The sequence below is a fragment of the Haliotis rufescens genome, unplaced genomic scaffold (genome assembly GCF_023055435.1).
Source record: "Haliotis rufescens isolate VD_foot unplaced genomic scaffold, xgHalRufe1.0.p SCAF_70, whole genome shotgun sequence".
NCBI lineage: Eukaryota > Metazoa > Mollusca > Gastropoda > Lepetellida > Haliotidae > Haliotis > Haliotis rufescens.
In genome coordinates this window covers 1789368-1933546 of record NW_025964362.1, presented here as the reverse complement: position 1 = coordinate 1933546, position 144179 = coordinate 1789368, and the positions used below count along the sequence as shown (strand labels likewise).

At 40.3% G+C, this 144179-nt stretch overlaps 6 protein-coding genes across 9 annotated transcripts in view; 2 read left to right on the top strand and 4 right to left on the bottom strand.

Annotated features, from left to right (window-relative positions):
* LOC124135289 (kelch-like protein 12) overlaps positions 1-3565 on the bottom strand; it is a 24515-nt gene extending 20950 nt beyond the window's left edge. Inside the window, exons 1-2 of the mRNA XM_046500556.2 lie at positions 3452-3565; positions 1055-1301 (exon numbers count right to left, since the gene is read on the bottom strand). Coding sequence (XP_046356512.2) covers positions 1055-1252 — 198 coding nt within the window. The 5' untranslated portion in view covers positions 1253-1301; positions 3452-3565. The remainder of the gene's footprint in view (positions 1-1054; positions 1302-3451) is intronic.
* Positions 3566-10541: 6976 nt separating this feature from the next.
* On the top strand, positions 10542-22467 carry LOC124135296 (inter-alpha-trypsin inhibitor heavy chain H3-like). The gene is made up of 6 exons (XM_046500568.2): positions 10542-10695; positions 11748-11814; positions 16376-16426; positions 18154-18270; positions 20086-20547; positions 21543-22467. The coding sequence occupies exons 1-6, from the start codon at positions 10630-10632 to the stop codon at positions 21803-21805; spliced, it is 1026 nt and encodes a 341-aa protein (XP_046356524.2). The 5' UTR covers positions 10542-10629; the 3' UTR covers positions 21806-22467.
* Positions 22468-28222: 5755 nt separating this feature from the next.
* Positions 28223-34434, bottom strand: LOC124137094. Its single transcript, XM_046503250.2, has 6 exons — positions 34250-34434; positions 33825-34067; positions 31548-31948; positions 30931-31027; positions 29713-29804; positions 28223-28947 (listed from the first exon to the last, which is right to left on the bottom strand). The coding sequence occupies exons 1-6, from the start codon at positions 34344-34346 to the stop codon at positions 28906-28908; spliced, it is 972 nt and encodes a 323-aa protein (XP_046359206.2). The 5' UTR covers positions 34347-34434; the 3' UTR covers positions 28223-28905.
* A 21959-nt stretch (positions 34435-56393) lies between these two features.
* On the top strand, positions 56394-71743 carry LOC124135304. Of its 2 annotated transcripts, none has more exons than XM_046500581.2 (7): positions 56394-56554; positions 58823-59024; positions 62024-62353; positions 64571-64977; positions 68295-68397; positions 70493-70578; positions 71280-71743. In XM_046500581.2, the coding sequence occupies exons 2-7, from the start codon at positions 58847-58849 to the stop codon at positions 71430-71432; spliced, it is 1257 nt and encodes a 418-aa protein (XP_046356537.1). In that variant the 5' UTR covers positions 56394-56554; positions 58823-58846; the 3' UTR covers positions 71433-71743. The 2 variants fall into 2 exon arrangements, with proteins under 2 accessions (XP_046356537.1, XP_046356544.1); XM_046500588.2 differs by having other exon boundaries at positions 56396-56554; positions 68298-68397.
* Positions 71744-75013: 3270 nt separating this feature from the next.
* On the bottom strand, positions 75014-82144 carry LOC124135323. The gene is made up of 7 exons (XM_046500598.2): positions 81990-82144; positions 81444-81507; positions 78912-79337; positions 77060-77469; positions 76487-76583; positions 75830-75897; positions 75014-75341 (listed from the first exon to the last, which is right to left on the bottom strand). Exons 1-7 carry the CDS (start codon positions 81996-81998, stop codon positions 75309-75311), a joined length of 1107 nt encoding a protein of 368 aa, XP_046356554.1. The 5' UTR covers positions 81999-82144; the 3' UTR covers positions 75014-75308.
* A 1753-nt stretch (positions 82145-83897) lies between these two features.
* On the bottom strand, positions 83898-140183 carry LOC124135330 (phospholipid-transporting ATPase ABCA3-like). 3 transcript variants are annotated; one of them, XM_046500619.2, is made up of 21 exons: positions 140063-140183; positions 130535-130898; positions 115423-115653; positions 114482-114738; positions 113215-113452; positions 111579-111752; positions 109668-109849; positions 107865-107882; positions 103467-103595; positions 102583-102712; positions 101709-101863; positions 101193-101348; positions 99140-99350; positions 97523-97772; positions 95944-96137; positions 94051-95043; positions 92263-92484; positions 90336-90847; positions 88979-89166; positions 87845-88015; positions 83898-87240 (listed from the first exon to the last, which is right to left on the bottom strand). In XM_046500619.2, the coding sequence occupies exons 2-21, from the start codon at positions 130842-130844 to the stop codon at positions 86808-86810; spliced, it is 5154 nt and encodes a 1717-aa protein (XP_046356575.1). In that variant the 5' UTR covers positions 130845-130898; positions 140063-140183; the 3' UTR covers positions 83898-86807. The 3 variants fall into 3 exon arrangements, with proteins under 3 accessions (XP_046356575.1, XP_046356567.1, XP_046356584.1); XM_046500611.2 differs by lacking the exon at positions 140063-140183 and adding an exon at positions 131087-131281; XM_046500628.2 differs by lacking the exons at positions 107865-107882; positions 140063-140183 and adding an exon at positions 131087-131280.
* Positions 140184-144179: the final 3996 nt, after the last annotated feature.

Sequence of the window (144179 nt, the reverse complement as noted above, 5' to 3'; positions counted from 1 at the left end):
TAGTCAGGGTCAAGCACAGTCACAATAAAAAGACAGGGACTCACATCTCATATGGCCTATAATATATATATATATATCTCATATGACTACACAAGATGTATCTCATGTCACCTGTACAAGATATATCTCATGTGACCTATATAACATAAATATCCCATACATAAAAAACATAACATATCTCATATGATGTATACAATACATATCGCATACGAACTGTACAATATATATCTCATACGAAACCAAGGATACTTTAATACTGTAAATCGTGAAATTAATGCATCTCCAAAAGAATGCGACCGCGGGCCCCTTGCCAAAAATGCGACTCAATATGAATGCGACACCCCCTCCTCTCATGCATCAGCATGATCCATGGATTTATGTCTTAAGAAAATGTCCTCTGTCAGGTTTACAGGAGAATCCTTACATTAATCCAATCACACACCAAATAGCACTCATTAGCGCTGAGTAGAGTACTTCCGCTAAAACAATACATGCTCGCTGGCTCGTGACGACCTTGGATGCAATTGCAAAGAAAAAGGACACTGTGTTGCATGGTTGGCGTCTGTCTGGACTTGCAGGTGTGATGAGTGATGACAAAAGTGAGTAGAACTTGAGTCTTAACCCCAGCAGTGACAATTCACAGGATGTATTTAGTGTTTGAATGACATTGTTAATATACTTGTTACAAGTGATGCTCAATAAACAGTGGTGTGGAATACATAGTTGTTTGTTTTCAGTGTATGTCTAAGTTGGTATTTCTGCTATCTAAAATGTCTTATAGATGATATAAACGCGATGTTTAATAATGCGAGCAAAGACCACTTGCATTTTTCACATTTAATTCACGCTCGCGTTAATTTCAAGATTTACATTATCACATATATCAATTCTTGTCAAGAAATTTTTTTAAATACTTCCCGACAAGCCTCAAATTTTAAATTTGTATCGATTATGTTGATATATATTTTATATATCAAAAAACAATCGGGTGTGATTCTATAATTTCCATATTTCACACCAATACAAACTGATACATAGAAATATCAAATCAAACCTCATTTGTAAACATGGCACAGAAGTAATCACTGCAGGCCGCCAGTACGATCCTGTGTGCGGGGAAGGACTCGCCCATGACCTTGAGGGTGATGTCACACAGGGTGTTAGCCTTGCGGAGGTTGTTCATGGTGGTCAGGATGGACTTGGCGTGTTGGTCCGTGACAATCTGTCTGTCCAGGGACATGCTTGGTAACATAGCAGAAGGGGCCCTTTGAAATATCGGAACACTACCTGGTGTGGTAGTTCTGAAACAGGAGAGAAGGAGTAAAACTTGTTATATCATACGTCATGTACTTGTAGAGACATCAGGACCTTGTTTTTCTAGAACATTCTCATAGACAGGTCATTTATTACAGGGGGTGGGGGCGGGGGGTGGGTGGGTGGGTGGGTGGGTGGGATTGGCCTTAGGACTGTATCATATTTTGCATATTTAACATGTAACATTTTGTCATGGCCCTCCCAAATACATGTAACATTTTTCCATGACCATATCCTCCCTCCCCAAATAATAATTTAGCAGTCCCCAAATAAAGTACAAATTCATAATTTTTGTATTTGAAAAAATAGAAGTGTCATTTTTTCATGTGCCTCCTCCCTCCAACCCCTTCATCTTTCACTTTCTATTTTTCATGACAAAAGAGGGTATGGTAAATACAATCGAAATTGATAATATTCCTAACTGATTTAACAATCGATTTATTGACTTTAAGTGCTTACCAATAGCAATATATTGATATTTTGATGTATCATGACACCCCTAATGTAAAATCAGACAACAAATGTGACCAACCGTGAGATAATGGACCTTGTGGGTGACAAATCACATTTTGACTTCTTCCTATTTACTACTACTACAGTATCCTAGGACCACCAACATACAATTCATAACCCTTAATTAATATATAACAGAGATACATGGCATCAAACAGTTGGATTCATTTTCCCATTTTCAGACTAATAACTGTTAACTGTTAATGTAATGACTGCAGTTTTTCAATATAATGTCTGATACATGAACACCAGCAAGTGAGTGAGTTGGGCGTCACACCGTTTTTAACAGTATTGAGGAATGTTTTAATTATATAATGTATGCAAAACTAACTAAAGTCAACCATCCACACTTTTAGAATTAAATAATGATGTTTATCAGGTGGTTTGCATCTTCCGGAGGCAAGGGAGTTAACTGACCCTAAAAGCCCAGTCTCTGCCCTTGCCGATCTAGGCTGGAACTTCTGGGCTCGAATGTAGCGCCACCAGTGGCTGTTACAAGTTATGTCCCTTCTATGTCCCCCCTAGTGACTGGTATCTTACATCTTTCCCCAAACAAAACTGCTTAACTTACCCAGTCATGTGAGACAATCCCAAACTGCTTGATAGAAACAAGCCAACAAAAACAAGGCCAATTGTACATAGGTAAGTCACTGCTTTACAGATGTACTGCTCTTCTCAACTTTCACTGGTTGCTAGTGACGTCAATGTATATTGCGATATCAATTATTTTTTAATGTCGATGCTGTTTTGATACAGATTTATGAATATTGATTTTGAATAAGTTCATTCACTGTCACAGAAATGATCACATTTAAGATGACCATACATTATGTCAACACATAAAATTATATAGAAAAATCCATTTAATTGTTAACTGATATATCATGATACTTTTGAGTTTAATATTGATACCAAAATTTCCCAGTCAATGACACCCCTGCTGGTTTCTGATACAGCCGTGAATCATGTTTCACACCTTAATGTTCTACTAAAGTCTAAAGCTGATTTTGCACCAGCCTCTATATAAGCAAGAGTGCACATTACAGACTATGGTGGGAAAAACATGTATACCTCATTCTTCAAATCATTTACCTTAATGACACCACATATTTCGATTAAATATGTATTTTGTCAAAAGTTATTATGCTGTAAACATAAAGTGATCGACTGACTGCCAATGTTGTTGTTGGTGTTTCAGCTTGGCATACCGCAATATACCTAAAATATTCCAGTCTCATATGGTAAATTGGATTTTAAAAATTGGTATATTGTCTCCCTTGTCTCTTAAAAAATGCGTCAAAACATAGTAACTGAAAAATATATTCTTTTATTATTCTCGCGGTATTTTCAAAGAGAATTGGCATTTGCACACAGCAAAAATCAATGATTTATACATTCTTCATGCACTATAAATATTTAACTCTATTCAATCGTTCGATGTTACAAAATTATACAAATCGTCAAATGAAATTTGACCCACTGTCATTGATCGAAAAGTGAAAATACAAATTCAATCACAAACGACATATTTCCAGTGTCAGTTTCTTCGACGACTATGCGGGGCTAAGGGTCAGTACATTCTCCCACAAAACAACCAAAATGCTCGAAACTGTTTCCTGGTTACCTGACTCTGAATGAACGATGGACTGGCTCTGTTTACAAATGACGTGCTGTCATGTTGGCGTCGCAGCCACTTCCGCATGGACTCTTCTGCATAGGGAGATAGAAAAGTTGAGTGCCGAAAGCGAAAACAGTGTCGTTAAAGGAATTTTTTTTGCACGATTACCTTTAGGGGACCAGACTGATGATGATGAGATGATCGCGAGCTTAATGGAATATCAGACTGAAAATTGGATATGTTTTGCAAAAGAATATTTTGAGTGGTAATAAATAATCTCAATGCAGGATGTCATGTGTGTCCAGTTTCAAAAATGATCTCCTCGGCTACATATTTATTGTTGTTATTTCCAATAGTTGGTTCCTTATAGCTCTTTAACCACATTAAAAACTGTTATCCAGACGTTGATAGAAATATCAGATTGATCGATATTATTAACTTTACTGTACTTTACTGTAAAAGACAGACAACATTAATCAGTTGACTATGATTTTTATATCATAATTTTATGCTAGAGGATAAAAAAATGTTTTTCGCTAATCTCTCTCTCTCTCTCTCTCTCTCTCTCTCTCTCTCTCTCTCTCTCTCTCTCACACGCCTTGGACCACTGTTGGCGTAAGCCAGAAATATATTTTGACGTTATGTGAAATGACGTCACAATAGTTTTTGTGACGTCATCCCTCTGTCATCGTTGACAGTGAGCTTCCGACAAATATACAAGTTACTTCTGTGACGTCATCCCTCTGTCGTCGTTGACAGTGAGCTTCCGACAAAGATACAAGTTACTTCTGTGAGGTAAGGTGAAAAGGGGTATCGTCATGTTCAAGACTATAGTAGACTGACTCCGAACTGACCAGCCCTTGTTCAAATGTGCTTGTGACGCAAAACATAGCAGCTACAAGATATATGGTCACACACAGTGTCAGTACTATAAAAAAAGGTTTTATATAGTACTGACACTGGGTATATCTTGTAGCTGCTATTTCTTTGCGTTACAAGCCCCTGTGTCCGTGTTTAATCTTTATGCCGAGCGTCAGGTTCTTCTGTACGATAGGGGGGCACAGGTGGCCCAGTCGTCTAAGGCGCCGCGATTCGCTGTGCAGAGTCGCGTCCCTTGGGCACGCCAGAAACCTATGATTGTGGGTTCGAATCCCGATTCGCCCCGATTATGTTTCTAGGTTTGTCAGCACCATACCCGTGCTCGTGGGTTTCACCAAAGTGGTAAACGTCTGAGACCTGCATCACTTCGGGCTTTCCTCCCACATTAAGCTGACACGCCGTGATATAACTGGAATACTGTTAAAAGCGGCGTTAAATCCAACTCACTCACTCACTCACTCTGTACGATAGCTAGTTAAATCTAACGCGATGGTAGTATCATGTTGTGGGGGGCTTGTATGTGTGTGTCATACTGATATCATGGAAGTCGCATCAGAAATAATGTGTTTTACTCGCTGTCGATCGGGACATTTGTTTCGCATAGAAACAGTATGACCCATGTTAATCACACATTCTCATGTTGGTTGGTTGGTTGGTTTCTTGTTTAACGCCGCACCCAGCAATATTCCAGCTATATGACGGCGGTCTGTAAATAATCGAGTTTGGACCAGACAATCCAGTTATTGACATCATGAGCATCGATCCACGCAGTTGGGATCGATGACATGCATCAACCAAGTCAGCAAACCTGACCAACCGATCCAGTTAGTCGCCTTTTACGACAAGCATAGTCACCTTTTACGGCAAGCATGTGTTGCTGAAGACCTATTCTCCCCGGATCTTCACGGGTCCATTCTCATGTAATAGTTCTGATATAAACATACTGTGAATACACAATGCCTTTTAGAAGTGGTCAAATATAACATATAATAACACTTTCTTTGTAAAGTACAAATTATAGTACTTTTTGGCTTGAGACCCACTCTTTTGCACGTGGATATTGAATTTTTAAAACCATAAGAAAACTAGCCCAAGATGTCCCTAATGTAACAGCCTCCTTTGGTCGAAGAAAGTTAGAATATAGAAGACAAGTTGTACATACATTAGTATGCCAAAGTCAGCGATCAAAGCCACTCAGCCACCGCGGCTGACAAATACTGTTTTCAACGTAAAGAGCTGAATACAGGTTACCTGGAGATTCAACCGGGCTAAACTTAGAGTGAGGATTCAAATGTTAAATTTACACACTGTCTGTATATAAGCTGATCAAATCAGCTGTTTCCAACCATGGTTGTTATTGTGATTAAAAACCTCTGGTTGATAATTTAGAATCAAGTGTTTTCCATATTCGTGTTCTAATTTATCGTTGCACCGACAATGATCTCCGCCATATGCATGACGACGGACTTTAAGGAGTGTACATTTACATACTCTGCTACTGGGGAGTTAGTGAGAGTTGAACCTCGCTTTGAACAGTAGACGTGCCCGCTAAGGTAGAAGAAAAGCACAATCTCATTAAAATCAGATCTTAGCGCTCACTATCGCGAAACAAAATGCTTTTTTTTACTAAGGTCTGATTTTAATGAGATTGAAGAAAAACACGAAATAACTTGAGGCACTTTGTTGAAACATATGCGATCTAAAGTATAGACTAAATTAAAATTAAACCCAACTCAAGCCTAGAATGATTTGGCAAATCTAGATTCATCTCAAACCTTTACGCATTGTTCTGGTATCCATTTGATTTTACTTTATATTTTGTAGATATATATTATTAAGATTTAACTAAATTTCTTGGACTAAATGTTAGTCCAAGGTATGGTGCTGACACTTTCATTAATCGAAGAAACTGAAATGAGTTTTGAGCTCATGTTTTGATCATGTTTTTCTATATAAAAAATAACAATATAATAAATACATGTTAAAAAGATGGGCACCGTAACTTTTGCCTTTGTATATAAAATCACAAGTGTTTGATACAAGTTTTTTTTATCATAGGATTGAAATACATGTATAACAATACTTATCCCTTCCGCATGTTTTATGACGAACGACATTTTCCTCTTAAGCGACATGTCCTTGTTGCAGTTTTGATATATGTATGCTGTAATCCAGCATGATTACACAATACGAACCGGTGGAGATCCGGGTTAGAATTCGTTAACAGCAAGCCTTGCTTGTCGCGAGAATCGACTAACGGGATCGGGTGGTCAGGCTCGCTGACTTGGTTGATGCATGTCATCGTGTCCCAATTGCGTAGATCGATGTTCATGATGTCAATCACTGGAGTGTGCAGACTCGATTATTTACAGACCACCGTCATAAAGCTGGAATATTGCCGAGTTCGGCGTTAAACAACAAACAAACAAACAAAACAACAACACAACATGATGAATTTATTTACTGATATGGGCTTTCAAGGACACAATCCATCTGGTCTCTTGTCATCAGTACACTGCGCAGGGCTGAATAACACCTAGTTGCAATGCTACCAGTTGTGTACCTTGATATACCAGTCACTGACCACTGGTCACCTCTACCGGCCGGGGCTGCATGGTTGCTGGCACGGTGTATGTATACACCGTCACGTAGTAGTTCTACAAGGCGCTGTACTGGTGATACAATGGTGACCCCTGACCTGTCACCCCCTTGATATATCGGTCACTTGAGGGCATGTCTCTTACAATAACATGGAGACATGTGCATGCGTATCTCGTGCCTCGGAACACTTCATCAAACCACATTCAGCTCACGTCATGGGCACAAGCACATTCACTGATTACAGACTGATGTTATTAATACGTGTCCGCAAGTGCTATTGGTGACTGTACTTATCCGGACCAATAAGTTACACGTATAGAGTTATTATTATACCAGCATGTGTGTCATATTGAGTTGACTAAACGAGTGTCAGAATACTTGAATTTTCCGAGCGAGAGCGAGGTCAGTAAATCAGTAATAATTTCAGAATATTTTATGATAAACTCACAGCTACAACTAACTTTTCTCTGATGTGTGATAAATGGGAAAATGAACTTAATCAAAGCATTTTATGGAATAGTGTTTTCTCTAATTGCACAATGTGTACCAATGGTGTTAAACTAATAGATTTCCAGTACAGATTCATAAATAGAGCTCTGTATACCAAAAAGGAATGATTGAAAATGAGTGAGTGAGTGAGTTGGGTTTAACGCCTCTTTTAAAGTATTCCAGTTATATCACGGCGTGTCAGCTTAATGTCGGAGGAAAGCCCGAAGTTATTGAAAATGAAGTTAATGGATGATGATATATGCTTTTTTTGTGTCTCTGAATCTGAAACCCTATACCATGTGTAAGTAGAATGCATTTTTGTAAAGGATTTTTTTGTTAGAAATTGAAATGTACCTAAACTCGAAACTTACATATGATATTCATATTACCATTCTGGATAAGGTATTTTGCTACAACAAAAACAACTTCTATCTTTTCAACCATATAATTCTACTTGCAAAATAATACATTCACCAGTCAAGCATTAAGAAAACTCCATTATGCTTTCCTTTTTTCATAAAGATATTGAAAGGTGTGTGTAAAAAAGAAACATTTATCGCAATGAAAAATAGTAGTATTAACAGATTCGACAGAAAATGGAAGGAATTATCAGCCTACTTATAATTTCTCAGTCAATCAATATATGTACATACCCATATCTGATCATGTTTTAAGATTCTATGAATTGCTACACTTATATATCTCATGTAACAATGCTTCATTCATGTCTACTGAATTGAAATAAAAAAAAAAAATTAAAATAAATAAAATGTTTTTTTCTTTATTACCCATTATTTCTTAATTCTTTTATGCTTAAAACAAAATGCACTGATCACGACCGCCGTCTCAGAAACCACAATTGTCGAATGACGTCAACAATTTTCAGCTAGGACGTCATTTCTAGTGTGACGTCATTCCACCCTGTTGTTTACGCCACACTCAGCAATATGCCAGCTATATGACGGCGGTCTGTAAATAATCGAGTCTGGACCAGACAATCCAGTGATTAACATCATGAGCATCGATCCACGCAATTGGGATACGATGACATGCATCAACCAAGTCAGCGAGCCTGACCACCCGATCCCGTTAGTGGCATTTTACGACAATCATAGTCGATTTCTACGACAAGCATGGGTCGCTGAAGACCTATTCTACCCCGGATCACCTCTAAATAAGAGAGAAATGGTGGCCATGCGAGTAAATGACATAATGACATACTTTCCAAAAAGGGAAGGCGATCCTGAAATAATAAATGTCATGATCGGTCTTTAGAAGTAAGATCAGCTTTGAAAAATGCCAGCAACAGTAAGAACGGTTTCGGTACAACCCAGACATGCACGTGAGCCATGCAATTTCTCCGTGCACTTGGGTCATTCTTGATTTTGACACTTCAGTGAAAGGTCGTCAAATAGCTCTGAGCCATTAGTATTGTTGATTTAAGTCCTTCAGCTAAAGTACTCTTGCTATTATACAGTATATACAAAGATCGCCAATATGTTCAATGTGTCTCTGTCTGCCATTTGCAGCCTTTGGATCAGACTTCTGCAGACAACAAATGTTAATGATCGGTAGAATAAGAGTTATCGTTCTTGTTGGAAGTGGTTGCATTCATACGCCAATATAGAAGGGCACGAGTCTACAATCGGCTTGTCCCGGAATGGGACGAGTTGGTCACGAATGGTTACGGAAATGTGCAACCATTCGCCACCACTCGCCCCTTTCCGTAACTTGTCCCGAAATAACACGAGTTGGTCACGAATGTTGCTTGCAGGGTTAGGAAAAGGGCGTGAATGGCGACGAATGAAAGAAATTCGAGACGCATTTTGGATAGTCGAAGGAGGGAAGTAACTCTGCCTATCGTTATGTTTGTCGTCGGTGTAATCCATCTTTAAATACCTTAAGCAAATAACATACCCACTTGACCACAAGTACAGGATGTTAACGACCACATCCTGATCAATTTTTGCAAATATTTATGAAAAGTATTATCAACCGAAGGGATTGTTTTCCTTAATTGTTTTTATCTTCTTCTGCCGTTGTCTGAGCATGGAAATCAGAAACAATAAACAATTACTGATGCTAACTTGCTGACAATCGTTTGCGCATGTGTACCACGTACATCCATAGGCCATGTCCTAGGTGCGCTGCGCAAGCGAAGTTCCACGTAAAGCAAAGCTTGTGCATCGCAGCGAGGATATGCTACCAGTCTCTGTATTTCCGTTCCAGTAACAGCAAGAGAGACGATATACCGACCTTTCATGTAACCATTGAGAGTTATTTCGTTTCCAAGATGCAGCTATCACGAATAACAAGTCAGGTGTTCACAACAACAGAGACCCGCCCGGGTGTAACTGAGCGTAAACTGTTGGTTTGATATAATTGGAGCAACGGTCATCCATTAGTCTGTGCACAGTTGCGTCCCTTAGCTGTGCCAGGGATCACCGGAGCATTTGTTCGAATCCGGAATTCGCCTTAAACGTGATGCTTGCGCGATTTCTATGCCCGATTTCGTGAATTTCACCGAAGAGGTAAATGTATACAGCATCCATAACTTCGGACTATTCTCCCTAATTAAACTATGATCTGACGACGGAAATACAGTAAACTACGGTTATAACGAACACAAAGGGACCAATAATTTTAGTTCGTAATAACCGTAGTTCGTTATAAGCATATTTACAGCATGTATACAACAGATGGTCGGGACTAAAATTAAGTTCGTTTTATCGGTCAGTTCGTAATAAGCGTGTTCGTTATAAACGCAGTTTACTGTACTCTTCAGAGAGGCGTTAAACCCCACACACTCACTCAATTTTAAATGTCTACACATATAGTGCCGAGCAATAGAAGTATACACCCATGTCTGACGGTGGCTAAAAATGAAACAAATAAGAGATTGCAGGTTATATGCTATGGGGATAAATATGACACGGGTACCATAGTTATGTTTTTGGACGTTAAGTTTGCAGTGTTTTAGCAACTGTTTCCAGCCTCGTAACGTCTTGATAACATTTGTAATATTTTGGTGAAATCTAATTTTCAAGGGTATACCTTCTTTTGCCCGAGAGTGTAGACGGCATACACTATACACATTCATCGACACTCCAGGCTCGGAATGAAATGGTGAAATCGACACCGAGTTTTGTGATATCGACAACAGCGAGGATGTTGATAACACTGAAATAGACACCGAATACGCCTGTGTTGACAAGATGGCGGTCTGCAAGCTGATGTGTTTCGCCCTGCTTATGGGGGCAGTCTGCTCTTCAACAGGACGGGTAAATCTTTGATGTTTTGTTGAAAAAATCTTAATATAACGTTGATTGGGGTTTTTGAAAATATTTTTTTGTTTTCTCCGATCATTATGTGGCAAGACGCATTTGTGTGTCTGTCAAATCGTACCATAAAATACATATTTATGGTACATGTAAGTGCTTAATTAATCAATTAATAGGCTTAACAAGCATCATAAGTGCACCTGGGATTGACCTTTCTCTTAATGACAAGGTTTACTGTTGTGAATGTCTCTGTGGGATAAGGGTAATCTTTTAATGCTACGTCTTTGTTTACTTTCATCAAAATTTGCCATAACTGCCACATTGTCAGAGCTTGATGTCTCTTTTAAGCTATGCACGTTGACTTCACGTCCTTTTTGTATTGATTATGACTAATCATCAATATTGGAATAACCATTTCTCTTGTGGGCACGGGTGGCCCAGTCGCCTGAGGCGTCGCAGTTCGCTATACAGATACTATGATGATGAGGTCGAATCCAACATTCGCCCTGACCGTGTATCTAGGCTTGTCACCTCCACCCCGTGATCGTGGGTTAAAGTATCTGAGACCTTCATCACCTTGAGTCTTCCTACCACTGTACCACATCAAGCTAATGCGCCGTTAAATAACTGAAATACTGCTCAAAACTGCGTTTAACAAAACTCACTGACTCTACGTCTCTATGATATAACCATGATTTAACGTTCACGGGACAATAATTCATAAACGGAATTCCAACCGATACATTTTATATATGATTACATTATATCATAATGAAACAAGTATACATACATACTTTATGTAAACTTTCTTATATGTAGTATCTAACAAATGCATAAAAGTAAATGATTATGATTTAAGTAAAATTATTTGATAAAAAAAAATCACAAAGCAACTTACTGTTTTCTGCGGTACATCCTACGCGAAAATATTAACATTGTACACTGTCTCCCTCTCATTAACACATACGAAATATAAACCTATAAAATCTGTTTACAATAATTTCGGAATTGATTTCCTTGTTGCATATTGTATGACTGTCTTCGTCTTTCAGGCCAATGAAAATGCAGAGAAGAAAAGGGGGTTCCCCTATCAGTTTGAAGCACCAATGAACGAAAGAGGTAAAATCGCGACCACATATATACAGTGGTCAACCGAAACACAAACAGCTTATAAGATTAGAAAGCTATCACTGGATAGTCACAATTCTGTTCCTTTTAAACAACATCCAATAATATTGTAAGGATATTGAGTTTGTTTGTCGTTTGTTTAACCTACTCACTGCAAGATTGAGGGGATATCAAATAAATAATCGAGACAAACCAGTGATTGATGTATGAAGGTTATTATACAAGCGTGTGTCATACTGATTTTACGAAACAAGAGTCAGAGTTCTTGTATTTCACGAGCTTACTGATCACGACCGCTGTCTGAGAAAGCAAACAATCTTCAGCTGTGACGTCGTTTCTGGTGTGGCGTCATTCTGAATGACGTCAACAATGCCGTCCGGACGACGCAAACAATACACTGGCGCGCGTGAAGTGATATTTGCACTAGTGCACATACGATATTTATTAACTCGGTTATTTCTTATCCAATATGAGTATAAATGGAGGATATAAGAGTATAAATGGAGGATCTCACCCAAGTGTATTTTGATATAAAATATATCTACACGAGTCGAATGTTGATATAATTGATATCAAAAGACACAAGGGTGAGATTCTATTTATCATCCAAAATAATTCTTCCAACTTTTTCAGTTTGTAGACGTCACAATGGTCTGAAAAGTATTGCGATGCCATTTCATTGCAGCGATATCTATAATGTACATATATATACATGTATATCTCACTCAAGCGATCTGTCCTGTGTGAATCAGTTTTGTATGATAAATATAGAATACTAAATTACCTCCCCTGTAATACCAATTTTATGAAACGAGTGAATAGTTCTGGTATTTGATGAGCGAAAGCGAGTCAGATACCAGAACTATTCACGAGTTTCATAAAATTGGTATTACACGGGAGCGAGTTTAGTATTTTATTTATTACGTGCCATTTATACCTTTTTTAGAATTTCACTGTCGTGTATGAATAGGCAGACACCTACACGATCCACAACGTAATCCCTACACGATCCACAACGTAATCCAACTGAGTTTAACAGAATAATACTTCAAACACGTAAAACGTTGACACATATTAATTTAATACCTTACAACGGCCCACCTTTAGAATTCATGCGTCCGTTCCATAAAGTTATGGTAGCGCTAAGGTTATCGTAACTCACATACTTTAACAGAAACTTACGACTATAGTTGCTCTACACTACGATAGCATTGTGGAACGGGACCCTGCACCACAGAGTTTACAATCACGTCACAATACTCTATGACGTTATTTGTGGAAAACAAAACAATGCCATGTGACGTCAGTCTAGCAACGGGGTTGCTAGGGTTAGTGTGTGTGCATAAGCCCCTCTCGGTGATCTCCTCACGTAATGCCGTTGAATAAGTTCTGAGAGCTCTCAGTGTTTTTTAGTGGAACTTGTTCCCGCAGTACATAAGCACACATGTGTAATACAGCTGTATGTTTATTAAACAGGCGATCTCTTCATGGGGAAGTAATAAATATGTGCAACATCCCACGCCGCGGGGATACAATGCAAACAGCCAAGTCGTACGGTAATCGTCGGTTGTCGGGGACTACTCTCACCCGGAATAACAATGTACTGATACTATTACAAGAAGATATTGTGATAAATATTCGACCATTGAACAGTTTGCTATCATATCTGTACAATGGAAACAGAAACTAACCGCAAGCTTTCTTATCAGGGCGGGAAATATGCGAACTGAAGTTATAAATAATCAAACCTAATGAAATGTTGACGTCGGTATGATAACAAATAGGGTTTCACTCCACCACTTACCTCCGTGGGGATACCGATGACGAATTGAAGACCCCCTGTCATATGTTGGTAATATTGTTGTTGTTGTTTGTTATTTTACGCCGCACTCAGCAGTATTCCAGCTATATGTCGGCGATCTGTAAATAATCGAGTCTTGATCAGACAATCCAGTGATTGATATCTTGAGCATCTGGGATGCGATTGGGATGCGATGACATGCATCAAAAAGTCAGCGAGCCTGACCACCCGATCCCGTTAGTCGCCCCTAACGACAAGCATAGTCGCCTTTTACGGCAAGCATGGGTTGATGAAGACCTATTCTACCCCGGATCTTCACGGGTCGTTAGTAAAAAGAGCTGACTGGTGATTATATCCAGTTCCCGTTGTATATGCAGAAATGTATCTATCTTGCAGAAGATCACTTTTTGTGCAGACCTCGTACAAAATTCATCAAATAATAAGCATAATTTTAACATGTGAGTCGAAGGCTGTTGTAGTGTAAAAGTTGCAAAGGTTACTAAAACGAAAGTCGTTGTTAGATTTGTATTTTATTAATTCATTCATTCCACATAATTACTTGAAGTGTTTGTGTCACATGGAAAAAAGGAAAAACAACCCAAACAATTTACAACCACCTTTTAAACATTTTACGTTTTGAGAAATGGCTAAATGAAATCGATATCCTGATTTCGTTTTGGAAATGAAGCTGGCTTTTGTATTATTGCTTACCGATAGTGCATGTCTATATGTTAACAGATTCACTTTAATAAACTATACAGGCCATGGACACGTTTGTCAGCTACATGCCTGACACAAGTCAATCAGGTTCAAAACTAGCAAAAATTCACGAAAATTAAGCTTAAAAGTTTGCAGAACTGTGTGCAAAATCATCAAAAATTAGTTGTAGAATTTACAAAAAATCTAGATTTTTTGGGCCGCGGAATACAGCGGGTGCTGACAATCGGATGATAACAATGTGTGAACTGGCTGATTGTGCGTCATTGGGGTGGGATACACTTCTCCAAATCAAATTTCTAAAATAATGTGCAATTCGTATACATTTGAATTGTTGGGTGACGAGATCTAGACCGATTTAGAGTACAAAACACCCCGGAATAAAGGAGGTTCTAGCAAGAGTTATGTCCCTTTTAAACTCGCAACTTCGAACTCGCAACCCACTCTCCTACCCAGAGTTCCATGCGGCCGGCAGCCAGCTAGCATAGTACCTCTGCCACAGGCCAGCGCCATGTGACGATTCGTCACATCTTTCACAGTCCATTCAAGATATTGCATATGCTTTTCATCCGTTTCATGTTTGACAAGTCTACACATTTTCAAAAACAAATGTCAAAGAATGGTTAACTTTCATTGAGAAAGTATGCAAATACGTAAAAATCTACTTGTTTTTGCGTAGTTATCCTATGTTTACATTGGTTGTACGGCTCCACGTTCTGTCATCGAAGCCCAACGGAGAGCTAGCGACACGGTCACTTTGATGCATAAATATATATTGTCATGCAACTCACTGTCGCAGTTGTAGTAGCATATCTATGTAGTAATGCAAAACAATATGTAAAGCGCCCCCAAATGCTTGCATTAGTCCGTTCTATACTGATTTCTGAAAAAGCGCGTTTGTTTACAAACAAGAGAAAAGTCCGGTCACGTGATATACAAATTAGCCTGTGGCAGTGGTGTTATGCTGAGTCACCGCTGCGACGGAGTGTGCTCGCAACCAACTGACCGTAATGTTTGCAAACAAGTGATGACTTCCGTGACGCCGAATATTATTCACCCAGCTAAATTATTTTCTTTGTTTGTCAATTTGAATTTCTTTTTTATTTCAACTATCATGCAAATGGTATTTTGTAAGGGGGGGGGGGGGGGGGGGGGTGGGGCAGTTTGGGGATTTTCTGTTCGTCTGCAATCTCGAACCAATCTGATCAAACAAGCAAAAAGGTAAATTCATCTAGGAAATCTGGTCGGTCGTAAACCTTTTCAAAATTCACTTTGATTGCATTCACAATGACATAATAAAAAAAAAGAAACGTGACTACATCTAGGGTGAGAGGGCACACGTCAAGAGTCTAGTGGGGTGGTCGGGTAGCCTGGTGGTTAAAGCGTTCGCTCGTCACGTCGAAGACCCGGGTTCGATTCCCGACATGGGTGCAATGTGTGAAGCCCATTTCTGGTGTCCCCCGCCGTGATATTGCTGGAAGCGGCGTAAAACCATACCCCACTCACTTGATTGAGTGAGTGAGTGAGTTTGGTTTCACGCCGCTTCTAGCAATATTACAGCAATTTCGACGTGACGACCGAACACTTTAACCACTAGGCTACCCGACCGCCCCCACTCAATTAAGAGTCTAGTAACGGTCTCTTCCACACCGACGGCTGCGATGTCAGCCGAGAGTCTAACGAAGGTGAAACGCGCTGGGGAGGAGCTTGCAACAATTTATGTAAATGATCACGGTCCGTTGCCAGTACGTGATTATGCTTACATATATATTGAAGGGATCATCTTTAAATCTTCATGTAACTCTTCATTCACTCTTTTTCTTTTGAGAACGTGTCACTATGTCAACACGATCATTATAAATACTCGGCCGTTATGGAAAAGATGTTTTTGGTTGAAAGAGAGCTAAAATATTCATACGTTTTAAATGCATATTTGATACCGTTGTATTCAAATTCAAATGGGTCACTATTCCAACAGAACCATCTATAACATCTAAATACACTTTTTATGTCTAAAACTTCATGTTTTTGCAGCATTTCGGGAGCACATAAAGAGACTTGAAAACGCATCGAGATATGGTGTAGGTAAGTTGGAATATATGTATAAATATCGAATTAAGAACATCATTCTCTAGTTCTTGTCAATCCTAGTATACAATACCATCACCCAAACAGGCCCCGCTAGGTTCACTGTAACTAGGGAAGAAATATGCCGCTACAAGATATTTCAGATTATCCGTCCTTTTGCAAGGGTTTTTCAGCATCCATTTACGAGGGAAAGACATTCCGTTATTGCGAGTGAGTGAGTGAGTGAGTTGGGTTTAACGCCGCTTTTAACAGTATTCCAGTTAATATCGCGGCGTGTCAGCTTAATGTGGGAGGAAAGCCCGAGGTGATGCAGGTCTCAGACGTTTACCACTTCGGTGAAACCGGTGGGTATGGTGCTGACAAACCTAGAAACATAATCGGGGCGAACCGGGATTCGAACCCACAATCCTAGCTTTCTGGCGTGCCCAAGGGACGCACTCTGCACAACGAATCGTGGCGCCTTAGACGACTGGGCCACCCGTGCCCCCTTCGTAATTGCGAGTTTCGAGTAGGTTATTATATATTATCCAATGACGTTTCATGAGAAACAGTGTCAATATCGGAAAGTTAGTACACTCAAGCATTCTACCCTTATTCTACTAGCTCTGATAAACGCCAGGTAACTATTGGAAGAATAGAGGCCAGATCTCTCTCACACACCGGGCCCAGCAAATAGTCAGAGAGGGGGACCGGGGTTGACCCAAACGCCCGTAAAATATACCCAAAGACCACACACTGCCAAAATTGGCATGGTTCCATGTTAATTCGGTGCACCAAACCTGGCTTGCACGTTTATAATAGTTGCATGCAATGCATATATTTATTTAAGCATTTAAGTTGCCGGTGGCATGTAGCCCGTGTTAGGGTTGTTCCCACTGTGAGAACACCCCGTTTTAATTGTATGAATAATATTGTATACCCAAATATATTTGACAAATTTATTTATTTTTAAGAGAAGTTTGTATTCATGACTCAACTTGTTCCCGTCGCTATATGGCTGAAATAATGCCGATGCGACGGTAACTTTTAACTCATCCACTCAGCATTTAAACTGACCACTACATGTAGACATTTTGTGGATGCTATATGTTCATTGATGATAACGTCAAAGTAACCGTGGGAGTTGAACGCACGCCGCAACGATAAATGTATATCTCGAAGTCTGTCATATGTTAGACATGAAGACCTGTATGTACAAGTAGAATTCAAACGTACCATGTGATTAATGCACACTCAGTTATATCCTCACGTGTCTCGAATTCCAACTCGAGTGAAGAACTACTGTGCAAGGCCGCTGTTACCTTTTTTAAACGGGAGGGGGGGCAAATATTTGTACAACTATCACTTGTCCCCAATTTGATTCAAAACTGTTTTCTATAAAAATAATCTAGGGGGCAACTGCCCCCCCCCCCCCCCCCCCCCCCCCCCCCCCCCAAAAAAAAAAAACCGAATCATTTTCAACTTTAGAAATAATACATATCCACCAACATTCCAATTCATACAGGAGCTCACTGAATTTTATAAGTTAACAAAATATGCCTCCGTCATTAATTGTAACAGAAATTACTTTGATAAACTTTGGTCAGGCTGTCATGCTTTATTACTGTGAATATATTGTCCTGCAAAACCGTGTAAATGCTCTAGAAAAATAAACAAATTATTTAAAAAATATTGAGCGCCATATACATTCGATTCGACTGTAATCCTCGATGCTGTGTTTGTAGACGGTGACCCAGACTTCATAGTGGACGTGCAGGGGTTGTTGATCAGCTATCCGCTTTGCTTCCATGTCGGCGGGCAACAGGGAGAGGTGCTCCGTCTCCTTCAACACCAAAACCTGTGTGAGTGGTCTCCCTTCTCTGACTGAGATGCAAGCTCCTTCCCAGCGCGTGACACCTTCGTTACACTCTCGGTAACATCGCTGCCACCAGTGTGGGCGCGGCCATTACAAGAATCTTGAAATTTGCCCTCAAACCCCAAACGTAGTAACGTTGATATTTTTGTTTTTGTCTTTGGGAATGCCATCATATTTCATTTTGAAAAGGTTTACGACTGACCATGTTTTCTAGATGAATTTACTTTGTTGTTTTAATAATCAGATTGGTTCGAGATTGCAGACTAACGGAAAATCAACCAACTTCTCCCTTACATTCTTACTATATCAATAACACGATAGTTTAAATGAAATAGAAATTCAAATTGACAAACCAAGAAAGTAATTTAGCAGCGATAAGTGTATTCGGCGTCACGACAGTCGTCACTTGTTTGTAAACATAACGGTCATTCGGTTGCGAGTTCAACTCCAAGCATGGTTGTGGCCACCTATTCAATGTGGGGAGTTTTGACTGGTGGCAGCGATGTAGACATGATGGGGTATTGTATTAACCAACCACTAAAAACATTGACTAAAATTGGAATTTATGATCGTCGGATCGTGGCACAACAAGGGGGCACAACTCTGCACAGCGAGTTGTGGTGCCGAACTCACTTACCAACTTAGTACAGTTTTTCAGTTTCTTAACGGCGTAGCCCACGGTGTCGTTGTACTAATCAACCTTAGCGCTACGACTGTCTTCGTTGAGGTATGGGAGTTACGATCACCAAAGATCGCTTTTTATAACTGTACCCTGTTCCTAGACATGTGACCCAAGATTCGGGGTAGATTAGGTCTTCAGCAACCCATGCTTGCTGTAAAAAGCGACCATGCCTGTTGTAAGAGGCGACTAACGGGATCGGGAGGTCAGGCTCGCTGACTCGGTTGATGCATGTCATCGATCCCAATTATGTGGATCGATGTTCATGATGTCAATCACTGGATTTTCTGGTCCAGACTCCATTATTTACAGACCGCCGTCATATAGCTGGAATATTGCTGAGTGCGGCGTAAAACAACAAACCAAACCAAACCAAACCCTAGACATGTTCCAGTTTTTGTGAAACCCACGATCACTCGATCAGCAGTCGTTGGTACTGACAGAACGGAGCGAACCAGGGATTCAAAACATAATGAGGCCAGGGTTATTATTTATTGTATGTGTCAAGAGATAACTGGACAGTTGTCGATATTGGTTTAATGAGAATTATCTAGACGAATCTTTCAGTTTCTATTAAACGAGTGAGTGAGCATATTGTGGCTTCAATTGGGTTAAATCAAATCTCTCATCAAAGGACAGTACAATAACTGGCAATATATCACAGATTGTCTTTTAAAACTAGTCTTAGAACACTAAAAATATCACACTCTGTGACACCCCAGCAGGACATGCTCCATCGGTAGAGAGTAGAGTGACCTAGAATAGATCTTCAGCAACTCATGCTTGCCATGAAAGGCGACCTGCTTGTCGAAAGAGGCGACTAACGGGATCGGGTGGTCAGGCTCACTGACTTGGTTGATGCATGTTATCGCAATGCTCACTATATCAATCACTGGATTGTCTGGTCAAGACTCGATTATTTACAGACCGCCGCCATATAGCTGGAATATTGCTGTGTGTGGCGTTAAACAACAAACAAACAAATAAACAAAAACTAGGCGATTCCACAGTTTTGTGTTATACGATTAGGGAGTGCTCTTCACAAGGAATATCACTAAGACGATGATCTAAAACAGAATCCACTATTGGCACATTTGACTAATATGGAATATTTCTTTTCAGCGCTTTTCGTCAACGCCAAAATAATTGAACGAAACGAGACTCGCAAGACGTACCTGGGATCAGTTGCCATTATTCGTCATAATGTGAGAATATTCGCCACAAGAAGAGCCGTCCAGATCAACCGATATACCTTCAGCTGGTCAGGTATGACCGCCTTCCGCTTGTACGGCCATCGGGTCGTCGTTGGCCAGAATCTCTTGGCCGTGACCTTCAGAAACAAAAACGTAACGCTTGTCATCAGACGTCACGAGATATCAGTGGATTATGAGGACTCTTTCGTGGAGCCATCCAATAATGTTGGAGAATCGATGTCAGAGATTGTCCAGAGTCATATGACGCCATCAAATCACGACGTGACGTCCCGAAATCACGATGTGCAGTCACCAAATCCGAACTTCGCCTATCTCGGGTTCTACATTGCAGATTCTACAGGACTTACCGCGCCATGCCATGGCCTCTTGGGTAATGCACTCAAAAATCAATTAACTAAAGTTCCATATGTAACAGTAATATTACTTGTAGACAATTTCGATCGATTTAGTATTTTCACTGTAAAAAGAAATGACGTCATCCGCTGTTTGATGACATCAAATAATTCGAAAGTGACGTCATATAGGTGTGTCGTCACTCCGCAGATTATTTCTTTTCTAGATGATTTTGAGTAAGATAACATACAGTAAACTACGGTTATAGCGAACTCAAAGGGACTACTAATTTTAGTTCGTCATAACCGTAATTCGTTATAAGCATATATACAGCATAACTACAGCAAATAGTCGGGACTAAAAATGTAGTTCGTTATATCCGACAGTTCGTTATAAGCGTGTTCGTTATAACCGTAGTTTACTGTAGATTTATGTTACTTTTACTCATTAAGTAATTCACTCCTAGCTGGGGGCCTTGGCAAACATGGAGAAGCGACGTGACGTGCCAACGCTTTAGCCATTAAGTGAATGATTGAGTGAGTTAGGTTAAACGCTGCTTTGAACAGTATTCCAGTTATATCACGGAATGCTCTTTAATGTTAGAGGAAAGCCCGATGTGATGCCGCTCTCAGACGTTTACTACTTTGATGAAACCCACGAACACGGGTATGGTGCTGACGAACCGAGAAACATAATCGGGGTGAACCGGTATTCGAACCCAAGATCATAGTTTTCTAGCATGCTCAAGCGGTGCAACTCTGCACGGCGAATTGCGCCGCCTGAGACGACACCCCCCTTTAGCCACTAAGAGTGAGTGAGTGAGGATTGTTTTACGCCACTTTTAGCAATATTTCAGCAATAACAAGGCGTGGGGCACCGGCAATGGGCTTCACACATTGTACCCATGTGGGGAATCGAACCCGTCTTCGGCGTGACAAGCGAACACTTTAACCACTTTTTTGTAACCACTTTAACCAAGTTGGAAGTATCTTTCATTAAATAAATTTTTAAAAGTCTTTTTTTTCTTACCAGGCCAGTTTGTCCATAAAAGTGTGCTACTCACTTCCGTGCAAGTAAGGAACGGAAAGAGAAAGGGGAAAATCGCAGTTGTCTCCCCTTTTTACAGCACGCACACTTTCAGCATGGCTACATTAACTGAACGCACGAATCACGGCACAGGGAGAAATGTGACCTGCTGGCGTCTCCGACGTGGCGGAGACAGCATTGTTGACGGTAACTACATCGACTACATGGTCTCACATCTTCGGGACACAGAGATCATAAGGTTTCACTGAACACCTGCACTCACTTTCAACTGTGTCGGGACAAGGTTACGGAAAGAGACGAGTGATCACGAAACCGATGTTGGCCTAAAGAGAACCACTGTTCTCAGAATACAAAGATTTTCACAGAATCATATATAATGTGAGAACGTAAACATATTACCATATTGGTATTGGTTACGATATATGCTTTATAAACTACGAAAATAATTGGATTAGTTTATTAAAATAATCTTGCAGCAGTGAATACCAAACACTGGCTAAAGGACATATAGTGAAACCCCACTAATACGGACAGTACCGTTCCCAGTGAAATATCCACTCTTGGATGCATAGTTTTGTTTGTTTGCTGTTTAAAGCCGCAGTCAGCAATTCAATACTCCACTTTTGGCCTGTAATAATCGAGACAAGCAGATAATCCAGTGATTGACATGAACATCGATCTCCACAATTGAGATACGATGACATGCACCAACAAAGTCAACGAGCCTGACCACCCGATCCCGTTAGTCGCCTCTTACGTCAGTGATACCCTGTGACGCCATGAAATAATCAGTAACGGTGTATGTATGTATTACGTTTGCGATGTTGTAGGGAGCGCGAAATCATAATTCACATGTGTTTCTAAAACACGTTTGTCCCAATATTATGACTAATAAATTGTGTCATATAGACGTTGGGTGTTTGACGTCATTCAATCCGGCGACATTGAGACCTTCTACGAGTGTTATATCAAACTTGGTACAGGGAAACCAGCCAAGAGCATCGAACCATCCACTGAAAACAAGTATCTTCATATGATCATCACTTACTGTAGTTCTACCCACACTCGCAATTCCAGTTATATCTCGGAGTGAGTGAGTATGGTTTAACGCCGCTTTTAGCAATATTCCAGCAATATCACGGCGGTGGATACCAGAAAATGGCTTCAAACATTAGATGTGGGGAATCGAACCCGGGTATTTTCGTGACGAGCGAACGCTTTAACCACTAGACTACCCCATCGCCCATCTATCTCGGAATCTCGAAGTTTAATTACACATATGGCGGGTCTGCTCGGAGTCAGTATAGTGTGTGTGAGTGAGGTGTACATGTTAAACTGCGGCATGGTATCTCAATGGGATAGGGGGCGGTCGGGTAGCCTAGTGGTTAAAGCGCTCGCTCGTCACGCCAAAGACTCGGGTTCTATTCCCGACATGGGTACAATGTGTAAAGCCCATGTCTGGTGTCCCCCGCCGTGATATTGCTGGAATATTGCTAAAAGCGGCGTTAAACCAAACTCATTCACTCACTCACTCAATTGGATAGCACTATAAAACCGGCATTTGGCCGGAATGGTACAGACAGACACGCACGCACGCACGCACGCACACATGCAGGAAGCTTATAAGTGCATTATTCTTGAACGCAACGATAAACCCTATGTCACCTCACCTATAAACACGGACAGTCATAGTCTGGTTTCCCTATTAACTATAAACACAAACTGTACTTCCGAGGTAAACATAATCATGAAGGAGTTGTTCTGATTGTACTGACAGGTAACACTTTCACCTGAAGATGAACGCCCTCAGAGCACTCCCGAACACAGCCGATTGTGCCCAAAGCTACCATAAATTTGTTCCTAGTGTGTTATTTTTAGCACGAAAGACGTCATCCTCCTCAATAATCACATGTGAATGGATGGCTGATTCCTTAAAGTACGCGTTGACAACTATACATTAGAGCGACTTGTCATCTACTCGACGTCTTCATCCGAAAGAGTTCCATCATCCATGAATAGATATATTGTTCAGATACAGAAACCTCGTGAAGTCTACATTTATATTTTTTAGGTAGATTTAAAAATAATTAATTTGTCCCAGTCAAAAGAGAAAAAAATATATTTGGTCCTCAGGGTCTGCCAAAAAAGTCTTGTTATTGCTGGAAGGGAAACAACAATCAAATTCTTAGTCCTCTAGCCGGTACCTTTTTAATTAGCCCGCCAAATCACCATAAGCCAATTTGCGTCAGGGACCCAACAAAATTGCCTTCTCACCAGCGAGGGGCAAACTGGGGGAGGGGGGGGGGACCTCGTTGACAGCGTGAGGGAATCCTCGCATTTGAGTGGATGAAAATTCATCTGCATGTGTAAATGTGTATGTACAGTTATGTAATTTAGGATACAGGAAATACGTGTCCGTTTTATTTTTGTAACAATTAAAATCAACAGCAACGACCCTTTTTTCAGGCGAACTGCATATAATACAACAATTACTACTCCCTTCTTGTCATCATTCTTGTGTATTTGTCGTCATTCACTTGATGCTCAGTTAATGACTTTATTACAGGTATAATAAGTGGTAGAACCACAAGAGTTATTTGACAAAGACTATGCAAAATAACGTTCACCCCTGCCTCTGAGGGTGTCAATGTAATACAGCAATCAGTGGTTCGCTTGTGTCTGGGGTAATTACTTATCTCCGATACGGTTATAAATCCAGGTTTGATGAGGTGAATGTACAACATGTTATGTAATATGCACGTGACAGGGCAGCTGGATTGCAAAAACAAACATCGAAGATAATACGTTGATCGATTAATCATTGTTATCTTGCACAGTAGATTTGTCCAAAGTAAGTGTTTACAAGTGTATATTTACTAAAGCAGACGGAATAGTGCCTATTGCAACACGGAATCCCCGCGGTGCAGTCCGACAAGCTTAGGTTGCTAGGGAACTATTGTAACACGGAATCCCCAAGGTGCAGTCTGACAAGCATAGGTTTTTATGGACCTATTGTAACACGGAATCCCCAAGGTGCAGTCCGACAAGCATAGGTTGCTACTGACCTATTGTAACACGGAATCCCCAAGGTGCAGTCCGACAAGCATAGGTTGCTAGGGAACTATTGCAAAACGGAATCCCCAAGGTGCAGTCCGACGAGCATAGGTTGCTATGGACCTATTGCAAAACGGAATCCCCAAGGTGCAGGCCGACGAGCATAGGTTGCTAGGGAACTATTGTAACACGGAATCCCCAAGGTTCAGGCCGACGATCATAGGTTGCTACTGACCTATTGTAACACGGAATCCCCAAGGTGCAGTCCGACAAGCTTAGGTTGCTAGGGAACTATTGTAACACGGGATCCCCAAGGTGCAGTCCGACAAGCTTAGGTTGGTACTGACCTATTGTAATCCCCACGGTGCATTGGTTTTGACTTCTCGAGTCAGGGCTACCACGAGAGCAGGTGGTATGTTTGTTAACAAGATCATAAATGTCAAACCATGACACACTAGGTCTGCATGTTTCCTTGATTTCACGGATAGCAGCTAAATAGAACATTCAATCATTCTGGAGACACGCAATGCTTACACCTGCCACCGTGTACTTTGATGACTTCACTCAGAGAGCGGTGTATGCAACAACTATGTCTTGAATAATGAATCATTTTTGATAAATGTCTGTTGCATAATTCATATTAAATGCGAAAACATCGGTTTGGCGCCTCACGCTGACGTATTTGTAACGGATATTGAAACGATTTACATATTCCGCTTAAAACTGTTTACATACTATTCTAAACCTGGGATTGTGAATGAAGACGAGCTATACTTCTTAGCTACAATTGCAAAACCAGAAATATTTTTAACTAAAAAGATTAGCTTGTATATTTAAAAAATAAAATAAAACAGCCCTCAGTGTGCGTGTGCGTGCGTGTGTGTGTGTGTGTGTGTGTGTGTGTGTGTGTGTGTGTGTGTGTGTGTGTGTGTGTGTGCAATGATCTGACCCGATCTTGTTACGGGTTTAATTATTATCCGCTGTACTCCACGCATAAGCATGCACAAAGCGCTTAGACATTATTACCCTAGGCGATGGATCAGTGTACGCTCATTATTTATTCTCAACTCCTAGGGAATATTCAACCCATGCTGCCCGTGCCCGTAGGTTAACAGTCACATTACTCTCTCGTACTACCGGGTACCCATACACTGCTGGTTGAACAGAGGCATATTACGAACATAGTATTTATGTTGGATATGACTCGCAACGGGCCTTTTATAGTTTATTCCTGACATTAGTAAAGGCAATAAATCCTTAATAAATGTCAAAGAACGTACATGACGTACACCACTCACTACCTTTATCTTGACCATATGTACCTGACGTCAGTCTATCATAGAATATAATAACTCCCCAGGTTAGATAAACAAATCTTATTATTTTCATTGGAATGCAAAATACTGGTGTATAACTACATATAGTGATTGACACTCCGTGACACCAGGGAATGCAAAACGTTTGCAACCCGTACTTCCGCCAGGGCGTGTGTAACACACGCGGATACAAACACCTACTTTGACACTTCGGGTAATTGACAGCAATATATGTGAAATGAACATGCGTCCGCCCGATAAAGCAGGCACAACGCCCCAGTCAAAACATGCATGTACATTTCAGGAAGCTATTCTTAATGTACGTCAGTGGGCCTTGCTTTTGTACGCAAAATTAAACATACATTCACATATTACACAGCTCTAATACATTAGAGGTTAACGTTTGGTTTAAATAATATTGAGCAAATTTCGTGAGGATTCGGCGAGTGGTAAGAAAATTAGAATGAATTAGATAAGAACAGATACTTTAATAATTAATAAAATTAGAAGTCCTAGTTACAACATTTAATGCAGTCGATAGTTGTAAAAGTATCAGCAGCAGCAGTAGTAGTAGTACTAGTAGTAGTAGTAGTAGTAGTAGTAGTAGTAGTAGTAGTTGTAGTAACAGTAGCAGTGGTAGTAGTAACAGTAGCAGAACTAGTACAAAGGGTGGTGGGGATGGTAGTAGTAGTAGTGGTAGTAGTAGAGGCATTAGTATAGTATAGTAGTAGTGATGGTGGTAGCTGTAGTAGTAGTAGTAGTAGTAGTAGTAGTAGAAGTAGTAGTAGTAGTAGTAGTAGTGATGGTTGTGGTAGTAGTAGTAGTAGTAGTAGTAGTAGAAGAAGTAGTAGTAGTAATAGTAGTAGTAGTAGTAGTAGTAGTAGTAGTAGTCTTTGCGTATAATGCAAGTAGTTGATGTAGTTGATGATGGCAACAGTACCTGTATCCGGACAAATCTGGTAAACTCGCCTGTCCAGTGATTACTGTGGATGTGATGTAAACAGTAGTATTGGCATGACGTCAGTAGTACTTACATAATTGTTGATTGTTATGTGAATATATGGGTGAAGTGTACATGTAGTAGGTGAGTTGAGGTGAAATAGGGTTTAACGTCGCGTTCAAGACTATTGCACTTACATAACGATGTACATACACGTGTGTGTGTTTTCTTGTACTAGTCCGGACTAATGCCGGTGTTGTACCGCCAGCCCACTGAGATACCATGCCGCAGCCTAACATGGATACCCCAATCAGACACAGTGTACCGACTCCGAGCCCTAAATGCCAAATACCAGACGGTAACAACAAGTACCCACCAGACGTGTCCACGGGATCGTAATACCGGTCGAAAGGCAGCGCTCCATGCACTGGTGGTCTTTAAAAGTCGTATTGGTATGGCCTCAGTAGTAGCGGTGCGACATTTTAGTGAATGAGTATGGTTTTACGCCGCTTTTAGCAATATTCCAGCAATATCACGGCGGGGGACACAAGAAATGGGATTCACACATTGTATCCAAGTCGGGGATCGAACCCGGTCTTCGGCGTGACGAGCTAACGCTTTAACCACTAGGCTACCCGACCGCCCAGTGAGGCATTTGTAGTAAATCCCACAGAAGCACAGCAGCAGAAGTTGTTTGATGTCGTATTATGGACTAAGTACGAAATGTGGTAGCTTACTAACAGCTGACTAGTGTTGGAAGTGTTGTTAGTGTTAGTTATTTGAGCAGTAATAATGTACTTGTTCTTGCATGTGCTGTGACGTATAGCAGGCTCACCAAGAGCCGACTCACGGGATCGGGTGGTCAGGATGCTGACTTGGTTGATGCATGTCATCGTATCCCAATTGCGTAGATCGATGCTCATGATGGCAATCACTGGATTGTCTGATCCAGATTCGATTATTTACAGACCGACGCTATATATAGGAAATATTGCCTTGTGCGGCGTTAAACAACAAAGAACCATCAGATCTGTTACTCCCATGTGTCTAAACCCCTGTGGGGGCACGGGTGGCCCAGTCGTCTAAGGCGCCGCGAATCGCTGTGCAGAGTTGCGTCCCTTAGGCACGCCAGAAACGTATGATTGTGGGTTTCAATCCCGGTTCGCCCCGATTATGTTCTTAGGTTTGTCAGCACCATTACGGTGCTCGTGGGTTTTACGTAAAGCTGACACGCCGTGATATAACTGGAATACTGTTAAAAGAGGCGTTAAAACCCAACCCACTCACTCACACTCACTCTTCTCATGCTTATAGTTATACTGAGTGTTGTAGCATCATGGAAACAATAAGGTTCATGTAGAAAGCAAATGTATTTCCATTTATGTACATTATCACATACAAATTGCAAATGAGAAAATAATTTAAAAATAGACGAACATCCAACAAATTCCTCGACAACATTCAACATCATCTGTGACAACATACATAAGGACACATGACAACAACAGCACGGTATACAACACAGGGATCCAACTCGTATACGCCTTCAAAAGGACGCTCCGAATCCAGAGCACATCGGGATTCGTCCTAATTATGTTCAATACCAACTTAAAAACAACAATATCTTAACTACAGCAACACAAACCTATGCCGGGGCCTGCCCTAAGCTTCAAACTACACGACAAGGGACAACATGGTTTACCCAAAATGAACTATAAACACGAAGGTTTGTTTTCCATTGAATTAATTGAACAATACTTAAATTAGGACAATAATTAGGACACACTCTGATTCACGTGTTACATTTATATCATTACGGTAGATGTATTATGCAAAGCATTATGCTAGGCGAGGGCAATCTAAATATAAATTTGCAGTTTCTTCTCGTTGTCTGAAGTGTTGAGTGATTTTGAATGAGCAACATCTGGCAATGTAACTTCGTTGGGTCCGTTTATTTGCTTTGATTGGAGTTTATATCAATGCTTCAGTGTGATGGTTTTCTTATTAAATGATCCGCATGTGATCGGGTGGTGCGTGTTTACTTTGGCGGTTCCGTGGAACAGTGCTTGATGACCTTCACCTGAAAACAAATAATAATAATAATAACAATAATAATAATAATAATAATAATAATAATAATAATAATAATAATAATAGTGAGTGAGGTTTAACGCCACTTTAAGCAGTATATTCCAGAAATATCACGGCGGGGGACACCAGAAATGGGCTTCACACATTGTACCCATGTCGGGAACCGAACCCGGGTCTTCGGCGTGACGAGCGAACGCTTTAACCAAACATGATCCCTCTTGGTTGTAGCATCGACGACGACGATAATAATAATAATAATAATAATAATAATAATAATAATAATAATAATAATATAAAAAATAAAAAAATAAAAAATAATTAAGTCTTTAAACATGTTGATCCCATTTGGTTGTCTACCTTGTCATGTGGTTCATGTAGGTGTAGTCATTCATTCAACATAAACTCCGTTGTCACGAGAAGACAACGCCTGATTCAGGCATCAAGGTCCCCCATAACTTCGGGTGTGGGCGATGTCGATGTCACTCACACGCTGCCTCACTCACGATGTGACTCACTCACTCACTCACACACACATACCAAAATCACCAAAATACCCACGAACCCAAACACCCAGCCACTTACTAACGCACCAACTCAAATTAATCATTCAATCAATATTTGGATTGGCAGCTGATGAGGACAGGTTAAGAGAACGTGTCAGGTAATAAAGTCAGTTGATATTTATAAGTTAATTCCTGTTGTTGTTTTCATGTTGTTGGTATTCTTCATTATTTATAGTGTGGGCTTTACTTACGTAGTCGATGTAGCCATTGAAGTCTTGGCTGTAGTCGGACATAAAGGGGTCACCTCCGATTGACAAGTTACAAGTTGTCTTGGCAATGTTTCCTGTAAACAGACAAAACAAACATGTGGCTACATACGCTTGTTATTGTTTGACAACATATTACGAATGGTGAATCAGCTCTTGAGAAAACTCATGTCAATTTCTCGCGTTAAGTGTCGTTCTAGACCCATGAAGATCCTGGGTTGAATAGGTCTTCAGCAACCCATGCTTGTCTAAAGAGGCGACTTTGCTTGTCGTAAGAAGCTACAAACGGGATCGGGTAGTCATGCTCGCTGACTTGGTTGATGCATGTCGTCGTATCCCAGTTACGTAGATCGATGCTCATGGTGTCAATCACTGGATTGTCTGTCCTTACTCAATTATTTAGGGACTGCCGTCATATAGCTGGAATATTGCTGAGTGCGGCGTTAAACAACAAACAAACAAACAACAGTCGTTCTGTACATAGGTTGCGTGGGCCTATGTTGATTCCATTAACCTCCGCACAGACCTGATACACAGACACAATTATGAGAAGTAGGCTAGGTTATTGGTCACAACACTGAGGACCGAATTTACATCCCTCTTATCAGTTAAAAACATTGCCTACAAATAGCACAGAGAAAGGTTTGCGTCATAATAAATATGTCCTTCCGCGGTGAAGCGGTTACTGGAATAAGAGGCATGTTACTGTGGTTTGAAACCTCAGATTACACAATCAGATCCAAGATGGAATGAGTGAGTGAGTGAGTATGGTTTTACGCCGCTTTTAGCAATATTCCACCAATATCACGGCGGGGACACCAGAAATGGGCTTCACATTGTACCCATGTCGGGAATCGAACCCGGGTCTTCGGCGTGACGAGCGAACGCTTCAACCACAAGACTACCCGACCGCCCCGAAGATGGAATGAAGAAATCATATCGATGTATGTAAAAAAAAAAGTCAGTCTTGTTTATCTACCCAAAGAGATTCCTTAACGGGTAAGATAGTGGTGAAAACTATATGACAGGATCCCTGTAAATCATTGATGACACCAGCTGGTGAAACCAACCCACACCGTTGCTCCTGGTCAAGATCTGACAGGTGGGGCTATATGGGGTCTGCCCCCAAGGCACATGTCTCCGTCACTACAGCCCGGACTCGCCTACCATTCCCGGTACAGAGAGAGACAATGTCAAGCTTACCTCTACCCTTGAAGGTCAGACACTCCCGATCATTGACGAGGAATCTAGTGTCGGAATCTTTCACAGACAGTGTCAGCTTGTACCAGCCGTTGACATCCTGAAATTAGAAATAGATCACTCATTTCATTCCATGTAATTTAGAATATTGAATGTTGTTTTCAGTGTTCTGACACACGCATGGTGAAATGAAGAGTATACTGCACCATGTATATATTAAGTATCTTCTATGGTTTTGTTGAATCTATCCCACTTAAAAACTACATTTGTATTTCATCTTTCCAAGATCTGATATATGGAAACACAATACACTTAGAATAGATCTTTAGCAACCCATGCTTGTCGTAAAAGGCGGCTATGCTTGTTGTAAGAGGCGACTAACGGGATCGAGTGGTCAGGCTTGATGCATGTCATGGATCATTTGCATGGATCGATGGTCATGGTGTCAGTCACTGGATTGTCTGGTCCAGACTCGATTATTTACAAACCGCTGGAATAGTGCTTGAATATTGTTTAGTGCGGCGTTAAACAACAAACGAACAAAGGTAATTTGGACAACCGATCCTACGATTTGGAGAATTAAATTCACTGAATTTATAATTAACTAAACGAGGTCTTACCGATTCCATGTTTTCACAAACACCATTGGACAAGTAGTCGGTCCTGACAGCGACATAAAAGTTGCCCTCCTCGGCGTTGAACGACATGATCACCGACGTCTCGCCGGTGGAGTTGATGTCGCAGCCGTTGGACAAGATCACTCTTGTGACGTTGTCGCGGTCAGCGACCGGCTTAATGCGGACTTCGATAAAAGCCGTGTCTGTTAGATCGTTGCCGTTGAGGTAGGGGATGTCGATGGAGTTGTAGACGAAGTCAGCAGCGTTGTTGTTTACCGTTGCACCCTCTGATTGCACGACTTGTATTTTGTTGATGTTGTTTTCTTGGCGGACGAAGTTTCTGCCGTCTTCATAGGCGTTGCTTGTAGCGTTGTAAACATAGTTGACGAGTGTCTTGCAACCACCTATTAATATGAAATATGAGTGTAAACATATCAGAATGTATATATATATTATAATATTCAGTATTCAACTGGTGAGGGGGCAAGAATTGATTGATCACCTATAATTCATTCAAAAATTGACGGCAATATTTATTGCGCCAATACTGTTGAAATCCGCGTATTTAAGAAAAAATGTGCACACCGGCATTTATGTTTAAACCTCCGTTAACACAAAAACTCAATTATGTCAATTATTATCAGTTACGTCGATAACTTCATCCCACATGTATTACCGCATGACACACCCGAATACCCGAAGACCCGGGCTTGATCCCCGACACGGGTACAATGTGTGAAGCCCATTTCTGGTGTCCCCTGCCTTGATATTGCTGAATAGTGCTAAAAGCGGTGTAAAACCATACTCACTCACTCACTCATGACATACCCGCACGATTATTATATTTGTTTTTGTAAATAGATTGGACGCGTGTGTTCCTGACAATAGCTAAAGTACAATATTTTTCTGTTTTATTTCAGACATTTCGTATTTGTCTGATCTGATTGTTTAATAACAGTTGTCAAAAAAGGTACCATGATAAAAGGAAGTATTCAAAGATTGCAAACACCGTAACATCAGTAATGTACCTGACTACTTTAACCCGGGAACACCTGTAATATACCGGACTACTTTAACCCAGGAACATCAGTAATGTACCTGTCTACTTTAACCCAGGAACATCAGTAGTGTACCTGTCTACATTAACCCAGGAACATCAGTAATGTACCTGTTTACTTTAACCCAGGAACATCAGTAATGTACCTGTCTACTTTAACCCAGGAACATCAGTAATATACCTGTCTACTTCAACCCAGGAACATCAGTAATGTACCTGACTACTTTAACCAAGGAACATCAGTAATGTACCTGACTACTTTAACCCAGGAACATCAGTAATGTACCTGTCTACTTTAACCCAGGAACATCAGTAATGTACCTGACAACTTTAACCCAGGAACATCAGTAATGTACCTGTCTACTTTAACCCAGCAACATCAGTAATGTACCTGACTACTTAAATCCAGGAACATCAGTAATGTAGCTGACTACTTTAACCCAGGAACATCAGTAATGTACCTGTCTACTTTAACCCAGGAACATCAGTAGTGTACCTGTCTACTTTAACCCAGGAACATCAGTAATGTACCTGTCTACTTTAACCCAGGAACATCAGTAATGTACCTGTTTTCTTTAACCCAGGAACATCAGTAGTGTACCTGTCTACTTTAACCCAGGAACATCAGTAGTGTACCTGTCTACTTTAACCCAGGAACATCAGTAGTGTACCTGTCTACTTTAACCCAGGAACATCAGTAATGTACCTGTTTTCTTTAACCCAGGAACATCAGTAATACACCAAAAGGAAACTTACTTCTGCCTAATAAGTAAAAGGCGTTTCTTGGAACATCCTTATCATGGAAACTCTTCATTCTGAACGAGGAGCTGGGTTTTTATGAGATTTTAGTGGGAACGGCATCGTCCGGATTATCAGGGTTTTCCTGAATTACAATATGCAGGTCTCCCTCTGAGTGAGCATGGATATGTCACCGGGATGTATGCAGGCAAGCGGAAAACATGTTAACTTGTCAAATACTTTCAACCTTCTTAATCAATGTTTGATGGTTTATGATTGATTTACCTGTTTCATGTTTCCTACTGAAATGGCAACACTTGTTGATTTGAGATAAAACACATATTATTAAACTGGATCACAAAAAGAACCAGGGAGCAATTATGCATTAGAAAACATGTACAAAACCTACAAAAAGATATCATTTAAGATTCGTCCCAACAAAATCAACATATCGTTTCTTTGTTTCTTTATGCATATATACGTACTGGTGAAGGCAGGCAGTGCCTTGATAGCGTCCACTGCCGAGGCCTTGGTTGGGGGGTTGTCACACATGCACTTCTCCTGATTCCACACCAGTCCGTAGGGGCAGTACATTGCGTACTCCACGGGGCCCACGGACATGATGAACATCCCGGTGTTAGTAGGGTGGGACTTGTGGGGGCAGTAGCAGAAGCAGCCCGTCAAGTTGAGGGACATGGTCTTGCAGTCTTTCGGTTCCAGTTTGCACACTGAATACATAGAAATAACAATGGTTGTCAGTAATAAAATAAACCGTAGATTTTTCACCTAGCATTCGAAAGCCCGCCTTACTTCCACCCAGACACACACACCCAGCATCCCCCCCCCCCCCCCCCCCTCTCTCTCTCTCTCTCTCTCTCTCTCTCTCTCTCTCTCTTTCTCGCTCTCATACCTTTGATTGCATTGTCACTGGCTGTAGTAGTCGCGACAGTGGTTGTTGTTGGCTCCATGGTTGATGTTGCTGGTTCCGTTGTCGTTGCTGGTTGCATGGTTTTTGTTGTTGGTTCCGTGGTTGTTGTTGTTGGTTCTGTCGTTGTTGTTGTTGTTGGTTCCGTGGTTGTTGTTGTTGGTTCTGTCGTTGTTGTTGTTGCTTCCGTGGTTGTTGTTGTTGGTTCTGTCGTTGTTGTTGTTGGTTCTGTGGTTGTTGGTTCCGTGGTTGTTGTTGTTGGTTCTGTCGTTGTTGTTGTTGCTACCGTGGTTGTTGTTGTTTGTTCTGTGGTTGTTGTTGTTGTTGTTGGTTGTGTGGTTGTTGTTGTTGCTTCCGCGGTTGTCGTTGTTGGTTCCGTGGTTGTGGTTGCTGCTTCAGTTACTGTTGCTGGTTGCGTGCTTGTTGTGACTTGTTCTGGTGTTGTTGGAGCAGCCTCAGTAGATGACGTAGCATCGGAGACGGCTGTCGTGGTTGGTTGGGTGATGGTAGCTTGTATCGACCCACGGATCAGAATACTCAGAACAACAATAGCGAGGACTGCCTGACCTTTAGCCATTTTGCAACTGTAAGAGAACGTTCGAATTGAGCTATCAAGAACACACAAGGCTATGAATGTTTTACACTTTCCACTTAAAACCAACGATCACGAGGTCGTAAAATTCGAGCTACCGATAAGCGGATTCTGACATGGATAAGGGACGCAACTCTTCACGGCACCTATAACCAAAAATACAAAACGTCAACGCCAGAGAATATTCTCAATTGTCTGCCGAATCAGAATCCATTGGGCGTCAACGCCAAATAATTATGAAAATTATATGACCCAGGTGTTCGTGAAGAGGGCGAACGTGTCGTTCTCTGACGTTCCATGACGTTCAAAGAATTCGTTCTTTTCCTCTCAAATAGCCTAAAACCTGGAATATTTATTCTACAAAAGTATACAGCGTTTTGCACCTACAAAACGTCAGCTAAAGCTGAACTAGCTCATGACAGAGACCCTTTGACACTTACAGTAATATATCGCTTAAATAAGTTATTTTCGTATTTATCAAATACCTAGTGAAGTAAATTAGCTGGAGGTGGTGGCAAAAAAACACACGCGAGAGCCATAAAATACGAATCGATCAAATGATGACAAGAATAGGCTGCTTTTGAAAGTAAAGTAAGAACGTCTCAAGCCTTAGAATGATATATTGAGGATTAAACACTCCAAGCGAGCCAGGACAGAGGTAACAACGACCTGGAAGGGGCGTGTCACTTCCATGCAGACTGAAGCGATACATCACGTCACGTGTGTGTGTCTGACGTCAACTTTAACGGAAACATTGTACAACGTTTTCTTTTGTCTTGAGATAGGGAGCATCTCATGAATGACTATACCATTTAGTCATGTTGGTTTAGGTTATAATAAATTCGAATGATACTGTTATTTAATGTAAAATGTTTAAGATTATAACTGAAATATATCTGTTTCTAAAGTGAGGTTTTTATGTGAAAAGATTTCTGAGAATAATTTATTTTTTTAAAATTTAATGTCGATTAAATTTCAAAGCACTAACTTGAATGGCGTGTTCTACAACTGTAGATGTCATTTGTCTGATAGACTTTCCACAATTAAGAATATATTGATAGCTGGTCATCTTGCGCAAATTGCAGGCAATACTTTTGAGAGTCTCCCTGACAATTCGTGACGTGGTTTTAAGCTGTAAGTGGTCTAGCTGCTACCAGGAGACAGATGGTGACTGCCAAGTCCGTGACATCATATCAACGTCACACTATTATGTCCCTTACTGTAATGTAAAGTAGGTTATGCAACATGTCACGTGACACGTGACCCAGCATGCTCTTACTGTGGAAAGGTAAAGGTACTTGTTAAACTGTTGGTCACTAAATATTATGAGGACATGGCTCAGGTCAGTTGGCAGGTCTTATTGTTTACCTGCTGGATAAAAGTATGTGATGGATATCATACTAACCATTAATGATTCAGATTTCTTGGCACGGAACAGTGGAACATGTCTCCCAAAAAGTCGAGACAGACGCTTTTGACGCCATGGATTTATTAACATAACCTCAACGCTTAGGAGTAGCCAGTCTCGAAACAGCCTCTACTGCCGAAACAGATATCACATGACGTAAACGCCAAAATAAAGATGAAAAATATAGAAATGAATTATTGAAAGTCAGGGATGACACGGATGTTCGCAAAAAGGTTAAGCATGTCCTGTCCATCGAGTGTTACCTTATACCTACCGGTCGAAGTAATTGTAGCGATATAGGTAATACTAGGTCGTTCAATGTCTTTACATCTGGTATGTTTTTAACTTTATGTTCATTTTTTTAGTTCAAACATATTTTATTCTCATGAAAAGGATTGGGCATAAGTTATCACAACTTAGAACTCCCTCTCCCAATGATTTACATGTATGCTTATTTACAATTAATAAATTAAATGAGTGAAACGCCAAAATAAAGATGAAAAATACAGAAATCAATTATTTAAAGTCAGTGATGCCACGGGTGTTCGCACAAAGGTTAAGCATGTCCTGTCCATCGAGTGTTACCTTATACCTACCGGTCGAAGTAATTGCAGCGTTCATCGTCCATACATCTGGTATGTTTTAAACTTTATGTTCATTTTTTTAGTTCAAACATATTTTATTCTCATGAAAAGGGATTGGGCATAAGTTAAGAAAGAGATAGGGAAACATGTACATTTCTTGTACATGACGTATGAAGTATATATATAAACACGTGTGCGACTTCTTTACGTAATACACCATATGCATATGGGCGCACGACGTTCATCCTTTACGTCCTAAGAAAAAACACGTCTTAATCCGATAAGTGACATGTGAAATATGTGTACCTCTGTTCGGTAATGTCCGCCGGTATTTTTAACAGACGGTGAAGTTTAAGATAATCATGGACGACTGAAATCAGCAAAATATGTATTTAATATTACTATATTTAAAAACGAATCCAGGTGTGTTTTACGTTGATTCTACATTTTTGAAGGTTATAATTATAACATTAATATGTAGCATATTTTTATTTCCGTTGTTTACAAATAAATTACTTTTTGTTGTAATCTGAATTGTTGCGTTTTTTCTGGCGGCTGTATTTCGCTAAGATCCAAACTGTTTATACTGACTGAGTGGTCTTGGCATGTTAAACGTTTACATTCCAACATGTGGATGAATGATAGGAACGGGCATTGCACATACAATTTGCAGAACAATTAACGTGTAGTTACGTTCAACCGTTTGTTGTTTCCTGAAGTTTGAGCAGGAACAGCTAGGAGGCTGTTTGTATTGATGTAGGGGTGTGTCGGAAGAACGCTGGTGTAGTTACACCATTTGATTGTCGATTGCACAACACTGACTGTGGTATCATAAACACGTTACTTGTTGTGAGCATCTGTTTTCTTGAACGGTTTCTCACTTTAAGCTTTTACTAAATTAATGATATTTTTCGAAATAGGATATATTATTTCATTATATCTTACTGTGAATGTGGTGCCAATTTATGCATTATTTCAAGGCGGAAATTTTAAATTCATACAAAAGTATCAATTAATTTTGGAAAGGTATTGTGTCACGCTTGCCATCAGTCATATGTTTCATGTTTATAAACCTTGGGTGTGTGACCAAAGAGTTTGTTCGTTTGTTCGTTTGTTTAACACCGCACTAAAAATATTCCAGCTGTATGACGCGGTCTGTAAATAATCGAGTCTGGACCAGACAGTTCAGTGATTGGCACCATGAACATCGATCTACGCAGTTGGGATACGATTAAATGCATTGGCCAAGTCAGCGAGCCTGACCACCCGATCCCGTTAGTCGCCCCTAACGACAAGCATGGGTTGCTGAAGACCAATTATAACCCGGATATTCAAGGGGAATTGATAGAACAGGGAGGTATATCAACTTGAAGTTTATCAGAGGCTACAGTGTATGAACCAACGCACCATTCAATTTGGTATAACTCTAACTGTCATACTAGTTGTTGTTGTTGTTGTTTGTTGTTTAACGCCGCACTCAGCAATATTCCAGCGACATGACGGCGGTATATAAATAATAGAGTCTGGACCAGACAATCCAGTCATTGACATCATGATCATCGATCCATGCAATTGGGATGCGATGGCATGCATCAACCAAGTCAGCAAGCCTGACACCCGATCCCGTTAGTCGTCTCTTACGACAAGCATGGTCGCTTTTTACGGCAGGCATGGATTGCTGAAGACCTATGGTATACTAAGACAGACGGACAGTTACTGCACTATTACCTGCGAAAACGCAAACATGCGTAAATTAAACCCAAACTGAAGATGGATAATTACAACATATAAACAACAATGGAATTGTTGACATTTTCGTTCGATGTGCAAAAAGGAAATATACCCTAATAGTTTGCGTTCCTTTACTAAATATTACCATTTACCGAATCAGTCTGATACAGGTGTTGACCTCAACACGATCTGTTTGCCAGTGCCCCTTTAACGAATATTTGATGAGTGTCAGATGACCGGGAGGACCTGGGTCCTTCGTGCTATTTGCCAGCATTACACCAAACGTGTCGCTAATCACTGACGTCAATGGAAACACCACACTACTTCTTGCCAGTTGACAAATATCACACGGTGCCGCCAATATTGTCATCGGTACGAGGGCGGCTGCCTCACAGGCTCAGAAGCCTTTCATTCTGCCAACGGACACCGACCAAAGTTTGTTTGTTTGTTTTTAAACGTCGCACTCAGCAATATTCCAGCAACATCACGGTCTGTAAATAATCGAGTCCGGACCAGACAATCAAGTGATTGACATCATCGATCCACGCAATTGGCATACGATGACATGCATCAACCAAGTCAGCGAGCCTGACCACCCGATCCCGTTAGTCGCCTCTTACGGCAAGCATGATGTGCGGAAGACGACTAACGGTATCTTTTTTGCCAGGCTCGCTGACTTGGTTGATGCATGTCATCGTATACCAATGGCTTGGATCGAGGCTCATGATGTCAATGACTGAATTGTCTGTTCCAAACTCGATTATTTACAGACTGTCGTCATAAAGCTGAAATATTGCTGAGTTTGGCGTTAAACAACAAACAAACAAACATAAGATGAAAATGGCAGTGTCATCAACTTATATCCTACATGCGAATAACCATATTCTTTTGATGGGCATTTCTAAGAAGTTGACGGATTGCAAAGTAGACCAAAACATATGGACAACAGCTTCTTTATTTTACTGTGATAGGTATTGATCATTTGAATTATTTCATCTGTATTTCTTCAAGTGGCATAACTAAATTAACTCCATTTACATAATGGAATCCGTATACTTGATTAACTTGATTAACGAAGGCCATGAAGTATAACTAAATACTTCCATTTACATAATGATATCCGTATTCTTATCTTGATTTACTTTAAGAAGACCATATAGTATAACTAAATTAATTCCATTTACATAATGATATCCGGATGAATCTTGATTTACTTTACGAAGACCATATAGTATAACTAAATTAATTCCATTTACATAATGTTATCCGGATGAATCTTGATTTACTTTAGGAAGACCATATAGTATTACTAAATTAATTCCATTTACATAATGTTATCCGGATGAATCTTGATTTACTTTAGGAAGACCATATAGTATAACTTAATTAATTCCATTTACATAATGATATCCGAACGAATCTTGATTTACTTTACGAAGACCATATTGTATAACTAAATAAATCCATTTACATAATGAAATCCGTATGCTTATCTTGATTAACTTTACGAAGACAATATAATATGACTGAATTAAACCCATATACATAATAATACCAGTAGGGTTCATTGATTCACTTTTGAAGACCATGTATAGTCAATGCGTGATGAAATGGTAAGCAACTCTAATAGGCAGTAAGATTATCTTACCTGTGCAGGTCCCGTAAGCTTTGTGTAGTAGCCAGTTGTGTCTTCGTCAGCCGAAGGACACCTGAGTATTTATATACCCAGGTGAGCCCTCAGGCCATATGTAGGTATATGTTAATGAGCTGTGACGTAACACGTCGTTCGTCAGTGACGAATTGTCCTCACAGTACAATTTCCGTACAGGATCTAAATGAATCAAGTGAATGGGCTACGGGATATGGTATTTACAAACACTTCTCCCCCATCCTTACTGTCATTTGCATTTTATCATTTTTTTACTTAAGAGCTTGCTTATCCCATTTCCAAAGACGTGTCGTTGATTGCAATAAAAAAATAGGTCAGAAATAGATTAATGTGTATCATAAACTTCTTGAACTTGTTGAATATGTTGTTTTATGCGACAGCCAAGGCCTGAAAAGAAATTCTATATAATTTAAGATTAGTTTTGAAGCACACGTAGAGCTTTGTGTTTAATAAGCAAAAATTCACAGAATGTGAAAATTTGCAATGAGGTCAACGGTTAGGTTACTGTCATTTGAAAAAAGGAAAAGGCGTTTGATGGATGCTGAAATCAATAATACGCTGGAAGTAATATTTATAATGACAGGTGCATTGTAAGGAGGGACATACAGTAAACAGATTACCTGAACGATCATAGAAGATGTGACTTTATGCATAATGTGTAAAAAAATGTTTATGCACAGGTGAAATATTGTTAAAAATCCTACAAAGCGTAGAGTAGATGGGAAATATTGTATAATGTATGGAGGTTCATATAAGTGTAAGTATATTTACAGAGAGTTAATGATGTACTCCAATTGCAGAGAATCCGGATTCACTGATTTCCGAAATAAGCTTCAGGCAAATGAATTAATCTTTTCTAAAACGGAATATACACTTTCCGGTGTTCTGGGGTTCGGCGTAATGAGGTTCCCTGAATTGCTAAACCTCAAAATAGCCACAGGTACAGTCATGTCGCCTGTTTATATCTTTTAACAGGGGCGGTCGGGTAGCCTAGTGGTTATAGCGTTCACTCGTCACGCCGAAGACCCGGGTTCGATTCCCGACATGGGTGCAATGTGTGAAGCCCTTTTCTGGTGTCCCCCGCCGTGATATTGCTGGAATGCGGCGTTAAACAATACTCACTCACTCTTTTAACTCACCCTTTACTGGTTGTGTGCAAATAAGCGAATTAAAATTTGATACTGTTTCAGCTCTTACTTGTGAGAAAATCCTTTTTAGAACAGTAAGCTATGACATTTGGCCGCTATTTCACCTTTTACGCCCAATGGAATCTGTTTCGGTAGATGCCGGAGACTGATTTTTTCTGGCGTTGTCAGCTTACATATATATTTGATAACCAACGCATTATGTACGCATGTGCTCTGTGCGCTTCAGCCTTATTGCCTGCATTCCCTTCAAAACGTGATATTTAGCGTGTTATCATTACATTATGAAGGCATCCAGGTACTCCCGTTAGAACAGATTAAATAATGAAGACTAGGCATGCTTATAGCTGAATATTGAAATACTGGTACAGAATATCAAGTGCCGTCGAGGTCGGATTTGAACCCCGGTCGACAGCAGCGAGTGGAGTTTAAAGACGGGCTGTGTAAATCAGTTAGAGTTATCTGCCCCTTGTTGTACATGAACACGGTAGGCATGATCGTTGGAGAAGTTTCGGGATGGGACAGATTCTAGAAGACTGGCACCATGGCGATTCGAGGCCTGACTTGTTTTTAATCTAATTGCGCAGTGCGGTTTGGATCTATTAAAACATCTTAAAATTCAATTGACTTTCTTATTGGACCCTATCATAGCTCTAACAGTCGGATCCCGACATGGGTACATTGTGTGAAGCCCATTTCTGGTGTCCCCCGCCGTGATATTGCTGGAATATTGCTAAAAGCGGCGTAAAACCATACTCACTCACTCACTCACTCTAACAGTCGAAAAAATGTAGAATATCTATGTAATATTGTCACATTCCGCATGTTTCGAAACATCCTCTTTCGGTGGATCATCATTGATTTCTTAATATAAGCCCATGGGCTTAATGGCGATTTTACGTTTCTAGGCCAGTCACGTTTCTAAGCCAATGAGCAAGTGAGGTGAGGTGAAATGGGGTTTAACGTCGCGTCCAAGATTATTACACTTATATAGCGACGTGCATGCACGTGTGTGTAGCTGCTTGTACTAGTCCGGACTGATGTCGATTTCATACAGCCAGCCCATTGAGATACCATGCCGCAGTTTAACATGAGTACCCCACTCAGACACAGTATACTGACTCAGAGCCGACCAGTACTTGTTTCAGACCCTTAATGCCGAGCGCCAGGAAGGGTAACAACAAGTACCATCTTTTCACGTCTTTTGGCATGATGAGCGAACGCTTTAACCACTAGGCTACCCGACCGCCCCGTAAACATTTTTTATCCAGTCAAGTAACCAAAGCGAGTGAAAAGGCAATAATGTCATCCCATATACAGCCTTCCTACTCCTACCAACTGAAAGTGGATGCATGTTTTAGAAACATGATTGTACGCATGAACAACTGAAGAGTGGCCCTGCAAAACAGCTCTGGAAAAAAGTAGACACAATTTATGGATAGCAACTACAGTAAAGTACGGTTATAACGAACTCAAAGGGACTACTAATTTAAGTTCGTTATAACCGTAGTTCGTTATAAGCATATATACAGCATAACTAAAGCAAATAGTCGGGACCAAAAAGTAAGTTCGTTATATCCGTCAGTTCGTTATAAACGTGTTCGTTATAACCGTAGTTTACTGTACTTTATTTTACTGTAATGGCGGCGTTTCGGTTTAGATTCTTACACCGTTGTCACGCAAGGTTGAATAATGAACATGGTACAAAATATATATGGTGAGGTGAGGATTAACAGTAACAACCATTGCATACATGAGAGAGATTAACAGGATTAATAATACTGTAACTACATGATGGACACAGAACACATGGCGATCAAGCCAATTAAGGAGATTAGGTATACACAGGTTGGATCATATCACCTATTCTACTTTGTCATCAGTCAATTTCTTAGAATGCCTATCAAACAATTCAGCCTTTGGCTACAGCAGATGTATACGTATAATATAGATAACTATATATGTTCAAGTTTTTTCATCGATGCGCATCGCCGTGAGCTAAATTCAAAAATAAACTTTCACAACATTAATCATCATATATGAAAATGCACTAAGTTAATATTCATAATGATACGTTATTAATAATTGACATCAGTCACAAGGATGTTGATCTGTATAACCTATACTACCATGAAACGTCTTTAATTCGGTATTCACTATACCGACTGGAACGTCACATGCCAAAGGCCATTACAGCATATTGTTTCACTTATCAAGAATATTGGTAATCGGTAGAATCCGGATTAACGAGGTTTCCCTATGTTTAAATCGACACACTGACACCGACTGATTCCCGACCATGGGATTTGCTTCACAATTTGCTAGCTACATGAACATGTTTTTCATATCAGCAGAATGATGCATGATACTTCAATAGCAGAATCCAGTTATAGAGACGTCGCGGTATTAACCCCGTGTGTCTCGAATAAATGGCTCAGTAGAGTTATCACTGATTTGTGGAGGGTGTAAGTTATTCCTATGCTGAAAACAGGTGATGTGGTGAGATGAAATGGGGTTTAACGTCGCGTCCAAGATTATTGCACTTATATAGCGACGTGCATGCACGTGTATGTATGTGTGTGGCTGTTTGTACTAGTTCGGACTGATGCCGATTTATAGTGCTAGCACACTGAGATACCATGCCGCAGTTTAACATGAATACCCCACTCAGACACAGTATACTGACTCCGTGCCGACCAGTCCTTGTTTTAGCCCCTTAATGCTGAGCGCCAGACAGGGTAACACCAAGTACCATCTTTTAACGTCTTTTGGTATGACGGGCGGACGCTCTACCATTAGACCACGGAGGCGGTCTGCTGAAAACAGTGTTAAACTTTGTAATTATTCAGACAGTGTTGTGTTCAGCATCACATTCTTGGTTACACTTTCTATCACTATTTAACACTTAATGCACTTACATACCGTCTCATCTGTTTCATATTTCGATCTATGCATCAAGATTCAGAGTTACAAAAAACTCTCCACACGACTCTATTGACAAGAGGGATGACTTCAACTTTCCAATAGTCAACATTCCCTTCATGTCAAGCAATATTCCAGCAGCTCCAGCCTTTGGTGTTTACATTTCACAACTTTTGAGATACAATTGAGCATGCTCTTTCTAGCAAGATTTTACAGCGCGTCATATGACTCATGCTCAGAGTCAAAGTTACAACATTCAAGGCCTCAGTAAAGCTTTCAATAAGTTTATGGCAGACATTCGGAGGATATTTCCAAATTTGACTCATCAGTGACTAAAATGCAATTCCCTATTTTGACTTGTACCATATGTTCCCGTGTTTTTTTCAGATGAACAATTGATTTGCCTTTGCATGTGTTTGTGACGGTCCCACCGGTTGGGCAGGATACGCTCACCCTTTCGCGAACACCTGGTATCATTACTATTTGATGGTGATTCATAAACACATGCTCATGATATGGTCGGAATCGTACAATCGACTCTGCTTCATGCAGATATTTCTATTGAATGTGGAAAGGGTTTTGTCACTTTATTTAAACTTAGTTTACTTAATGTTGATGGGCGTGTTCGGCAAGCACTTATACATTTTTGTTGATAGAATTGAAACGGACGCGAGAACGTGGTTTCCATCTTCAGGGTTAAGCAAGGAAACTGATCTTCCGTAAATATCAAACTGCCGTATACGTCACCATAGTAGAGTTTTCTATCTATTTTATGAACGTTATTGGTGTTGTGCATTATGTGCATATTTTCTATTTTGTAGTAGTGGTGGTGGTGGTGGTTGTGATGGTAGTGGTGGTAGTAGTAGTAGTAGTAGTAGCAGTGGTGGTAGTGGTGGTAGTATTAGTAGTGAGTTAAAATATAACGTCGCATCGGCATTATTTCAGCCATAATGCGACTGTGGTAGTAGTAGCAGTAGTAGTAGTAGTAGTAGTAGTAGTAGTAGTAGTAGTAGTAGCAGTAGTAGTAAAAAGGAACGTCACGATAACCACAAGCATATCAAAACATTACAATCGTAATTACGAAAAGTCAAACCTGATCTAATAGGAATTAAAAAACTCATTGGCTCATTGCAAAACTAACACCGATAGTCCGGAAACCGAATCGACGTGACGTCCTCTCCCGGAATGTCTATATAACACACATGACCATTTGTACCCTTGGTTGTTTATGCCGACGATTTCACAGAGAACGATACCAAATTTAGTTATAGAGTGCTGGGGCCTAATCTAATCGGGTCCCCACAGGTAGACAAGCAATTATTACTTATTTTTATCACTTTAATTTTATTACTTTTATTTTAAATTGGATTTATTGATATAAAAAAAATGAATCTGTGATATCAATAAATGAATAATTGATATCATAAAATAGGGAATAGATAGTAAACCGGCGCCTCATAATTATCAAGATATATCGTCCGCCGCCATGATGAGGCTGGAATATTGCTTAAAGCAGCGTATATCTATACTCACTCACTGACAGACATTTCGTGTAGTCTCACTCAGAGTGTGTGTGTGTGATTTCAGAAATATGCATGACACAAGTGACGTCTTTATTTTTTAGACATTTGATTTATATATTTTCAATGTTGCGCGAGGTATTTCTGTAACCATGAACACATTAAAACTGCACTGAATAACAGTGACACCTGATGTTGATCTATGAATTTAGAGTTCAGTGGGTGTATCGGCTACTGGATCTATGAGGTAGGGTGTGTATCCGATACGTGAATTGAGGCTTGATTCAGATGAGTCACCGTTATCTTACAAGATATCTCTGCACTGTTAGATCATCAGCTGTGTAATTATAAGCTGGTGGGATGGTGTGGGGCATACGGAAAACACAGAGATGAAACCCTGTGATTGGTGTGAGGCTACCTTGCCCACACACTCGCCCGTGCCCCAGCGGTCCTTCGCCCTTGTGTGTGTTTTCAGGGCAATGCGAAATGGATGAGCCATCAGCGCTCGGGGTGTTGCGATACACTATACAAGCTGGTTCTATAAGCCAATTTGAAGGGGACTACCCTCGGGCTCTTTTGCAGCCCAAGTAAATTCATTCAGGTCCATTAAAAACAACTTGTTTGACTGCCAGCTCCAAGTTTATGATAGATATTTTTCTCAGTTTTACAGAGAAACTGTCAATCTTATATGAGTTGTTTGATCGCGGTTACAACAATCAAAGCTTCAGGAAAGCTTTTTGTAGACATTTCAAAATTGAGGCATCAGTGACAAAAACGATGTCCGATGCAATTCCCTATCTTGTACTTTTGTCATATGATCCCGTGTTCTTTCCAGGTGAACAATTGGCTTGCCTTTGCATGTGTTTGTGTTGGGGCAGAATACGCGCACCCTTTCGCGAACACCTGGTATAATTACTATTTGATAGTGATTCATAAACACATACTCATGACATAGTCGGAATTTGTTACATACAGTAAACTACGGTTATAACGAACTCAAAGGGATCACTAATTTTTGATCGTAATAACCGTAGTTCGTTATAAGCATACATACAGCATGTATACAAGAAATGACCGGGACTAAAAAATAAGTTCGTTATATCCGTCAGTTCGTTATAAGCGTGTTCGCTCTAAACGTAGTTTACTGTAGTATGAATATGGAAAGGGCTTTGGAGCTTTAATTTGTATTATTATAAATGACGATATCTTGCAACTAGGCAGGCAATGGCACCAGATTTATCATGGAGGATAGCCTCCTTATTGCACAGTGGTTGATAGTACGAGCTATAATTCCCCAGAAGGGTACTATGACAATCAGTCAGCGAGTCAAGGCACTAGTTCTCTTGTAGTGACGTGGACTTGAATGTATTTGGCTTGGCATCCCCAAGGGGTTACATGTAAAGGAACAACTCAAAGACAATGGAAGCGACAAATTCAAGAATCGAGATGAATAGCCGATGGTTGGGTCTTATCTGTTTGGAACAGGGCATTATTAAGATTCACAGAATTTGACGGGGTTGCTGAATAAAAGCGTCCCAAACATTCATTATTCATGAGAAATCTCTCCTAAAAGCAGAGTCGATTGTACGGCCAGGAGCATGTGTTTATGAATCACTATCAATTAGTGATGACACAAGATGTTCACCCGAAAAAACACGCGAACATATGGTACATGTCAAAATTGCATCGGACATCATTTTGTGACTGATGTGTTACATTTAGAAATGGCCCCCAAATGTTTACCATAGAATATTTTGAAAGCTTTACTGAGGCCTCGAATGTTGTCACCTTGATCAAACAAGTTTTGAAAAAGTGTCGTATAACGCTCTTTGAAACCTTCGCAGAAAGAGCATGCTCGATTGTACCTCCAACTATGGAAATGTTGATATCAAGGTCTGGAACTGCTGGAATATTGCTCGACATAAAGGGAAAGTTGACGATTCAAAACATGAAAACATTTCTCTTGTCATACAGTCTTTGAGGATAGTTTTTTGTCACTTATAATTTTTATGCATGGATCTAAATATGAAACAGGCGGGCGGTCTCACTGGCCTCTTTTATTTCTAGTCGACGTAGGTAAATCAGTGGAAGGGAATTGGCTATTTGACCAGTATTGAAAGATATTAGATACCTGAAGTTTAGGACATGAAACTAAACACATATCTCTCATACATCAACTTCAGAAAGTTACCAATGTGATTCTTTTTCTGTTTTTCTTCAGTTCCTTGGCGAAACTCGTTTGAGGCCACGTTGGAATGTTTAAAGCTCCCCTCATCGACATAATATCTCCGGAGTTCTACAATTTGGACATAGTTAAGGCAGGAATAGAGAACCCTACCCTTAAAATCATGACAGCAATGACAATCCTATAACATTATTAAAATAACATTTTCCAACGGAAAAGATCGTCTGCATGTTTTAAATGGCCAAGGTGATGGAACCGAGTCAAACGTTTAGCATATCACATAATGTATTCCATTTTGTCTTTTAAAAATATTTACATTCATCTCCTTTTAATAAATGTCTACACACCACTGATACACGCTAAGACAGTTGATGCAAGAGCAACGCTAGTCCTGCACCATGACCGTGGGATATATTTATTTTATGAAAAAATAATAATCTAGAAATGCATACAAACCAAGTCTAGCCAGCTCAAGCTAGCTCTAGGGATTTTTTATTATTTTTAGAGTCAAGAAGGATATTGTGTAATATAAGATTTCAGAGACTAAATGTTAGTCTTGAGCAACGTATGTTTCTCCAGATGGCCACAATGGTGGGTCATCTCATGTGATGAAAATATCAGATGAAACAACTGAAGAAGGACTCACTCTACCACGGGGCAGTTACAAAACATGTCATTATAACCGATTTCGGTTCAGTATTTTTAAATAAGACGTGCCTTTGAACAGACATATTGTTTATGCGAGTGGTGTAAGTGGTGCTTGCTACCAGCTGGGCTTACCCCTTTCGCGAACACCTGGTGTCATCATCACTGATTTTCAGTGATCCATTCATTTATTTCTCACCGCTATTTTAAAACTTTTACGTTCAATGGAATCAGTTTCGTCCCATAATCAAGACTGGTTATTCTCTGGCTTCGAGGTTATATATCATGTTAAACTGCATATGGTAGTGTCATTTCATTTCTGGGGGATAATATCATTTACTTTTACTAATGACATAAGTATTGAACTGACGCTTATAAGAAGAGTTTTCTGGAATCATGTAACGTAGGAAGCAGCTAAACACAGTGTTTTTTCGTTTATGTTCACTGTTCAAATAACAACCAACAAATTCTATTTCGAATTGTAAACCCACCTTATTTACGTGAAAGTCTACAGGGCACAATTGCAATAGGTTTAAAATTCAGGCGCTTGTGCATTTCGTCACGTTTAATATAATTCCTCTGTCTGCATACAGGTATGTTTGAGTGATATGCTCACGGGGAAATGTGTAACTTCGTGTCCTGTTAAATTCCTTTTGTCATCAAAGCAGACATGGATATATAAAACACACCGCTCTCTGGAGAAATAATGTTAATTTGGGCTTTAAAAGATACAGACGTTTGTGAACTAACATCACAATGCAAGTACAAGTCTATGAAAACGTGTGACGTTCCGTCTAGTAGACGTCATCTTTGAAGTGCGTTTGTGATAAAAATTAGTTTGCTATGCAATTTATGGGATATTTTCTTTCCGAATACGTCATCAGAATAAGATCATTAACACGAGAATGTTTTTAAATATATTTGTTACTAAACATAAATTAATTCATTGTCTTCAACTTCCTAGTAGGCTAATAAAAACTCCCGGACAAAACAAAGTATACACCCATGTTTGATTGCGGCTAAAATTAAACAAAGAAGACATGATTATTCGATGGGGATGTATTTGATAATGGCATCACAGTTGTGTTTTGGACCTTAAGTTTGCTGTGTTTCGGCTACTGTTTTCAACCTAGTAAGGTTTTGATAACGTTTGTAATTGTTTTGTCAAATACAATTTTCAAAAACATACTTTCTTTTGTCAGGCTGTTTATAACCTGGCGTCCAAATGAAACTTTACCACTTTAAAAATGAAATTGCAAAAATTTAAAAACATAAGTAGAAAACACAAAACATCGCACAAACACAACAATTCAGACAGTGATACACGGTTGTTGTTTTCGTTGTTGAACAAGTTAAAAACACGTGCCATTTGGACAGCCCAAACTACACGTTCAATATGGGTATATACATGATACGGACGGCATATAAGACACACACTGATAAAATCAAAAACACCAATGAAATGCAACGACTGACACCCGAACAACGCGAGCGGGCTCTGGAAATGATACAGATGGGAGCCAACCAAGCCCAAATTCCTCTAACTAATTTGATGCAACGTTATAGACAGACCGGGTAGACATCAGCCAGGCCAAGAACAGGCAGACTCAGGGTAACTACGCCTATTGAAGACCGGTACTTGCGTAGTTTGCATCTACGGAATCGATATCCTGACTGTGACGTCACCAGCGACGAATTTCCTTAGGGCGTATGGTTAGTCGGCAGACAATGGCCAGACGACTCAAGCCCCAAGGAATTACAGACCTTACATAGGTCAGTGATTGACAGCGCACCAACGTCGTCAGAGATTGGGTTTGTTGGTTGGTTGGTTTGTTGTTTAACGCCGCACTCAGCAATATTCCACCTTAATGACGGCGGTCTGTAAATAATCGAGTCTGGACCAGACAATCCAGTGATTGACATCATGAGCATCGATCCATGCAATTGGGATCGATGACATGTATCAACCAAGTCAGCGAGCCTGACCACCCGATCCCGTTAGTCGCCTTTTACGGCAAGTATGGGTTGCTGAAGACCTATTCTTCCCCGGAATCTTCACGGGTCGTCAGAGATTGGGATGAGCCCGGAGTGTACGTAGTTGGCAGCGACGTGACTGACAGGGTCGTCCTAACGGATGAAAGCCGGGTCTGTCTGTTCATAGCTGATGGAAGACGCGACCAGCCAACCGACAAGAACTTATCACTTATCCAGGCCCTCCCACGTGACGTCATCTGACGACTGTCCGTTTCCGGGCGCCGGAGAGTTTGTGCGTGTCTTGTTGTAGGTGGTGGTCATTCACGCTATTAATGTGATGTGTCATTGAACTTTGTGCCCTTTGTCCTTCACTTTGAAAGATTGTTTTTGCTACCCGACCTCAATTTGGGCAACTGTCATGCCAATATCGGATGTTGTTTGACTGTCATTTTAAATGTTGATTTCTTTTAAATTTTGATCTTTTCAATACATTTCATGCATATATCTTTTGTGATTTTTAAAACTATGGTAAAATTTCTTTTGGCCGTCAGTTTCAACGTTTGCATTAAATTAAATTATGCATTTAATAGTAATATTTTGTATTAAAACCCTATTTACACTGCATCACTTCATTTGAGTATGGACTACTCTTTATTAATACTTTAATCACTTATCACATATGATTTTAATTAACTAATCTATTTTGTTCATGTAATTCTGTACCATTTCTTTCTCTTTGTTTATGTTATTTCTATTTCATATTTCGGATGTCCTATTCCGTCTCGTGCGTGGGATGACGTTACGTTTTCACCGCTACAGGAGTTGCTCTTCACGACAGTCTCACGATGCAAATTGATGATGTTCCGGTACTCCATACCCGCTACGTGCTGTAGGCAGGCTAAGTCATCACGTCAGCGCTGAGAGCAGAGGTCGTAGGTCAACATGACACGCCCACTTAGCGTGGGCTCGCAGGAGTAGCGTCCCGGATGGAAGACAGAGCCCAGTGTAGCTGTCAGTGACAAACTGTCAGAATAGTTGTAACTTTTGTTCTTTGTTGCATTAAGATACACTGAAGTAAAAAAGGTGTGTATGTGATTGTTGTTTGACCTCGCGCTTAGAAATAAGCGGGATAAGACCGAATCTGGATTAAGTGATTGATATAATGAGCAACTATCCACGCCGTCGGGGTAGGTTGACACGACATGACGTCAGCGAGCCTGACCACACGCTCTATTAAGTCGCCTCTGACGACCAGCATAGGTTGATTGGGACCAATGCTAACCTGGAATTTGGGTTTTGGAGTTGGGTTTAACGGCGCTTTGAACAATATTCCAAATTCTGTATATTTTAAATGTAATGTAGGTAGGAGACCAAACGTGAGTTCCAAAGTGCAGGACGTAGCTCGATTATTTAGAGACCGCCGTCATATAACTGGAATTTTGCTAGGTGCGGCGTTAAACATCCAACAAACAAACATCCTTGAAAATCGCACGTTTTATATTAGTGATCATTGCGTTCACCTCATTCACACACTTGCGGAATGAACTCATTCAAACATGAACCACTCAGTCACTGATGTGAGTGAATATGGTTTTACGCCGCTATTTTAGCAACATTCAAGGAATATCACGGCGGGGGAAGCCCGAAATGAGCTTCACACATTGTACCCATGTGGGAAATCGAACCTGGGCCTTCATCCTGACGAACCAACCCACTGCCCCTCAATATTGTGGAAAGTCTGCATTTTTGCATTCGAATAGTATTTTATTGACACATCAACATCAAGTGCTAACGTCATTGCCACATAGACATGCCAAATCATATGATTAGGACTGATGTGAAGATAGCATTGAAGTCACAACGAAGAAGCTTGGGGCTAGAAGATACAGACAATTGACAAATACTCCCTTAAACTGTGTCTGCACCTTAGTGTAACTCTTATTTGTCAAATGACTCATACCTTTAATAAAAAGGAAAGTTTAGAAGATACCCACAGGTGGTAAATTTATAGCTCAAGTCTACAGCAAAACTATTTACCCGGCACTGATTTGTGCTTGTGTTGTTCTCGACAACAAAAGTGTACTCACCTTCTTATCTATCATATATTTAGAAGCACATAATAAAAAAACTCATTATTTTTTAAAATTCAAAGACTTAGTGTACTGTATTTATGTGGACAGAAGATTGGACATTATTAGATCTATAACTTATTTCAATTGAATTAAAATAAATTCTGGGTTTTTATTTTTGTGCTCTTTGGACAGATGTTGGTGACATGTCTGGTAATTTTACTCCCCGCTGGAGGCGAACAACCGTTAAAATGAGGAAAATTGAAGTGAAGTATTTTACCCCAATACGCATTTAAGGGTCGTTAAGACCCTTCCGTGATCTGTCTTGGACACAGCTAAACAGTTAGCGGATTAACCTGTCTTTTGTTTGTTTGTTCGTCTAACGCCGCACTCACTATTCCAATAATCCAGTGATTGCCATCATCAGCATCGATCTACGCAATTGGGATACGATGACATGCATCAAACTAGCCAGCGAGCCTGACCACCTGATCCCGTTAGTCGCCTCTGAAGCCATGTAGTCAACGTCAAAATAATTAATAATATTGTTTTCAGTTTTCAATACATTCGTATTATCACGGTTACCTTTAGTTTTGGGAATATTAATTCTGGAAATGTTTTGTGATTTTGCATTAATTTAAAGTCTGAGACTTACAGATCATCTGTCCATTGGATCTGACACTGGGACGTGACCCCGGAGAGTCAGTTTAACCGCTACACAGCATACAGTTCCTATATACGTCAGGGTCACAAAGACAAACAGGAATGTTTGAAAATGTTTGTTATGTTTGTTTGAACACTGGGAAAAACATATTTGTGAAGTTGTATTGTGACAGAATAAAACAAGCAAACTGAACATAAGCAGAGCAATAACAACATTCACGTGTACATTGTCCATGTGAGGCGGAAAAGGTTCCCAGTCGTCTAAGGCGCCGCACTTTACCGTGCAGGGTCCTATAGGCGTATCGGGATCGTATGGCCGACTTCCCGATCGGCCCTGCTTGTTTGTATTAATGAGATCTTTGTATATGAGTGAGTTCGGTTTTACGTCGTTTTTTTTTTATTATTCCAGCAATATCATGGCGGGGGAAACCAGGATTCGGCTTCACACATTGTACCCATGTGGGGAATCGAACCCGGGCCTTCGGATTAATGAGCGAACGCTTGGAATATTGCAGAGTGCGGCGTTTAACAACAAACAAACAAGCAAACAAAACATTTCATTACAAATCACTGCTTAACTTCACTGCTTAATATTATTATTACAACATTGCGCCAAGAGCAACTTCCCACAAAACAGGCAACAAAAGACGAGGTAGGATAGAGGATTTTGATGGTCCTTTGGAAACATTGAATGTTGAATTTACGTAAAACTGGTATTTTGGTTTAATACATATCATCAAACATGTTCAGACGGGTTGAAAACTAATGTTTTGTCTTGTTACACTAACAAGTTTTGCATGTTTGACATGATCATACCCATACGTTTTGCTAATATGACGAAGACGATTTTTCGAACGTCAAGTGCAAATCTAACTGTGGGCAAGTCGGTATCCCAAGGTGACCTTTTTTACCATAATCATGTTTGTACTCTTTTTCTACACCTAAGACAATCATCTTCCGGGAAAGACTTCTCGTGTTGAAATGTGAGAAACACGTTTCCTGAAAAATCACAAAAATCAATATTTAGCCTTAGCGTTGTTTTAAGTCTCAAACATGCAATTGTTGAATGAAGTCTTTTTCTCCATCATGTGAACTCACCTGTGGAGGCAAGGCTCAACACATGCGGATTTTCGGAAGAGACAAAGCCGAGAAGTGAAACTGTTGTTTGAGTAGAAACCTGTTGAACTGAAAACCTTGTTCAACACACTGTCTAACATGCTTTTGTCTGTGCTGGTCACATACTCACTATACAACACACAGATCGCTATAAGTCTCCGGCATGTGGCGGAGCTCCCACGACAAACAAAACATGTTTGATATACTTCTAGCAGAACCGTATTTTTTTGTCAAAACGTGTCTTCGACATGTTGTGTTTAGAGGGCAGGTTAAATACATTGAATCTTTAGAAATATCTAACCTGTGTGCTTAAAGCTGTAGACTGCCTGAAAAAGTCATTTTTTTACTTTATCCTTTGATCAGTCTTTAAATGGTGCGTTTAGTGGCCTCTGCGTATGTGTGTTTGAAGTAGCATTGCAGTTGTGAAACGCACAATAGATATTATTTATTCTTACAATGATTGTACCAATGGAATGCTTGCTGGTGTTTGAACATCTATTTGCAGTATCATATATTTATATACAATGTGCACCTCCGCATGCAGTTATCATATACACAGCGGAGCAAGCCGATTAAACTCGGAATATATTACAAATTGAAGCGCCATCTGACGTTCTTTATTGTCAACGTCCTTTAGAAGTTTAGTGTCCTTTCGTGCGCACTAATGTTCTTTAGTACGCATTGTTCTTTCTTTTCATTTGACGTCATTTCGTAACATCTGACTATTATATTGCGTACATTTGAACTTTATTTCAGTATTGTATTTTTTTTACCGGCGTCTGTTTGTTTTGTAATTTGATCTTTATTAGTAATATTAAATACTTTATTTGTAACATTTGACTATTATTGCGTACTTTTGTCCTTTATTTCAACTTTGTTTGCTTTGTTTGTTGTTTAACGCCACACTCAGCATTATTCCAGCTATATGACGGCGGTCTGTAAATAATCGAGTCTGGACCAGACTATCCAGTGATTGACATCATCAGCATCGATCCACGCATTTGGGATCGATGACATGCATCAACCAAGTCAGCGAGCCTGACCACCCGATTCCGTTAGTCGCCTCTTACGACACGCATAGTCGCCTTTTATGGCAAGCATGGGTTGATGAAGATCTATTCCACCACAGATCTTCACTCAACTTTGTATTTTTTGACGAATGTTCGCCCATACCGTGACGTCAAATTTCAAAACTGTTTTGTGAATTAAATAATGTAATGGTATTCAATAAATGAAATTAGACAAATATTGTAATATTTTAACACTATTTATTTTCATTTCTTAACGGGTTCAAATGAAAGATTAGGAGATATTATCCCTTTCTTCCCCTTACTTATTGTTTTAGCCTCTCTCTCTTGGATTCTCTTGGACCCATTCAGGAGTTCCTACGACCTTCAGTGCACCTGATCTCAAACAGGTTGATCGAGTAAACATATGCTGGTCAGGCCACCATGAAAACTATTGTTAATATCAAACCCAATAACGTTGTTTCTCAAACTAGAAACAGGATACTTCTAAAAACACATCATGTGTACGTTGCCAACACAGTTAAACCTTTTAAGTGAGTTAAATCTAATTTTCAAAGAATCTGTTTGGCACGTTGCTGGAAAGCAACTTGTTTTCAAACAATGCGGTGATTTCCGAGCTAGCGAAAAGCCGCTTGATGCTCATTCTGTTCTGAAAATACAATCGCTTCCGCCTTGACGACACTCCTGCCAACAGAAGCCTCTTGGATGGTCGCCATATTTGGTCCCCTTATGTAAATCGTTTCGTTGATCGAACAAACCCCGGCCGTGTTTTAGAGGGTTACTACACCTCTCCCTCAATTTCTTGAGGCAACACTGATAGGGAGATTACATTGTTTGTTGTCGTGAGTCGAGATACAAGGCAAAGAATCGTGTTTGTCGATCATTCGCGGAAGTCCCATGCCGAAGCCTTTGTTTGTCGTCTGCTACGCTACTGCGTTGCCGCCAAAGCCAAACAAACCTGCATTTATAAAGATTTTCTCCCAAGGGAAAGTTTTCATAAGTGCTCAAGATATGGAACAATAGGGACCTATATTCTAAGGTAAGTTGGGTTCTTTGGTATGAACGGCATTATGCTTGGATTCAAAGAGGAGTATCTTGCATGACGTTTTTGATCGTGTTATCATTTTTTCACTCAGGTATGAGCATGTAAGGATTAGAGTGAGTGAGTATGGTTTTACGCCGCTTTTAGCAATATTCCAGCAATATCACGGCGGGGGACACCAGAAATGGGCTTCACACATTGTACCCATGTCGGGAATCGAACCCGGGTCTTCGGCGTGACGAGCGAATGCTTTAACCAGAAGGCTACCCGACCGCCCCTGTAAGGATTTGAACCAGAGTGGAAAGTATAGAACATATATATATATATATTACCGCTGTTTGTCTCGCTGTTCATATTTCATGGGGGTTGAGGGCATTTGCAAACCATTAACTTTTAGATCATGTTGCGTCCTTGGGCGATGAATAGATTATGACGTAATTATATATTTTGCCACAGAAAGGTTTATTATAAGTTCTTGACAGAGCCGTCCCGTATACATTTTGCACATAGTTATATAGCCGATGTATCACTCTTTTGCTTTAAAATGTTAAAAGAGTTCTGAGCCACTATAGAATATGTTCGTCACCAATTTTATTCAGTCCAAAGGCTAAGGATAGAGTTGGGGGTAACCTACCCTAATTCCAACACAACTAACCTTAAGAATCGTAATAATGTATTATGTATGCGTACTTAAGGGACCTATTTAGTTTTTGTGATACTATTGGATGGCAGAAAGATTCTATAATCGCACCATTCTGAGATGGTTGACACTGTAATAAAACTCAAAGGGTAATTACTTGTGGAAATGTTTATTTAAACTTGACTTAAAATGAAAATGCGTGTATACTATTCATAGTATGAGAACACCTCTAAACAATGAGTCACATTATTGATATAGAATACTTTTTATGGTATGAGAACACCTCTAAAGATGAGTCACATTATTGATATAGAATACTATTCATAGTATGAGAACACCTCTAAAGATGAGTCACATTATTGATATAGAATACTATTCATAGTATGAGAACACCTCTAAAGATGAGTCACATTAATAATATCGACTGCTATTCGTATGACAACACCTCAAAACAATGAGTCGCATAAATGATATCGAATACTATTCGTATGACAACACCTCTAAACAATGAGTCACATTATTGATACAGAATACTATTCGTATGACAACACCTATAAAAATGAGTCACATTAATAATATCAAATGCTATTCGTATGGCAACACCTCTAAACAGTGAGTCACATCAATGATAACGAATACTATTCGTATGACAACACCTCTAAACAATGAGTCACATTAATGTCAACCTATACAACCACAAGATCCATCTTATCTGTTGACTAGTGTGCCAACATTTCATTATCCCCATCAGCTTGTTAATTCTCTAACTTTACTACGTGTCAGTCCCACCTCAGTTGTGAGAGGATATCCCTAAGTGATGCAGATCTTTTACACAAGTTTACACCTCGTCTTGGACTAATTTGAAATAATAATCATCATCATCATCATCATCACTTTTATTACTGTGAAGGCTCTTCATGACAGATCTGCATTGTGCACTTTTGCACACATTTATTTGTCTGATGATCCTCATGTCAAGCACGTCAAGACGCATGATGAAAACAAGGCATTCCACAGTTAACTTAAACGAGCCAAGGATGTGGGACATAATCTCAATGTCAATGTTGATTTTGTTAATGGTTCTGCACTCCTGGACGGTATAGGAATGAAATTCAACCAAGTGAAGTGCCATATCAAATCGGCCCAAAATCAATTTTTCAAAGAGAGGCTATCTGAACGACCACTGCATCAACCCGAGTCCTTCGCTTGGATGAACTCGGCTGGCATTAAAAGTGAAGCAGATTGTGTTCTGTTTGCTGCTCAGGACCGATCACTTCCCACTCGAAACCGCCAATGTGTGATTTTGCGTCAAAATGTAAATATGATATGTCGATTATGACATGAATTTAATGGCACACATTGTCTGTGGATGTCCAGCTTTGGCAATATCTTAAGCGACATGATGGAGTGGCTCGATCTTTTTATTACCGTATTCGCAATGCTTGTGGTTTTGACTCGGAGGTCCATCCATGGTACGAGCCAGAATATGTAGAGGGCGTCATGGAAAAAGATAACACTGATGATGAGCCTAACAAGCCTGTCTTGGCCGGGATCACCCAAACCGTCCTTGCAGCCTTTTGTATTTTAATCTGTACATCATAATAATAATCTGTACTTTTTTTTAGATATTCTGCTCGCCAAAAAACAACATGAAATCTTTCATCACCTGTTCGTGTGTTGCCATGGTGATACTGGTCAGTTATGTCCAGTCATTCCCATCTGACCACATGGAAATCAAGGACGCCGGCTTAGACATGAGGGCGGCCAACTTCGTAGAGGAATCAACGACGACGGACTCGTCAGTCTATGTGAAACGTCGACGATTTAGTAAGTTAAATCGTTTGCAAATCATTGTTTAACAAAGCTACAGACATATATACTATAACATTAATACTTGCATTGGTGTATTTACGAACGAAAAGCATGAGGCGTTTGGGCCATGATTGATCAGGGTAAAAGCCTTAAGCCATTCAGAACGCCGCGATTCGCGTCCCTTCCACGTGCCAGAAATCTATGATCGTGGGTTCGAATCCCGGTTTGCTCCGATAATGTTTCTGAGTTTGCCAGCGTCACACCCGTGCTCATGGGTTTGACCAAAGTAGCGAACGTCTGAGACCTGCATCACTTCGGGCTTTCTCCATCACCACTCTGTGATATAACTGATGTGCAGTTCAAACCGGCAACAAATATAATCCTCTTGACCAAATAATTGATTTAAACACCCTTGCTTCCTATTCAACGGTCTTTAGTGGTCCTTAATCTTCTTTCACAGCGTGTCAGCTTCACATGGGAAAAAGCCAAATATAGCACAGTCCGTAGATTTTTACCACTTTGGTGAAACCGATCATTACCGGTAGGGCGTTTTCAAGCAAGTGATCAAACACGAGGAAATTTTTGGATTCGAACGCACGACTAGTTGACTCTGTCATGTCCAAGGTGGTTTGGAATCCTGGTACCACCATACACCGTAGATTAATATAGTTCTAATCTAAACTAAGGAAAGTAAACACCCATTTTGATAGTGACAATAAATGAGTGAGTGAGTGAGTTGGGTTTAACGCCGCTTTTAACAGTATTCCAGTCATATCGCGGCGTGTCGGCTTAATGTGGGAGGAAAGCCCGAAGTGATGCAGGTCTCAGACGTTTACCACTTCGGTGAAACCCACGAGCACGGGTATGGTGCTGACAAACCTAGAAACATAATCGTGGCGAACCGGGATTCGAACCCACCATCATAGGTTTCTGGCGTGCCAAGGGACGCAACTCTGCACAGCGAATCGCGGCGCCTTAGACGACTGGGCCACCCGTGCCCCCGACAATAAATGAAACAAACAAGAAACGATATTCGATATACGGGTATCATAGTTGTGTTTTGGACCTTAAGTTTGCAGTGTTACGGCGACTGTTTTCAGCCTGTAACGTTTTAATAACGTTTGAATTTCTGTGATCATATCCAGTTTTCAAGTGTATTCTTATATTTCCCCGACAGTTTATTTGATATAGAGAAGTCGTTGGGGGAGGTGTAACATCTGGGAAATACAGGGATAGGAGCTACAGTCTTTTGTTATTTCATATGTACCGTCTATACAGGGTTAATCAGTGAAGGATACCGGTACGGCTGCACGCGGACTACATGTCTATGCATTTGTATATTAACCGTGAAGATCCGGGGTAGAATAGGTCTTCAGCAACCCATGACTGACCCATAACGAGGCTCGCCGACTTGGTTATGCATGTTGTCGTATCGTGCATGCGTGGATCTATGCTCATGATGTCAATCACTGAATTGTCTGGTCCAGACTCAATTATTTACAGACCGCCGTCATATAGCTTGAATATTGCTGAGTGCGGTGTAAAACAACAAACAAACAAAACATTTGTATGTAGACAGTCTTCAGCTTTGAAAATCATTGTAATTTAGTTCATGGAAAGGTCGTAATGAAACAAGGTGTCTGAAGGTGACACTCAGACAAAAAGTCTTGATATTTTATGAACAATTTTAATACCTTATAAAGCCACAATAAACGAGACAAACACATGGGAAATGATCAATATCTGAACACGCCAATACACAGTATGATTCATAAAATATATTTGGGTATTCAGACAAATAAAGGCTATTATCAATCTCAGTGGAAAAAAAGACGGAAGGAACTTTCAAAATTACAGTGAGTGAGTGAGTGAGTTTGGTTTTACGCCGCTTTTAGCAATATTCCAGCAATATCACGGCGGGGGACACCAGAAATGGGCTTCACACATTGTACCCATGTCGGGAATCGAACCCAGGTCTTCGGCGTGACGAGCGAACGCTTTAACCACCAGGCTACCCGACCGCCCCTTCAAAATTACAGCTGCACAGTAGATATGGTGGCATGACATTTACCCAGTGCGAAGATTGATCAATGTTATTCTTCTAGTTAATGTTAATTCCAAACGGCACAGCCAAACTATATTATAAGAGCCCTGTGAGCACTAAAACACACATGCTAGCCTGCTATTACACACCGTGACAGGTATAATATTTGGACACACTAAACATAGAGATAGCAGATATGACAGAAGTGTAATTGCCACAGCATCTTATCGTAATATCGTAATAATGAAATACAGTAAACTACGTTTATAACGAACACCCTTATAACAAAATGACGGACATAACGAACTGTCTTTGGGTTCCGTACATTGGCTGTATATATGCCCAATCGAACTACGATTTTAACGAATTATAATTAGTTCGCTTTAACCGTAGTTTACTGTACTGTCAAGTACTATTAGCTGTCACCACTGTCAGGTACACGGCAGACACAAGTATGCGAATGATATACTTTTTATTCAACAAAGCACAAAATACACATGAGGCCAATCTTGTTATTCTAGATAATTTCAAGATCTCCAAGGTTTGAACGCAATATGTCGTAACACCTGCAAAACTGATACTGAATCTAAAGGTGAGGTGGGGTGAAATACTGTTTGAGGTCGCGTTCAAGATTATTGCATATTATTGCATTATAGCGACGCGAATGCCTGTGGGTGTATGCGTGTGTCTGTTTGTACTAGTACGGATTACTGTCGGGTGTATAGTGCTAGCCCAAGGAGATAATAACCGCAGTTTAGCATAGACCCAGTGTACTGACCTCGAGCAGACCAGTCCTTGGTTAACCCCCTTAATGCCGAGCACCAGGCAGGGTAACAACAAGTTCCATTTTTAAACGTTATTTGGCATGCACGTTAGTTTTGACGCCAAACACAACAAGGCCATTATCCTAGTGTTATACCATGGGGTGGTCGTGTACATGTTATCACAACATTCATATATTCTATTCTAGACTGCACAGACTCTCACAGGCCCCACGAGAACGACACCAACAAATTCCAGGTGTTCCACAACAACGTCTGGTGGGACCAGGTGTGTCAGACCGGCCTCATCTGGAACCAGACCCTTTGCAGGTGCGAGTACTCGTCTGGTCTGAAGAAGATGCCCAAGTGCCCCGACTACAGGGCCCACAGCAACGATACCAGCAAGTACGAACAGTTGGTCAACAGCAAGTGGATCATCCGGGAATGCAATCTGGCTGTGACCGGTTTACTCTGGAACCAGACCGCCTGCAGATGTGTGTGGGGCCCGGATGGAGAAAAGGACTTCCTGTCACGTCAAAGTAGGTGGCGGGCCGCAGGTTGATTTAAAAAAAAAAAAAAAATGTTTCTCGGGTACAATTTTCGCAAATTGAGGAAGGAGGTTGGACTTTTATTTTTTATTGAAAACCTTTTGTGTTTACCGCCAAGACTACAAGCAATCACACTCTCGGCTCTGTGATAACATATCATTTGCAAAGCACGTTATTTTATGGATAGAATGTGCTTCATATCAGGTGGGACATTTGATATTTTTAATTGTTTTATTGTAAATAAAAATTACTGACGCGAAGGATTTGAAAGTTGCGCACCGATACCGGAGAAACAATTCCTTTTTTACATTTCTACTAGAGTAAGAGTATCTGAGATTTTTTTTAATACGCATAAGTAAGTGAGTGAGTGAGTGAGTTGGATTTAAAGCCGCTTTTAACAGTATTACAGTTATATAGAGGCGTGTCCGCTTAATGTGGGAGGAAAGCCCGAAGTGATACAGGTCTCAGACGTTTACCTCTTCGGTGAAACCGACGAGCACGGGTATGGTGCTGACAAACCTAGAAACATAATCGGAGCGAACCGGTATTCGAACCCACAATCATAGGTTTCTGGCGTGCCTAAGGGACGCAACTCTGCACAGAGAATCGTGGCGCCTTAGACGACTGGGCCACCCGTGCCACCTAATACGCCACAGACGGCAATATCCCTTCTACATCGCTGTGCTTTGTACTCTTTATTGTTGGCAACGTCATCCTCAATCGGGACACGATGACAACACGAGCCAAGTACGTCCAAATGCAGCTTAGATACAAAGCACGAAATTAGCGGTTCTCATGTATTGCATGTACTGCATATCGTGAATGAAATTTCCGTGAAGCATATTCGTGTTGTATATATTTTCATATATTTATTGATTTATTTTAGCTTTTAGACTGCATTTTATATCTGATTAGGCAGTACTTTGTTACCTTGATGCTGTATTTTTACGTCCGATAACGCACGCATAACTGGACAACTTCGTCAACTTTCGTAGCTCGTACACTATTTGTGCGTTATCCTTAACCAATAATTCTGGGGATGTATTCTCACCCGGGTCGCCATGTTCCTACAAGTAATTTATCATCTAAAACTGGCTCCCACAGGAGATATCGCTGCAATGAAATTACATCACAATGCTTTGCAGACCATTGTGACGTCACTGGTTACCATGACATCACAATCAAATGACATCACAAATGGCTCTGCTACTGAAGCTGTTAGCAGTACCTTTCACACTGAAGACACTGCTAATTACTGTCTACAAATTGAAAAAGGTGGAAGAATGATGTTGGATGATAAATAAAATCTCACCCTCGTGTCTTTTGATATCAAATATATCAACACTCGTTGATAAAAGTGGCAAAAATCCTCAGCAAGCCTCGGAATTTTCCACTTTTATTAACTCGTGTTGATATATTTGATATCAAAAGACACTCGGGTGAGATTCTCTATGTATAATCTGAATGAAGGTCGTGTCTTTGTCAAATTCTATGATTATTTAGTGAATGATTATTGGTTATGAGGCTTGAGACAGCATGGTTGTGATGTAGGTAGACACATCTAGGTTAAGAGGAACCAAGAATTCGAACACATGACAAGAGTCCGTAATGCCAGGGTGTAGAACTATACAAGACAGTCTCTTTGATAAACAACATTTTGTTGTGCACATAAAAATAATTTAAAAAATAAAGTATACGCGTGAACATTTGATTTGATAACAAAATTACAAATTACAAAACGTTACTAGGTTGAAAACAGTCGCCGAAGCACTTCAAACCTAAGGTTAAAAGCACCGCTATGATACCCGTATCAAATACATCACCTTCGAATAGCCATTTTCTTTTGGTTTCATTTCAGCCACTAACGAAAAAGGGTTAATGCTTTTGCCAAGCAGTTTACTTAAAATATTTTATCCATTTTCACAGTAAATTCAAACAATATTTTACCTGAAACAGTATGTTTCATTTTGCTGAGATATTATCATGGTTTCTTTTTCTTGCTCACTTATTAAAGCAAAGCAAAACGTGCGTTTTAAAATAGAAACATCATTTGGGAACGGCATAAAAGACCCCTTTGTCTTAAATGACGTCTCACAACCCCAGTAACATGACAATTATGAAGTAGGCCTCTCATCCGTACTCCTTTAGTGTAGGAGTGCTTATGAATCTCTTTTAAAGGAATTACTGAATAAATGTGTTTTCTTACAGGGGCCACACCATGCGACACGATGTTTAATGTAACATTTGACAACGGCATCGTTGATAACGCCAAAAGCTCATATATCGAGTTGTCACCAAGTGCAAAGATATCCCTTCGCGAGTCCACCCAAAAGGGAAATAAGTACGCATATTTGGAGGATGGATATATGAACGTGTGGTACTTCGCCGGAAATGAACTCAGCGAATCCCTACGCGTTGAATTCAGCTTCAAAGCAGAAGATAATCCAACAACACGTGACAAATACCAGATTATCTTGTCCAATGGCTGCAACGTGACAGCCCTTGGTTACACAACCCCGTCTCTTGCTATTGGCTACAGGGCAGCGGATGAATCCTTCCTTCTCGCCTTCGAGACAGTCAACGTGCGGAAAGCCATTGTCTGCACACGTGAGCTGGTGAGTGTAGGAAACAGACAAATAAGAAACGTTAACGTGTGTTCGAAATTGTGTGTCAGACAGTTTGGTTGTAAATAAACAAATATTTCAAAGTGATGTTAAAGAAAAAAAAGCCCCCTTCATCACACGAGTGTTAAAATGACGTCTGCACCTGTAGCGCATCTGCTTTGCGCAATATTCAAAATAGGTTGTGTTTTACAGTTTGAGTCGTGGTGTTACTTTTAAAGTGGAGTCCGACAGTACTCAGTTTTTTAATCAGTTAAAAATGTCATTTTGTTTACAAATAATTGTTCCAGTCATAATTAGGAATAATTAATCTGGTAAATGTGGATAATAAACAAACAAAAGAAAATAGAGATAATGAGGTAGAGGAAAATATGATTTTAATAATTTCATATATTAATTTTCAAAGTACGCATACGCTACGGATACTCAATGCTATCTGAGATTACTCCGCCATTACGACCTTTGCGTGCGAGTTAACGGGGCCTGATAGAAACTTAGACATTCCCAAACGCCACCCTTATATATTGTGTCAGTGTATTTGATGTTAGCATGAACGGTCAACTACAATTCCTCATTAAATAAATCTGATCAAAATCGTTCTTATTTGGCCAAACAACTGAAGAAAATTATAACATCACGGTTAAAAAAACTAAGTTCCCGCATGGTCATGTCAAATCAGTCTACATGACAACAGTGTACGATCACTTGGACATGACATACAGGGTTAATTCTTCATTTCAAAGATGATTGGTTGCGTGTCCTAATATTTTCGGTATGTTCTATTGTGTGTTCTGTTGTCGGAGCCCTGTTGTCAAAGTATTAATCTTCAACCCTTGTATGGTATTTTGTCAAGGTTAAAGTCTCTAGTTTCAGTACGTTCTGTGGTCGAGATTTGAATCTTTAGTCCCGGAATGATCTCTTGTCAAGGTATAAGTACCTAGCTCCAGTATGTTTTGTTGTCAAGGTAGAACACTCCAGTTTGTTCTGTTGCGAAGGTTTAAGTCTTCACCTCCAGTATGTTCTATTGTCAAGGTTTAAGTCTTCACCTCCAGTATGTTCTGTTGTCAAGGTTTAAGTCTTCACCTCCAGTATGCTCTATTGCCAAGGTTTAAGTCTCTAGTTCCCGTGTGTTCTGTTGTCAAAGTTTAGTATTCAGCTCCAATATGTTCTATTGTCAAGGAGTTTAAGTCTTCAGCTCCAGTATGTTCTGTTGTCAAGGTTTAAGTCTTCACCTCCAGTATGTTCTGTTGTCAAGGTTTAAGTCTTCACCTCCAGTATGCTCTATTGCCAAGGTTTAAGTCTCTAGTTCCCGTGTGTTCTGTTGTCAAAGTTTAGTATTCAGCTCCAATATGTTCTATTGTCAAGGAGTTTAAGTCTTCAGCTCCAGTATGTTCTGTTGTCAAGGTTTAAGTCTCTAGTTCCCGTGTGTTCTGTTGCCAAGGTGTTTACGTCTTCAGCTCCAGTATGTTCTATTGTCAAGGAGTTTAAGTCTTCAGCTTCAGTATGTTCTATTGTCAAGGAGTTTAAGTCTACAGCTCCAGTATGTTCTGTTGTCAAGGTTTAAGTCTCTAGTTCCCGTGTGTTCTGTTGCCAAGGTGTTTACGTCTTCAGCTCCAGTATGTTCTATTGTCAAGGAGTTTAAGTCTTCAGCTTCAGTATGTTCTATTGTCAAGGAGTTTAAGTCTACAGCTCCAGTATGTTCTGTTGTCAAGGTTTAAGTCTCTAGTTCCCGTGTGTTCTGTTGCCAAGGTGTTTACGTCTTCAGCTCCAGTATGTTCTATTGTCAAGGAGTTTAAGTCTTCAGCTTCAGTGTGTTCTATTGTCAAGGAGTTTAAGTCTACAGCTCCAGTATGTTCTATTGTCAAGGTTTAAGTCTCTAGTTCCCGTGTGTTCTGTTGCCAAGGTGTTTACGTCTTCAGCTTCAGTATGTTCTATTGTCAAGGAGTTTAAGTCTTCAGCTTCAGTATGTTCTATTGTCAAGGAGTTTAAGTCTTCAGCTCCAGTATGTTCTATTGTCAAGGAGTTTAAGTCTTCAGCTTCAGTATGTTCTATTGTCAAGGAGTTTAAGTCTACAGCTCCAGTATGTTCTGTTGTCAAGGTTTAAGTCTCTAGTTCCCGTGTGTTCTGTTGCCAAGGTGTTTACGTCTTCAGCTCCAGTATGTTCTATTGTCAAGGAGTTTAAGTCTTCAGCTTCAGTATGTTCTATTGTCAAGGAGTTTAAGTCTACAGCTCCAGTATGTTCTATTGTCAAGGTTTAAGTCTCTAGTTCCCGTGTGTTCTGTTGCCAAGGTGTTTACGTCTTCAGCTTCAGTATGTTCTATTGTCAAGGAGTTTAAGTCTTCAGCTCCAGTATGTTCTGTTGTCAAGGTTTAAGTCTAGGGTTCCCATGTGTTCTGTTGCCAAGGTGTTTACGTCTTCAGCTTCAGTATGTTCTATTGTCAAGGAATTTAAGTCTTCAGCTTCAGTATGTTCTATTGTCAAGGTTTAAGTCTAGGGTTCCCGTGTGTTCTGTTGCCAAGGAGTTTAAGTCTACAGCTCCAGTATGTTCTGTTGTCAAGGTTTAAGTCTAGGGTTCCCGTGTGTTCTGTTGCCAAGGTGTTTACGTCTTCAGCTTCAGTATGTTCTATTGTCAAGGAATTTAAGTCTTCAGCTCCAGTATGTTCTATTGTCAAGGTTTAAGTCTCTAGTTCCCGTGTGTTCTGTTGCCAAGGTGTTTACGTCTTCAGCTCCAGTATGTTCTATTGTCAAGGAATTTAAGGCTTCAGCTCCAGTATGTTCTATTGTCAAGGTTTAAGTCTCTAGTTCCCGTGTGTTCTGTTGCCAAGGTGTTTACGTCTTCAGCTTCAGTATGTTCTATTGTCAAGGAATTTAAGTCTTCAGCTCCAGTATGTTCTATTGTCAAGGTTTAAGTCTCTAGTTCCCGTGTGTTCTGTTGCCAAGGTGTTTACGTCTTCAGCTCCAGTATGTTCTGTTGTCAAGGTGTTTACGTCTTCAGCTCCAGTATGTTCTGTTACCAAGGTGTTTACGTCTTCAGCTTCAGTATGCTCTATTGTCAAGGTGTTTACGTCTTCAGCACCAATATGCTCTATTGCCAAGGTGTTTACGTCTTCAGCTTCAGTATGTTCTATTGTCAAGGTGTTTACTTCTTCAGCTTCAGTATGCTCTATTGCCAAGGTGTTTACGTCTTCAGCTTCAGTGTGCTCTATTGTCAAGGTGTTTACTTCTTCAGCTTCAGTATGTTCTATTGTCAAGGTGTTTAAGTCTTCAGCTCCAGTATGTTCTGTTGTGTGTCCTATTATATCCGTCTGTTGCAGTCACCATATGACTGGCACCGGGTGTCCCTCATCTACGAAGACGGAACGCTGCTACTGAGGGTGGACAACCAGCCATGCATCATTTCAGAAGACTTCACTGGTAAGTGTGGTCTACACAGTTGAACATCGCTGTGTCGACCTCGGATTGTCCGATCCCGTCGATTTTGATGTTATATTTAGAAAGTTTAGACACAGGAACTAAATTGCACAGGTCTTTTTTCAATTCCTCGTTGAAATACAAACACGTTGTTTCTTTTATAATGATTTTTTTATTAACTAAACGGTGTATAGTCTTTCTTTATCTTGAACTGTTCTATACTGTAACCTACTGCAGTCCAGGTACGATATCATGTTTTTTGTGGTGTCGTGAACGACCCTGCGAAATTGTGTTCGGATGTGTCGAACACTCGGATATGTTCGACACAACAGTGGTCGAGTGTATTTGATCAATTACTAGGTGCGATATGATAAATTATTTCCCTACGCTCTCTCGGGCGCATGCGGGGTTAGAGAAGCAGGTTGTTGGGTCTAACTAATTACATAATACCAGGAATATTAGCTAACGTACGTGTTTTCAGACGTTTCACAGAGCCCCCTCTTCCTGGTCCTATTCCACAAAGCGACAATAACGCAAAACCTGTTGTCATCCCCATACGTTAACACTGAATTACAGACGTGCGGCAGTTGTAGTCCTGAACTCGCTTTGTTGCACGGGGTTGGGTGGGATTCGAATGAGACTTTTACGGACGCTTCATTCAAATATTCATCATTTAGGACTGGGAGTCTTACTTCATAATGTCCGTCTTTAAGTTGTAGGATTTAGAAGACGTGATCACCTTTAATTGGTTTTCTAAAGTATCATAGCGCTTTGGTATCGAGGCTTTAGCATAGTCACTGATTGTTCCTGTTATATACTAGTACGGCATGCTTAAAGTACTCATATAGTATGTATAGTCCACTCAAAACAAGTTAAGGAACATCCACAATTGGAAGGCTGTGTGTTGCAATACCCACCACTCATGACAGATTATTTCGTATGTTTATTGTTTAACGCCGCACTCAGCAATATTCCAGCTATGTGACGGCGGTCTGTAAATAATTGAGCCTGGACCAGACAACCCAGTGATTGACATCATGAGCATCGATCCACGTTATTGGGATACGATGACATGCATCGACCAAGTCAGTGAGCCTGTTCACCCGATCCCGTTAGTCGCCTCTTACGACAAGCATAGTCTCTTTTTACGGCAAGCATGGGTTGCTGAAGACCTATTCTACCCCGGATCTTCACGGGTCATGACAGATTCACTATAGCGATATGACAAAATCGGGAGTTTTTGAACTTCTTTGCAGTAGTATTGTAATGGCGGTGCACCAGTTAATCAATGGGACATCTCACTGCATTTCAATGCACTTTTGACATGCAGAACGTGCATATCGGTAAATTTGACTACGGGTGCGAGTGAAACGTTTTTTGTCAGAAAATGACTTAGATTGCGATTAATTGAATTTGTATTTGTGGAAATGTGTTATCGTCTGGAGAAGGGCTTCGTGGTTTATTCAATCTTGTGAATAGGGGAAATCTTTTGCTTACGTTTTGATGTTAATTACAATTTTCTGGTTGTTGGGGCAATAGATTATGAGTTACATCGACCAACCATTAGCAGTCAGTGCCCCTTTTCTCACGTCTATGTGGTCCGCCTTCGTGGTCTTGTGGTAGAGCGCCCGCCCGGAGAGCGGAAGGTCCAGGGTTCGATCCCGGGCCGCGTCATACAAAAAGACGTTAAAAGATTGTACTTGTTGTTACCCTGTCTGACGCTCGGCATTAAGGGGCTAAAACAAGGACTGGTCGGCTCGGAGTCAGTATACTGTGTCTGAGTGGGGTATTCATGTTAAACTGCGGCATGGTATCTCAGTGAGCTAGCACTATAAATCGGCATCAGTCCGGACTAGTACAAGCAGCCACACACACACATACACGTGCATGCACGTCGCTATATAAGTGCAATAATCTTGGAAGCGACGTTAAACCCAATTTCACCTCACCTCACCTCACGTCGATGTTAGCCCTACGATGATCGTAAATCTAAGAATGGGAGCTACGACAGTAACATCACTTTCTGGAACCGGGCCTGGTATTAAGTAAGGGAGAAACGTTTTAGTGATCGTCAGTAACCCTTTGCTTCCTCCACTAGGTCCCGTGCAGAAGACGTCTTGCCCGCTTACCGTGGGTACTGATCCTTTGGAGAAGGAGACGAAATACAGAGGTTACCTTGACGATGTGAGTTTTTGTGATAATTAAAGTATGGATGTTGTCTTATTTGCCTTCATATTTTAACCTTAGTTGATTGTATTGACAAGTGGTGAATTCCAATTTACAGTCTTGATGACCTTTGGAGATAAGGAAATAATAAGTGTGGTGTGCTTTGGTACTTTTTGTTCAACCAGAACATAAAGTTACTAAGCAATTGTATCTGTTATGTTAACGTTTTCATATACAAAAAAAGTGAAACAAGCCTTTCATTCGTATAGGAAGGGGAAGGAGGGAGGTGCTGGGGGTGGAATTTATCTATAAAAAAAAATTGTCTAAAAAAATGATTTTGCGAATATTGCTGAAAAAATCCATACAAAACCCAAGGTCCCAGAGATAGTTTAGCAGTATTTCCCAAGGGCTATGGAAAGTCTCTTGCGTTTCAAATGTTTATATCGTGGAAGCGTAACTGTCGTTCAAAATGCCATCAGCTTTTTCGAGATTTAACGATTAGAAAACACGTTCGGCCTTTCACTTTGCAATCTTGTAAACGACGCTCTGATTTGTCGGAGGAAAGGTCATTCTGACATGACCTGTCATGGGACGTCCTCAGATCTTTGTGTATCGGCTGCGAGCACTAAAATCTGTTATTAATGTGATTGGTTATTGCGTGTCCTTTAGGCCTCAAACGAACGGTGATTTATATCAATGATATATATTGTATTCTCAAGGTCCTGGTGGCAAGATATTGTAGACGATTTGTGGAACAAGTACCACTTGATGACTTTGATCTCCATGACTACAACGAAGAAGAGACAGATGCCACAGAGAACTTGATTGACACTTTCTCCAACATCGATGTTGGCTTCAAAGCATTGCTTTAAAACCACGAATACCTACCAAAAAGATATTGACTGGTGTGTGCACGGGGTGTATTTCACTTCAAAAAGTGGGACTTTTGCAAGTATGTTCCCCGACTAGTTGTAGTCTCGAGGACATCTCGCGAGATTTCCTACAACGTGACTTCCGCCAAAGCCAAGTCGAGGCCGTGCGTGGCTTCGTGTAGCATGGCTAGTGTGTGTTTCATGGGCACCGATGTGTTTTCTTTATTTATTGTCGTCGGATGTGGAACATGTACTTTTATAATATATATTGGTCTTTTTATGTATTTTCTGGAATAAACTTGTAAAAAAAATGGATCTTATTTCATCAATGAACGGCTAGTGTAACGAACCCCGACAGGTCATCGCTGACGTTGGGAAAAAGACCGTGGAACCACGAACTTATTCTATTTATTGATTAAGACCATGTAACGTTGTGGGGGACACCTTTCAGTACTGAGGCCGAAAATCGGTACACCGCTTGTCTCGATCTATGGCTAAGTCGACATGTGTGCGATGGTCCCAGGACTTCAGGTTAACGAGGGTAACCAGTTCACAAGACTTTGAATTTGTGATTACACGTCCTGTCACTATCAGACCTGGTTACCCTATTGTTTGAATGTCACTGTCACTGTTGAAAGCAATTGTGTTTAACAAGGGGTTGCCTGGTGTGTAAACTGTTCGCCCGTCACGCCAAAGGCCTGGTTCGATTCCGCATGGCTACAGTGTGTGAAGCCCATTTCTTGTGTGCTCAAGCTTGATAGTGCGTCACTGAGTGAGTGAGTTGGGTTTAACGCCGCTTTTAACAGTATTCCAGTTATATCACGGCGTGTCAGCTTAATGTGGGAGGAAAGCCCGAAGTGATGCAAGTCTCAGACGAAACCCACGAGCACGGGTATGGTGCTGACAAACCTAGAAACATAATCGGGGCGAACTGGGATTCAAACCCACAATCATAGGTTTCTGGCGCCCCCAAGGGACGCAACTCTGCACAGCGAATAGCGGCGCTTTACACGACTGGGCCACCTGTGCCCCCGATATTGCGTCAGTATTGCTGACACTGGCGTATCTTACTCAATCACTCAGGCACTCCAAAAACACGGCGTATCAGCTCAATGCGAGAGTCACATCCACCCACCCAACCCAAACAAAGAGGAAGAAAAGAAAATGAAAAACAGGTCACAGACCGTCACCGTCATGTTTATAATTCTCTCTTTGGTGTAAGCCCACGAGCACGGGTGTATTCCGTAAAGATTCAATATCATCAGCGTTGAATCCTTGCAACTCAGCAATCTGTGAACAGTTGTGACATATTGCAAACTGTTCATTTCAACTGGACAGTTACACCTTACTCTCATAACAAGACAAGACTCCTGCAGTGGCTATCGAACCTGGCTATGTAGACTGTGGTGATGCCGGCTTCTAATATCCTATGGTTCAACCTATCACTGCAGTATTGTAAAGTCAACACCTAATTTCCCTACGCGCACACGTGCATTGATGGTGACGTCCTACTGACACGTGCCCCGTGCAATTCTTATAATCGATTTCACACGCTATTTAAGTTCCGTTCAAGTAAGCATCTCTCAATATTTATATTTTACTGTGGTTTACAAAAGTCACACATCCTTAAGCGCCGCAAACCCCTTTAGGTATTCTAAAGTTCCTGAGTCTTTACCCTTTAAATTTAATTAAGTGAGGGAATGAGTATACACGTTGAAGACTGTTTCGGTTATACCACGGGTCGAAAGCTCGAAATGATACAGGTCAAAGATGGATTTCACTTTGGTGAAACTCTATAGCTGTGTCTACGTTGCTGATAACTAACCCACTAACTAGTAATGACGAATTAATGAACGAAACATTGAGATAGGATTCTGGCACGTTTCATTTATTTAGGATCACAAATTCCGGCGATTTAAATGACTGAGCCAGCGGTCTCTCTCTCTCTCTCTCTCTCTCTCTCTCTCTCACACACACACACACACACACACACACACAAACACCACACACACACACACACACACACACACTCACCACACACAGGCAAAACTGTAGTCACAATTTCACTAGCACCTCACTGATTGTGATACTCACAACAAGAAACGTAAAGTACAGTTTCCGTAACAGGTGACAATCTGGTGGTCTGTAGTCCAAATGCACCAGCGAAGCTCAGTCCAATATATCCTTTATCTCTTCGTGATAATCACAAAAGAAAGCGATAAACGATTGCTAGTTGCACTTGCCATCTCCCTTCGCCACAGAAGAGTCTATACACATCTAGCATTCCTGTTCGATCCGCAGCTTAAGGTTTTAAGCAGGTAGTCAAACGCCAGCTGAAGGATTGTTTGTTTTGAGATCTGCGTTAAAGTTGACAAAAAAAGAAGTTAATGCAAACGGATTTTGATTCTCGGAGGGTGTAGAAAGATCGCTTAGTTGGTAATCTTTGACCGGTGGCGTAAAGGAAATCAAACATTGTCTGGACACGTGCGAGACACGGCCTTCATTGAGACAAGGGTGTACACAATACAATACGAGGAACACAAGGCGATAGGGTATTGGTGGGAATTTTTGTTCATGGGTGTTTGGGAAGCTTGGTTCTTTTTCTTTATTTTTGAAAGTAATTTATTCCAGAAAATGCTGTAGAAATAAATTGGTATCACGGTTTTTACAACAACATACCAAAATACACGCAGACCAGACAAGGAAGGGGCTTCTCCCAGGAAGCGCTGCCTGGTCAAACCCACCCTGAAGTTTTTGGAGAATGTTTCACTGCATATATTTTTACATTACCCTTGTCAGAAGGGCTTTATTTATGGCAGCAAACCCGGGTACTTTCCCAATTTCAGTCAACAGATTGGGAGGTACCAAAACCTAGGCAACCAGAACAATGGGAAGTCGGACAACTTGGTATTTTGAATTAAAGCGTGACATTTCGAAAGCGAGGTTAGCAGCATAATTGCCACGTCTTTCTTGAATCTTGTCAATCACATTAGTGTCAAAAGGGACAAAGTAAGGACAAGATCAGGTCTGTAGGCTTGGATAGGTCTGAGGCTGTAAACGGGCCTATTCCAAGGAATTTTGTATTGATCATTTTCCATGACATCCTTTACATATTATGGGTCGTACCATGGATAGACCTCTGTGTCAAGTATTCCAGGTTTTTTTCATGGCGTGACAACTTAATGCAGGGGAAAAGCTCGAAGTTTTGCAGGAGGTGTACCACGTGGAACCCACGAGTACCGGTGTTGACAGACCATGAGTGCCACAAGGATGCAAGTCGAACCCATGACCTCTACACAGCTAACTACGGCCCCACAGACAACATGGCCGCCTGCGTCGCCAATACAAAAAGACGCATCGCACACAGGGAATGTTTCACGTTGACGGTCAGGTGTAGTCTGGCTGTTGTCTATAGAGAAGCCAAGAAAGCACCGTACTATGGTGACAGGGGTTGATAAATGCATCAGTACAGACAGGGCTTTCTGACGTTCCTCACATATACCTATTACCTACACTAGCGGTATGCAGTTGGCTGATAAACATTAATTATCTCCCTTGGACAAACAACACGCCAATGATGGCTCACTTAAGGCATAGATTTAATAGCGACAATACATTTAAATTATTTGTACACTCGGTTATTTTATTGATACAAACTACATGACAAAAATAACACACACATGCAGAAAAACACGCATGCAATACTTGTGGCGAGGGGCGATAGAAGGGAATTTCCTCTGGCCCACTGGACGACAAAAGTCATAATTTGAACTGAAAATAAAAACTCGTTCCTCCATCTTGAAATATCAAGGGTCAAGGCCATTGGTCTAGTGCCCCGGATGAAGGAAGCGTGATGTGACACGTTCTGGTAGTAGTTTACTGTTGAGGGCAACCCCGCGTAATTACCATCTGGAACGAGATGATGACAAATGTAATGCATATTCCACGTATCAACTAATCTTACCCAAAGTGCATCAAACATGGATCTGTTCCTACCTAGAGGTGCCTTTCATTTAATACCACAAACAGAAAGTAAGTAACTCAATGAATTGTATGTCTACATTAAGTCTTGCATGGGAATTTGTTAAACTGAATGAAAATACAGATAACAATTTTATATTGTCATTATTGTTGACGTTAGATATAGTTCCTATTGCTTATATCATAATATATTGATACTATTATATGATATGTAATTTCCAGTTCCTCTGAATGTTTTTCTTCGGTTTCTTGTCGTGAAGAGGCAGATGAGTAGCAAGTTGTTCGATGCATCACATGGGTACCATGTTTATCACATGGTGTCCCCCGCCGTGATATTGCTGGCATATTGCTAAAGACGGCGTAAAACCATACTCACTCACTCACTCTTACCGAAAACAAAGTGGACATTTACAAACCTCGTCAAGGTGAACACAGGTATTTTCTCCGGGGAGAGTCAAGGGGCAGTCAGTCGTCTTGATGTCCCCTGAAGAGTACGAGTAATGACACATGTCAATTGAGGCAAATGTGGATTGCATGGTTTCAAATCAAATCATTTAAAGAACAGTTTACTCAATTACTAACCTACATTTGCAATCAGCACAAAGTGGTTTAACTGCAACATACAACAATAAAAGCGACAAAACCGTTTCAATCATCATAAGAAGAAGTATCTGCTTAAAGCATAGCCGGTTCTACGTTTCCGACTACATCATGAGCATGTGTTTAGGAATCATTGGACTACCAAGATCAATCAAACGGCAACCTAACACAGCCTAAATTCACTTGAAAAAGCAATCTCACTTCAGTCTACCACTGCCTAGATTCTCTTGAAAAAGCAATCTCACTTCAATCTACCACTGCCTAAATTCACTTTAAAAAAGCAATCTCACTTCAATCTACCACTGCCTAGATTCACTTGAAAAAGCAATCTCACTACAACCTATTGCTGAAATATTGCTAATAGCTTTGTAAAGTAATATTCACTCACTGATATCCACCATGGCATAGCTAGGACACTGCGGATTTTAAAGACTTATTCATCAGATGAGGGCTGTTAAGAAAATGTTACTGACCTGAAAAGAGGCTGGATCTGATGCAGATGGCGCTGTTGACGCTGACCTCCAGGACGTTATCTTCGTACCGGATGTCCACGTCATTCCATCCAGTGCCCTGAACCAGGGTATAGAACTCACAATTAGATCAAGGGTACAAAGACTGACAAAAGGCAAACCCATGGTTGGATGTTCAGATCTCAACGTTATTTTCTCAACTTTATTGCAGGTGTATGCCTGTTTACAGGGGGAATGTACACAGAAGCAAAGAATATGGAAAATTTCTTCATCCTACTCGTGCACTGGGCAGTCACAGGGGACGTCAGATGTCTAATTCAATGTGTTTTGCTACAGAACAAAGCGAGACCACATACATTTGTTTGTTTGTTTGTTGTTTAACGCTGCACTCAGCAATATTGCAGCTATATGACGGCGTTCTGTACGATGACATGAATCAACCAAGTCAGCGAGCCTGACCACCCGATCCCATTAGTCGCCTCTTACGACAAGCATAGTCGCCTTTAACGGCAAACATGGGTTGCTGAAGACCTATTCTATCCCGGATCTTCACGGGTCCAGAAATATCGTTCCTACCGATTGTGTCAAGGTGCATCCCTCCCTCGTTGGCTGAACGTCATTTTCGGATTCGAACTCCATCGAGAACTCCCTGGACCACGGCCGGTACGACACTCTCAGCGTGGGGGGCAGTCTGTTGACGTCCGAGCAGCCGTTGTGAATTACAGTTATCTCCGCTGAAGGGTTGTTGTCACAGGGCTTGAACCGGAAGGTGATGTGGAAAGACTTGCCCAGGGTGTTGCTCTTGAAGAAAGGGATGGCGACGCTGGAATCTTGGAACAAGGCACAACCTCCGCCAACAGCGGTGTGGTCTTGGATGACGCGGGCGTTGTCGGCGTTGGTTCGTTTGAGCCAAAGACCACGTGACTGGTCCTCGATGGCCTGGTCAAAGGTCATGTTCAACATCACGAGGCATGGTGAAGGAACAGCTGTGAAAAAAATTAGATATTGGAAAAATACTGATAACATTGAGGCGATACTTTTAGTTAAGAGGTCAACCCGTGCATTTGACTCCAGAAAAATATCAGACGACTTCCTGTTTACTGACTACAATCAAATGACAAGTTTGAGTCACCTATAGAGCACTAAAACAGTATTTCGAGTGAGAGGGTGAGTATGGTTTTACGCCGCATTTAGCAATAATCCAGTAATATCAATGAGCTCCAAATATTGTAACAATGTTGGGAATCGAAACCTGGTCTTTGGCGTGACGAGCGACAGCTTTGACACTTTGAAATTGAGGATACAGTATGGGGCTTCTTTTCGGGACATCCATATTTGTGTAAAGCACCCAATTCCTCCCATCCCGTGATGTAACCATGGTTATCATGCAATGCCTGGATACCTCACAGCAAACTAACCCCTTGCTGCAGTCCATGTAATTACTCAATCACGAAATATGCATTTGCAGCATACCAAGTCTTAAGATTGATTAACCGCTCCGAACTCTTGTCGTGCCACTTTCTCTAACAATCGTATAGGTTCTTACAGAGGTGGGACAGAAACATATCTGATTCAAAAAAATAATAATAAACTAATGGGTCAGCTATCACTACCAGTTCTCTTTGAAGGGTTGGTGAGTGTGCTTTTACTCCCCTTTTAACAATATTCACACATTGAACTCTTTAAAAATTAACCACAAGGCTACCATCCACCGCCCTACCCTTTCAGAAACTTTTTCATTTCACATGTCCATTCAAACAAGATAAAATAAAATAACGGGTTAGATATTACTATAAGTCCTCATTTTAGAAACACTTACATTGCACACGTATATATCTAAATAATATCATTTTCATATCGAAAAATTACCTGGCACCTTCCTTGGTAAATACGATATAGAAATATATGAGCCATATATTGATTCACACTGAATGGAGAAAATGTGCTTGCAGGACTTGTCTTTGTTAGAGACAATATATTTTCGGTCATTGAAATCAAACATATTTCTTAGAATGAAAAAACAATTATTTTTCCTTCATAATCAGGACCTTTACAGAATATCAAATAGCCGATTCTTTAACAGTTGCAAGAGGTGCAGATAGCGAAAAAAACATATAGGGGCATAGTGACCAATGAGGGCAACGGGTGGCCCAGTCGTCTAAGGCGCCGCCATTTGCTTTGCAGACTTGCGTCCCTTGGGCACGCCAGAAATCTATGATTGTGGTTCGAATCCAGGTTCGCCCGGATTATGTTTGTCAGCACCGTACCCGTGCTCGTAGGTTCCGACAAAGTGTTAAACGTCTGAGGCATGCATCACGTCGGCCTCTCCCCCAACATCAAGCTGACGCGCCATGATATAACTGTAAAATGCGGCGTTTAACCCATCTCACCCACTCACTCACTCATGTCACACCTAACTAGTTCCTACCTTGACTCTGGTCCATCTTACGAGGGGGGAAGGTCCTATCCGGGCCCCACTCACACCTGCAGGTGTTCTGGTCCCATACAAGTCCGGTGTAGAAAGGCCAGTTACAGTCTTCTGTGATCCAGCCGTTGTCAGTCTTCCTTGCGTACATGCTAGGGTTCTCTGGGTGGGGTTGATGGAAGCCGCAGTTTGGGCCCTCCGCTCCCGGGTCTTCATTAGGGACGGGCGTTGCAGGTACAGGGGTGGTGGTGGCTGGGGCAGGGGTGGTGGTCCTCCTGTACCCGTCTGTACACTGACAGGCATCCTGGTCGTATATCTGGTACAAAGGACACTCTTGGTCGATCCATTGCGACCTCCAGCCGTTCCGGGAGAAAATCTGATAGGCGTTTTCCTGAGTTGGGTGAGGCCGTTTTACTCCTCTGCGGCATTCTAAAAGAAACATTGCTTGTATTTACTGAAGCCACTTAAACTAAGGGACAAAAGAAACTATACCTCTCAATTTATTTTATCATATGTTTGATTTTCAAGTTAGCGATGTTATACCAAAAATAATAAACTGTACCTGCGCTGAGTCAGCATGCAAAAATATGTCTACATGGTTTTATCTAAAATAATATAATTGGATATAATACTTTTAAAAGAAATGATAAAGAAAACATTCTCAAAATACACAACTATTGATGGGTATTTTTGAAAATAAATATATTTGCTTTTTTCACCACAAATTTACAACATTAGAAACATGGAAAAGGTCATGTGGTTGCAAATTCATTGAACCAATTTAGTTTTACACAAAATTTCCAAGCCACAGATTATTTTTTACAAACAGTAGCAGTTGCAGGAATGGTTAAATAGACTTAATCAAATTTAACAAGAGTTTTTCAATGTTCAATTACATAAAAACAAACTCAGTATACATTATTTTCCCCTCAGTCTAGATTGTTCTCTATGTTTTTTGGAACAAATTATTTTCTAGAAAAGCGATAAGATCAGATCAGTGATAAGATGATATATTTAATAAATGGGTACATGCCACATGCCCCTCGCCACTATGCTTCCACAATAACCGATTATGGTTAATAACATACCGTCATATTTACATTATATTTGAGGCTGGATAGAATCAATATTTACATGCATATTTTATCATTTACATAACTTTATGACACCTTTTCGAGAAGTACTGGCAATCAATTCAACAGATTTAAATATGCTAGATTTTTTAACAGAAAAAATAAACGTTTTAAACGTAATGAATAATAGAAAATTAAGATAAAATGATATTCGTCCTCAATTTTGCTAACAATTTTGTTCAATACAATATATCATCTCCTTTACAATACTTATATATACCAGTTTCAATTCTTAGTTTATGGTGTGTTATTCTTAAGGTGGAGATTTATTTTCTTTTCTTAGAATGCATTATATCTAAATACATTTCACATGCAAATGTATGTTTACTATTATTATACGAACAAAGTAGCTTGCTACAACCTGTTACACAATGGTAACTCCCTGTAATATTAAAATGCCGTTTCCTTGTCAGTTTGGTTGTGGTATTAAGAAAAAAGCTGCATGGCAGCTATGAAACCTTTAAGCATTTAATCCTGTACTGCTCCCAATTCAAATGAATCAATAACAAATTAGCTGTATTAACGGAGGGTTATAACGAAGTTTTTCTGTTAGATTCAAATTTACAGCTATCGATGAAGCTTAACAGTTTTTGAAGCAGTAAGCATTAAACGGAATCATATATGAAAATATGAAATTATGAAATTACCATTATCATGTTTAGCAGTACAAGTCCTAGCGACTACACTTTATTTGTTAGTATCAGGTTATTAGCATCAACGTATTAATTGCTGATATACATGGAAGACAAGATCACCAGCGTAGAGCTGGTTCTTACGGAATGTTATTTTTGTGTGTTTGTAAGTGCTGTTGGTCCCAAATATACATATTATGGGATATGCATTTTGCTCTAGTTCATATCACACGCAATATTAATAAATAAAAACAATTATGCAATTGGAGAATTAAAACATTTAAACAATTAAACAAAGTCATATATATGAAAACGATTAAGACGGAATATCATCTCTTCAGTGTCATTTCGTTTCGGCTGATTTGACTTTTGGTATGTTTAATTATTGAACAAATGAAGCGATGATTCTTTTTCTTAAACGGACGAACAGCTATGTTATCATATATCAACCCATATCAAGACTCAGCCCGTAAAAAATAAACACATTTACCAAAATAATAACATAAATTCTTATTGTTTCTCTGGAAGTAGTAAAAAGGATATATTCGAAGCATGTTCGGTTATAAAACATGTATACGTACAAACTCATTAACAACTGTATCAAAAAACCACCAGAAGCAATGAAGTCAAACAAAAACAAATATCCATTTGGACCCACTCCAAACTGATAATCTTTTACACTTACCCATATCACGCGAAAAAAAATATAATCTATTATCACCCGCTTGTGGAAAAAAGGCAAAGCCTATTGGAGTTAACAAAATACTTACCATTCAAATTTTGTCCCCGCGTAAGCACGACCAATGCAGTCACCAGGACACAAGACAATTGATTCTGAAATGCAACAAAACGGATCGCATAAAAAATCTGAGAAACAGACATGAAGCATTCGTATTTCATATAAATTAAGGAAAGATTAAGTTTGTATATGACTGCACCGTTGATGAAGAATAGCTGTATCCAGTAGCATAAGCATACATGTTTATATTGGGTTTTTACTGAATTCAAATAGTCCAATATCCGTATTCCAAAAGTGAACAGTTTCAAGTTATTATTTTTTGTCATGCAATCTTTACATGTCTCCAAGAGACAGATTAGATGGGTAAAACCAATCTAATCATACAGTGTTTCTATCACACCTGAAACACAACATAGTCTTCATAAAAAATACAGTATGATAAACATACAAACGAAGATTGAACCAATTACTGATAAGTTAACTTACAAATTTACAAACATGTTATGAGGTGTATTCAGTAACGTAAGTGATATAATCACAGGATAGGTCCGCTTAAAGTTGCGATAATACTACATACCTTGTACATAGTTATGCTTCCAGTGTTAAAATAAATTAAATAAAGACTGAGAAAAACTCCTTTCTTTCGTTTTATACTCGGTCCTTCGAGCGTCCTGCGAAAGTCAAATTGTCCGAAGGTGGAAAGCGGCTTATGGGTGATTTTCTCTACTAATTGATATTTACATATCCAATATCTTTCGCGTGGGCAATCTCAGTTTGACCAATGAAAGGCCGTGTTCGTGAGACTACGTCATAAGGTCAAAACAACTTAGAAAGTTGCGTGCCCAGAGAAACGTGTCCTTCAAGAACACGCTTGTTTGTTTGTCATGACTACCTTGAGACATCACTGATACTGAAAAGAGCAGAATAACTTGTGCCTGCGTTCATAAACAAACTTTACTTATTGTCTTACGTGACTAAACGCCATTAGCACTTTTATGCATTTCTTTCTTCTAAAAAGACTGTTTATAGGTGAATAGACTGTTTTTAATATCTCTTTTTGAATATACACTCAGAATTAAAGGAATAAAGCTGATGAGAAAGTGATGATCATTGTTTAAAACAGTCAACTATGGAAACATTCTAACCACAAATGATATGTGCACTTACATATCAGTGTTACACCATCCTAAATAGCTAAATGACAGACTTGTTATATAAAACTGAAACCTAATCCTCAACTTATTCTAGTCATAATGCACAGGCACATAAACCAATACTAGAAAACCGCAGGTACATTTGAACTAGAAATGGTGTACGTCTTGGCCTTATAACAGCCAGGGCGGGCACTTGCTTCGTTCCTCAAAAACAAGCCTCATGGATTAGTGATGGTTACTTGCGTTTTCTGTTTTATTTTCCTATTTGAACAATGTCTTCTTTCCTTCTCAGCAGAGTAGTGTTATTGTTTGTCCGAAGTTTAAAATTTCTGAGACAAAAATGTCTCCCTAAACAAGCTAAGTTTACAAACGGATATGAGTTCGCGGCGTCCAGTATACAGTGATATTTGTGACGTTCCGGCAAGAGTCAATGTCGTTTGTGTTGTCAAGATGATTGGATAGGCAGGTTAGAACGTGTCCCTTCACTGGTTGAGAAACACAGCATATATTATTTCAGAAGGTAATGTCAAAAGTTGCGGGTTCAAATGTATTTTTGATGTTGTACGCCAGCTTAGCCTATAGCAGAGTCCTCACTTACGGTATACACACACACCTGCAGCCAATACGGCGTAGCCACACTTCATATACCTAAGGGAATAAGCAGTTTCTACACGTTTTGTAATTGCACTATTTTAATTACTTTTGTAAATTTTTAAGAAAGCCGTAAATCAATAGAACGTTGTTTTTCAATTCTCTGTGCAATGTGAAGACCGTCAGTTTAATCCTTCAATAAGCATGTGCGGTTTTTGTAAATTCTCGCATACCAGAAAGGAAGAGCATGGAAAGAGAAAAACTAAAGCTGAAATACTACCCAAAACGTTCGTTAAACCTATGCCCAGATCATGCACTAGTGGAACCGGACAAGAGTAAATAAATAGGTTTCCAAAGAGATTGTTTCAGTCCCTATCTATTAATGTTAACAACAGAAGAATTAAACGACCGTTAAACCTGTTACCAGATCATTCACCTGTGCATCTTGCCATAAGAAACTTGATAGGTGGTGTTCAAGGAGATAGTTTCAGTCCTTACCTATTCATGTTAAAAACAGAAGACAAAAAGCGTCAATGTCTTTCCATTTTGAGTTGATGTTGCAAGAAGAAGTTCCCTTTACCTCAAAGAAATACATGTAAATGTTTCAAAATTTTCAGCTTGGAATGTACTACATTTTTATAACAAGTTGCGACCTTTCGGATAAATACATGCTTGTTTTATAGTAACATGGAATATGCATGACACTTAATTACACACCACTCAAAACAGAACACAACTAAAACGTGTCAAAAATTACATTTATTGGCAACATGAACGGTATTAGTAATATATCACAGAATATTTTAGCATTTAGCTTGAGATGAAGCATTCACAGGTTGTTCGACTTAGGCTGAAATCTAATCACTTTATGTAAGAGCAAAATGGAGATAAAATATGTTACTATACATTATCAGAACCTAAACAAATGAAACCTAAACAAAAGAAAATTGTTTTAATTAGTTTAAAAATATAATATATCCCAAAAACAAAACAAAGTAGTTTTGCTCAATATGTGTTTGAAATAAATTGTCAGATTAAAGTAAATATTCGTAAAATATTACAAATTAAGAACAAATGTATACATTCAACTGTGGTTAGTAAAACGAATTGGTTACAAAATAAAAAATACATTTTGAACTGAATAAACGCCCTAGGTAGCCCATCCCTTATAAAATTAAAGGTGCCCTATGTAACAAAATACATCACTTACGAATAAACAAAAACATAATTGTTCGGATTCGAACAATCATTGTATTCTGCAAACGGTTATCTGTGCTTCCTGGCCTTCGTTGCATAAAGCGACGTAAGTGCTACGACTATCGTTAGTACGTTCTAAGATATGCGAGTTACGATAATATTACAGCCAAGATCGTTTTGTGGAAATTGGTTCAACGCTCAGGTTATTACTCAGCTCGCTGTGCACCTGCTTTTACGATGTTTGTACGCAGTAACATTAATGTCTCGCGATTCCAACGACCATGTCTATATCACAGAAAGAGAAAGCATCGTCAGTAACATTAGAATGTTATGCGATGATCACATTGGCCTCATGACACTAACCAATTACAGTAACAATGCTGCGGCAACATTTAATATTATTAAAGAGTTTTGTCGATGATCTGTTGCTATATGCGACGTAAAGGTAAGTCACTAAATGTTTGATAATCTGATTTCGTTTTCTTCCGATTTCAGTGTTGATCTGAATGTAACAGTGAGTGAACATTTTACTGTGGTTATAACTCATCAAAGAAAAATTATTAATACAAAATAAAAACTTTCTGTCTGCTTTAATAAGTTTATACGGACGCGCCAATAACCAAACATAACATTTTGAATGGCATTTAAAAGTGATACGCATAAGGAAGAGAATTTATGGATATCAACTTCTTTATTATGAGTGAGTGAGTGAGTGAGTATGGTTTTACGCCACTTTTAGGAATATTCCAGCAATATCACCGCGGGGGACACCAGAAATGGGTTTCACACATTGTCTGGGTCTTCGGCGTGACGAGCGAACGCTTTATTTTGCGCAACACGTTTTGGAGTCTATACCTGATAAAGGAGTAAGAACATGCTCCGAGCTGTTGTTCCTCATAATAAAGACGTTGACATCCACAACGTCTCTTCCTTATTATATTTTTACTTTTGGATTTCCGTTAGTTGATCCGTATGTACTGCCTTATACATGTTAATAGCAGGGGGACTTGTGGTCCCAAATCCTCGTGACTGTACATTTACATGTTGTAGGTTCCAAATTATAATTCCCGGGCATGAAATTCAAAGTAACACCCGCCTAATTTTAAATCACACATTCAACTTTACTTTAAGGCAGTCGCTGCTCGTCGGAACTTTACCTTTAGTTAACGATTCTGCAATTCCCGTATCATGAATACGTAACAATGTAATATTAGTGCTATTGTAGCACTTACACGTTAGATCATCTGACTTCTTTTGGCATATAAAGTAAAATACTATGTTTTTGTTTTAAAATAATCTGTAAATCTCTCCGGCAATCACTCATGGTATTTCGCACCAATGAAGCAGTTTCACGAGATGTTTTATACTTAATAAAATATACTTTATATACGTAATATACTGCAAAAATAAACAATAAAACTCAACAAGTTTCTACAACATGAAAACCTTTTTCATAAAAGTGGTACACCTTCATAACAAATACCAGGGACATAAATACTGTTTTCATAAATACATTCATAACACCGTTTAAACGATAACAAATCTCCGTTTGGTCTCACGGGGGAGTGTCATTGAAATGTAGTATTAATTCTCGAGGACTATGGTCCTCTATTACAAAAATAGACATCACATATAAATTCCTTAGACAACAACTACGCGTTTATAAATGCGGCGGGAAATACATGACACCAAAACATGACATTCCGCTGAGTTACAGGAATAGGAGTGAGTGAGTATAGATTTACGCCGCGTTTACCAATATTCATACATATACTCATGTGGGAATCGATCCCGGGCTTTCGGCGTGATGAGCGAACACTTTCACCACTATGCTACTCCATCGCACCCTAAAGAAATAGGTAAATATATTACCAGTAACAAATATTTTTTATAGGTGAACATATTAATGTCACGTAAATGTAAATGTATCTAAATTTTCTAATCCTCACTTAAAGATCTCAGAAGGAAATTGTTAATTTCGGTTGACCTGATATTTCCATGCATAATAAGATCACTGAGCATTGTGTCCGACAGGATATACATGTACGTGACGTCCGTCCAGAAACTCAACAATTGATTAGTTATATTAACAGGTGAAGTGATTACATTTGTATATTTTTTATATATGTTTTCTTTTGTAGATAAAAAGAGTGCCAGGATCGTCTTGCAGATAGAACGTTTCCCCGCAACATCGAAGATCCGGGTTCGATTTTCTTCACAGACAAAATGGTAAAACTTGCTCTTTGATTCCCCATGTTGCAACAGTATTATCAGAAAGGAATACATTCACGAACTCTTCCCTATAAGGAAACCCCCTAAAGTACTGAGAATACACTGCAAGGAAACAATGACAAACATCAACGAGATCATTCTTTGGGATTCCAGCATCACTCCTCTTCTCCTGAGAACCAGTGGCAAGAACAACTCATACACCAATACCACACACGCCAGGTCTAGCAACAACACACTCTCTTGCAGAAACTCGTTTTATCTTCTTTTGGGGGATTCTGAGTGCGCGTGAAGGTCAAGAATACTTGTTCCAATGTGGTTTGATGTACTGAATAGTCCTCAACGCCGAACTGTGACTTGGTGTTCTCCATCAGACTGAACACCTGTGCCAGTCGAACGCTGGCATCCGGAATCTGGAAGTGGGCGTAGCCCTGGTGGTCATCGAACACCTGGGCGTGGGGGTAGTTGGCCTTAATGAAGTCGATTAGGGGCTGAGTTGGGGCGTTTGTCAGTCCATTGTCCATAACGCCCATTCTAGCTATCAGAGTGTACCCCTGACCAAACTTGTTCTTCAGATGTTGTGGCGTTCCCAAGCAGACGAAGCGGCCATTGACCATGATAGCTATTCTCGTACATAGAGCATCACATTCCTCCATGCTGCGAAAAGATACAAAAAGCTCTTAGTATAAACTTTTAACTTATGGATATAATGACCTGATAGATGTGTTAAGGCTCCACATTCCGTCATTCCGACTTTTGTATAACTTCCGGCGTACCGGAAGTATGGATTTTTAGAGTATGAATAAATGGCGACGAGATGAGCATGTGTTGGTGTCGTTCTCAGTAATATGGCGAATTAACAAATGGTAGCAGAGCGTGTCCATATAGCGAAGGTTGTCATTTTTCCTGTACAGTTCCTTTTAAAACTATATAACGTAGACGCCACAGAATAATCAGTCTCGATTATCTGCCGAAACAGATTCCACTTGGAGGATTTAAGGCAAACTAGTGGTGAAAATCATATGAATGAATAACTGTCAATCAATGCCTACAAATCGTTTATTTCTTCTTTCCGATGACTAGTTGGATTAATGCAGAGTGTTTATCCATGTCAGTCAAATATTTCAAATCACAATAACATGCCTCCGATTCAAGCAGCCACATCACCCCGAACTGAAATAATTACAATACATAAATTCTTTCTTAATTCGAACCCGTAGGCAGTCGACAGATGGGAATATCATGTCTTCTCATTCCATACCTGTGGGAAGTCAGAATAAGGGTCCTGCCGCACTCCCGGACCTTTGACAGGACGTTCCAGAGCTGCCTCCTGGCCTTGGGGTCCATCCCTGTGGACGGCTCATCCAGCATGATGAAGGCCGGGTCTCCAACCAGAGCGATGGCGGTGCTCAACTTACGCTTGTTTCCTCCACTGCAATCATATACCACCATCAAAGAAATGTGCAGATTTGAACATATTACGAGGTGAGCTATTATCTGTTTTATGTTCAGGTTTTGTCTGAAAGATACCCGAGAGAGTGAATGTCCTCTTACGCCACAATATTACAAATATATCGTGGCTGCTGTAAATACTTGATCCTGAATCATGTAGATTGGTAATTCATGGCGCGATCAACGATCCAGACATAACCTATGTGTAAAATATACGTAAGAGCCAGCCCGAAATATCCACAAGATGTGATTTCAATATTGTCCATGTAACCATCCGATACCCATTGCAACTGCATCCTTGGATAACAAGGCGGCGCTACTGGCAAGAGGATGAAACATATAGCACTGACATATTCAAGGATCTATAGACATACCAGCTAACTCAATTGAATGAGGGGATGTTGTTCTAAGCCTATTTGACAATATACCATCGGCATCACAGTGACACAATCATTGGCTACCCGCAGGATCATCGGCCCAGCCATCGGGACAGCATGACACACAATAAACAAGGGGCCCCACGAACCAACCTTACCGCTACGCCTGTCTTCATTGAATGTTAAAATATGAGAATTTCGATCGTATTGGCGCCCAGATTGTTTACAGGAACGGGACCGAGGCCACACCATAACCTGCTTAATACTGGTTCATACAGTTTGATCACTGTGAACCTTTTCTTCCCCGAGATCCCTAGGGAGGCTTCGGTGCAGTGCAGGACTCGATAGAGAAACTAGACAAAACCCTCTTTCGGAATGTGCATGCCGCTATTCATTTCAAGTGCTTATATTAACATGTAGTGAGTTAGTGAGGTGAGTTTACAATTCGTACTATTCTAGCAAACCCATGCCCATAAAACATATATGGTACACATATGAGCAATCGAACCCGGGTTTCCGTGTCAAGCTGACGCTTCAGCCACTAGGATACTAGCCCCTTTATTTACCTGTAGTTCCCAGTTGGCCTGTCTCCATACTGCTTCAGCATCATGATATCCAGAAGGTTGTCACAGACGCCTTTGATGCAGCTCTCCGGCACTCCCTTGAGTCTGGCGTACAGGGTGAGAGTCTCTCGTCCTGTCATCTGCTCAATCAGGGCGTCAAACTGGGGACAGTAGCCCATGTTCTCCTGCACCTATTTGAAAAGCAACAATTTGGGTTAAACACAATACGTACGAAATATAATGAGTGAGTGAGTTGGGTTTAGCGCCGCTTTTGACAGTATTCCAGTAATATCGCGGCGTGTCAGCTTAATGTGGGAGGAAAGCCCGACGTGATGCAGGTCTCAAAGGTTTACCACTTCGATGAAACCCACGAGCACGGGTATGGTGCTGACAAACCTAGAAACATAATTGGGGCGAACCGGGATTCGAAACCACAATCATAGGTTTCTGGCGTGTCCAAGGGACGCAACTCTGCACTGCGATTGGGCAACCTGTCCCCCCGAAAGGTAATGAGTAAGTAAGCTCAGGCTTTTTTTAACAGTAGCTCAGTGATATTATCACTATCAGTTTAATAAGGAAGGAAAGCAAATAGTGACACAGGTTGTGGAACCATACAATTTTGATTAGACCTACTGGAATGGATATGGTGCCGACAAACCACAGATCATTATCAGTGCGAACATTGGCTTCGAACCCACGACCAGTGGATCCTAGCACATTTCAGCTAACTCTGCACAGTCAATTGTTGTTTCTTAAACCCACGTGGTTTACACTGAGCCAACCAATTGCAAAAAGAAAATATACAGAGATGTTTTTTTATGTCATTGAAAATTGAAAGAAGTATATTTAAATTTGGTAATGTCAATTTAACCATCACTCATTCCTGTAACAGTCTGTTAAAAGTAATTTTATGTAAATTTGTGTAAAAATAAATCGGTTCAATGAAGACAAGGAGTAGGATTTTCAACAGTAGTTGTGTTAATGCGAATAGATTTTTTTTATTTTTAAACGTTTTAAATTAAATTTATTTAGAAAAAATAAAACCATGTAGAAGTGTTCTTTAAGTGCTGACCGGGCGGCAGTTCAGTTCATTTTGTCCATATAATGTCGCTAACCTAAAGACATTTTCAACTGAAAATCAAACATACGATAAAATCAACTTTTTCCTTGCCGCTTAATTTATATCGAAACTTGAACAGTATCGTTGAGCTATATACTACTAAAGCAACTGAGGACCGCCCGATTCTGTCATATTACTATGGTTAATGTACTGACAGATTAACTATAGCAATATGAAAGAATCGGGAGGTCCTTAACCTTTTTTCAGGAGTATAGATTTGTAAAGGAGAGCTTCTCAAACCTGTTGTGTATTTTGCTTGATGTCATATGACCAGAGGTAAGCATTCCCATTCGTCACCATCACATCTCCCGTCAACATCTTAAACGTCGTGGTCTTCCCGGCGCCATTTTGACCGAGAAGACCGAAGCACTCCTTCTCTGGTATCCCTACGCTGATGTGATCGACAGCCACAAAGTTCCCATAGCGTTTGTACAGATTCCTCAACACGAGTGCATCCTCTTTACCCCGGCTAGTCGGGGACGACATCTCAACGCGCTGTTTCTCGGCGGCTACATCGTTGTCTTCATTCTGAACGTTTTCCATGCGGTTGATCATGATGTTTTCCATTTCTGCTTCCTTAGGACGTAGGGCGTACCACACACGCTGGGGAATCTGGTACTCTATACACAGAGTCAGCGTAATGAACGCACAACCTTGCAGGAGCATAAAGACGAGAAACCGGCCTATACCAGGGGTGTCCCATTCCAGGTAGTTTGAGTAGAACTTGAGACACGTGCTGCCACCGCAGTTCCCTGGATAAAGTAGAACACATTCAACCACTGGCCATTAAATTAAATTAAATTCGCCTAGCAATGAAGTATTCATGACTTAAAGCAGATATCCATGTGTCGATTAAGCATTCGAAAGGACAATGTGGAAGAAATATACACTGAATTCACTCTATACTATTATCTGCATGACACGACTAAGCCCTCTGAAAACACCGAAAGTAATTTTCCTGAGCCTTTGCAACTGTGTCTTTTTTGCGAGTGTTTCCAAGTGGTCGTCGTTTTGCCGAGTCTTTGCAAGTGGTCGTCGTTTTACCCGAGTCTTTGCAATAAGGCGTCGTTTTCTTTCGAATTTTTGGTCGTTCTATAATCGACATTTCAAGTAGTTTGGGGAGCGAACTGGTTATTTCAGCAGTTGGTCTTTCGATATGCAAATTAGACAAAGAACATACTTAGTTTTAGCTTACTGCACACAACATTATTGTCCCCAGATGTCTAGGGCAGCAAGCATAATGTGTCAAAGTGTTTGATTTAATTTAGCTTTGAACCATATCTCAGTTATTTCACGGTGAGTGACGATCGGGTAGTCGTATCCCTTTTGCTGGAGCCCACGCCATACAGCCCGAATGACAGAGATGCTTGACTTTATTTGTTTGTTTGGTGTTTAACGCCGCACTCAGCAATATTCCAGCTATTTGACGGTAGTCCGTAAATAATCGAGCCTGGACCAGACAATCCAGTGACTGATATCATGAGCATTGATCCACGCAATTGGGATACGATGCCATGCATCAACCAAGTCAGCGAGCCTGACCACCCGATCCCGTTAGTCGTCTGTTACGGCAAGCATAGTTGCCTTTTACGACAAGCATGGGTTGCTGAAGACATCACGGGCAGCATGTTCAACGCGGTTCCTATTGAAAGAACTTGGGAAATGCACATTTATGTGAAATCCTTGTGAATTGTGTGTAGAACATTGTCATATGTATATAATAAAAGGCAGTAATACAAACAATTACAGTTATTTTTTCAAAACCTGATTGATTAGTTACTTCGCCGCTTCGTTTATCATATTATATTACGTTTAATGGTTAGTGTATAGGATACCCTTAAAGTGATCACTTCTAGGTCGAACATTACTGAACCTATGCTGAAAAAGACATTCCACTTACGAAATGGTCTATTCAAAACTTATGCATTATTACATAAGGTCTTGTAGAAACTTCGCACACATCAAATGGGAAAATAACATTATTTTTTAATAAGATCGTTTTATTTAAAATATACGACGAATAAAATAACCAATAAAGTAATTCAAAAACTCAATCGTCCGGAAATCCCGACTCCCGGACGAGTCCATTGGAAACAATTACATTAACGAGTTTCCGCAAATGTTATTGACTAATGGTTTGATAAATCAATCAAATTGTTCGACGGACCTTTACAACAAGGCATTGGCACGCCCTGAGCGCATAATGATTCGTAGTTGAGCTTGATGCAGGTATCCGCGACGACTTTGTTGACGTACATTTCGGAGAAGCACTTCCCCAGACAGTAGTGGGGGAACACAATGGAGAAGAGCCAGTCCAGGGCTTCCCCGACATCCTCCGTCCCCAGCCCTGGGATCATCAACACGAACGTCGCCAGCAGGGTCAGCAAACCTGGTGAAAGGAGGGTGAAGAGGGTCAGGAGGGTCATGTTTTCAGGCATATATCGAACAAATTCACTTGTCGAAGGAGTGAGTTGGGTTTAACGCCGCTTTTAATAGTATTCCAGTTATATCGCGGCGTGTCAGCTTAATGTGGGAGGAAAGCCCGAAGTGATGCAGGTCTCAGACGTTTACCACTTAGGTGAAACCCACGAGCGGGGGTTAGGTGCTGACAAACCTAAAACATAATCTGGGCGAACCGGGATTTGAACCCACAATCATAGATTTCTGGCGTGTCCAAGGGACGATACTCTGCACAGCGAATCGCGGCGCCTTAGACGACTTGGCCATCCGTGCCCCCACTTGGGAGCCACTACATGTAACACCGTACTAACACGTGCTTCAGTGTGGGGCACAACAGCCCTCGAAACTCCCAGGTGTCAAGCTGCCGAACACGACTCACTCTAACTCACCCATCCAGCTGCGCTCTGCTACCAACATTGTTTAACTTCGTCTCATTTGTGGCCTGTCCGCTGTACACAACACGTGCGAACATTTCGTTTTACGATTCATGCATTGCCAAATACTGTGTTGTTCAATGTTCATTTAAAAAGTCAATGTTCTACAGTTCGTTAATTCCACGTGTAACCCGGGACAGAAGTGGTCCCCTAGCATCCAATGCTGTCGTAAAAGCGTTGCTCATAATATCAACCATTGGTTTGGATGGTCACGCTAATGTACATGCCGCCGCGAAATAGCTGGAATATTCCTGACAGCTGCGTTAACAAAGTTCACTCACTCCCTCTTCAGGTTGAAACGTGAACGTGTCACATTCGGGAACAAGTAAGATCTGACCATTAACTTATCTTTTTTTCTGTTGAGAGGTTACAGTGAGTTGGGTAAAATGGTATTTAAGTTATCAGATGGTGTGTCAGCTTGATGTGGGAGGAAAGTCCGTAGTGATGCAAGCCTTAGACGTTTGAAACCCACGAGCACGGGTATATTTGCTGATTTTGCATGTTTAATGTTTACAGTCAGAAATATCCCAGCGATACCAGGGCGGACTGTACATAATCCACTCTGGACCAGGCGTTCTATTGGTCGGTATAAGGACCAACGTCCCACGCCTTCTTGGTACTTTGACACGCTATGGCCACAAAGTTGCTGAGTCTGACCATCGGATCCCCTTTTACGACAGCTGAGAACCAATTCTAACCCGGAATCTCCACGGGGCAGGGGTCACTAAAAACGCATTGAAGGAAACCTATACATGTCGTGTTTAATTCTTTCAAGGACTTGTTTTTGTTTGAATGTTTGAATGCATTTTAATGCCGCACTCGGCCATATTTCAGCTATATGACAGCGATGTGTAAATAATCTGGACCAGATAGTTCAGTACAGGCCTTTGCTATTATTTACAACGATCCAAGCAATTTGGTTCCACTTAAACACAACCAGCCAAGTCACCGACCCTGGACACCATTCAGTTGCCTCCTTGACAAGCATTAGTTTAGTGTAGTTAAGTCGGTGTTAGGGCGATGCTGGTAAGACACTGATGCAAGTAAAGACAATGGCTTACCTGACAGGATGTTGAGGATGATGATGATGACCATGCCGGTGGCTGGTGTTTTGAACATATACTGTAGCAGGTACATGAAGGGGAGGACTGACCAGCCGTAGATGATGAACACTAGAAGGATGAGGCCAAGTCGACCGTCCAGGACGTAAGCGTCAGTTTGAAACGCAGCAAAGACGGGCAACAGAACCAAACACGGAATGATGTAGTTGATGAAGTCCCAGGCCAAATTTGACATCCAGAATACAAAAGGTCCCACTCCACTGACGACCTGAAGATGCTTCGAGCCAACCTGCCTCTCCTTGATGAGGAAGTAGACGAAGGATGAAGTCAGGAAGGCCATACCAAAGAGGATGTTGAAGGCAATAGTAAACCCAAAGCTAGAAGCGATAAGAGCATTTTGTTCAGAAGCATCAGATACGTTCTTTGGAAGAGGATAACTTTGGGTTGTGATGGAATAGTCGGAAGATGTGAAGGACTTCAACATCCCGTTCATCATGTAGGCGAGGGATATGGGAGCGGCGTGATAAGGCTGGCCATTGTAGTAAGCTCTTGCAACCGTTTCGGATTGGTACTCTGCGCCTATGATCACTCTTTTGTTGTATGTGGACACACCAAGCTGGTCTGCCCTGGACAGGAGGTAGGTTGTCATGTTACCTTGACTGAAGTCTGCAAACTCAGCTGTGTCTCCACCGCCAAGCTGGCCAATATAGGATTGGGCAAAACTCTCGGTAAGCGTTACAGAGCCATTCTGGTAGGGTACGTAGGATCCTTCGAAGGGGCTGAGGTCTAGGACAAGGGATTCCTCGGATAACACTCCTGGTCTCGTCTTCTCCACTACCAGGGCCAGGATGGTGGCTATGACGGGTAGGACCAGCTGGACAACACTGATTAGTCGGTTTCGCCACGTGTGGAGAGCCTTCTTCACAAAGCAGCCCTTAAAGCGGGACAACTCCAGTTGTATTCCAGTGGCTTTCTTGAAGCCCTTGTTGAAGGCTACGTTCAAAAATAAAAATGGATTGCTTTAGTAAACACGTTCATTGTGAATGTGATTAATATGAACTAACTTTTTTGGATTAGACAGGGTCCTAAGGTCATTTGAGATAAAGGAAAACACTTTTCATATTTTGATCTAAGAAGTCGTATGAAGTTGTACAATATGAAATTAAAAACATCAATTAAGAGTCCCCACATGTACACTCACAAATTCAAGATTCGATATATATTATAGAGACATGACCTACTATAACACATGGCAAGGATAACAAAAGATTCACAAGGGTTCATGATTATAACTAAAATATTCTGTTTTTTTCCGTCTACATTTGATAAAGAACACATAAGAAACTCTTGAAATTTAATTATATTATTTATATTATAAGTTAAATTAAAGAATATTAACAACGCATCAATTCTAACATCAAATCCATTACGTAATAATACATGTCAATTTTGAAAATCAGAACGGAAGTATTTTGCAAAAATGCCTTGAATACATATTCACTTACCATAACAATAACACAATATAGAACATACCACCAATACAATTAAAGTAAATTAATACTACAGTGTGAGCGAGTAGTGTTTAACGTCGCTTTGAACATTATTCCAATTATATCATAAGGTGTGTCAGCTTGATGTGGGGAGGAAAATTATAATCTAAAAGTGATGAAGGTCTCAGATGTTTACCAGACTGGTGAAACCCACGAGCCCTTGTATGGTACTGACAGACCTAGAAACATCATCGGGGCGAACCGGGATTCGAACCCACGATCATAGTTTTTTTTGCCTGCCCAAGGGACATAACTCTGCACAGCCAATTGCGGCGCCTGAGACGACTGGATCCTCTGTGCCCCCTTTGATACGAGAGCATACAACAAAGACATAGGCTCTTACATAAGAAGTTGTCATCTTTGACTGATTTGGTCACACTTTCGTACGACGGGCTCTTGGCCATTCCGTTTTGACTGGGGACCTTGAGGCTACCATTGATCTCCTTCTCGTTGTCCATCAGAGGGTTGACATAGGACATCGTTCCAGACGGTCTGGTGGCAACGTCGTCCCCGGTGTCCACCTGGCTCTCGCCGACCCTGAAGTACAACGCTTCATATTACGAATACCGTTACAGAGAATAATCGTTACAATTAACCCAGCGTGCGACACCTTGTAACAATGTAATGTTTGTGGCACGCAATTTCTTGTATTTTTAACAGTCAGAAGCATTGTCATTTCTTTCAAGAATTTTCGGGGACAATATAGTTCTTTCGTTAAAATTCCAGATCCATTAACGCCCCTCTCTGAATATCATTTGGTCGGTTCTTTAGACGACTGAGTCACCCGTACCCCCTCAACAGGATTATGTATAAAATAACATCAGCGGGTGTCTAAATAATGTGAATGACAACCGTGAAGATCCGGGTTAGAATTGATCTTCAACAACCAAGCTTGCCGAAAGAGGCGACTGACTGGATCGGGTGGTCATTATCACTGACTTGATTGGTGCTTGTTTGTTATCGTGTCCAAGTTGCGTAGATCGATGCTCATGACGTCAATCACTGGATTATTTGGTTCAGACTCGATTATCTATTGACCGCCGAATATTGCAGAGTGCGGTGTGAAACAAACAAACAAACAAACAAAGCACCTAAAACGAACCACAGTCCGAACTCATGCAAATCTTCGCTTGTCCACTCGTGTTGCATTTTGCAATTATCTGCCGCAGAATTCGCCAAATACACTCAGAGCTCCAGATAAGCTTTTGGTTTGTGGGTATTTTACCCATGCATTTTAAAATCATTGGGTATCAGTAATTCTATCTGCGTATTCAAATTTCTGTTACCCACTAGTTTTTACACATGTGGGTATTTAAGTTAAATATTAAAAAACACTATTCATCTAGTCCAATGCTAACTGGTGTCGTGTGGGTTTGAGAGCTTTATAGGACTCAAAAATACCACGATACTTCCACAAGATAGTGTGATGGCAAATGATCATGATGTAACTGTCATCGTATCTGTAATGTTCGTTGCGTATTTGATACGCTTGGATTATATTTTACTGCGTATTTCTGAATTTCTGATGCGTATTTCACGCAGATACGCTGCTTATCTGGAGCTCTGACACTGCAGAATTTTAACATGTTAGCCGAAAGCTGGTTTTAAACGTGTAAACGGATAGTTATTAATTTTTGTATTGATATGAATTATAATTATCAAAATATTATTGCAGCATTTACAAAAAATGATTGCAGAAATTTTATATTTGGGCCGCGATGAATCGTGATGTGACTGACTGACTGACGTGAATCTGGTATTCCGGATATAAGATGACGTTAGTTGTCAAGTATTAAACCAGGGCCCACTTGCACAAAGCGATCTTAGCGCTAAGATGATCGTAACTCCCATGTTTTAACATAGGCTTACGATAGTCGTAGCGCTAAGATCGCTTTGTGCAAGTGGGCCCAGGATTTACTCACTTCAGAAACACTTCCTCCATGGTGGTGGCGGTAGTTCCAAAGCTACATATACCGAGTTCCTTCCCCTTGTTTTCAATCTCCGTGAAGAGAGCAGCAAAGTTGGCTGACTGGTCATCAGGCAGCAGGTAGGAGAGTTCAGCATTGATCTCACTCTCCATGACTGCTGTAGGGACGTGTTGCTGGACAACTTTCGTCACTGATGCCACCTGACAGGTGGGTTCCTTCACCATCACCAGGTGGTAGCCAGCTCCTGATAGGAAATACGTTTGCTTACGTTATTATGAAGCTACACTTAACTTAACAAACAACATCTCAGAACAACTAAAAATCGATAAACAGACATCTCTCTTTTGTTAACTAATACTAATACAAACAAATGAAGGATTCGCAATCTCATTAAAAGCATTAACATTAAGAAACTAGCACAACACAAATATATATGAGGACATCCCCGTAACAGGTCACGTCAATAATATGAGGACATCCCCGTAACAGGTCACGTCAATATATGAGGACATCCCCGTGACAGGTCACGTCAATATATGAGGACATCCCCGTGACAGGTCACGTCAATATATGAGGACATCCCCGTAACAGGTCACGTCAATATATGAGGACATCCCCGTAACAGGTCACGTCAATATATGAGGACATCCCCGTGACAGGTCACGTCAATATATGAGGACATCCCCGTAACAGGTCACGTCAATATATGAGGACATCCCCGTAACAGGTCACGTCAATATATGAGGACATCCCCGTAACAGGTCACGTTTGAAGGACCTTCCCCACATTTGACCGACCAATGACATGGCTTACATTAAATCGATATTATCAGAAAGCAGAATTTAGGGCACAAGTTACAAAATGACGACTTCCATTCCAGATTAGCTTTGAAAAATATTTATAGTTCTCTATTAATTTTTTTTAAAACTGAACAAAAGAAAATCCCGGAATTTCAAAAATATGGCCGAGATTGTATGGCTGTACTTTCTACGGACTAAGGAAAGTCTCTTCTGTTTCAAATGCTTATCCAATTAAAGTGAGAGATGGACAATTATTTTGACGGAAGCAGTCGTAACTGTCGTTCTGAACCTTTTCGAGGTTATATTAGAAAAGACATTCGGACTTTCACTTTCCGGATCTCGTAAGTGACGCTGTGAACCCGTGAAGAACCGGGGAAGAATAGGTATTCAGCAACCCATGCTTGCCGTAAAAGGTGACTATGCTTGTCGTAAGAGGCGACAAACGGGATCAGGCTCGCTGACTTGGTTGATGCATGTCATCGTATCCCAATTGCGTGGATCGATGCCCAAGATGTCAATCACTGGGTTGTCTTGTCAAGACTCGATTATTTACAAACCGCCGTCATATAGCTGGAATATTGCCGAGTGCGGCGTTAAACAACAAACAAACAAACAAAGTGACGCTCTGTTTGGTCGTGCTGACGTGACCTGTAATGGGATGTCCTCAGATCTGTGTGGTAGAGTGCACCAAAACCTAATTTTAGATAATCCCACGAGATCGAAGGATTTAACATATATATAATAGCACTGGTGCATGCTAATGTTTGCTCAATACAATGCGAACACAATCGATAAAGGTAACAATAAATACCATAGAGTTTCTTCAGGAAGTACGATGTCCCGCAGCACTTGACCACCCCCTCTGCCATGATGGCGATGCGGTCACCCAGAAGGTCAGCTTCATCCATGAAGTGAGTGGTCAGCAGCATGGTCCGGCCCTGTCTGTTCCTCTGAAGGATGTCCCATGTCTGTCTCCTGGCTGCAGGATCCATACCGGAAGTCGGCTCATCCAGGATGACGATCTGAACACGGAATGCATGCATACATAGAAGTTGATAGAACATGTGCATAGTGACCCTGTGTCGTCTCAGTTAACCAATACTACTAACACATTGAATTGCGGCCAGAAAAGAAATATCAACCGAGTAACAGCGTTCAATGGGAACGACTCGGTTACACAATTTTAAGTGAGTGCGTGAGTGAGTTTCAATTTAACATCACATCGGCAATATTTCAGCCATATCGTGACGAGAGAAAGTACTACATTCAAAATATATATATTTAGACGGTATAAAGGTCTGTCGTCGAAGGACCGTAACATAACTAGACTTATCCCACTTTTTATTTAAAGCGTGTATAGAACCATAAAAAAGTATCATCATTCATAACAAGATGTGATAAAAACGAGCTATAGATCGCCAGCCATTGAATGTAGATCACCATACTAGGGACCATGGAGACTTACAGTACCTTTGCTACCTGCATGAACATCAGCATGATTTACAATAACGAACTTTGGGTATTAAGTTGACAAAATCATAGTGGTATACATGATACCGTTGACATTGATATATCTACAGTGGTAAAGTTATCATCTTTTCATAATTAATCCTTTCAAAGTAATAGTTTCAATGTTGTAATTAGATCTGCACATGAAGACATGCAGATATTTTAGAAAAAAATTGAAACCCACAACCTTGTGAGTGAATAGGTCGGATAGAGCTAGACTGGTTCCCTGCCCTTCGCCTCCTAGCGGCTGCAGGCGTAAGCGCAAGCACTCCAGGGCAGGTAAACCAGTCTAGGACAGGACGTGGCTCCCTGTTAGGATTGTTGCCGAAGAACTTAAACATGTTTAGTGTAATAATTTACTGTAGGGAATATTTAAAAACATATTTTCATAATTATTGTATTTCGTATGTTCGCGTATCATTATGCACGTGAGATAAAGCTAAAGTTTATTTTAAAAGTTACTTCTTTCCAAAGATTACTCATTCCCATTAACCATGCCCCCCATGTAACTTTCTCAAACTTGTGACAAATAATTGCCAGCCCTTTAACCAATCAGAAGCTAGTATTTTAATGTAAGCTGAGATAAAGCTCGTTGTAAGTCTTGGTGGTATTTGTTTTATGCATGTGAAGCTGATTAGCTTATTTCAATATATATTATAGATCTAACCCAAATATGACTTATTGCCTAAATACATGTGCTTTACTTAAACATGTTTAAATTCTTAACATGTTCAGATTATGGGGATGTTGTGTTTAGGTGTTGTTTAGACGACATCTCATTTCCTGTGTTTAGACCCTAAACGTGCGTACACCAAATGAGTATTCCGTTTTTAATTTAAATACGTTCCCAAACATGTTTAGATCTAGATCTAAACATGCCTTGTATGTGTTTACATTCTAAACACATTTTTGACAGTTTTATCAGGGTTGCGGTGCAAGTAACTTCAGTGTCACCAATACACAAACTTAAATTCGTCCATATGTTTGAACACGTGGGGATTCTGGGAAAAAAACCATAGGTCCAGCAATCTATGCTCGTCGTAAGAGGTGAACAAAGTGATCGGAAGCTAAGCCTCGCAGACTTAGTTGAATACACGTCATCGTATTACAACAGTGCGGATCGATGCTCATGGTGTCAATCATTGGGTTGTGTGGTCCAGACTCGATTATTTACAGATCGTCGTAATTTAGCCGGAATATTTGTTAGTGTGACGTTATACAAAATACTGAACCCCTTTGAACCGGGATAATATATTCAGTATTCTTCACAATGAAAGATCGTTTGGTTGGGCACTGTTAAATATTGCAGATTGGTATAATTACACGTACGCCGGGTTAATATGAATATGTCCCACCTTGGACCCCCCGATGAGGGCTATCCCCACCGACAGTTTTCTCTTCTGGCCCCCGGACAGATGCTGGGACTGGGTGTGTCGCTTCAAGTCCAAACCGACTTCGTGGATAATTCGGTCAACTTCTGTTTTGGCTTCGTGCTTCTTACATCCTTTCAACTGCAAATGGATGGAGTGATGATAAATTGGTTTACAAGAAATGCCAAGGTATGCATGGCATCATTATATGACAAACACTTCAGTCCAGAACAGAGAGTCATAACAAAGCGTTTATTTACATAGTTGAGGATGTGATGTGAGTGAGCAATATAAGCCTATGTTTGGCTGGACGCACTCCATACACCTTTTGTCTTATATGCATCAATTTTATATTGTACATGTTGTGCATGTGATACTTTTATAAACATTTTACTACTAACATTACTACTATAACATTCAGTCTGGAGGCTGACATTGGACCCCCGACCCTCACCCCTCTCCCCTCTCCCCAACTCTGTAGGATGGTCCAGTCATACGTACATCGGCGAAGAACTCCATGTGTTCCACCACGGTGAGACTGTCAAACAGGATGTTGTGCTGGGGACACAGTCCGAGACTCTGTCGGACACCCTGTATGTCTGTTCGAATGTCGTGGCCATTGACGAGTGCGGTTCCTCCAGATGGGGGAATAAATCCTTGGGGAAAGAACAAAACGATTTTGTTAAATGGTCTTGACGAAGTGAACACTGGTTGTAACGAAATCTAGGGACCCCTTGCATGGAAAATAAATATAATCGATGCCCTGAAACAGTGTTGCTGTTGTGGGTTGATGCAGATACATCCTCCATCTACATCATAGACTCCCTACAGTCTGTATTCGCTACTGTGTATCGATATACTAGATTGTTGAGCCTGCTATTTTCATTTTTTACGGAACTTATTGGTGTGGCCCTCTGAGGCCCTCTGAGATACATCCTCCATCTACATCCTCCATCACTGCATCATTGCTGTAACATCAGCTACTTTAGTGTGTGTGGCCCTCTGAGGGTGACTGCCATATGTTTTTAACCGCGTCAGGGCAGAATCAAAACCGATGTTTAGTACATGAGACATCAGAGAGTATACGGAGAATGCACCCGTGAAGATCCGGGGTAGAATAGGTCTTAAGCAACCCATGCTTGCCGTAAAAGGCGACTATGCTTGTCGTAAAAGGCGACCAACGGGATCGGGTGGTCAGGCTCGTTGACTTGGTTGATGCATGTCATCGTATCCCAATTGCGTGGATCGATGCTCATGATGTCAATCACTGGATTGTCTGGTCCAGACTCGATTAATTACAGACCGCCGTCATATAGCTGGAATATTACTGAGAGCGGCGTTAAACGACAAACAAACAAACGAAGAATCGACTAACCGGTAAGGACAGACATGGTTGTAGTTTTTCCAGCACCGTTATGACCCAGGAGGACAGAGATCTGACCCTCGTACATGTTGAGATTCATTCCATTGACAGCTACCTTCTTCTTAGACCCGGAGCCGAAAACCTTTTAGCACATCATATCAATATTTACATATCATGCTTCATTTCCCATTTCTAATTGCGAAATGACAAAATAAATATCTTGACTGCGGACATGAGTTCCAGTTTGATGCGGACGTAAAATACTACTGATTTGAAAATTTGGTGAGGTGAAATGGGGTTTAACGTCGCGCTCCTGATATTTCACTTATATAGCGACGTGCATGCACGTGTGTGTGACTGCTTGTACCAGTCCGTCCAAATGCCGGTTTAATAGTGCTGGCCCACCATGCCGCAGATCCGTGTAGGTCCGGGGAAGAATAGGTCTTCAGCAACCCGTGCTTGCTGTAAAAGGCGACTAACGAGATCGGGTGGTCAGGCTCGCTGACCTGGTTGATGCAATCCCAATTGCGTGGATCAATGCTCAAGATGTCAATAACTGGATTGTCTGGTCCAGACTCGATTATTTACAGACCGCCGTCATATAACTGGAATATTGCTGAGTGCGGCGTTAAACAACAAACAAACAAAGAAACAAACAAACCATGCCGCAGTTTAACACGGATACCCCACTCACACACAGTATACTGACTCCAACAATGCAACTTCCGTTGTTCAGCATTTACAATAGTCGTAACAATACAGACCATTTGAGGTTATTACTAAACTGTTGAGTGAGTGAGTTGCCTTTAACGTAGCTTTTAGCAGTATTTCAGTTATTTTACGGCGTGTCAGCTAACTAAGACACAGGTCAGCTGTTCCAGTTCTGAGCGACTCACCTTACTTAGATTCTTAATGCATACACCTGGATTGAGACCATTCGGTTCCTTCTCAAAATGTCTCTCGTCGGAGTGCTTGACATCACTTGCATCAACTTTGACTTTCTCAGCGCCACACCAATAAGTTCCCTAGAGAATGAAAATGGCAGGTTAAACAATCTATTATTACGGATACACAGTAGCGAATACAGACTGTAGGCAGTCTATTTAAAAATTGAAATAGCTAAAGAATCCTTGATAAATATTTCTTGAAGAAACGTTTCTTACATTTTGGACACAATGGTTTAATCGTATTTGTTGATTAATTTGTTTCTTTTATTGTCTTAAGTCAGACACGAACCCTCGTTACTCCGGAACCTCCCTATCTGAACGGTTACTGAAAACCTTAACGTGTTTTCACATAACGTAAAAGATATCATAAATCGTCATTCCTGACGATTTCACTGATAAAGGTGACGTCCGGATAAACGAGGTTGTACGGTAATACACTTTATAGTCTCAACATACAGACTGTTCTAGTCTATAGGTCCAATCGTCTAGCCTTAACATCAATAAACAATATTGATTTATGAAGACTAATCGGTGCTTGTTGCAGAATAACACCAAAATCAATACGCTTTTGTACTGATTCGAACTCGGGTTTTTGGTTTGACGAGCGAGCACATTATCAAGGCTACCCCCCCCCCCCCCCCCCCCCCCCAATTATGAATTATGAATATAGTTATTGTTTAAGTTTCGAGTAGAAGCAGTTGTGACCTTTTGCACCAATCTTTGCAGAGATCAAATAATGATTGAAGACAGAATTGAAACCTATGCATAATATAACCCGCAAACATGTCAATGAATACTGTTATTCAGGGCTATCAAAATCAGCGCTTACAACCTAAACATTCAACAACAGACAATACACAACACACAGAATAAACACGCAAACATGTCAGTGGAAATTATTCGCAGAAATTGTTATCCTTATAGTGCCTCATAAGGCACCTTGGGTTGTATACTCCCCAGGGAGTTGAGAATGAAATTCGGGTGCAAACTAAGCCATAAACCGGGCTTATAATGTGTGCCTTAGGGTGTGGACTTGGCACATTATATGTATCATTATTATTTACAATACAGAGCGGCTGTAAGCTCCAGGGGCAATCGACGACAGACAAATTTGTAGTAGAGTAAATGCTTGAGTGAGTGAGTATGGTTTTACGCCGCCTTTAAAAATATTCCAGCAATATCTTGGCGGTGATCAGTTTAAACACTCGCTCGTAAAATCTCTACGCCATGTCACGATATCTCGAGATTCTTCTAAGATTTGTCAATGTTAAAAACAATTCACTGTCGGTTTCCCAGCTTTGAACAGCATTCTAGTTATATCACGGCGTGTCAGCTTTGTGTGGCAGGAAAGCTCAAAGTGATGAAGGCCTCAGACGTTTACCACATTCGTGAAACCCCCGAGCACGGGTATGGTGCTGACAAACCGAGAAACATAACCGTGGTGAAATAGGATTTAAACCCACGATCATATATTTCTGCTACGCCCAAGGCCAAGGGACATAACACTGCACAGCGAATTGCGGCGCCTTAACATCACTGGGTGATTGGATGAGTTGGTTCAACTTAAATTTTAACAGTATTGCAGTTATATCACGTCGTGTCAGCTTGGCGTGGGAAGAAAGTGAGGCAGGTTTAAATGGACGTTTACCACTTTCGTGAAACCCACGATCACAGGAATGCTGTGACAAACCTAAAAACATAATAAAGGCGAACCGGCATTCGAACCAGCGACCAATGGGTTTTTGCACGCCTAAGGGACGTAACTCTGTACAGCGAATTCCGGCGCCTCAAACGATCAAGAAAAGTGCGATACAATAACATACGACTGAAATTCAAAAATGCCAACTTCATTTCAGTGAAGAAGTGATGATAATGAGCAAGGAGAAGGATGATACAAACTCACTTTGGCTATGGGTAATATACAGAATAACATTCGAACAACTCTGTAATAATAATTATCACTCAGTTGACAGAACATACATACCGTATTCGACGTAATAAGCACCCAGGACGCCCTCAAAAATTAGAAATATGGAATATTATTTTGGTGAAAAAAACAGAGTTGAAAGATGGTAAATTTCGTGGTTTATGCTGACAGCCTGAAATGTTTATATACGACAGATATATTTTTCCAGGATTTAACTGCCCATAATTATGGGTGAATATAACACACGAGTGCGTATTATACGCGAATTTGTTTTGTAAGTCTTGTGTACATTAATCAATCGGAAGGGGTGCTAATCAGGATTGTTTACTAGCCAATATATAACAAATATCGCCGTGAGCGCTTATTAGAGCGGGGCGCTAATTATGGCGAATACGGTAGTTCCCCATAGCTCGAATGTTATTCTCTGAAACTACATACGACTTGAAGCACAACCAGAGAGATATAGCTATAGGTTTGCAGGGAAGCCATAGAGCTATGATTCATTCACGGAAAGCGTCCCGTTGTGTTATAAAGAACTAATTTTCATATTGACTAATACAGTAACAACATGTCTGTTTTAATATAACTTAATAGACATTTCAAAGAATTATCTTCAGAGGTGGAAATGTTAGTTCAATGTGTAAAAAACAACAAATTTTGGTGCGGTTTTAGATTTGGTGGGGGGATATTAGTTTGATATTCATGACATCAAGACTTGTAGGTTCAAAAGATTCCTTAACTACTATCTTCGTTCGTTTGTTTTTTAACGCAGCATTGAAAATTATTCCAGCCGTCTGTTAATATTGTCCTGACCAGACAATCCTGTAACTGACATCATCAGCATCGATGTACGCAATTGGGATACGATGACATGCATCACATCTAGAGCCTTGAGTCCATGACACTCATTATGTCTGACGACTTCGGTCGAGAGACACCATAAAGTCTGCCGACAGACCTGTCTCACACACAGGCATAAATCTTAAAACTTTCCTGCCATCTTGGTTGTTGCCAAGGAAACGCTACCAACGTCACCTTTCCAAACCAACATGGCGAAAGAAAATATTTCTGAATGTGTTGGGGAAGAAGACCTGTTTTTGCAGCTTTAATTTTAGTATTGTCATTCAGACAAAAATTCTCGCGACGTAAAAAATCATTTAGAATAATTTACATGTAGACAAGTTATGAAATGCTGACAAACGGTTGACATAGTTTATAACTCCTGGGCACCGAGATGTCGGCCTTGACTAGAGCCGGTCTTTATTCCTCGCCGACAGTTGATACGAGGTGAAATTAAAGTCATAAAGGGCGACACACGGGGCAGATGGAAGCTGAGCAATAGAACTACCTCGTGTGTCATGGCGTGGGACATATGATTGTAATACGAGTTGGTTAACTATGTTTCTGTTTGTTGTGTAACGCCGCACTCAGCAATATTCCAGCTTTTTGACAGCGGTCTGTAAATAATCAAGTGTGGACCAGACAATCCAGTGACTGACAACATGATCATCGATCCACGCAATTGGGATCGATGACATGCATCAACCAAGTCAGCGAGCCTGACCACGCGGTCCAGTTAGTCGCCTCTTACGACAAGCATAGTCACCTTTTACGGCAAGCATGGGTTGCTGAAGACCTGAAGCAACGGGCACAGTCACTAGATGTGGGTATCTATGTTCCTAATGTACCTATCAGTCCTAGTTGTGCTATAAAATTTGTTTTTGTTTTGTTTGTTTTTTAACGCTGAACTCAGCAATTTCCAGCTATATGACCGTGAGTGAATAATCAAGTCTGGACCAGACAATCCAGTGAGTGACATCATGAGTACGATCCACACAATTGAGATATGACATTCATCAACCAAGTCAGCGAGCCTGACCACGCAGTCCCGTTAGTCGCCTCTTACGAAAAGCATAGTCGCCTTTTAAGGCAAGCATGGGTTGCTGAAGACCAATTCTACCCCGGATCTTGTGAACAACAGAAGATGTCATTTTCATCAAATATTTCATCAATGCGTTGATATATCGTTACCTCGATAGAGGCCACGTTGTGAACAATAAAACCAGTTGCAAGAACTCGCCAATCAGCACGAAGCAATGCTTGGAGAAACTTACATATAATAACTACATCCATATCCATGCAGCTGGGAGTAATATTAGTAATCACTATATAATTCAACGGGAAATTACAAATATGAACTTTGATACACATATTATTTCTTTACCTGTTATTCACTCACTAATATATTATTGCATGTAGACTTGCTGCGGTGTCTTGAGACTTATATGAGTCAGTAAAATATGTTAACTTTAAGTGTGTAATCAAATATTTTGAAGAACTATTGTTATTTACAACTATTTCTAAACACACACAGACAAGAAGAAACCAACACGTTCAAACAAACATAATAACTTTCTTACATTTTGTGATCGCCAAAACTAGAAAAATGCAAAAGCAAAACTATGAATCAAAATGGATCGTTCAAAGTGCTCATGGCATGTGCATTGCATGACAGTGCGAAACGTGAATGAAATGAGCATGTGACAAAACAGTGATTTGACACTAGTGATATATAACTATACGTAGCATGCCACGTGAGTTGTGATAAATAACGATTCATTGACCTCTGTGAGTTAAAGTAGGTCAATGGACCAAACGTTCCTTGACACAGTGATAAATCCTATGTCGGGTGAGAGGAGAAGGGCCTTATCAGTGTGACCTTATGTCTCGATGATTCGTTGTCGTTCACGTGGGGAGGTGCGGTTTGTGTTATGAAAGACGCTAGCAACCCTTGTGTAACACAGAGATAAGGCCACACTTTGCTAGTTTCATGTTTCACGGATCGGTCGAAAAAAAAGAGAGTAAATAGCTATGTCAATCATTTATTTATTTATATGAAAGTCATTCTGCCGTGGAGTTAAAACTGCAGCTTCCTTCTTGAATCGCTGATAGTCATGTAGACATGGAATTTGTATATTACATTTTATATTGGATAAGATGGTCTATATTACAAAACAAAAATAAATATTCTTATGTTTCTTTATTTCTTGGACCGGCTGCTTTTCAGTAGGGGCGAAAACGAAAAATAGACAATGTGTTGCCTAAGTTATCTTGTCAGCTGGCAGACGCATTTATTATCAACTATAAAAGTGCCCATCCTGTGACCAGACGTTTTATGATCTGTTTCATCTGCCACCTTTATATAAAGGACTCAAGGTGATACTGAAGAGATACATAACAAATATTACAAGTGATCAAGCATGTTTGAAACAATGTTTTTGGCGATTTTCAGTGATCCATTCCGAAAACATTCATCACTATTTGCCTTATATGCCAATGGAATAAGTCCCGGAAGATATGTTTTATAAAATGGCATATTATGTTTAGCGGGATTACAGCGTTTCGTTATGACATTCTTTGTACAATGAAACCTCGCTAATGTGGACTGTAGCGTCCCCACTGTATGTTATGTCCATATTAACCCAGTTCCTGATTAAAGAATCGTGTTTTCAGTGTAATTGAGGCCCTGGTCCTTATCGTAATCAGCTGTTAACTCATTATCACTAACAAAATGTCCATATATGAAAAATAAAATTTAAAAACAGCAACTCCAACTAACAGTTTTCGTCCACTAGTCATTATAATGATAAAATATAGCAAAGATTGTCTTATATGGTGGTCTAAACAGACAGCAAAACAACTATATCATGAAACAAATAGGAAACAGTTATTCGATGGTGATGTATTTGATACGGGTATCATAGGCGATATTACATGCGTCATAACAATGACTATCTCACAACAGGTGACGTGCACAGGACGTCTCCGGGTCGCAATCTGACGGAGCACGGTAATGGGCAGAATGAAGAGTGAATTTTCAAGTGTACACTCCTCCCCCCCCCCCCCCCGGCAGTTTATTTGATTGTTACAGCAGCATCATTTGTGTTTCAGCAGTGTTCCGAAGATGAAGCCAACAAGTTTGATTCTTGGGAAATACCCACGTAACCAAAACTTTAACACTTGAAGAATGTATACACGTACTTTCAAACAGTTTCTTAAAAATTCACATGAGATACTGACAGACTGTTGTAACCTGAATAATCCCAAGGGGTTTGCACTGGTGATTACAATATATGGCCAAGCTGACGACACGAACAATCACTCATGCTATCAACCACTGGTTTGTCTGTCCGGCAATACGTGTAATGAGATGGTTCACTTACGGTGAAAGGAAAGTACCACGGTTTGGGTACGCCAAACTCGCCTGGCCGGACATTGTCCACGTACCACGTGATGACCAGATGAATGAGGGTGTCGCCTAGCAACATGAGCATTGCGTCCAGGAGGGAATAGTTGTCATCAACTGTGGCTGGGCTGGTGAAATTGTTCCACTGAGCTCCCGCACCTGAAACAAAATAGGATATACGTGACAAGTGAGGGGGATGTTTTTCTTTTTTTAAATTTTCTACAGGTAAATTCCGATATGTTGATGGCATACTCTCATTTGAGACAATTTGGCGCCTCTAACAAACATGGATGTATGGGGACCTCTTACATCCCAATGTCCAAATATCCGGTTGAAAATAAGTTGAGGAATATCACTGTGGTAACTATAGACTCAGGCAAGCTCTTCACTATTAACAAATTGAAAATAAATTCCATGGCTTTTGATTAGCTAACAAATTGATACGTTTTCGGTTAAATTTCTCAAAACCTAAAGACATTAGGCCAGGCACATCAGCTGACTACCTACTTCGCTTGTAAAGCATTATGTCGTTGAACGGTGTTACTGTTTTGGCACCGTAGCCTTCAGTTTTTGTGTGTAAATATAGTTTTTGTGTGTAAATAATTAAATAAACAGTTTGTGAAGCCAAGCGGATTTGCGCAGTGTGCACAACGGGTTTTACTCTATGCCCAAAACCGCAAGCCATATTGATATCAATTCTTAAAATAACCACTACATTCTGTGATCATACGTGGATAATGATTTTTTTATGGACAAAAAGTATAAATTGCAAACAGTAGATGAAATGTCAGGCTGCTCCTTGCGTTGGGGTGGAAGGTGTTACATGAGTGTAGGTTTCCACTCGTGACATCCCGGAACCAGTCGACTGGCGTCTTGTCGATCTCATTAAAATCAGATCTTAGTTCTCGCCACCGCTAAACAAAGATCTAAAGACATTCAACTACGGGTCACATCAGAACGACCAATCGCGAACTTTGACCGACCAATGAAACGACTAACAAGAAATCGATATTAGTCAATCAGAAAGCAGCTGTCCCGAGTTTCTCGGCACTAGTTTCAAACTGATGACTTCCATTCTAGTCCACGTTTTGAAAAATTGATCCAAATTTTTAAAAGTGAACAAAAGAAAATTCTGGCAGGGGCCACGGAATGTCTCTTCTGTTTGAAATAGTTATCCCATTGAAACGATCTGGTAAGCGATGCTCTGATGGGTCGGATGAAAGGTTGTTCTGACGTGACCCGTCAGATCTTTGTTTAGCGGTTACGAGAACTGATTTGAATGAGATTGGCTTCTTGTAATGTGCGGAATTTGCCCCTCTACCATCCAGCGTAGTGTGGACGGGCATCACACGCGTGTAATGTTTCAACAGTTGATAGTTTCTTCACTGAAGATACCGCGTGGTATTTCTAGAGGACTAAACAATAAATACAGATAAGCTGGTTGAGGTGACACAGTCGTCCGAGGTGCCTCAATTCGCTGTGCAGAGGTATGTATTTCGACGTTGGAAGGGCTCCCAAAGAGGATCCCGAACTTTGACTTTGTCACGAAGCACAATAATATGTCAGTGAGCAGTGGGTCCACGCCAACAAATGTTCTCGAGGGGTGGCATCCAGATATAAAAAAAATGTACACATCCATTGAGATACTGCAGGTTGAGCAGGATAATACTGCGATCACAATCAAGGGCCCACTTGCACAAAGCGAGCTTAGCGCTAAGATGATCGTAACTCCCATTCTTTAACATAGGCTTAGAATAGTCGTAGCATAAAGATCGCTTTGTGCAAGTGGGCTCTGGTAGTTTGATGTCACACAAGAAGTATCAAAACCGCTATAATCTCTCTCTCTATCTCTCTCACACAGATACAAGAATACGAGGCCACGACTCACCAGTCCCTTCGTACAAGGCGATGACGTTCGCCCCGTACGCCATGGCCATATTGAGGAGGATGGAGGCACTCAGCTTCTCAGGCCGAGACATAGTTTCATAGCGAGATTGGAGGAAGAAGTAGGGGAAGTAGGTGAAGAAGAAGAGGATTCCTGCTATGGCTGCACCCACGTTGGCTGAAAACATATTCCGTTGAACTTGTTCAACATGCTTGCATATTCTTTCAAAAGCAATGTGTCAAGTTTGCTTGTTCGTTGTTATTTAACGCCGCATGCAGCAATATCTCAGCAATGGGGCAGCGGCCCCGATATAATTGAGTCTGAAATAGACAAACCAGTTACCGATACAACGAGGAATGTTCCACTACGTCGGGGTACTGGTCGGTAATACCCATGAAGATCCGGGGTAGAATATTGCTGAGTGCGGCGTTACACAACAAACAGAAACATAGTTAACCAACTCGTATTACAATCATATGTCCCACCCAATGACACACGAGGCACTTCTATTGCTCAGCTTCCATCTGCCCCGTGTGTCGCCCTTTATGACTTTAATTTCACCTCGTATCAACTGTCGGCGAGGAATAAAGACCGGCTCTAGTCAAGGCCGACAACTAGGTGCCCAGAAGGAGTTATAAACTTTGGTCAACCGTTTGTCAGTATTTCATAACTTGTCTGCATGTAAATTATTCAAAATGATTTTTTACGTCACGTGAATTTTTGTCTTAATGAGAATACTAAATTAGAGCTGCAAAAACAGGTCTTCTTCTCCAAACACATTCAGAAATATTCTCTTTCGCCATGTTGGTTTGGAAAGGTGACGTTGGCAACAACCAAGGTGGCGGGAAAGTTTTAAGATTTATATCTGTGTGTGAGAGGTCTGTCGGCAGACTTTATGGTGTCTCCCGATCGATGTCGTCAGACATAATGAGTGTCATAGATATGATCGGATGACTTTACTTTTGAAGGGGAGTGTAAACTATAGATATACCGTCAATATTTTTTACGTTAGGTAGTGCATATTAACCGTTATTAATAAATATTTTTAAATACAAAAAGAATATCCCAAATATCCCAAATATGTCAATGTATAATATATCTTGGTTTTCTGTTCATCAATCAAAAAACATTAACCATCAATAAAAATCTGTACCGCCCAGAGAATAAAACCATAAAAAATGTAACCATGTTCCACTTTGAATATGAATGATGAAAAAAAATGTCTCATTCCCTCTGACCAAGAGTGTGTTGTATGATAAAAAATATTTCAACAAAATCATCTGTAATTATGATTTATCTTCAGACCTTACATTTCAAATCGTCCTTTGTTAGTTTTCGTGTTGTTTAAGGCCGCACTCAGCAATATTTCAGCTATATATGACGGCGGCCTGTAAATAAATAGTCTGGACCAGACAATCCAGTGATTGACATCATGAGCATCGAGATACGCATTTGGGATACGATAACATGCGTCAACCAAGTCAGCGAGCCTAACCACCCGAACCCGTTAGTCGCCTCTTACGACAAGCCTAGTCGCCTTTTACGGCAAGCATGGGTTGTTGAATGTCAGTTCTAACCAGGATGTTCGGGGATATCAAATCGTCCTAGTTTGAACATGAGAGTTATGCCCGCTTCTCACCTTTCTTCGCGAACACGCTGATCATGAAGCAGAATGAGACGACCGACATGCCGTAGCAGAGGAGAAACACGAAGAGCAGAGAGGGGTCACTTTGGGCTAACACCGGACCATTCGCACTGATGCTAACGCCACACAGCAACGTGTACACCGCCATCACCAACACGATGTAGATGAAGACCGTCAGAAACCAAGACATCCAATGTGCAGCAGCGCTCAAGCCCATCAACTTCATGGACTCCTGATGACAAAAGAAAGGAGTGTTTGCTTCTGAGAACCATAGGATGGCGGCCTCTAAATAATCGAATCTGGACCAGACAAACAAGTGATTAATATTTCGAGCATTGTACCATGAAATAGGGGTAGGACGACTTGCAATCAATGAAGTCACCGAGACCTAATCAAGGGTACATATACGGTTAGAGACTGAGTGAGTGGGTAGGCTTTTATGACGCTTTTAGCATGAGTGAATGAGCGTTGTTTCACGCTAGTACAGTTAGCCACATCCGGTGTCAAACAACATTCATTCAGTGATGACGTCAAAATCATTACTCTTCGCGATATTTTAATTTCTCACCATGATAATGGTCAACTCTATCGATACATCTCCGACATATACGCCAACACGTCATGACGTCATCAACAGGCCGTGAGCGATAGGAGTCCGCAACATTCCAGCAATACAGATGAGGCCAGTAAATAATTAAGCCTAGATTACGTAATTAGTAATTGACGCTGTGAGTAACGATAATAGAAGTCGGCGAACGATAGCATCGAGTCACCCAGTACACACTGAAAACCACCGGGACCCAATGTCTCTTACTACAAGTGTAGCATGTCTGCGGTGCAGGGCCCCGTTCCACAAAGTGATCTTAGCGCTACGTTGATCGTGACTCCCATTCTTTAACACTGACTTACGACAATCGTAGCGCTAAGATCGCTTTGTGGAACGGGGCCAAAATTCCTGGGCTCCGTTCCATAAATCGATCTTTGCGCTAATACGACCTAGGCCATGTCATCCGACCCTAATGATCTTTGGAAGCGTGTTTTTGTGTGATGTCACTTACAAATACAGTAAACTACGGTTATAACTAACACGCTTATAACGAACTGGCGGATATAACGAACTGGTTTTGAGGTCCCTGCCATTTGCTGTATATATGCTGTATATATGCTTATAACAAATTACGGTTATAACGAACTAGAATTTGTGGTCCCTTTGAGTTCGCTATAACCGTAGTTTACTGTAATCTGAAAGCAAAATACCTACCTTCAGTTTTTTCTCTTTTTCGTAGACAATGCCTTTGGTTGTTTGAATTGTGCAGAGGATGAAGCTCAGCAAGAGGAATATCGGTAGCTGGGTCTGCAAGACTTGAATCATGGGGTCCACGATGTATGGCGGGTAGGGCATGCGCATTAGGCGAATGTCAAGGCCATCTATAGTGCTGGAGGCGCTTGAGTTATGGGTTTTGATGATGGCTTCATTCACGACACGCTGTACCCACAGAAAGCCGGACCCTTTATAATCTGTGAACATACATGTAAACTATATCTGTAATTCCTGAGTCAAACAGCCCCTTAATTTGAAAAAGGCCCACATTTTCAAATACAATGGGTCATTTTAACATTGTGCTGTTTGGGCAAGTTTGGGTGTACCACTGGAATATTTGAAATTTTCACATGTCAGAAAGTTCCTGGAGTGAACCCTGAGCCATCGAGTATTAACTCACATAAAATCATTCACTATGGGTATTGGCAATTTTCTTTGATTTTTCAATACATATTTACTCACTTAATTTTTTTTCTGTTTGACGTTTTCAAAACACAATTCTGCTTAAAACACGATTTCAGGTGACGTCTTACTTGCATCTCTCAATGTGACGCAAAGTAGTGCCATTCAGCAAGTTTATTGTTAAATAAACTTGAACTTCTAAGATTTCCAACGGGGCAAGTGTATAACACGTACCGTAGCCTAATGCTCTGACTGCATGCCAAGCGGACCCTGTTTCTAGACTTGGTCCCCTGTACCCATTCTATAGCCGACTAAAATCTGTGACGTGGCTGATTGCCAACCATCGACGGCAACGTACACAGGGGGCGTGGGACGTCGATCATCACTTGCAATCACTGGATAGTCTGAACAAGACTCGATCGTTTCCAGGACGCCGTAATATTGCTGGAACTATACCAAACAAACAGAGCAGTACTAACCTGGAGTTGTGGGACTTCGGGGAGAGTTTGTCTGGAAGAATGGGAAGGTTTGTCGTGTCCGCCATCTGTCGTCCTCCGACAGAATCCGGGGCCTAACGGCATACGTCAACTTTTGCGGTAGAGACGTGTCGTCAGCAGCAACGTTGAACTGCACTGCGCATGTCAGGTTTTGGGAGTTGAAGGAGAAAAAGTTCAACATGGCTTCCTCGGTTGAGAATCCCATCATTTCCACTGAAAAAAAAACAAACATCATCGTCATCATCAAACATAACCACTTCCACATCATTAATCAGTACCTGTTCTTTGGGGAATTTCAGGAACATGAGATCAGTTAAAATCGTTTAAGCTGATCAGTGAAGATCCGGGGTATAATAGGTCTTCAGCAACCAATGCTTGCCGTAAATCAGGAATATGAGATCAGTTAAAATCGTTTAAGCTGATCAGTGAAGATCCGGGGTAAAATAGGTCTTCAGCAACCCATACTTGCCGTAAAATGCGACAATGCTTGTTGTCAGAGACGACTAACAATTTCAATTTCTTTATTAACTCAAACCACCTGCCGGTGGTATATGAGCAACAAACATATATACATATATAGAGGTTATCACGCGAGTGTGTTTGGGGATGGTAAATATCCTGCTTTAGGAATAAACATTGTATTTAGCGAGCCTAGGCGAGCTAAATACATAGTGTTAATTCCTAATACAGGATATTTACCATCCCAAAACACACAAGCGTGTTACCTCTTTATCATATAATGTCATTCTTTAATTCTGTGCTTCAAAATCGCTTTCCCTCTCTCACAAACATTACCGAAACATTGCGAGTTTTCCTGGAATGCGCGCATTAATATTTATTACGTCACATGGTCAGTGATGTGGCAGTCGGACAGTGACAGTAGCCAATATAGTTCCAACTGAAATGTGTTTCTTATACAGTGGCGAAGCGACGCAAAACATCAGTTGTTTTTAATTGCCTTTCGCGGCAATCCATGGGTCTATCCGCCAGAGTAACTGCCCTTTGTCAAAGGGAAGCTACTCTAACCCAAGTCTATGAGACGTCATGGCCACGGTAAGACGTTGTTGACAGTCGGTTTGTCCGGTCATTACGTTAAGAAGTGTAGTCAGATGTACACACAGCGACAAAACGAAACAAAGGTAACAATTCAAACAGGATTCGGCCCAATCCAACTATTTTAATTTGTGGAGAAGGTTTTAAGCCGCAGAGGTCTACAAGCACAGATATGGCTACTGATCCCGCTTGGCTAGGCCTCGTGCCCTCGCAAAATTGTTTCAAAATTTATATCTCCAAAGTTGCCAAAACTTATAAAATGCCTTAGTTACGTCACAGTATATTAGACTGTTCTTTTGATAATGATAGCAATTATCCCTGTAGTTTATCCAGATTCCCGATGGTTACTTCTGACTCGATCGCCGAATGACGAGGGCGACGCCATGTTTGTTTATAAACAGTGAAAGTAGTCCTACTTGACCTTTGATATTTGCATCTCTGTCCGCATATGACGTTTTTATCCGTTGGCTTTAACCTGCCGAGAAACCTACCCATTATATGATAAACACAAATACAATGTGATCAAATGGCAACAGTTGTTTACTTTAGTACAGAGAGTAATATTTTTACAAATGTAGATAGTTTTTTTAAGATTTAATTGTAAGTTCTCATATTTGACATCAAATGTTTAGGGAATCGGGTGGTCAGGCTCGCTGATTTGGTTGATGCATGCCATCGATTCCAATTGCGTGGATCGATGGATTGTCTGGTCCAGACTAGATTATTTACAGATCGCCGTCATATAGCTGAAATATTGCTTAGTGCGGCGTTAAACAACAACCAACCAACCAACGTTTACGCTGCTCAGCTCATGTTACTGAGAAAATAATCCTACACAATTTGCAAATTATAATATAAGAAACGTATCACCTTGTCCATTAGCTCCATAAAAAGAAACAAAGACAGGTGTAAACTACATGATGATTATTTTAATGAAAGGTATCATTTTTCGAGGTCCGTATAAAAATGCAATGCCATACCGATAGTGCACTTGCCATAAGGCCGAACGAAAGAGACATGGGGTCCCAAAAAATATAATACATTCACACGAGTCAAACAGAGTCCACTCAAAGGTGCTCTTAAAGTCTTGTCATGTAATAAGACATGCCACACATGTCGCCGTCACATATCGGTTCTACAGGTGGGTTGTCCGGATGTAGGGGTCATCATCTGGCGTTGTGACCCTTGGTCTTCCCAATCTTGGACGGCCATGTGTCTGGCCTGTTTGCTGATAACGGCTCATCAAGATGCTGATACTGGTTTGACTGCAGTTAAAGGTTTTTGCAATCTGCCGCTGAGAGGCCCCAATATCGGCCATACCAAGAGCTCTGTCACGTTCCTCTTGCGTGAGTCTCGGCATTTCTCTGATGTTCTTTTTGCTGTTGCATCCTTGCTCCGCCCCAGGCCAGTATTTATGCAACAATTATGCACCAACATTTTTTTCAGTCCCCCAAATCCTGTTTTTACCATTTTTCATGACTGCATGAAATTCATTGCATCCTGCAAAAAGTGACTTCAATGTGTGCCCAGAGTGTGTTTTGGTGAATGTTTTCTGATAACGTTCCAACTTATCGCATCGTCTTTAATTCAGATAAAACTTAATTTACAAGTTTCTCCTCCCCGGTAGTTGATTTAAAGGTATGCACACCGGTATTTAAGTTTATACGGATCGGTTGGATAGCCAGGTGGTTAAAGCGCTTGCGCCGATTCCCTACAAAGGTACAATGTGTGAAACCCATTTCTGGTGTTCCCCGGCATGATATTGCTAGAATATTGCTAAACTTGGCGTAAAACCATAGTCATTCGCTCACTCAAGTTTATACCTCCAAAAACGCAATAAACAAAACAAAAACAAGTTAAAATCAATTCCTAAATGAGTGCACAGGCGCGTAAGCTTTCAACTCATTAGAATCTGTATCCGAGCTGTAAATGTTTAAGATAACGACAAGTTTTCGATTATTTTTTTATTCTCAGTATATCACTCGGGTTAATTCTGCTTTTTCCGCGGATTATTTAATACTACTTCGTGCTCATGAGTGAGTGAGTGAGTGAGTATGGTTTTACGCCGCTTTTAGCAATATTCCAGCAATATCACGGCGGGGGACATCAGAAATGGGCTTCACACATTGTACCCATGTCGGGAATTGAAACCGGGTCTTCGGTGTCGTTCTCATGAGATAAGCTTGGCGTTGAACCGTGTGTTAAAACGGGTCTTCGGTGTCGTTCTCATGAGATAAGCTTGGCGTTGAACCGTGTGTTAAAACGACGGATAATGTTTATTGACTGATAGATAAGCTTGGCGTTGATTTCTAAAACACAGTCACCACAGCATGCCGGTGATAGTAGAAGTCGTTTCCTTAGTTACTGTTACAATTGTGTACATACCCTATAGACGGAAAGCGGTCGCTCTATCAAGGATGGCAGTTAACCAAGAAAGTCTACTAGCCCAAATAGTGATAACAAACAGAATAAACCCTCAAAATGTTTGAAAATTCTACTAGCCCTTAAGATACCTTTAACATTAACAAAACTGTTCCAGGCTTTTGGTAATTTCTATACCCGTTTCTGGATTTACATATTAAAAATCCAAGCCACGTTTGTGGTCCTGGCGTTCCCATTGTATAACTACCTCAATTTAACAACTCTTCTTATATATGCTCACAACGAACTACGGTTATTACGAACTAAAATAGGTGGTCCCTTTGAGTTCGTTATAACCGTAGTTTACTGTAATTGGAGACTGCTTCATTTTAGATAACCCATTGAAAGCTTACTTCATGGATGAGCGTGGTATGCGTAAAACTGGTCCCGGTAGATTGATTGTTGCGGTGTAGTTTCTCTATGGCTGTCACACTGCCAATTAACTTAATATGGTTGGATACGGTCCTTCACTGAGATATTCTAAGATAAGGTTGGTACCGAAATGGGAATACGTCCAGGTGTAACGCTATAAGTCGTTTTGCATATTGGGAGATACAAGAACCCGGTCTAACTATCTGTCCAAGGGCGTAGATTTCGGCCCTCGGTTGGTAGCTCAGGGTGATGACGGAGGACAAAACTCAGGGATGAAGTTTAGACGACAGCAGCCATATTTATTGTTGATGGTTGAAATGAGTCGAAAAGGTACATGTTGATAATAACGTGACAGAACGCACACCGGGACCTAGTGGCCAATGTTCCCGGGTGGGAGAACCGTTCTGTCACTCACACGAGTCGATCTTCTGGCTGTCTCCAGGCTGTCTCTCTGACTGACTCCCTGACTGACCATGTCAGTCGGGTTTTGTAGAGCGAGGTATTACGTAACGTGTGGCAAGGTCATTGTCCCACGTGTATGTATAGACGTAAGATCCGGCGACGTTAGGAATGTTTGCTGAATATATTAAACAGACAAAGGGCATAGAATTTCGGTGCACTTGGAAACATATTGAAACAGTTAGGTATTTAGATAAATGAAATGTTAAATAAAAGTATTGAAATGGTTTGCACTATTTAAGTAAAAGTATTGAAATGGTTTGCACTATAGCATATCTTTTGGAAAACTGGTTTCCGCAGAGTCCAGTTTAGTTCAGTTTATTCTCAGAACGACCCACAAACGGCGGTAGAACCGCGGACCTTCTTGATAATAAAATCAAGCTGGAATTCCACACACATTGATTACACAACCAAATAACCAGCATAAATTATTCTCCAGAAAAACGAAAATACGTATACTTTATTTCAAGGGGGCAATTGCGACCCCTGTCCTTTTTAAGCATAATAATGTCTGACTTTCAACATAATTTGTGTTGTTGTATTGTTTACATATGGGAAAGGAAATCCCGAAATATTGGGTCTACTTATACATGCCCCTGTTAAAGATGTATGATGTTTGATGTCCGTGAACTTCCCTTGTGACTTTCGTGACAGTCTACGGTCTCCATATACCGTTAACTTGTCGCTGCGCAAGAACATCCCAGAATCCGTCGATGCATGATGGACATCGTTGTACCCCTCAGGTCTCAATGGAACCATTTTTTGTTTTACGGACGCCGTGATATAACTGGAATAATGTTAAAAGCGGCGTTAAACCCAACTCACTCACTCACTCACTTTACGGATTTTACCTAACCAATTATCTTTGGTTGATCGAAAAGAAATGAGTAAATAGATGTGTAGCTCAGTTTATTTAAATCATATATAGCATAAGCTGTCAGCAGTTGGGTCTGTCGGCTAAGTGGGAACAACTAAATTTAAATTTAAATAAAACACTTTTGTAAGTGCAGGTATTTAGCGTTTTTTATAATGCCATGTACATGATGTATACATGTATTACTTCTGATAACCTTGTAGCTCTTCATAAGGTGTTTGTCAGTTTCATTGGTGTCCATGTTGTTGTTGTTGTTGTTGTGTACATTGTCTCTATGACAAAAGGGTAATCTCAGTAAGCCTAGCAGCAGAAGATCACGTTTCAGCCTCCTAATTATCACCACATTGACCACAGCGTGCGTATTCATTAGGGATCTCGTCAGGTTCTCGTTACAAACACACTTTCATCCTAATTCTTAGCGTTGTCAAGGTAACTGGTAAATAAGCACTAGAGGATATCCATGTGTGTTAATTGTGACAACTGCGCTAACTAATGTAGAAATATTGATCCATTTTCAAGGTTTCCACCTGTTTCTTTCTTTATACAATGGGTACGTACTTTCTATATACAATGGGCACGTACTTTCTATATACAATGGGTACGTACTTTATAATTTTTGTTGAGGCTGGGAATTCTTAGAAAAGTGGCATGGACATAATACTATTCAGTCCTGGAACTATTTTCACACCACCATACATCGGAACCATATTGTAAGATTAGTACAAAAATTGCATAATAAAATTGAAGTTCACAAATAATATACAGTAAACGAACACGCTTATAACGAATTAACGGATATAACGAACTAACTTTTTAGTCCCGACTATATGCTGTTGTTATGCTGTATATATGCTTATAACGAATTACGGTTATAACGAACTAAAATTAATGGTCCCTTTGAGTTCGTTATAACCGTAGTTTACTGTAGACATATTATGATATTGAGTTCTTCCTATCATTATTGTTTCCATACTGTTCTTGTGCTGTTTCTTTCCAGTGTTTACACATTGAAAATCACATGCTTTACATGTTTGTTCGTATCTAACTCCGCACTCAGCAATGTCCCAGCTATGTGACGGCGGCCTGTATATAATCGAGTCTGGACCAGACAATGAATCCAGTCACGAGTATTAATCTACGCCATTTGAATACGATGACATGCATCAACTGGGTCAGCGAGCCTGATCACCCGATTCCGTCGCCCCTTACCACAAGCATAGGTTGCTGGAGATCAAGTCTAACCCAGATCTTCACAGGGCTTACAAAAGGAAAACTTACAGTTTTAGAATACCATGTGAAATAGTATACTAAAGGTAAGTCACGGTGCAATAAAAGATACCGTTTCAGAATAAACTTATTTATAATTCTTTTGCTGCTACAGGTAATTACTTTGGTTGTACTTATTGTAATCTTTCATTGTCATTCATTACAGTATACGTACTTGGGTCTAAGTAAATCAAATTCAGATAACATTTAAGTGTTATTTGAGGATATTTTAAATAGATGTGAAAAGGCTGTATTGACAGCGATGCAGGGTAATGAGTCTGTAGTTTCCAGGTTGGTGTGCATATTAAGTATTGTCCAGTTCCATGCTTATATCAAGGTGTGAGACACCCTTGTCCACCAGCAGTGGCGCTGAGATGGTAAGCGTATAACGGTATCACATATGGCCAAAATTCCACCAGGAAAGTACCAAAGTCTTTGATAGGCCTATAAAGAAAAACACGAAGACATTACATCTTTAGTGGTGACGTCTTCTTTATCGTTTGTAGGGACCTTTCATGCACTGATTACTAAGGAATTACGTAGCAAGAATACCCTGAAACGTCCTCACAAACAATTCACAAAAAATACTTCAAGGGATACCGCCCATGAATGAAGTGATCTATCATTAAGTACAGGTTATGCACATAATGCTATCACCAAGCTGTTAGCCTCCGGCTTATACTGGTATCATGTGGTGACTCAGTCGATACATTTAGAAATCAACGCCATGTGATACATCGTCATACATCAGCCGTTTAACAAATAACTGAATGCTCTCGCGTCAATCTCACAAGTCATTTAAGTCCGTAGCGGAATAAGCCGAATGGACCCGAGTGGTTATAAAATGGGACTGAACTCGCTTGGTTAGCAGAATGTGAAAAACGTGTTGAACCAAATCCAAGTTGTTCTGATATATCATGATGAAACTTAAAATCCTATTTAATCAGATTGTAGCACATTCATAGATTTGTCTTACAATTTGATCCAATGCCGCTTTGAACAAAATTTCAATTTGATTCAAAATGGGAGGAAATCCCGACGTGAAGCAGGCCTTTGACGTTTACCAGTTTGGTGAAACACGAGTGCCATATCATGTAAGCAATACAAGTGAGTATGGTTTTACGCCGCTTTCAGCAATATTACAGCAATGTCACGGCGGGGGACACCAGAAATGGGCTTCACACATTGTACCCATGTCGGGAATGGAACCCGGGTCTTCGGCGTGACGAGCCAACGCTTTAACCACAAGACTACCCCACCACCCCGTAAGCAATACAACGAGGGAGAACCGAAGTGACCAGACTGGGTATTTTTTTCTTTATGATTATGAGATTAAGTATATATTTTTTAACAGCATCTAACAACGATGTATTTTAATGGCGTTATTTTTTCAACAGTCTTATTCATAATTACTTTTTTAAAGCATTGTGGGACAATTTATTATCTTCGATAACATCCCAGGTCTCCCAACCCCTAGAATATCAAAATGGTCGGTTCCAAAGTCAAATATCCTCTATTGTTTCAAACCAGTTTTTATTATGGCTTGGAATGAATTTAGATTTAGATTTAGATTTCTAACTGAATCACAACAGTCATTATCTTAACATAGACGCTGATTTGTGGGTCACCTGTTAAATATTGTTTGCCGGAAAATTGAATTGGGGAAAAGATAAGAAATAGAATTATAACTCCACTCCTCGAAAATAACGTCGCTAGTTTGAGTCCATTTCAAACATTGCACTACCTCCCTATCGCAACAACTGGGACGATGTCCTTGTTTTTGCCTTTTTCCCACATAGGGGCAACATGCTGTTTACCTAACAACAACTACACGAGGATACAAAGCCTCCATGCCGTATACATTAACGAAGCAAATGACTCGTGACAAGTACGAGTGGGTAGCGAAGCAAAGGTAATAAACATGTCAACGAACACCGTATGCCCATGTTATCAGGTGCATGTACACTTTCATCGAATTAGTAAGGGTCTAGCTTCTCGGTGAAATTTGAAAAGTACACGTTTAACGCCTTTGGCTAACGGGTCATAAACTCCGAGGTATTCATATATCCCTGCTACTAAATATAGACGGACGTCGTGGGCGTACCTAAATAAGACTATATCATGAACATGTGTTTATGAATCACTGTCAAATAGTGATGTCACAGGGTGTTCACAAGTGAGCGTGTGATGCCCCATCGGTGGCACCTGTCACAAACACATGCAAGGAGAGTCAACTGTTCTCCTGAGAAAACGTGAACAGAAGGTACAAGTCAAAATAGGGAATGGCATAGGACATCATTTTGGTGACCGATTCGTCAAATTTGCAAAAGTCCTCAACATGCCTGTCATAAAACCTTGTGAAAGTTTTTAAAATACTGAGACCTTGGGAGGTCCGTGTTATTCCATGGGACAGAAAGGCATCTACATAATTGCAACTGGTTGACGTGGCTTTACACACGTGCGAATTCCGGGTAAGAATAGGTTCCAAGCAATCTGTGCTAGTCGTAAGAGGCGGACCGGGAGGTCCGGCTCGGTGGCTTGGTTGACAGCGTGTCATCGTACCCTGACGGAGTGGATATTTGCTCACAATATCGATCCCTGGATTGCTAAGTGTAGCGTTAAACAACCAACAAGAACTAGGGTCTATTTGATGTTTGAGGAAAATCAAGAGTGATGCAGGTCTTACACGTTTAACACTTTGATGAATCCCTCGAGCACGGGTATCATGATCAGGAATGATTCTTGGATTCGACCAAATGATCATCGGATGCTTGCACCTCTAAGGGGTGCAACTCTGCAGCGCCTTAGATATTTGCTACAATACGCTGCAACCGGTGCAACTGTTGAAGTGGCGTCCAGTTAGTATTATTAGCCACAACAGTTGTTTTTTTGTGGGGTTTTGGTTTTTTTTCCCAGACAGCTTTTATTTGGGTAGAGTTTGTACACAGGTTTAGTTCTTGTAGCCTCTGCTTGCCCTGCGACCACGAACCACGACCACAACAGTTATCCCGGAAATATTTTCTGATCACCTGAGTTGGTCGAAGGCGTTGCCTTTCTGCGCATGTCAATTTTGACGTATGGATTGTCCTGATATCTTAACAATGTGAGGGACATATTGTCACGTGAATCTGTTACTGTGTACCGTTTTAATAAAAAAAAAGGAGTACCTTGCATAATCCTTTAAAAATGATCTTTAACTACATTGCCATACATGTGTACGTTGATTCTATCTGCAATACATTCATTCATTTTGCTAAGAATACATGTAGTTTAAGTGAATGAGTTGGGTTTAACACCTCTATTAACAGTATTCCAGTTATATGGCGGCGTGTCAGCTTAATGTGGGATGAAAGCCAGAAGGGCAGGTCTCAGACGTTTACCACTTCGGTGAAATCCACAAGCATGGGTATGGCGACAAACCTAAAAACATAATCGGGGCGAACCGGGATTCGAACCCACAATCATAGGTTTCTTGCGTGCCAAAGGGACGCCTGGGACGACTGGGCCACCCGTGCCCCGCTAAGAATAGTTTCAAAAGATCGAAAGTTTGTATTACCTATTTATTCCAAGATTAACATGTACATGTATCAGCAAATATCCCTCGACTAATAATTATTACATAAAAACATAAAACATAACTTTCTCGATGGACATCTCAGGAACGTCATGTCTGTTTGATCTCAACATGTCGGCAGAGAAGAATTCGGTTCTTATTGAGAAAAAATCATATTAAGTATATATTGCAGCTATATGACGGTGGTCTGTAAATAATGTAGTGATTGATATCATGAACAACGATTCAAGCTGTCGGGGTACGATGACACTCAAACGACCACGTAACCGAACCACCCACCCGCACGTTTGGTTAACTATCGACCAGCATAGGTTGCTGAGAATTTATTCTAACCCGGACTCTCCGTGGGGTTGTAACATCTATATATCTTACCTATGGAAAACTGATTTCACTTGCAGAAATGTAATATCCAATCAAAATGCACCTTCAGGTACACACATTATGTATACACGCAAGTTCCAAGAATATGTTAGAAGTAGTGTAACATTCAGTGTTTGCGTTTACGGCGTCCCATATACAAAAATACGCACTGAAAAAAAATAGGACGCAAAAAAACCAACCTTCACGCGTCCCTTTAAGCGTTTTTTATTTTGAAAAAAGGTCACTTCACGTCACTTAACTTATTGTTGTTTTGTTTCGCGTTTCTCTCGCACCCAAAACCCATGTGATAATGTGTATCCAATATTCGCGGGGTTCCGGTGCAAGCCACAGATTTCGGCGGGAAACTGAGAGGTATCCGATGACGTTTCTCTTTCATGTCGTGTCCGTAATGGCATCGCTGATTGGTTTACAAAACGGAAATAGAAACGTAAGCCAATCGCAGACCTTGTTAACAGTATTTTGTCAATGTCAATGACTAAAGTCCAAATGGCATCCCCGAAACTTTGTCAAAAGAAAAATAGGTTTCAAGAAAGTTTGCTTGAAGAGCCAATATACTCTTTCAACACCGTAGGCCGGTAGACCAGCCATGTCGTAGTCACGTCAAAATAAAGGGTAGATCTATATAATCTTATCGTGCCCCCGAACATGTCAAAGAGCAAAACAAAGACGTTTTAAACAATGTTTAAATCTAGTATACAAAGTAATAAATAACATCAACCAAAATATATCAATAAGTTGTCGAAATTACAGCTAAGTTATTATTTCAATCTTTTCGTGCGATCGCGTATAATGTAAATCAAATGACATCTCGGCTTTCGTAGCCTCGATTTCTCGGCTCAGATACGATGTTTCCAATATGCCTGAAAAACCTGTGTCACAGCTCCTAACCTAGAACGATACATCCACGAAGTTCCATGTTTCCTGCTTGAAACGTTCAGAATAACAAAAAACTTTCGTCAAAATCTTTGATTACACACGTGCCATTGCTGTAATTTGATTGACAGCCTTAGTTTGACCAATCACCACCCTCGTAGCAGATATCGACAAGAAAGCACGTGACAAACTTACAGCGACGAAAAGACATGGCGAGGTTAGTGTAGATGAAAAAATAAACTTTCTAATACGAAGCTTCGAAAACGGACGTTTTTCTAAATGTTACTGACAGCCGCAGGTATCGAGAAATTGGTGATGACAGATACTATTTACAATTATTTATAAAATACTTTCCCGATCAGGTAAACAATGAAATAAAAAAGAAATAGGCAAGTGGATTTTATGTTTGTTTATATTTGACAAAAATCGTCAAATTTACCCTTCCTTGGTCCTCAATCTGGACGTTTGAATGTGTTAGCTTACATTTGTTTTTATTTTACTTAAGTTGTAAATGCTTTATTTAAATAATGTGATAAACATAAATATGTATAAACAGTAGGATTAGACCTTTCAAATGGTGTATAACATGTAGTTGCAAAGATGTTTTACTAGACTAACATTTAGTCTATGAAATCTTATATTACACAATACCCTTCTCGACTCCAAAAATAAATATATAATTTCCCCTTTGCTGATTTCCTAGCTAGAACTGGCTTGACTTGCTTTTGTATACGTTTCTAGATTGGTTTTGTTTTCACAAAATATATATATTCCACAGTCATGGTGCAGGACTAATGTTTTACAAGCAGATATTTTCCTTGATAAATGTTGGCTTCATCTATCACACAAGAGTCTCTGGGAACTTGGTGTCACAGCAGATAAAGCTTCTAGTTGACTGGTGTTGAAATAGGTAAGTGGCTAATCTATGAAGATTTCAAAGATGTCTTGTGTACACACATAAAAACTGAGACTTAAAGATTTTAACCACACACTTATTTTTGCTCAGAATGGCCTAAAGTAGACCATTTCAGGTCCCAAACCCCCCTAGATAGCTTCGCGCCTACGGCGATCGCGGCTACCGCGTCACAGGGCACCCAGTTATTTTGAAACACAACGCAAACACTGGTGTTAGATAAGCTTGGAATCGATAACCGGGTTTTAACCCCAGGGTAGACTTGCACAAGTCTCTGAGGCAATAATTATTAGATCAAATCGTTATTTCGAGAGTATGTAAATAACAAGAACAAGTTGTCCCGATAAGAGGCTGGAGTTCTTGTTCAGTCCACATATCTTGACTTGCCTAATAGGAGGATAGAATTACTACATGGACATAAAGTCACTTATCTTTCAGTACAGCCTTAGAGCAAGGCTAACCCGAGGGTTTTATTAAACGGAAACAAATACACCTTAGTCTTCTACAAACAAAATGTCACTGTTTATTTCATGAGAACGCCAGCAGACACATGCCGTAAAGTATTCCCCCCGAGTATGCAGGCGGAACATTATACTAACACGCCCCTTTACAGCGTTCGAAATACCTGCCTGCCCGACCGCCCGAGACGGGTATATTTCAACTCGGGCTGCCAGATTTTCAAATCCCCCTGCCCGACGGTCGGGTTATATTTCATATGTGAAAATATTCTAAATATTTCCCGATGATAAGCATTAATTCACATGTAAAGATGAATGATAAAATGTAACCAAAAAGAAACCCCGTTAGCTTTTAGACAACCTAAAATTTAGCGATGCGCTTATGCTACAAGCGGACCGTCTATATACACGATATCGTGCAACACAAGACGAAGAAGATGATGATAGTGATGATACCATTGCAAGAGCAGCTGTTACCACGGATATTGCTACTAGATATCAAGATTCTGACTATGAGTCAGACTTCAGTGACCTCGTTGAAGGAAGTGACAATCACAATGACAGTGATATGGACATTGATTGAAAGTCATGAGGCCCTATTTAGGAATAAGGATATTTACATGATGTATTCTAGGATATTAAATACAAATCTGACCAAAAAATGTTTGCTATTTCTTTTCTTGCATTACTTCATGTTCAATGAATTCGATTTAAAGTTTTAATTAAATTATCCTGAGAAACATGATTATAGTGGGCAGGCAGGTTTTGGTCAGGGCTGGCATGTTTTTCAGCTAGCCAGTCCTGTGGTCTGGCTGGAATTTTTGGGAGTTTCATACCCTGAAGCCTTTTAACATCGCACCTGAAAGTGTAGTGGTCATTCCATGGTCACTGCCGGACATTGGAAAATAAAAAACGTCTACTTAATTCTACGGTGCGGTCAAATGACGATATCAATCCCTCCTGATTGTTTCCGTTGACACAAGAAACATTGTGGTCTTCGTCACGAATCCTTGTTCAATATATCCTGTCCATTACGATTTCCAAACGCAACTATACTCACCGCCAACAGAAACGCGAAACATAGAAACATTATAAAGAAGTTTGTACGTTAAGAGAGAAAGTTTCCAATGTTTATCCCTTAATGACAAAACTAACAACCAGTCAAGTGTTACCACCGCGTCTTTAGTCTTATCACGGTAAGGTGCACGTGATTTCATGACTTTACACGCTAATCCTTCACAAGACAAATGGTGCATCTCGAGTCATGGAAATATGATATGAGCGTCGGTTCACACAACATAATAGTATATTCCTTTGTGCCCCAAACCAATTTAATATCAGCGATAGAAACAAACTGTTTTAGTCCACTAGTCCTTATAATGATAACATATAGCAAAACCCTGGCAAAAAGGTGAATTTCTACTAGTCCTTATGATACCTTAACTATTGGGCAGTTGGGCAAGGACTATAGGACTCGTGCCAATTTCTAACGCTGAATATTTCTTGCATATGAGCTATTCTTCATATATTAACCAACATGTATGGTATTTGTGTTTCTTGTGTCGGTGAATATTATACACAGCTGTCTAGATCATGATTGATATTGGCCATTGGTCCCGAATTGGACTTGGATTCTGTGGCGTTTATATTTCGGTGGTGCCTAACACACATTTTATAGGTACATAAGGCTGTTTTATTGTGAACAGTTCGGTAACTGTTTTTGACTCGTTGGGTGGTAATAAAACAATAAACGAGAACATGAGAGAACAACATCAAGCAGGCGGACATGAAGCGTATAGTAGAAGGCCTAGCAGAGAACAAAGACACATTGATAGACATAGTTTCAGTCTTTGTGTGTGACTTAACGCCAGGGGATCATGTCTTTTCTTGTCAAATAACATCTTTATCACATTGAGTGAGTTTATATTTTCAGTGAAAATGTCAACTTTGTCGGTCACGAGATGTTGTTTGACAAGAAAAGACAAAAACTTTCATACTGCTTTTCACTATCTTTCTGTGAAAATCAGTGTTAGTGAGGCATACTGAAAGTTAGTATCACACTCGAGTGGGATATCAATGGGTTTTTTTTGGTTTTCAGATAAATACAATAAACACAAAACAATAATGAATATTATATTCCTTAGACATCAATGTACATGTAAGACGCCTCCGTGGTCAAGCGGAAGGTCGGGGGTTCGATCCCCGGCCGCGTCATACCAAATTACGTTAAAAGGTGGTACTTGGTGTTACCCTGCCTGGCGCTCGGCATTAGGGGGTGAAACAAGGACTGGTCTGCTTACAATAATACACCGTTTTGGTATTATAGACTATACACTTCGATTGACATATCATACGACGATCTGTGCACATGTTATCCAAGACCTGATTAACAGAGCATGACTAACGACGACAAAAGGCCTCTGAAAATTACACAGATCCAATTCTCTTACCTGATATAGACTGGTTCATAGTCAGTTGTACGTCATCCATCAAGGCGTTGATCACAGTAGAGTTAGGTGTGTACAACACCAGTCTCCCGGCGTTTCCTCCAACGAATCTCGTCCCATTGGAATCCACACTGAAGTCGGAGTACAAGGTGGGAGCGTCTTTGGGGTTGGTTTTAATCAGAAATCTCACCATAAGAAGCACGATGGCAAACAACAGGGGAAGAAATATTTCAAAAACCGTCACACACACTTTTCTCTTTTGTAGCAACCAGTTTTTCCACATCAGCAAGCCGAGCTGTTTGAAGAACCCCATTGCGCCCGTGTGGGTGCACCCGGGTTTCAACGTTTATGTTCACAAGTTGAATACCTGAAAATATTACACAATCAATTAAACTGACTTACGTCAAACCTGAATAACACTGATTTGTTTCATGTATGACAAAAAAGCGACACCTTCTAGTCCGCTGAAGTCAGTAAGATGCCAGTAATATGATCACAGTGTCGAATGTACAGCGGTCTGTAGCAGAGTCTATTTCTTGATCAAACCGGTCTTACCTGATATAGAGCAAATCGGCTTATACTAAACGTTTGAGGACCCGTGGGGAATGTGGTGTCCCGTGTTAATCTAAGGTCCGTCTTTATGTACCTTCACTACGTACAGCTATACTGGAGTACGATCGGTGTACGGGTGTCATGTGAGTATCAGACATACTCGTTATCAGTGGTGACGTCACGGGTGGTGATTGCAGGTAGACTTGTTTACTGTCTTGTCACTGGTCTATTTGTTTGACACCGGGAAGTACAAACCCGTTGATTTATTTTGGTGCGGTATGTCTACCACACTACTGGAGCTTGACATTCAGAACAAGGAAATCCTCTGGCTGTGGTGTCAATTTTCTGACGCACATTTTCTTATATTTAGAAAAATGAAAGTTGTATGGAAATTGCAATTGCGTGGCAGTGGGTCTACCTCTGACTTTCAACCTAAACAGAGATATGTATATTAACCCCGCTAATCCGGATTATCCTTTAGCAGCATTTACATTTATAGATGCAAAGGACCAAAAAACAGGATTCAATATTAATAAGAATTTCTATCAGCATTAATGCATGCGGTACAGTGCAATAATGTTAATGTTTAATTAGTTCGCTACTGCCCTTATTTCAATAAACATTTCCTTAGTATTCATTCCTTCATACTTTTTTGTTTCTTTGTTTCTTTATTTCTTTATCCATTCATTTGTTGCTACTATTTTTTTTCGTTATGTGTGGGTATATGTATATATATTTACGTGTGTGCGTGCGTGCGTGTCATATATCCGGATTATAAAATCCTTGGCCATACATATTACGTGGGTTAGAGCGTGTAGAGTTCTGTAACCACAATACATCGTGGTAAGTGACTTACATCAATACCTTGTGCAGCATGTTAATCAAGCTTTATCCGTCACCTTGTCTCAGTGCGTGTGCCCTTAACACCGTCACTGGTGTGTTAAGTGGAGTTTCAATAAGCTGTTAAGAAGGTTGCAACTCAATACGAATACGTAACTTGAAGCTCTTGTGCTATTTAGTTCGGTTGCATGCAACTGCTCAATGAGTAAACAATGGTACACTGTTACAAAGGGCATGGCACGGTCGCAGTCGCGCGTCCCCCCCCCCCCCCCCCCCCCCCCTCCCCCGCATGGACGTATGTGGCTGCTTGTGCTAGTCCGCATGCACTAATGCCTGTTTGATATGTCGCAGTTTAACATGGGTCCGCCACTCCGAGCCCCACAGTGCTTGTTTTCTCACTTTTATGCCGAGTGCCCGGCAGGGAAACAACAGGTACAATCTTTTAACGTCGTTTGGTATGAAGCGGCCGGGGATAGACCAAGATTGGGAGGGGGGGGAGAGTATTATTGATATAACTTTCAAATTAATTTCCAGTCACAAATACAGCTTTTGTGAGCGTCCATCCACAATTGTCCGTTATATGTATGAGAATTTAACTATAATCAAATCTAATCGACAAAACTACCAGTGACAGTGATCTGTCTAAAATAAGTTGACATTAACTTCATATTAATTTTGTTTATATCAATCTCTAAGCGACTATGCTTGTCGTAAGAGGCGACTAACGGGATCGGGTGGTCAGGCTCGCAGACTTGGTTGATGCATGCCATCGATCCCAATTACGTGGACCGATGCTCATGGTGTCAATCACTGGATTGTCTGGTCCAGACATGGTGAAGAAATTGTACATTCGCATTTAGAGATTGATATATTGTTTGTTTGTTTGTGATTTAACACTGCACTCAGCAATATTATATCTATATGACGGCGGTCTGTAAATAATCGAGTCTGAACCAAACAATCCAGTGATTGACATCATGAGCATCGATCCACGCAATTGGGATACGATGACCAAGTCAGCGAGGCTGACCACCCGATCCCGTTATAGTCGCCTCTTACGACAAGCACAGACTAGTCGCCATTTACACCAAGCATGGGTTGCTGAAGACCTATTCTATCCCGGATCTTCATGGGTCGGACAGACGGATTGAAGCTTGTTTATTGGTTCATTGATTCTAATCAAGTCTATTCAATTTAATGTTAAACATTCCAATTAATGATGACTATTTGTTATAAAAATGTTATGATGTGAAAGGACAAAATTATAAATTGAGATCGAAATTGGTGAAAATTCTGACAAGTAAACATTTCACCATCAGTGTCACATAAAAACAACTACATAAATGTGTACATATGGAGACGAATATATAGATGGAATCTGCATTTGGCCTATACATCGCAATACATATTCAAATGAAAATATGGGCGCAATAATTTGTTATCAATTTCAAAATTCAGACAAAAAAACATTTTTAGGCCAACTTAAATATGACCTCCAGTTATTTAAGTTTATGTAACTTGTGTATACATATTCTTTTATGTACACTCAACCATGAAATTTACTGAAACATGTTTTAATGTGTGCAGGGCACTGACTTGTGTAAAGCATAAAAACTGTACTAAACTCGGATTTATAGAAGCAATAAGTGTGAGTGTGTATGGTTTTATGCCGCTTTGGGCAATATTCCACCAATATCACGGCGGGGACACCAGAAACGGGCTTCACACATTGTACCCATGTCGGGAATCGAACCCGGGTCTTCGGCGTGACGAGCGAACGCTTTAACCACTAGGCTAGCCGACCGCCCAATAGAACCAATGAAGAACTAAGTTCATCATAAAACGTTCAGAACACGGTGACAGTTGAAAGTGACAATACCAGAAATGTCATGTGGAAATGTCAGTTCACAAGTTAACACCGTGTGTGTCATGAGCTTTAATGCGAGCTTACCATATATAGCTGTGCGTTGTGCGGAAAGTTACATGAAACAAGGACGTTGATTTGCGAACAAGGTGACAACAGACAAAATGATCAGCCTGAGAATTCATGTTTCTTTCCGTCACGATAGAATGAGTCCTTTGATGTTTTTCATGACCATGTCATTACATGTAATACGGTAATATTACCTCCATCGTGAAGAGAGGGGTCCAACTTAAAATAAACCTTGCTAGACAGCTCCATAATTAGCTTTAAGGCTGTATTGGTGTTTCTTTAATTCAGATGAAAAAGTCAGGCAGAACACTGGACTCAACCCATGCCGCTTCACTCAATATCCGCCCATTTTTATCGTACTGTGAAACGAAATGTTTAACTTGACAGCGTTAGGTAAACTACGAACGAACAAACTAATGCCTACATATATCATCTGAAAGACCTAATGACGTGTCAACTGAATTTGTGTACTTATTTATGTTACACATTCGACGCCAAAAATAACTTTCCATAAATGACTAAAGTCGATTTTCCACTATAAAAACTGAAAGAGAAGGGATCCTAATGGGCGATCTTTTTGTTCCAAAGGGCAATAACTCTCCTTTTGAAATGATATAAGCGACGGTCCAAACTGTCGCTTCCGGTCTGGTTCCCGGATCTATGCGCGCTGCGCCAACTACTGACATGTAGAGACGGAGCCAAGCTAAAGAGTTATCCTGTTGCACCTTCGTTCAAAAACGGTCGTTTACAACTGAATATTTTTAACTAGCACATATTTTGTAGTGATTATTAGTTTATATTATCAACATTTGTTGAGTCTTCAACTACAAGACGAATTGTCACTATGGAAGATAGCGGGAAAAACGTCATGAAAAACGGTATATTGCCACGGTATTTTCTACGTCAGAAAACAGCCAGGCATTCTGTCAGTCTGGGCTAACATATTGCATCGATGAAATAATACAAACTCATTTTATTTATCAGCCTTTGTGTTATTTCCCACAACAATTCAAGCATTCAAATCTCAACAAATACTACCATGGACTTCAATTTAATAAAATCAGTCATATGCCTACATTTGCAACACACAGACATCTTTGACAGGGTTTACCAATGATCTATATATAGTAAGTATACATCCGTGCCTTTACAAATATTTTAAGAAGAAATAACGTTCAAAATAATAAAACAACTGATTTTAAATGTTACTTTTTATATCAAAAATAAAAGTTGCATCTGAATATTTAAATTTATATTATTTTTTAGAAATAGGCCAAATGAAAATCTACCATGCATCTATTAAGCACTCAGTTACTCAGTTGCAATATACATACTAGTCATCATACTTAAAAAAAAGAGATTTACCCATATTATTCTGCCCCTTATAACATGTGTCTCACCATTAAGTGCTCTGAGTCATAACAGGTGTTAAATCATTGATCAATAATTTCTTACAGAATTCTGATACTCATGCTCTTCAAATAGTAGTAAATTACAGAGATTTGTCCCAACAAACAACAAATCATACTGACTACCCCACAAAATGTGTATGATGCATAAAAAAATGGAAATCATAGTTTTATCTTCTTGTTTTAGTAACATTATATTTATTTTAATGTTGACAAATTATTTCCCATACATACCAACACACTATCCTGATGTATCTAGGTATCCTGATTTTCATTCAACAATATTTCAAGACACCTGTAATATAAAGTATATTTTGTAGATATTATTATCATATAGCAAATATGAATTTAGAAAGTTTATCATCAAATCATCTGATGGTTAAATAAATGTAAATTGAACCCCACAATCATTCCATGTAGATAAATGGATTTATTTATGTTATTTGTTTTTGCATACAACAGATAATACTTACATATGTTACAGTCAGTGTCTATAAACGGGTCCAATATGTATATTGACTGAAAATTTTAGTTAATGTGCATATTGACTGATTCACTCAGGCAAGGTATATTTTTTCTTAAATTTTCATTAATTTATTATTGCCTGAAAAATAGGACCGGATTTTAGACAGACTGGCTGAAATGAATTAGACTGCATAATTTAATCTCCTCTATTTAATTTGGATCTATTTTGATCTATCAAGATCAAAGTAACTTATGCAAGAAATTAAAAATGTTTTCACAATGAATTGAATCCTTGAGTTCTTTTTTTATGTTACTTATCTTTATTAGCATAATATTCAGTTCAGAAACAGATGACTGCTGAAAAGTCATGCATGTGTAATCAAAGACTAGTACACATGCACAAGTATGCCGAGATATTAAAATAAAATAATAAGAGTCATTGTGCAATGCAGATATCTGTTGGTGTGTATAGAAAAAAAATAACATTGATAATTTGTTTATGTTGGAATTTGAAACATCAGTTTAGAACAAGGAAACATAAGAAGCAAGGCCTAATGAAGTTAAGAATCAGCTTTATCTGTGTTACAATCATATGATTATTGTCAATGCAAACTGGATGTAGACACTGCAGTTTTAATACAATCAACATTATAGAGATTGACAATTAGTATGAATATATGTTAGTATTGGTATGTTTTATTTTTAAAAAATTGTAGTTGGTACAAATACTCTTGAATATGTATTTAACTAATATACAGGGTCCTCTGTGTCTGAAAATTATTTTTTTCTACTTTGTAAAATTCAAAAAAGGCCAAAATAATATATATCTTTCATTGATCATACTGGAATATAATCATGGTAGTATTTGGCAACAAACAGCTACCATTCATAACCATATAATCCTTTTATACAACATGCACTAATTAACCCTTAATATCAAAACAGATTTCAGTGATTTCCATTACTTTTGTTTTGAACATTGTATCATGATATCTAGTTGATGACAGTGCCTGTTACTCTTACAATTTCTTGAGAACATTTCTCATTGCTCTCTGTTATATATCTGACAAATACTTACATTTCACATCATTGACATCTGTTGCTGTCAATATTCACAACATTGAGGCTACGGGCAACTTTACGTTGCATAAGACCACATTTCGCGTACCGTATCGTCTCACCGTTGTACATACTGAAATGCATGCATATGATGTAGCCTGCTCGGCGATGCTACAACATAGATATAGGAACGTATACAAAATCTACTTATTTTTCATATTCATACATCAAGGACAACACTTTCAGTACCAATTGCAAAACGTCAACAAAGCGACCTGGGATGAACGATCAGCTGATCTCACCGCATCGCTTCGAAAGCCTGTCTAGTGGATAACTATACAATATGATCAGTCGTGGTCATCCCTGATGTATCATTAAATCAAAGAACATTTATTTCCGGACATGGCAATAGATAAGTCATTGTTTAGGCGAAAAGATTTGCTGTCCAACACAAGCGTGACTGTTGCCGACAGAGGTGAGGGTTATACTAGTTAACTGTCTATAGGCGTCATAGTAACATGTAGTGCTCGTTTTGCGCATACCACATGCGCCGTCAGTTTAAGGTTGGACCGTCCGGGTCAGCGCACCTAGCGGGTTAGTGAAGGGAAGATAAATTGAAAAAGATCGCCCATTCCACCATGCTTAGAACGTGCTCACTGTAACTCTGTTTCTTTGCTATGGATCACCACGATATATTTTCGTATTGTTTTGTTCACGTGGAACCAAACTTTTAAAACAAATTTCGGAGTTGAGAAACCATATACTTTCATCACACGTCAAAAGAAATTATGAACTCGTACTACATGAAAAGTAGAGTAATGGTGAAATGGATGTCCCTATTTACTATATAGTCTTAGCCTCAAACAATCAGCTGATTGTGTTAATGAAGCACTGTCTTATCAAATGTACTGAAATACAGCTTTTTGTTTAACATCATGGCTATTTCTATGTCTTTGTGATAAAGACCACACTGACCCATGAAGATCCGGGGTTTAAAAGGTCTTCAGCAACCCATGCTTGCCGAAAAAGGCGACTATGCTTTTCGTAAGAGGCGACAAACAGGATCGGGTGGTCAGGCTTGCTGTGTTGGTTGATGCATGTCATCGTACCCTAAATGCATGGATCGATGCTCATGATGTCAGTCACTGGATTGTCTGGTCCACACTCCATTATTTACAGACCGCCGTCATATAGCTGGAATATTGCTGAGTGCGGCGTTAAACAACAAACAAAACAAATAAAGACCACACTGTGTTTTTGCTTGGTATATGCATCACCTAATTTCCGTTTATAGCATAAGAACAACCTCGATTTGTATGGATCCATTTTGACAGCTTTCACACAGTAAAAAAATACATTCCCTTACACAATGCACATTATTTTTTTGGAATATCAAGCCTTCAAACCGATATGAAAAGCACACGTCAACATACGATAATTAGAAAACTGTGCCAAATATTCTAACACTGTTAGTGAAATGATAAGGGGTCTCATTCACTTATCGGTCGCCGTAGACATTTTCCAATCGCGATGTTCTAGATATGCTTTCTAGTTCAGTCAAAGAGAATACTGTTATTTGGAAAATGAAACCACGCGTATCCATTACACTACCAAAACATTAGATCAGCTGTTTCATGTGACGTCATCCACGTCACAACACGCTAGGTCAAATCACGCGCACCTGTCCAGACGACAAATTCACAGCGGCGGGAAATCACCGACCGTCTAGAAGCCAATTTGAATATAATTGCAGATTGTAATAAAATAAAATTAAGTTTACTCATTGCTAATGAATTTGGCCCTAATAGGCTTTCGTAGCATGTACCATGTACATTAGACTCATGGAAAATACTATTTCAGCAAACCAATCACAGCGCCATTATCACAGTTTCAATGAAAGGAAAACCAAATCGAAATCTAACTTAACAGCACCGCGTATCCATAATCGGTTAACCTACATACAAAAAGGTATTTCTGTCATCATTGTAGAAGTTATGTTGATGTTTTTAGTAGTTGCACTATGTTTGTGGCGCGTGTACCATCGACAGAAACGGGGCCGAGCTACCACATGTGGAACCGACCTTGACACAATTTGTTTACAATATGGCGTCGACTCACGTTAGATGTCGTGGCCACACTTTTGAAATCTCCATTTGCGACAAAATGTGAAACAGTTAGGGCAAGTCACTCACACGGTAAGGTAGTTTGAGCAATCACACATGACTCTTAGTCATTTCATATGAAAAAGGTAGCAGTTGTTTGTCTGAACGGGCGAGCATGTAAGGCAACCGGTAAACAAGAAATCGCGGCACAGATATGATGCGAACGTGCCCTTCGGGCTTGGCCATTCAATTTTTACGTTTTGATCATGAACTTCCTGCCCATAAATATACACGATATCACCTTAATATTAACGATTATAGCTGTCTTTCCATAGCTTTGATTTATATAGTTTCTAAAAAGCAGCATCATGAACAAAAAGACAATCTGCGCTGTCGTTTTGTCTCTAGCGCCGTGCTAAATCGCAATGACACACAGTCGATTAACATATGCAATACTTGAACAAAAAACTTCCCTGGCCGTCTCAACGTTAGTACTCTTAAGCCAATAACTGTACAGTGGTGACAAGTAATTCTTTCTGACCAGTCCGATCAGATTTATTTTTCAAATTGGCTGTCTGATATAATAATAGTTACGTGTATGTGACATAGGTGCATAATAAAAAATTGCCTTCATTCGCATGAAGTTCAACATGGCAGAAAAAGATCGAGAAGCGCGGTAGCCACTTTACTAATCTCTCCATATTTCGCAATCCGTAGCATTGTATAAAGTATGAGTTGCACGATGTTAAAACTAAGATGATTAGGGTGATGATGGTTATGATTTTGACTTTGTGCACTCAGTGTTTGATATCTAAATTCACGGTTTATAAAGGGCATTTATGCGGGTGTTAACAAATCAGTGTAGGCCCCAATGTATCTATCGTTAATACCCTAATTATTCATGCGATAGGCTAATCCCCACTTGCATATGCTCGATAATGTGGTCAACTGTACGCGACGAATAGACAAATGCGGCGTCATTTAAAATCTGGATTTAGCTCTGTTTACAGTTTCAGAGAACAGTTTTCTTTTGAACAAAAACGCGTGTATGAGGAATTCAGGGATGTATGTATCGCAACCGAGTGTGAGATGTTCTTGGTGTTAACGACATAAACTGATTTTGTCAAAACTATCCAAGAATTTCCGGACGAATTCAAAACTTTGTACTCACTGTATTTGTGTGTCGTCCGCTAGATTACCTATTTCCGAACGTCACTTTTCCGAGCGGCCATTTTGTGATGTTATCATAGGCAAAGCTCGTTCCCGTCTCCATATGCGCGTCATCACTTAGCGATATGAGAGACGGAGCCCAGCTTAATGTCATCAAAGCTGCTGACGCCACTGGTAGAGTCTAGTACTCAAGCTGACCCACAAAATGAACCAAACTGTTTCATGTGCAACTCCCAAACCTAAGTATAGCTTTATCCATTTTTGTGTAATTCTGTTCAATTTTATAAAGTATGGAAAAATCTTAGGGCCATTTCCTATTAATTTAAAAAACCCGACCTGAGAGGCGGGGGTATATAGTTTTATTGCCCACGTGGTGAAGATACAGGTGGTAAGATACTTAATCCGTACGTCACACGTGTGTCGTACAAGGTTGACCTTGTTTTATTCGTTTTGATTGGATAACCGTGATCTCTGTCACACCGGGACTACCTTTTTCATTCATAAAATATCGCGAGACGACATTCATTTTACAACTACAAGGCAGAACTGAAGCAATCTCATGAGAGCGAGAAATATTAACAAACACTTAATTAAACCAAACAAGATAGTCACATGCATCAAATTCGGTTTGCTTGCTTTATAATTTATACATTGAGCTTCTACAGACATAATACAATCGAGCAATATGCATTTACAATGTACGACTAGATCTACCGTTCAATAGATGAGCGTGACGCACCCGACCACTTTCGCAACTTCCAATTTGATTTAACGTAAAAGAATAAGCGTGGTGAAATGAAGTCAGTTTAAACTATCTGGACAGAAATGTAGACGCACTTGGGATGATCCGGTTGTGCCATCAGCGTCCCCTCCGAAACGAATTTTGTGGCACTGTTTCGGGAGTTGTTTGTTCATGACTGCACGACCAAATCACTCAAAGTGAACATTTCCGATACAAATCATTCGAAAACTCCGTAGAAGTAAGTGTGCCTGATTTAATGATGATAAACACTCAGCTGATAGATCAAGGAAATCGAACCATTTTGAATGCACAGACGGGACCCCGGCATTGCGAGTGACCGACTGTTGGTCTGATACTCAAAGCGCGGCGCTAATGTGACTTTCCAAATTTTATAGCTGTCTTGCGAACTAACAACATGTCGCTTGAATTACCATAATTAAGTTGAAGAAATTCTTCCGGAAGGATCTTGAGCGTCGGTGCTGTTATGTTTGCAAACACAACTGCAGGGACATGTTGTTAATGCGTATGCTTTCGCTCGGTCAGATACCATAGAACGTCCACTCGTTTCGTAAAAATGGTATCTAACCAAAATTCTCAATATACCAAGGAATTCAGCCGGGGCGTTTTTTTGCGACCTATAACTTCAAAACTAACAAATAGATTCTTTTCAAACATGTTGAAAACTTTCTATACCAATAGGAGGAGTGCAGTGTGAAGTTTGCTTCAATATTTGGATTTTCTGAAAAAAATACAGCTATTTTTCATATTTTGACTTACCTTTTTTTTAACTTCTTTTTTTTAAACATTTTTGCGACCAAAAACTTGAACACTACTGCATGGACTCTTTTTAAATTTATCGAACAGTTCTCATACTAATAGAATACGTTTCTGAGAAAATATTACTTTTTACGTTTTCAACTTAGAAATGTTTTTTTTTACGTTAACATTTGTACAACCTATAACTTACGAACTACTTCATGGATTCTTTTCAAATTTAAGGAACACTTTCTATACTAATAGGAGAGGCTGTGATCATTCAGAAACCATCATACCATCATGTGTTAGCGTGACTTGATGAACAGTCCAGAGTCTACTTGTAACTTGGATGAAGTGAGTTTTATGGAAACCATACACCGACAGAGCTGTCAGCTGTAGCGAAGTTGCTTCCACTATACACTACTGTCATGGGTTTGGCAACTTTTGCTATTTAGAAGTTTGTTGTTTTTTATTTTGTTCACGCTTAAAACAGATTGAAGAAAGGTACTAAGTTGTTTGGTTTAGCATCTGGTACTTTTGTATAGTATCTAGCAGAAAACTGTCGGGGGAATGTGTCATCTCTCTGACAACTCTCTGCCAAGTTTATACGAAATGAACTACTCAAAGGATGTCCCCAGGTCGCTCAGGAACGATGAGTGATTCAGGATGGTCAAATAGCGAGATTTTCAGAGCATTTCTTATCATATTGCGTACAACCGACAGCAGGGAGACCATGGGTAATAAAGCAATACACTTTATTTAACACTTCTTACGCTTGAAATACGTTGCACATGCTGTCTTTCACAAAGAAAATTATCAACTACATGTACCAGAATCTATGTGAACAAAGTGTCACCTCAAAAGCCTACCAATAGATGTAGCGACCCGTGAAGATCCCGGGTAAAGTAGGTCTACAGCAACCCATGCTTGCCGAAAAAGGCAACTATGCTTGTCGTAAGGGGCGACTGACGGGATCGGGTGGTCAGGCTCGCTGACTTGGTTGATGTATGTCATCGTATCCCAATTGCGTAGATCGATGCTCATGATGTCAATCACTGGATTATTTATTTCGAGTATTTACATATCGCCGTCATATAGCTGGAATATTGCTGAGTGCGGCGTTGAAGAACAAACGAACAAGGCTTCAGGAAAATGCCATGAATGTAGCTGGTATATGGATTAGCCCGTATAGGTTTTATATACAGTGGGGTGCCTAACAGTCGTGTTTCTGTTTTGCGAAAAGTTTGATGTGTAGGGCTGTCACTGCTGACGTGCTGACTATAACAGGATACAGTCGTTAATGATTTTCTGTCAAACTAGGCGGCATATCCACCATCTCATATCACCCTACAGCAGCTGCCCAGCCACCAGATCCAGCCCAGCGGGGTGACAAACCATTCACGTCAATATTCAAGCCGACCATCAAAGGAGGCTAGAAAACTTTTGATGCAATACACCAACACAGCGGCGAACTCTTAGTTCGTCAAATTATGTTTACAATGAAATAATTTCCCCAAAATATTTAACCTACACAGGCACGTTAAAAGACAATATGAAATATATTGGTTTCAATTCATCTCCTGTTTTACATAAAAACCTACCTGGATATGTTGGATTGAAGCGCGTGACTGAAAGCTTTTAATTTAGGATCTAAAATGTTATATTGTCTAATTAGGAAGATGAATGTATATTTTCTAATTATGATTTTTGTAAATAAAAATATCAATCAAATTCTGCCTCATAATCTTTGTGGTCATCTGAAGTTTGATTATTTTAGTCGTTTATCTTTACAGTTCAGTAATATCCAAGCAGTAGTTCAAAGGCGCCCGACGGATGCCCCAATCCTTTGTGCAAGTCTAGATTAATACAAGTCATGCGCATGTTCAGTCATGTCAATTTGCATGCGCCAGAAAGTGAGTGAGTGAGTATGGTTTTACGCCGCTTTTAGCAATATTCCAGCAATATCACGGCGGGGGACACCAGAAATGGGCTTCACACATTGTACCCATGTCGGGAATCGAACCCGGGTCTTCGGCGTGACGAGCGAACGCTTTCACCACTAGGCTACCCGACCGCCCCGCATGCGCCAGAAAGAAAAAGTGGTGTTTTTTAAGCAGCTGAAATGTCCCCGTTGTAAGCGAATAGAACAGAGACGGCAGCTACCATTTATCAACTAGTCTTTCAAACACTTCGTATATTATCTGTACAGAGAAAACGAAAGGCTTCGTGTCGATCTTTCTGCTTGAGTTTGCACCTTTTCAACACAAGGTTGTACTGTCTGTAATAATGGTGTTCTCCAAGTCTTATTTTAATGACAAGCGTCATATGATACACGTATATCTGATTATCTTGTGTGGCAGTGGTAATTACATGTAACTCGACGTAGTGGCGTCTGCACGAGTGTCTGTTATTCTAAGGAGTCATTTTACTAGTTCGCGATGAATGTTCGTCGGTCAGTGACGGTGCTGGCCAGAGACTACTGTAAGTCGCTGACAGTACATATGCTATTTGTTGTGGCGACTGCCGTTGGTTAGATACTGTGCGATTAGTCGCTTGTTTTGTTGGTCAGTGTCTGTGCTGGTGGTCATTGAATAAGATGTTGGCCTGAGACTGGTGTTTA

Coding starts and splice junctions, on each gene's coding strand:
- LOC124137094 (XM_046503250.2), bottom strand. CDS start 34,346: ATGCAACCAGCAACGACAACGGAACCAGCAACATCAACCATGGAGCCA. Junction 31,949..33,824: donor GGCACTGCCTGCCTTCACCA/GTACGTATATAT, acceptor TCATATTAATAG/GTGGTTGCAAGACACTCGTC. Junction 31,028..31,547: donor TTTGTGAAAACATGGAATCG/GTAAGACCTCGT, acceptor TTCTAATTTCAG/GATGTCAACGGCTGGTACAA.
- LOC124135330 (XM_046500619.2), bottom strand. CDS start 130,844: ATGGGGTTCTTCAAACAGCTCGGCTTGCTGATGTGGAAAAACTGGTTG. Junction 114,739..115,422: donor CCGAAGTCCCACAACTCCAG/GTTAGTACTGCT, acceptor GTATGTTCACAG/ATTATAAAGGGTCCGGCTTT. Junction 90,848..92,262: donor GCCAATGCCTTGTTGTAAAG/GTCCGTCGAACA, acceptor TACTTTATCCAG/GGAACTGCGGTGGCAGCACG.
- LOC124135296 (XM_046500568.2), top strand. CDS start 10,630: ATGGCGGTCTGCAAGCTGATGTGTTTCGCCCTGCTTATGGGGGCAGTC. Junction 18,271..20,085: donor CCTTCAACACCAAAACCTGT/GTGAGTGGTCTC, acceptor ATTTCTTTTCAG/CGCTTTTCGTCAACGCCAAA. Junction 20,548..21,542: donor GCCATGCCATGGCCTCTTGG/GTAATGCACTCA, acceptor TTTTCTTACCAG/GCCAGTTTGTCCATAAAAGT.
- LOC124135323 (XM_046500598.2), bottom strand. Junction 76,584..77,059: donor GATGCACCTTGACACAATCG/GTAGGAACGATA, acceptor ACCCTGGTTCAG/GGCACTGGATGGAATGACGT. Junction 75,898..76,486: donor CAGATCCAGCCTCTTTTCAG/GTCAGTAACATT, acceptor CGTACTCTTCAG/GGGACATCAAGACGACTGAC.
- LOC124135304 (XM_046500581.2), top strand. CDS start 58,847: ATGAAATCTTTCATCACCTGTTCGTGTGTTGCCATGGTGATACTGGTC. Junction 64,978..68,294: donor TTGTCTGCACACGTGAGCTG/GTGAGTGTAGGA, acceptor ATCCGTCTGTTG/CAGTCACCATATGACTGGCA. Junction 68,398..70,492: donor CATTTCAGAAGACTTCACTG/GTAAGTGTGGTC, acceptor TTCCTCCACTAG/GTCCCGTGCAGAAGACGTCT.